At 38.1% G+C, this 101,964-nt stretch overlaps 12 protein-coding genes, 1 long non-coding RNA gene, 1 other non-coding gene and 4 pseudogenes across 24 annotated transcripts; 3 read left to right on the plus strand and 15 right to left on the minus strand.

Moving 5' to 3' along the window:
* Positions 1-4,344: 4,344 nt before the first annotated feature.
* LOC120011160 (11-beta-hydroxysteroid dehydrogenase B-like) lies at positions 4,345-6,803 on the minus strand. The gene is made up of 6 exons (XM_038862227.1): positions 6,621-6,803; positions 6,212-6,404; positions 5,463-5,548; positions 5,241-5,372; positions 4,966-5,130; positions 4,345-4,847 (listed from the first exon to the last, which is right to left on the minus strand). Exons 1-6 carry the CDS (start codon positions 6,801-6,803, stop codon positions 4,548-4,550), a joined length of 1,059 nt encoding a protein of 352 aa, XP_038718155.1. The 3' UTR covers positions 4,345-4,547.
* Positions 6,804-7,214: 411 nt separating this feature from the next.
* On the minus strand, positions 7,215-12,606 carry LOC120011179. Its single transcript, XM_038862246.1, has 6 exons — positions 12,426-12,606; positions 11,936-12,272; positions 10,504-10,558; positions 9,787-10,225; positions 8,610-8,734; positions 7,215-8,130 (listed from the first exon to the last, which is right to left on the minus strand). Exons 1-6 carry the CDS (start codon positions 12,604-12,606, stop codon positions 7,459-7,461), a joined length of 1,809 nt encoding a protein of 602 aa, XP_038718174.1. The 3' UTR covers positions 7,215-7,458.
* A 2,328-nt stretch (positions 12,607-14,934) lies between these two features.
* Positions 14,935-17,859, minus strand: LOC120011181 (early nodulin-like protein 1). The gene is made up of 4 exons (XM_038862248.1): positions 17,682-17,859; positions 17,241-17,545; positions 16,258-16,401; positions 14,935-15,111 (listed from the first exon to the last, which is right to left on the minus strand). The coding sequence occupies exons 1-4, from the start codon at positions 17,857-17,859 to the stop codon at positions 14,935-14,937; spliced, it is 804 nt and encodes a 267-aa protein (XP_038718176.1).
* Positions 17,860-20,736: 2,877 nt separating this feature from the next.
* LOC120010688 lies at positions 20,737-22,812 on the minus strand (annotated as a pseudogene).
* A 597-nt stretch (positions 22,813-23,409) lies between these two features.
* Positions 23,410-25,535, minus strand: LOC120010687 (annotated as a pseudogene).
* Positions 25,536-28,096: 2,561 nt separating this feature from the next.
* Positions 28,097-29,050, minus strand: LOC120010689 (transcription repressor OFP12-like). Its single transcript, XM_038861480.1, has one exon. The coding sequence runs from the start codon at positions 28,783-28,785 to the stop codon at positions 28,144-28,146; it is 642 nt and encodes a 213-aa protein (XP_038717408.1). The 5' UTR covers positions 28,786-29,050; the 3' UTR covers positions 28,097-28,143.
* A 3,978-nt stretch (positions 29,051-33,028) lies between these two features.
* On the minus strand, positions 33,029-39,675 carry LOC120011182 (annotated as a pseudogene).
* Positions 39,675-42,260, plus strand: LOC120011086. 2 transcript variants are annotated; one of them, XM_038862126.1, is made up of 3 exons: positions 39,675-39,852; positions 39,960-41,802; positions 41,912-42,260. In XM_038862126.1, exon 2 carries the CDS (start codon positions 40,076-40,078, stop codon positions 40,697-40,699), a length of 624 nt encoding a protein of 207 aa, XP_038718054.1. In that variant the 5' UTR covers positions 39,675-39,852; positions 39,960-40,075; the 3' UTR covers positions 40,700-41,802; positions 41,912-42,260. The 2 variants fall into 2 exon arrangements, with proteins under 2 accessions (XP_038718054.1, XP_038718056.1); XM_038862128.1 differs by having other exon boundaries at positions 39,999-41,802.
* Positions 42,052-44,195, minus strand: LOC120011087 (lissencephaly-1 homolog). The gene is made up of 3 exons (XM_038862129.1): positions 43,624-44,195; positions 43,349-43,513; positions 42,052-42,894 (listed from the first exon to the last, which is right to left on the minus strand). The coding sequence occupies exons 1-3, from the start codon at positions 43,743-43,745 to the stop codon at positions 42,729-42,731; spliced, it is 453 nt and encodes a 150-aa protein (XP_038718057.1). The 5' UTR covers positions 43,746-44,195; the 3' UTR covers positions 42,052-42,728.
* Positions 44,054-44,215, minus strand: LOC120011600. Its single transcript, XR_005471053.1, has one exon. It is a non-coding gene; the product is annotated as a U1 spliceosomal RNA (small nuclear RNA).
* Positions 44,216-45,730: 1,515 nt separating this feature from the next.
* On the minus strand, positions 45,731-48,585 carry LOC120010644 (rust resistance kinase Lr10-like). Of its 2 annotated transcripts, XM_038861436.1 has the most exons (4): positions 47,717-48,585; positions 47,300-47,326; positions 47,163-47,189; positions 45,731-47,012 (listed from the first exon to the last, which is right to left on the minus strand). In XM_038861436.1, the coding sequence occupies exons 1-4, from the start codon at positions 48,537-48,539 to the stop codon at positions 45,856-45,858; spliced, it is 2,034 nt and encodes a 677-aa protein (XP_038717364.1). In that variant the 5' UTR covers positions 48,540-48,585; the 3' UTR covers positions 45,731-45,855. The 2 variants fall into 2 exon arrangements, with proteins under 2 accessions (XP_038717364.1, XP_038717363.1); XM_038861435.1 differs by having other exon boundaries at positions 45,731-47,189.
* A 1,673-nt stretch (positions 48,586-50,258) lies between these two features.
* Positions 50,259-57,437, plus strand: LOC120010119. 6 transcript variants are annotated; one of them, XR_005470819.1, is made up of 6 exons: positions 50,259-50,787; positions 55,361-55,462; positions 55,604-55,785; positions 55,861-55,983; positions 56,092-56,185; positions 57,177-57,437. It is a non-coding gene; the product is annotated as an uncharacterized LOC120010119 (long non-coding RNA). The 6 variants fall into 6 exon arrangements; XR_005470820.1 differs by lacking the exon at positions 57,177-57,437 and adding an exon at positions 57,118-57,136; XR_005470822.1 differs by lacking the exon at positions 57,177-57,437 and adding an exon at positions 51,023-51,105 and having other exon boundaries at positions 56,092-57,069.
* Positions 57,438-58,232: 795 nt separating this feature from the next.
* LOC120010421 (protein transport protein Sec61 subunit gamma-like) lies at positions 58,233-61,044 on the minus strand. Of its 2 annotated transcripts, none has more exons than XM_038861219.1 (3): positions 60,032-61,044; positions 59,807-59,910; positions 58,233-58,903 (listed from the first exon to the last, which is right to left on the minus strand). In XM_038861219.1, exons 1-2 carry the CDS (start codon positions 60,123-60,125, stop codon positions 59,807-59,809), a joined length of 198 nt encoding a protein of 65 aa, XP_038717147.1. In that variant the 5' UTR covers positions 60,126-61,044; the 3' UTR covers positions 58,233-58,903. The 2 variants fall into 2 exon arrangements, with proteins under 2 accessions (XP_038717147.1, XP_038717146.1); XM_038861218.1 differs by having other exon boundaries at positions 58,233-58,912; positions 60,032-61,041.
* A 4,989-nt stretch (positions 61,045-66,033) lies between these two features.
* Positions 66,034-69,972, minus strand: LOC120011338 (type I inositol polyphosphate 5-phosphatase 4-like). Its single transcript, XM_038862427.1, has 13 exons — positions 69,931-69,972; positions 69,749-69,836; positions 69,300-69,365; positions 69,022-69,109; positions 68,836-68,940; positions 68,119-68,743; positions 67,812-68,005; positions 67,596-67,704; positions 67,371-67,519; positions 66,925-67,228; positions 66,763-66,821; positions 66,500-66,582; positions 66,034-66,433 (listed from the first exon to the last, which is right to left on the minus strand). The coding sequence occupies exons 1-10, from the start codon at positions 69,958-69,960 to the stop codon at positions 67,003-67,005; spliced, it is 1,680 nt and encodes a 559-aa protein (XP_038718355.1). The 5' UTR covers positions 69,961-69,972; the 3' UTR covers positions 66,034-66,433; positions 66,500-66,582; positions 66,763-66,821; positions 66,925-67,002.
* A 3,277-nt stretch (positions 69,973-73,249) lies between these two features.
* LOC120011029 (CST complex subunit STN1) lies at positions 73,250-76,057 on the minus strand. Of its 2 annotated transcripts, none has more exons than XM_038862040.1 (2): positions 75,007-76,057; positions 73,250-73,631 (listed from the first exon to the last, which is right to left on the minus strand). In XM_038862040.1, exon 1 carries the CDS (start codon positions 75,588-75,590, stop codon positions 75,084-75,086), a length of 507 nt encoding a protein of 168 aa, XP_038717968.1. In that variant the 5' UTR covers positions 75,591-76,057; the 3' UTR covers positions 73,250-73,631; positions 75,007-75,083. The 2 variants fall into 2 exon arrangements, with proteins under 2 accessions (XP_038717968.1, XP_038717967.1); XM_038862039.1 differs by having other exon boundaries at positions 73,250-73,650.
* Positions 76,058-76,236: 179 nt separating this feature from the next.
* LOC120011028 (homocysteine S-methyltransferase 2-like) lies at positions 76,237-85,654 on the minus strand. The gene is made up of 7 exons (XM_038862038.1): positions 85,409-85,654; positions 84,030-84,086; positions 83,712-83,941; positions 78,010-78,139; positions 77,287-77,490; positions 77,083-77,154; positions 76,237-76,675 (listed from the first exon to the last, which is right to left on the minus strand). The coding sequence occupies exons 1-7, from the start codon at positions 85,586-85,588 to the stop codon at positions 76,514-76,516; spliced, it is 1,035 nt and encodes a 344-aa protein (XP_038717966.1). The 5' UTR covers positions 85,589-85,654; the 3' UTR covers positions 76,237-76,513.
* Positions 85,655-88,224: 2,570 nt separating this feature from the next.
* Positions 88,225-90,649, plus strand: LOC120011190 (annotated as a pseudogene).
* LOC120010758 (methylcrotonoyl-CoA carboxylase subunit alpha, mitochondrial) lies at positions 90,506-98,438 on the minus strand. Of its 2 annotated transcripts, none has more exons than XM_038861598.1 (16): positions 98,002-98,438; positions 97,355-97,476; positions 97,010-97,157; positions 96,585-96,722; positions 96,276-96,371; positions 96,135-96,194; positions 95,348-95,440; positions 95,150-95,261; positions 94,586-94,690; positions 94,094-94,230; positions 93,482-93,716; positions 93,208-93,374; positions 92,869-92,985; positions 91,590-91,835; positions 91,409-91,504; positions 90,506-90,763 (listed from the first exon to the last, which is right to left on the minus strand). In XM_038861598.1, the coding sequence occupies exons 1-16, from the start codon at positions 98,335-98,337 to the stop codon at positions 90,752-90,754; spliced, it is 2,220 nt and encodes a 739-aa protein (XP_038717526.1). In that variant the 5' UTR covers positions 98,338-98,438; the 3' UTR covers positions 90,506-90,751. The 2 variants fall into 2 exon arrangements, with proteins under 2 accessions (XP_038717526.1, XP_038717527.1); XM_038861599.1 differs by having other exon boundaries at positions 91,590-91,832; positions 98,002-98,437.
* Positions 98,439-101,964: the final 3,526 nt, after the last annotated feature.

A 101,964-nucleotide genomic window follows, 5' to 3' on the forward strand; every position in this document is an offset into this window, starting at 1 on the left:
TACTGCAAGAAAAACCAAACTCTTTTAGAACAGTACTTAACTTGGCGTGCCAAGCACGTGGAGATTGTTTCAACCCATAGATTGATTTGTGTAGGTGACAAACCAAAGAAGAGTCCGAACTCTGTGGATGCCCTGGAGGTAGTTTCATATAGACTTCTTCTTCAAGATCCCCATGAAGGAAAGCATTTTTGACGTCCATTTGACTCATAGACCATCCACAATTTACGGCAACTGAGAGGAGAGTACGAACTGTATTCATCTTAGCAACAGGAGCAAACGTCTCTTTGTAATCCACACCAAAAGTTTGAGTAAATCCCTGGGCCACAAGGCGAGCTTTATGCCTGTCAATGGTACCATCCGAGTGAAATTTAGTTTTATATACCCAGCGGCTCCCCACTGGTTGTTTTCCAGGAGGAAGTTTAACAACACTCCAAGTCTGATTTTCAGCAAGAGCTTGAAGCTCTTCACCCATAGCTTGTCGCCATATTTCCTGAGAATTTGCTTCCTTGAAATTCTTAGGTTCATGAACAGTAGAAATAGCGGTGAGAAATGCCACATGAGCTGAGGAAAGACGATGATAAGTGACATACTTGGAGAGAGGATGACGAGCAGAAAAAGTTACGTAATCTTGAAGTTTTGTTGGAGGAACGCGGTTTCGAGTAGGATTCCGTCGAACCAATGACTGTGAAACCTCAGGATTATTAGTGGAAGCAAGCATATGCACATCTTGAAGACTCTCAGGTTGTTCAGCTGGAGGATTCTCAACCAGATTTTCAGCTAGCACATTTGGACGGATTTCAGTCTGTATATCTGGAGGATACTCGGCCTGGTGTGGAACAAGCTCAGCAATATTAGGCTTGTGAGGAACCCCTTAAGAAATATTCTCGGATATAGGCAAGGGAAACACGTCCTCTAAATCATCTTGAGAATTTGTATAATAAGGTGTTGCTTCTTCAAACACAACATCTCTGGAGACAAATAATCTTCGAGAATCAGGATGATAACATTTATACCCCTTCTGGGTCGAAGAATACCCCAAAAAAATACACTTAGCAGCTCGGACATCAAGCTTATCACGATGAGCTGCTTGTATATGCACAAAGCAAGTGCAACCAAATACTTTCAAGTGAGACACATCAATAGTTTTCTCCTGCAAAACTTCAAGGGGAGATTTAAAAGACAACACTCGGCTCGGAAGCCGATTGATGATATAAACTGCTGCTAATACTCCATAAGACCAAAAAACTTTTGGAACATGCATGTGAAGCATCAAAGCACGAGTTTTTTCCAACAAGTCTCTATTTTTACGTTCGGCTACTCCGTTTTGTTGAGGAGTACCAACACAACTAGTCTGATGCACAATGCCATGAGAATATAAATACTGTGTCATAATTTTAGACATGAATTCTGTGCCATTATCAGAACGAAGTGTTTGAATTTTAGAGGAAAATTGAGTTTGAACAAGCATATGAAAATCTTTGAAGATATTCATAACTTCACTTTTTGATCTCAACAAGTACACCCAAGTAACACGTGAGAAATCATCAATAAATGTAACAAAATATTTAAAACCATCAATTGATTCAAGAGTAGGTCCCCAAACATCAGAGTGAACAAGTTCAAACATTCTAGTAGTTCTAGAAGAAGAAGACACAAAAGGTAATCTAGTAGATTTTGACAAATGGCAAATATCACAAGAAAAATGATTGGTATCAACATTTGGCAACAATTTAGTGAGAATATTATCTGAAGGATGTGCTAAACGTTGATGCCAGAGAACATGATCTGCCGAGGAAGAAGGAAAAAATGAGACTTGAGTACTTTTGCTAGGTTGAAAATTTCCGGAGATGTAGTAGAGGCCTTTCAGAAAAAAAACCTCTACCAATGATCTTCTTGGTGACAAGGTCCTGAAAAAGTACCGAATGAGGAAGAAATATAGCACAACAATTTAAATCCAAAGTGAGTTTGCTAACCGAAAGTAACTTGACTGGAAAGGATGGAACATATAAAGCTATTGAAGTCACATCTTTAGATAACAATTTAAGTTTACCTTCACCAAGAACAGGAACACCTTTTCCATTGGCAATTGACACATGAGGTGGAGTAGAAAATTTTTTGAAGTCAGACAAATTTGTTAATTTATTTGTCATATGATGGGTGGCACCAGAATCAACAATCCAAAAATCATGCACAATATTAAATTCTATAGCAGTAGAGAGTGCACTGAAAATACCTTTAAAGTTGTCATTGAATTGATGTCCCGAGTCTGCTAAGAACCCAGCAAACTTACCAAGAAGAGCTGTGAAATTAGAGTGTTCTGTACCAGAAACTCCATGTCCTCCCTTCTCCTGAAGATAGGTTGCAAATTCATTTATAAGAGAAATTGGATTTGAGGTGTAATTTACCATATCTCCATGTAATGTTTTTGCAACATGGACTCTTGGTTTAGAAAGTCCCTTATCCTTAGCAAACTTTGGTTTCAATTTTGGATGGAGAACCCAACACCATTCAACTAGATGTCCCAGATGATGACAATGTTGGCATTTTAAATCCGGTCGCTTGCCTTTGTATGATGCATAAGCACGAGACTCGGAAAGGTTAGGCCTTGCTTCCACATTCATGACTTTCCTTCTTAATTCTTCTCTCTGAATCATGGAGATGACAGAAGCAAGCGATGGAAGTTCTGGAGACATGAGAACTCGGCTGCGGAGATCTTCATATTCAGGTCCAAGACTTGCTAACAACTGAAATATTTTGTCCTCCATTACACGATTGCGAAGAATCGTGGCATCAACTGTGTGAGGACGATACAACTCAAGTTCGTTCCACATCTTTTTAAGACAGCTAAGCAATTGAACAAAAGGTTTTCCGGCTTGTTGAAGATTCACAATATCTCGCTGAAGTTCAAAAATTCTGGCAGAATTATTTTGTTGGCCATACATATCACGAATTGCCGACCACAAGATAGAAGCAGACTCTGAGTAACTAAAGATCTCTGCAAGAGAAGAATCCATGGAATTAAGAATCCATGACCGCACCAATTGGTCTTTTGATAACCATGCTCCATAATCTGGAGATTTTTCATCAGGAGTAGGAATCTTTTCATCAATAAAATCGAGTTTAGATCTTCCACCAAGAGTCAGTGTAATAGATCTGGACCATGGAAGATAATTAAACTCATTAAGAAGCACAGAGCACAACCGTTGATTTGGATTGGACTCTAACTCAGGAGCACTTGAAGCACCTGTAGAATACGACTTTGCGCCAGAGAAGATAGAATCGTCGTTTGCCATAATTGTTGAGCAAACAAGAACTTAAACAAGACAATAAACCTGCTTCGATACCATGTAGAAAAAATAGAAGCAATTGTAGAGAATAGAGGCAATATTTGGTGTGTATGTATATTGATGAAACATTACAATTACAATCTCATATATATAGGGATCAAACATTACACCCTAAGACAAATGTTCCATAATTTGAGGAGCAATTTATGGAACAAAGGTTCCATAATTTGAGGAGCAAATTGTGGGACAAAGGTTACATAATTTGTTCCATAATTTGAGGAGCAAATTATGGAACAAAGGTTCCATAATTTGAGGATATCAATAAGGTCAATAATAACGGTCCACCCTTTTCCATTATTAACATTTTGATCGCTTTGGGTCAACCCATATTAATATGCACGACTTTGCCTTCTTAAACCCAACATCATCCCATATTAGTTTGAATACATGAAAAACTTTTGTTACTAGTTTGAAAATTTAACCTATTATATTTTATACTTCACATCTTCTCCTAAGTAATGTGAGAACAAGAGATTTAGTCTTATCACCACTCGATAACTCGTCCAGCACCATCAAACTTGATATTGCAAAGGCTTGTGAGCCAACTCACTCAAACTGGGTGCTACATCACTTGACACCTTAATTATATAGTATTTACTATATTTTAGCAAAAAAAAAAAAAAAAAAACTCGTGAACATGATAGTTTGACAATGTGGTTAATAAGGTATGGCTTAATTGAATCCAGTATTAGAAATTAGGACTAGGTCCAACGTCTAAGTAGTCTAAACGTAAAAGCAACATTTAATCCAAGATTTTCTTCGCAAGAGCAAGTGGAGTGTTGGCTCAGACCCTTTAATGAATTTGTTGACTCTATCGGATATGAAGCTATAATATATATATATCCCATCGACGAGCGATTTATACACTAATATATATACCAGATTTTGACCAAATAATAGAAAGTAGTATCGGTATTAGATACGGATAGTTTTACTAGGTATGGTGAATTTTGAAAAGACGACTGCACCTGGACTAACGCACCATAACACACGTAAATGGCTTGACCAACAGACAGGTGCTTAGATATGCTTAGTACAGCTGAGTGGTACTCGGCCATCCAAAAGAAAAATTTTCATATTGTGCACAAACAGGTTTCCACTTATTCTCAACCTCATCACAAGCCAAAAACACACCCAAAAAAAAAATCCCTCAAAGTGTAGTGCACGAATAGACAATAAACGTTAAACGGCATGGTTTCTTCATTCCATTTTCTGTTGCTGCGAGTGCTGGGGACTGTATGGGGAAGCAGGACTTACAAGGAGTTTCGTAGGAGAGGCACCCTCCAAGAGAGGCCTTCCCGTGCCGACCAAAGATGTTCTTCTTGTACCATTTTGTGCAATCAGTAACCGAAGTGTCCAGTTCAGAAGGTTCGGTGCAAAGGTCCTGTAGAGGAGGAATATATCATGCCAGCTCGAAAACCTTACATATGCCTCTCCACGGCAAGCTCCCGTGACAATCATCCTGGCATAGTCCTCCACTGGTCCACCGCTCACATGTACCTACGTTATCCCAACCGAGCTTGTATTACTAGAGGACCGAGCAATATCACATGAGATTGAGATACATATGCATATAATTCCTGTACAAATATAAACAATTCAGTGTACGGAATCTTACTTCCCTTTCTTCTTTCCATTGCATCTCTGCCCCCTCCTCAAGCATGAGCCTGCCTCTAGTCATTTCCATTCCAACCCAACCGTGCGTTGCAATTGTTATTCCCACCTCATCACTCAGCTCAAATCTCAGTGACTCGAAAAAATTTATTAGAGCCGCTTTTGCAGACTATGCAATAAATTTGTTCGATAAACAGATCACTCATTACCATGAATAATTCTTCTTAACTTACAAGAGAAATAAAAGAGAAAAAAGAAGTAAGTCAAATATATACTCACAGCATATAAGCTCATCCTCGGCAGAGGTAACCAGTTCTCGACTGAGGCATTAACAATGATTCGACCGTTGCTCTGATGCAAATATGGAAGAGCGGCCAGCGTTGGATAGACATTTCCCCAAAAATTTATATCCTGGATATCAAAAACAAATCAGTGTCGCATGAAATGTCCTGAATATCGTCTGTCGCAGCAGCAGGTATTCACAAAAAGCAATAGACCTACCAAAATATGAGGAAACACAGAGGTGTCCGTCACTTCTTCGAAGTAGAACGTGTGCCCCAAACTTGTCGTCAGCACGAGATGATCCACTACAGAAACGGAGGCAAAAAAAAAAAGTGACTTTTATGTTGATCCAAAAAGTTAGCTTAGTTCAATCATATTTCATGACATCTGGGCATCTTACTGAAGAATGAAAAACCATAAACCCTGTTATATACGTTTGCTCACGAGGAAGCAGAGATTGGTATGATACTACGTTGCAGCACTTGAAGTTTTGGATATCGTCATTGGTGATTAAGTTTTTGTATGCATTCATTCATCATCAGCATCATCAAATCTTAATCCCAAAAGATTTTTCGTATGCATTGATCAATAAAATTGATAGTGTTGATCAACAAAGTCAATAAGCAGTATAGAATCATAACATCAAATACGTAATCACCACTAGACCAAAATCAAGTCTAAATCTTTTAATCTTGCAATTGATATCACTATCCAATATCCATGAATTACGAGAAAGATGTGGTTTTCAATGAAACAGATCAACCTTATCAGTGCACCATGTCAAGACGGAAAACATACTTAAAATAACAAATAACAAATATCCATGAATTATGAGAAAGATGTGAACCAGTAAACTCAAAACGGAAAACATACTTAAAATAACAAACAGACTGAGATTTCTGATACAGCATGTCTTAAAATTAATAAAGAACCAATAAAAATGTACTTAATAATTGAGTCAGACATACCAGAACCATAGTAGTTTATGGTTTCGGTAACAAATCTCCGGCAATCATCTTCCTTGACCACATCTGCGGCCACTATCATGACATGATTTGCACCCATAAGTCTCGCATTCTCGCTGATCACTCGAAGTCTCTGATCTCTCCTTGCAACCAATACAAGTTTTGCTTTCCTCTTTGCATATTCGTATGCAATTTGCTACACTCACAGACAACAGAAACTCTATATCAATCTCTTTTTTTTCTCAACTTTGACATTTCTCCTCCACATTCTTGTAATTTGACAACTAAATTACCCAATGCTTGGACTGAATTAATATTTAAAGGGTATGATTGATTCACAAATATTTGATAAAATAACACAAAAAAAGAAACAATTAACGGGAAATTACGTGTTTTTTTTTTTTAAAATTACCTCTCCTATGCCAGAGGAAGCACCGGTGATGATCACAACCTTATCTTCCATATTCTCAGTGTTGAAGTAACCGTAGATCCACTCACAAGTCCTGATAAAAGTCAAGCCAGGCCAGGCACAGGCCATCATCACCATGCTTGCCGGAGGCACCACCAAGTTCAACAAGGAGTTCATCAAATCCATCTTTTTCCTGTGTGTGTTTGAAACGGAGTGAAACAGAGGAGAGAAGAAAAGGAGGAGGAGATAAGAAGAGAGAGTGTGTGGGTTTTGACGTATAGTGCTGGATAATCAACAGCATGATTGCATGCAATCAAAGCTATGAAAACGCGTGGATGGTGCAGAGGTGGTGTAGTGACGAATGGAGGGCGGATTTGGGTTTGTCTCTTTTGGGTTTTTTTTCCTGTGGTTTTGTAATTAACGCATTTTCTTTTTGGTCAGGTGCTTGTGGACAGGGAGTTATGTATATGCACACAAACAGTGTGCTTTCTACATAATTCACTGTAACTAAAAAGCTTTAAATACAGATATTTCCGCTGTCATATTGTGTACTTTAGCCATAATACTTCAGAACTTCCAGTGAAAGAAAAATTTAAGTGGAGAGTAAAAGGATTTAAAGTGAGGATAACATTCTTCAGTCAGATACAAGGAGTATTATTAACAAGATACGTGACTCTGAGAGGACAAAAAAAGAAAAAGAAAAAAGGAAGACTGGGAGATCTACTGACTACATTTGTCAGTACTTTTATGTACATTTATCTTTCATAAACATCCTGGTTACATGACTTGCTTCAATTTCAAAGACTTTATAATTCATACAAACCCCTTGGGTTGATAATACCTACATTTCTTGCTTAGGCTTCCTGCTCAACTCTGAATAATGCCCGCCCATTAGCTGCAAAATTTCTTTCCACAGATTCTCAGATGAGTCGGAAGAATCCCCACAAATTAAATTTGAGCTACATGCAGCCACATGCCAAAAATCAGATTCAATCTCCTCTCTCAACTGATCTAGCTGCCATCCAGCATAACCGTAAAAAAATCTGAAATCCTGAGGCTTTAGCAACCCCTTCTGCACCAATCTTGCAGCTTCATCCAAACTGTTTCGAGCACCAAAACAAAGGCCAGGTATCACATCTTCAATGCCAGGAAGCTTACACTTTTCCCGTGCTCGTAACAAGAACATACTTGAATTAAGAGGTCCACCAAAATGCACAGAACAATCAGCAAAAGTGGTTGCCAATTCGTTATTAGTGGGGCTCATGTGTTTAATCTTCTTGTGAAGTGGTTTGTTGATGATAACTCCAAATGGCCCCTCTTGTGGATGTATAGTCCCGGACCTGAGGAGGAGAACAACAGTCCTTTCAAATGTGTCAATTAAATCAAGCTTTTCTGTGGCAACAAGTACACAACCAGTCTCAGGTACTGGAATAGGGTGGGCCCATTTCAGGCCGATAGGTTTAGACTCTGGTATGCCACCTTTGTCATAAGCATTAGGCTCCACCTTTTCAGCCTGTCAAAATTGTTCAAGTAAATTTAGAAGAGTGTTTCCGAAGAGGTTTCAAATTCTCACTAAGCTAATAGTCAAATTTGTTCCATAAGAATGTGGCGAGCCTTTTCATCGTACCACCCAGTGGCCAGTACATAATGCTGTCATAAGGAAAACAATTTCAATAAAAGTAACCTTAATTTGATTACTGAATCAATATTCCTACATTCCACCTAGACTATTGGAGTTGTGACCAACAAAATCTAGGGCAGGACTAAAGCTAATGAAAACAAATCCATTAGGTATCGGATATGCTACAAAGGTCACAGAATACGAAAAGGAAACTGCATAGAAAATTTAAAATTATAGATGATAACGATTAGAGAAGGGAAAGCCCTACTGCAAAGTTAATTAAGAATCAATCATCCTGACAGTAATATGTTTAATGACAAAAAAAGGGGGGGGGGAGAGCAAGTCAACCATTCAAGAGAGAAACATATCACCTTCTCCTGAGCAAATAAATTTGCTCTGAATTCTCTCCAGTCCAGACTTATATGATGGGACTTGGGGGACGCAGGGTCATTAGATTTATTGCCCTCAGAAGAATTCCTTCCACTATCACTATTTCCTGCAGTTACAATATTATCGAGTTAACTCAAAGTTTGAGAAAAAAATGACAGCTTAAACAGCTAATAAATAGATGACAGTACAGAACATGACATCATATGCTTTGTTGTTTGCAACTTTTATCTTCAACAATGTACTCTATTGTATCTTCAACAGAGAATATATTGCAACTTTTTCTACCGAAAACATGGATCATCTCAAATATTTCGAAGGATAAGTGTGAATATCTTCATCGGTCATATTTAAGAAATTTTCAAGCTCTCTCAACTCATTATACCAACACAAACCATAAGGGGTAATAAATAAGACGATCTGTTGGATATTGTCTCTTTAAATTGCATCATTTCAAGTCAATTTGCAGCTAAGTGCTCAGGATTATGCTATAAAGGAATTGACTAGCTCCTGGCCAAATGGTAGGCATGTAAAACAAAATGAACCAAGAAGCACCCAGGTGGCAACCATGCATCAGTTTAGATACTTGAGTACCCTCACTCCATTCATCAAGAAGCCTAAGTTATATCAGATCTCAAATTGAAAACCCAAACTAAAGCCGAACAATGGGTGTAGGTGATATAATGTGTGTTCAAGGACTTTACTGCTATCATAAGGAGCATATTGATTCAATTAATCAGTTTTTCTCTTGAGGATCTCCTCAATCACATTATAAGCTACTTAATCACTTTCCTGATCAATTAATCAGTTTATCAGATGCATTTGGAAGAAGACCTAATTCAAAATTTTAAGATTGCCATGACAAGAATCGCACAACATTCTCAAGGAAAAAGGTCAAAAGTGACATAAAAAAATATTAAAGAGCGTGACACTAAGAAATCACGGGGGGGGGGGGGGGGGGACTGAGCTTTCCCTTTCCTTTTTTCCCCTCGCTTTCTCAGTAAAAAAGAGCGCAGAATAGTCAAAATCAACTCACCAAATAAAATTGAACAATCAAAGCTATAAATTTGCAAACACTGAGCTGAAAATTCAACAAAATTCGAAATTTCCCACCAATTGCATCACAAAATAGAAAATCAAAGTTATCACCTAAGAACTAACCAGGGGAAGAAGAGGAGGAAGAATTCCCATTATTCTTCTTGGCCATAGCTTTGACGACCAAAGAATGACTCCCAGAAGAGTAAAGCCAGCTGCGCCTCGACACCCCGATCTCAAACACGCCAAGTCTTCCCAAACTCCCCGACCCCGAAACTGTTTTTGCGCAAATCGAATTTCTCAGCCAGAAGGAGCTTGGAGTTTTCGTTGTTGCGCTCTTGACATGCATGGTCCACGGATCCATCATCTCTCCAGCCCCCTCTTCCAGTACCTGATTGTTTCCCGGGAAAAGTTCTTTTGGCACTCGATAAAGTACGTTAAAAACGATGATAAAACCTGAACGAGGGGAGAGAGAGTGACTGGAGATCGTAACGGATGTCAAACAAATAGGAGATGGAAATGAAAAGGGCTCTTTTAATGGCAAAAGCCCATGGGTCCAAATATGCTAGAAAGAAAGAACAAGCCCATGGGGATATGCCGAAGCCGAAAGAGAAAAGCACAAACCCATGGATCCAAGATACCAGCATGTCATGCGGTCATGCCTAAGAGCACATGCAATGGGCATGTTTTATTGGCCCATAGATCCTAGAGATTAACAATTTGTTGGGCCATGGACTCAATTTACACTACAATAATAGATTTTTCTTGGTTCAAATTTGATGGGCCAAGCATGGGAGAATAGTGTTTGGATTGCCCCCATGCTGGTTTGCTTTTAGAGCAAACCTGGCCCACATGCGTTGAATGCATCAAGAAATGGGCACAAGTGAAGCTATTAGACCTAAAACCATTGTAGATAAAACATTTGCATTCTTTGCCACATCATATATGCACATGTCCCAAGATGTTTTGTTGTCCCAAACAATGCTAAACCATTGCATGTGCTCTTACCGGTTTGATGCCAGCGAGATAGCCACGTCACACTCTCATCAAACTATCCATCGATCAAATCTCTATCGACCGTCCGTTACAAAACACCCTCCAAAATCCAGATCCTTCAATAGATCCCAAGTTCTGGCGTGTCCAAGTCTAACAGTGGTAGTTCCGTAATTTTGTGCTTTTTAACTGCAAGTGCAAAGCATCTCCTCTCCGATTTGCACACTTCTCTAACCCCCCTTCTCTCCGATTTGCACACTTCTCTAACCTCCCTTCTTCGTTTCTCTAAGCTAGATCACTTGGATCTCTGGGGCTAGCGAGTTGGGATCTTGATTGTACTTGTTCGTAATTCGAGAAAGATTAGCATTATATGCACTCCATTTTTTTTTTTATCTGACAATAGAAAAACACACACATGTATCCCTCAAATTCACACACACATGCAACTCACACACATAAATGCATATACAAATGCTACCCACAAGGTTCGAACCGTTGATCACTAGATAGAAATACACAAATGGGAACCAGCTAGGTTGGCACCTGACATATATGTATATGCACTCCATTTTTAATCAAGTATATCACACTCTAGTTTATTTTTAAATGATTAATGAGATGCACTTAGTTAAAAACATAGTGTTCATCCTTCTTGAAATGGTGAGTCCGTGATATACCGTTACCGTTCTTATTGGTTTGAAGTTGGGAGAATGCTTTTTTGTTGACATATACATTATGATGGGGGTTCGAATTTGGTCTAGATCTTCTTCTTTTTTATTTGCTTTATGCAAATACCTGCCAACAGGTTGGTTTTTATTTTTTATTTTTTATGTTGGGTTTGGTATGACGGTATGAGTGTAAAGGAGATGAATTGTTCTCCCTTTATGTGTGTGCTTCTTTTGACAAGGACCCTTCATATAAGTTTTTGACACACTGAAAAATCGAGGGGAATCAAAATATTTTGTAAGTTGAGATTTAACATCTCTTAATTGTAGGTCTTGAGGTCTAAAGCAGATAATACATTTACAAGTTGTTTTGAGGTCCAAAGTAGACAATACATTTACAAATTGTTTTGAGTTTGATTGAAACTTGAAATTAAAGCGCACACTAACCAAATCAATAAAGTACAAATTACATAGATTAGCAGCCCATAACTCATTTATTATCAACTCTCTCCCAACACATTCAAATTCCATACCCTCCTCCCTAGTCGCTACACGAAAACAGCTAAAGAAAATTTCTCTGGTAACCAAAGATAGAAACCCAAAGCCCAAGAACAAACAAGGCCCACGGCCCGAACGACGAAGCATAAACAGTAGACGAAGCAGCACACTTATTCGGAGGGCCTGATGATGGTGGTGGCTGTAATCCAGAAAGAGGTGGGCTAGGAGTAATTGGGCTTTGGCCTCCAACTTGTGGAAGGACCCTAAAATCAACCTTTTGGCCCACTTGGCAATGGCCAGGAAACCCACAGGTGTAGAAGTAGTGACCTGGCATTTTTAGTGTTATGGAGTCATTGCCGCTGGAGTAAGTCACCACCGGAGATGCTATGTTGCAGGTCCGGAAATCATGGTGCCTCACTTCCAACACATTATGATACTCCTTTTCGTATTCGAAAACTGCATAAAAAAAAAAAAAAAGAAACTCCGAAAACACATTTGGTTGTACATTTAGAAAAGACGCTAAGAAAAGAAGATCAAAACAGAAAAAAGGATGATTTTTTTTTTTTTGTTTTCTAAAAATGAAAAACAGAAAACGGATCTTGTACTTACCGATAACGTCACCGACGTGGAAGCTCTTGGTGGAGGCCCACTGCTTGTAATCAACGCTGGGGGTGTAACTCCAGCCCTCAGAGTCACCAACTTTGTACACAACACCATAAGAGAGGCCACAAATAGTACTCATGAGAGAAACCATGAACACCAGAACTACTCCATTAATGTTGAAAGCCATTAACAATGCTTACAGAAAAAACCCAAAGAGAAAGGGAAGAAGTATTATAATTAACTAGTATTAGGGGTGAATGATAGATGGTCTGATATAGTCATGTTGTAATTGGTTTTTGTCTTGTGGAAAATGTGACTTTTTTTCTTTAAGCTAGCTAGGAGTTCATTGTTCCGGTTTATCTTTACAAAATATTGGAATTAATCAGGAGAAAAACAGGGCAGGGGGGGAGGATGTAGGCTGATTATAAAAGTGAAGGTTTCCACAATGTGTGTGTACTGTGTTGTTTGCCGCCCTATGTTGATAGCTGTAATTTCTCAATAACATCACTAATTTTGTTGCTTTTCTATCTCTTGTAGCATTATGGAAATAAGTTTTATTTCCAATTTCTTTTTTCTTTTCTTACGGTGAGAATCCGCATTAATTATTCTTAATCCATATAACTTTCATACTAACTCGCAAATCACACTTCATCAATTGACCTCCCCCAATGAGCTCAAATTATGGATCCGTCACTAAATTTGTCTCGAGAGAAAATTGAACCATGATTTGTATAAATAAAATATCGGACTTAATTTAAACAATTATATTTATCCATTCGCAACTCTGATATATAAACATTGATTCATAAGGAGCAGGAGTAAGTTTTCGTACTCAATAATCCACAATTTATTTTATAAAAATAAAAAAAAATCAAATTTTCTTATTGTAGGTTATGTTTTCATTAATAATCACAAAAATAAAATGCTTGTGGTAAGTAGTAACCCTAAGCATAACCAAAATGACGAGAATAATTAGCAAAGGGAGGAAGGAGCAGTCTTTTGAGCCAGGCTTGGTGCTATATCCACACTTCCACAGGAGCTGCAGTATTATGACCACTTGGACTTGTTCTTATGCTTATGCTTTTATTCGGCGGAGAGAAGCCAATTGGAATGTTCTATTTGGGCTGAGAGGTTTCGTTAATTAAGGTGATGCATACTATTAGAAATCTAACACAAACACATCAATAAATATTGTCCTCTCTAATATACAGGCCAACATTGATTTATTTTCATGGGTTGTCTTTGCAATACTTAGGTTCATAAAACGTGTTTATTCTATGATAGATATTTAGACTTTGCTTATATGTCACTCCATTGCGTTATGTAAATTGGATAAACTTGGACTATACAATTCTTTAAAGAAATCTTATATTGATTGAGCCAAAACTCAACGCGTGATCACAAGAATATTGCTTCCAATGGAAATCGAAATTCAGGACTTTCTGAACTCATACGTTTCGATAGAGAAACTTACCCCTAGACTATCACCCAAGTGATTAATTCAAACATCACCAAACAGATACTTTCGTTAAATACTTGCTAGTCAAACTACAGGTGAATTACAGGATTTGATTGTTTAATTTAAGTTCAATCATCAAAATTCAAAAATGATACAAAAGAAAATTGAACAAGTGCGTAGTATTTCAAGCCCTTACCCACCATACTAATTAATAAAGCTCTCCCAAACATATTTGTACTCGCTTATATGAATAACAAAACAGATTTGTTCCTAATAATCAAAATATGCAACCCAAAATCCCAGAACAAACAAGCTCAATGATCCCAGTGCGGTGGAGAGAGTGGAGAAAGCAGCACTCTTATGCAGTAGGCTTGAACTGCTTGAAGGTGGCCGTGGTGGTGATGTTGATGGTGGCGGCGGTGGGGGTGATGCTGAGGGTGGTGGCAGTGGCGGTGGCTGTGTTGGTGGTGGTGGCGATGCTGATGGTGGTGGCGGTGGCGGCGGCGGTGGTAGTGTTGCTGGTGGCGGCGGTGATGATGGTGGTGGTGGTGGACTGGGAGCACTTGGATTGGGTGGGCTTTCACCCGAGCTTTGAGAAGTTGGAAGGACCCTAAAATCTGCCTTTAGGCCCGCTTTGCAGTGGCCCACAAAACCACAAGCGAAGTAGTAGTGGCCGGGAAATTTGATGGTGATGGAGTCGTTGCCGCTGGAGTAAATGGCCACCGGAGATGTCGTGTTGCAGAAGTGGTATTCTTTATGCCTCAACTCGATCACATTGTGTTTTTCTTTGTCGTATTCAAAAACTGCTCAGAGTCCCGTATATCACAATATATATACATATATTTATAATTTGTATTAATTTATAAATCGAAAATGCTAATGATTTGAGTCTCTTTTTTTTTTTTTTGTCCCAGTTACCTCAAATGCTAAAATTGATCCATGTAAATTCATGGGTTGCACATGATCCATATGGAATCGTGTACGTCCTTCTCAACATTTGAGATAATTGACACAAAAAAATACTGATATATTTATAAATCAATAGTGTAAAAAAAATCATGTACCAATAGTGTCCCCGACGTGGAAGGTCTTAGTAGAGGACCAGGTCTTGTAATCAAAAAAGCCAGCGCTAGACCACCCAGCGGATTCCCCGACCTTGTAAACAATACCACCATAACAGGAACCACAAAGGGCCATAAGAGAAACCATGAGAGACAGAAGAACAGCTCCTCTCTTCAAAGCCATACGTGAGAGATTTTAAACACAAGAGAAACGAAAAGAAAATGACCTAGATAACTTTTGTGTGTGTACATATATAGGTTTTACTAAAAACAAATTACAATGGCTGAGATTCATATGATGATAGGTATAATGAAACATGTGATCTTAATTTTTGGGCTCTTATACCCATAACAATAAATTATTTGTTCTGGGTATTCTTAGACTAAGGCATTAATCATGTGTGACAATAAGGGCAGAAAATAAGAAAGAATTGATAATTAATCATCAAGCATAGCTATTTCCACCATAAAATTTGTAGTTTCTTGTGTGTCCTGATCATTTATATTTATACTGTGTTATTATATGGAACCAGTTGTGTTCCACTCCAACTCTGTAATCAATATGCAAGAAATTGACTCTATTCCCGTCGACCACCAATCTAAAACTATTCCTAACACAAACTCTCATTTTTGATGTTGAAAGGATAAATTTTTATGATGTCGTTTTCGGTTAAAAAAAAAAAAAAACAAGTATGAATGTATGATCAAAGAAAACTAACTAGGAATCAATGAGAAGATACAATTGTATATTTTCATGATGCTTAATTTGTTAATCTATACTTAGTAATCTAAATGGTGTGCTCAATGATTAATTTGACTTGAATTTCTACTTGTCATAAGAGTTTGATTATAAAGATTTGGCTTCTGATTATGATCGGTGTCTTCATAGTTTGCCAGCTTTGTCTCAAGAAATTAATTGCTTTGTGAGAAATTATAATTGGGTTGTAAACTCCACAATATTTGTGCGATATTTTTTATATTAAAAATACCTGTATATATTAGGAAAAATAAAGAGAAATTTGAGCAATTACATAAAAAAAAATGGTGAAAATCCAGATATACATGCCCATTAATATTCGTGAATATTTACAATTTATTCACATAACTACTACTATTATTATTATTCTTCGTAACAATGACTAGAAAATTGATCTGGTAATTAAATATAGCAACCCAAAGCCCAACAGCAAAGAAGGCCCAATAATCCGCTCTTAAAACGGGCTAGAAGCACTACTTAGGCCTGAACTTGGTCCTGGGCTTAGAGGTGGAGTTGGACTTCCAATTGGGCCCATTGAAGGTTCGGGGTGGCCCAGCAAACCACAGATGAAGTAGAAGTCGCCGGCCTGTTGAGAGTGATGGAGTGACTGCCGCCGGAGTAAATGACCACAGGAGAATATGTGTTGCAGAAGGGGAAATCATAGAAGTTGATCATTTGATTTCCATCACATTGTGTTACTGTTGGCTGTATTCAAAAACTTTAGATGCACAATCAATTGAATCAAAAGAGACCATATATATACGATTACTATGTGTATCTATATACGATAGTGCTTAGGTGCGGACGTCCGTAATAAGTTACAAGATTGTTATCTTTTGAACAAGTGAAGCCCAAATCAATGAGACTTGCTTGTTGTTTCACTTTTCAAGACTCTCAAAACATGACTAATGAGTTGTGTGAATTAGCGAACTTGAGAAAATAATTTATAATGTTATCGTCACCTTATACTTGTTTACACATACATATGTTTGAGTGTAACCACTTGATTGATAGTTTAGTGATATATCTCTATGGGTCAATACGAATGGACTTTGAATCAATTTATTATGTCGTTAGGTGGAAAAACCCTAGTTTAACATTGTATGGTGTCGTTTTAGGTTTTAAAGTTTTTTTTTTTTGTTGTTGTTTTATTGATATCTCTGTTGTCTGGTTCCAATCAATGGCTACACAGCTCAATTTGTTCTAAATATTGACTTACATATGCTGAATATTATTTAATTAGTCTCTAAGTTGTAACTCAATTTCATTTTATTGAATGTTCACATGATTTACAATAAACAAACTGGGCAATTTAAAGTTTTATTTCAATGAATCATTACAATTCATTCATAGCTCACTTTTTATTCAAAGCCCTTATTTATAGCAATCACACCATATAGTAACCGTATCCGTAAGAAAAAGCTTAAGAAGAGCGTTTAGGTAAAACCGAAAATAGAAAGCACAAACTCTAATTAATAGAGAATTAACGAAGATGCATGATCACCCACTTGGGCTGAGTTTCCAGGAGCTCAATCCTCAATTACATCTGGGCCTGGAGCTGGACTTCCAACCATAGGAATCCAACTCCAATCCAGAAATGGATTTGGGCTTGGAGCTGGACTAACAACTGGGCTCGTGGAAGGCACTGGGTGGACCAATAAATAAAGCCTTTCGCCTTTTTTGCAGTGGCCTGGGAAACCAGAAGCGAAGTTAAAGAAGCCTGGCTTGTACAAGGTGACGTAGTCTTTGCCGGTGGAGTAAGTCGCCATGGGATGCGAAACGAAGCAGAACAAGGAAGATAGCGGCGATAATAGAACCACATTGTCCCGCCCTTTGTCGTATTCAAACACTGCACCATCAAACATATAATATGTGTTATGTATATATACATAGCATTAATCATTAATTAAGCTGGTGGATTCATAGTGATCGGTCAAACCCAAATAGTAGAATATTATTGGTTTGTTTGGGCTGAGAGATATTACCAATTATGTCCCCGACATAGAAGGTCTTGGAGGAAGCCCATGACTTGTAATCGACACCGCCTTGATTAGTCCATCCAGCAGAGTCACCGACCCTGTAAACGGCACCATAACAGGCTCCACAAAGAACCATCAAAGAAATCATGAAAACAAGACCTAATGCTTCTCTCTTCAAAGCCATTAGTGCTGATTAATTGAACTAATTAGTATGTGAAAAAAGGGGGAGAGATTGAAGATCCAGACTTGTTTAAGAACGCCCAGAATTTGAATGTATAAATAGGGAAGAATGTGTAGTGAAAGAAGCTCAAAGAATGTTGATGGGCTGAGATTCATATGGTTATAACTGGTTTTAGCTACCTAGCTAGGTCTCTTATGAAACACGTGAGGCTTAATTTCTTCTTGTTTGGCTATTAAACCTAGTAGCTAGGAGTTCATTGTTCTAGGGATTATAACGACTTATTTGCATTAAACATGTGAAATTTTACATTTAGAGGGGGGAAAGAATAGTCATATTAGTCATCAAATATAGCTATTATCACCAGCATCCAATTTCGCAATTTGTAGTTTCCTTTTGTTCAATTACAGCTAACATTAGATGGATAAAGCCCATTACTAATTATAATAACTATGACCAACTATAAGCCCAAGATATGAAGCTCAGCTAATCGGCCCAATAAGGTTAAATGAAGCCCAAATAAGGATCTCCCAACTAGCCCTGACTATTGGACCTCTATGGCAAAGACCCAGAATTGAGAGAGAATGCCCGGCCAGAATTTGCTTGTACATATATATATATATATACAGGTAAGAATAAATAATAAGTTGAATGTTTTTAAACTAACAATGATAGCAAAAAACAAATTACATGGTCAGAGATTCATATGGTCATTGGTTTTAGCTAGGTCTTTAAATTGAAAATTTAGTTGGTTTCCTCTGTTTGCTTTTTTGGATCATTTGAGAAATTAATTAAGGGGTGGAAGAAATTAAGAACTTGCAGTTGTCAAACATAGCTATTATCACCATTTAAATTGTACTTTCCTTATCTCTTAATTTGAAAAACAACCGATCCACATCTTCATGCGTTAGACTTTGACCAAACTTATCATGTCGTCAGGTTGAAAATTTATATTCGCACGTATTTGACGGCTCGAGTTGGCGAGTTTAGGCATATGGTGTCGTTTTCAGCTAGCAGCACTAGCTTTGTTAGTTGCGTCTTTGTTTTCATGTACTTGTTATAGTTTTGTTAGTTGCTTCTCTATGTGGTTAGTTTTGATAGTTACTTATTGTTTACATATACTTGTGAGTTTGCTAGCCGCTCCTCTATGTGATTGGATATTTAGTTGCTTCTTTATTTTCTTGTACTTAATAAGTTTCTCTTTGTAAGCCATCATCTAAGATGCCCTATTGCAAGTCTTGATATCTTTTTTGAATACATTGTGCTGCTTATGAAAAAAAAAACAGCATGTTGTATAATGCTCTACAAATAAAAAGAGCTAGATGGATAGGAGCCTAAGATAGGAAGCTCAAGTGGTCGGTCTAATAAAGGAGGATCAAGCCCAAATAAGTTAATGACAACTATCCCAGTCCAAATATAAGGAGTTAGACAATAGAGCCCAAGGTTTAAATTGAGTCAAAGTCCAACTCACTAAACTCAGGAAAAGATATTGTGGAAATTTTATCTACACACCACAAAAACACTATCTTTACATCACTTTTTGATTTTTTTTAGTTTACATAAATATCTTTATATACAATGACATATTAACCCTTAAATTAAAAATTTTAAATAAGTAATTTTTACATATTTAATTAAAGATTATTAAAGTTACATAAAATAAAAAAATAATAATTAAACAAAATCTGAAAAGGAGAACCATCTTCTCCGACGACTGTATTGAATCCGACATGCTATTGCATTTGAGAAAATGCTCTTTCCCAATTTATCTTCTTCCATCTGTCTGATTGGTGAAGGAGATACATATGTAGATTGGTTCAATCGGGGGTATCACCATATTCAAGATGGTACAAACGGACAAATCAAGTCAAGGAATCCAAATTCTCTTATGTTAAAGCTAGGCCTAGGATTTTCGAAATCAGCATCAAATCTGATTGTCCAGAGATCGTCGATGACGATGAGGGCATGTGCAAGCAATTCTTTGTTTTCCATCACATGCTTCAGCTACTAAACCCTAATTCTTTCTCCCAATCAATTCTTTGTTTTCCTTGGAATTTGAATCAATATAGGGGATATTCACTTATTGCAAGTTCAAGGCTCATAAATACAAGGTTGGTTCATTTTTTGTTTGTATAAATGGGGGAGGAGGAGAAGCCAAAACCAGTATATCAAACTCATGTTCAACCTCATATCTAGTTCATCTCCTTTATCATTTTACAAGAACATCTCAAAATCTAACCCAATTCCTCACATTCTTCCTCTTCCTCTTCCTCCTCCTGGCTCCTGCTCCACGTGACCGGTGCCGCCAACATCGTTCTTCATCATCTCCTCGACTCCTCTACTCCTCTTGATTTAGGGTTTTAAATTAAAATAAGTTTTTAATTTTTAGAGGGTTTGTTTGATTTTTGATTGGGAATATGACACATTTTACACATTATTTTTACTTTTTCCCAAATAAAATCCATGTCATATATTATTAAAAATATAATTTCTAATATTTTACACATCAAGGGTAAATTGATCTTTTCACTACAATTTTGTGTATAGACTCATAATTTTTTTGTTGTAAACTTAACATATTCAAAAATTGGTGTAAAAATAGTATTTTGTGGTGTGTAGATAAAATTTCTCAAGATATTATTGTTTAGTAGGGGGTGGACTCGGTTTTAGAAATCACATGGTTGGGTCTTACCGAACCAATGTGGAATTCCTAACAAAGTGTTTGACAAAATATCACAAAGCCCTGCATCGTAAAAGTCGGTTTCATTGTTTATTGAAAATTACATTTCATTAAAGTCGTACTACATACACAATATTAGCAATGGTCTAGAATTCATGGGTTTTTTGTAAGAAGCCCACAAAATCTTAAAAAGTCTCTCACAGTCATAGTTCATCTCCATCCCAGTTCTTTTTCACTTTGGGACCAGTAGGCCCTTCTTCCCCCAACACTTCATTTGGTAATACAATCACTAATTTTCTTAAGGCAGTTTTCAGTATCCCAAAAAACAACAATTTCTCCACCATCTTAATCTCATATGCAATAGCATAATCAATCTTGGGACCCCATTTCCTTTTGTAGTTCAACCATGGTGGCTCAACAATAGCTGCTGATGAGGAACCCTGCAGAGACTCAGCAGCAACCAATAAGTACCTTGTCCCAGTATCAAGGACCATCTTACTCTTTGTTGTAGTATTACTGATCTCTATTCCACTTCCAACATGTCCTTGCAAAACCAAGCCTGGCTTTGCATACATGGCATGTCCATTCAAGGATGCATAGGTCACAGCTTTGTTGCTACCTGTTGATATAAATAAGCTTGTATTAGCAGCAAATAATAATATAATAACCCTTTGATAATGCAGTAAATGGAATGATGGGCCAATGTCTATTTGAAGCGATCACCATTAACCAACCTATATAAATTCTAAACCACTCATCATATTCTATTTAGTGTTTCGCTTTGGTTGTGGTCTAAATCGTTGATTGCAATTGTGCAATAGGATTACCAGTTTGAAACTCAAGCTGAGGAGCAGTCACCCATGTTCCTCCACTGTGTTGAGAGAAGAAGATACTCTCAAGCTCTCCATTGAAATTGCTTAACCTCAATGTCAAATGCTCCCAATCCCCTACATGCTGGCCTATTTTTCCTAGTGAAACAATGAACCATGTAAGTTTAGCTCTTGCAGGTCCATTAAAGGGTAGAAGACCCATATAGCTATATCTGTGAAGGTTGCCCCCTGCATTGGTTTTACATGTAGATAAATCTGGGTGCTCTCCAAATCTCCTTTCTTGACAGTTTCTTCGGCTTCTTCATCAATGGGAAGGTCCAGCCAATAAGTGTCGTCTTTTAAACAACCTTGAGGAAGGTTTGAGCCTGTGGGTTCAATTTTCACAGGGCTCGACTCCTCTCCTTTATGGTATAGTAGTGCTCCATTGGTAAAGAACCATTTTACTGACGAAGGAAGGTATACTTCATCAGGATGCATGTATATCAATGGGGAGTAGGCCTGGATTAACGCCTGAATTTGTGATTGATTGGGCATGGAAGAGAGATTGGACTTGACATTCTTCAAACAAGCCAGAGACGATAAATTCTGGCAAGAAAATGTACCCACATTTACACCCATGGCTTGTGTTCCTCTATTGCTAGGCCTTAGACTGTAAATTTTTTGAAAATTTGAATGCTTTGATGACTCCCAAATCAAAGCGTCAGTCTGGCATTTATCGGTGAGATCTGATCGAACACATCGTACTCTGTCAAGTCCAGGCTTCTCTGGCGAGTTTGTAATGATGAGCCCAGCTGCTCTGTACCCATCTGGAGGCACCGGTAACCAGAAATAGCCATTGCCATCTTTTTTGATTTTAAAGGACTCACTGCTCCAAACAAGATTATAATCAATAGGGTTCTTTAAGGCTCCATTAGAAGCATCTTCTTCATAGTCCTTCCCTGCAAGAACCCACCCGAAAAGTTTTTTATTGTTTGATTGGCTGTAACAGCCTAGGATATAAAAGCCTTCTGGGATTGGCGAGGGTTCATAGAATGAAGCACCCTTGTTATCCAGTCCTCCTTCATGGATGCTCCAGATTTTGTGGAAAGTTGAAATTTGACATACTTCTAATCCACCACCCAAATCAATCACACCATTGGCAAACCCTTCACCTAATAAAAACAACAATCCCTTGTTCAAAGAAAGCTTTGAGGAAAATCCATTTGGAGGAGAAAACACGGATGTGTATACCTGGTACGTGGCCAAGTTGGTAAAGGAAAGGGAAGCCTGAAGGAGGTTTCATTAATTTCTGTCGACATCTCGCGTTTACTTCCCTGCATTTGTATTTAAGAGAACATTATTCTTAACCTTTCAATGGAAGAGCGAGGAGGTATACGTCCAGAGATCTAAACAAAAACTACGAGGATCATATGTATTCTGATAGTTTTTGTTTTTCTTACAGGAACTGTGGAAGGCAATGCTGAGAAGAATTTGTGGTGCAAGCAAGAAACCTTCTTGCTTCTCTTATACACGAAGCTGTGTTTGCCGAAGGTGCATAGATTTATTATATATTGGTAGATATTTACATGATATACCTTTCTTCTTGGTAGAGTTTTTCTTGGATATATATGTTAGTGGATATTAAGTTGCAAAGGAAAAAAGGTACTTGCGTACATTTTATCTAACCTTGATCCCGCTCACTATGGAGCCTTGTGCGCACAAAAATTGTTTACCTTTATATAGGTTAGTGGAACCCCTCAAATTCTCTCTCCTCTATCAGATGAATAGTGTTAAGACTTGAGAGATGAGATCACGAGAATGCCGTATCGTAGCATGCATCTTGTGCAATTGGGAGAGAATGGGCCAGCTCCCCTTCTTGGGCCCCAAAAATTGAAAATAGTTGGCCGACTCCTTTCTTAAGCCTTCTAAAATATTAATCCAAATGGGATCGGGTGGGCAAGGCCCCTTACTAGGCCTAAAAGATTATCAATCAAATTGGAGGGGAGTGGGCCGTTATCATGCAAGGGTGAAAATAGAAAAACTACTTGAAACTTGAAAGTAATGGTGAAATTGAGAGTTTTCTCAAAGTTCGTCTCCATCCCAATTGTTCTTCACTTTGGGACCGGTAGGCCCTTCTTCACCCAACACTTGATTGGGCAATCTATTTATTAACTTCTTGAATGCAGTTTTCAGTATCCAAGGCAACACTTTCTCTATCTTCTCAATCTCCTCTGCAATATCATAATCAAGCTTTGGACCCCATTCTCTTAAGTAATTCAGCCATGGCGGCTCAACAATTGCAGAAGAACCCAGATAATCTGCTGCCACCAATGAGTAGTTTGATCCAGTATCAATGACCATATCACTTTTGTCTGCGTCATTTCTGATTCCAATTCCATCACTGCCTTCCAAGACCAAGCCAGGCTTTGCATACATGGCGTGTCCATGTAAGGATGCATATGTCACAGGCTTGTTGCTACCACTTTGAAACTCAAGCTGCGAAGTATCCACCCATGTACCTCCACTGTGTTCAGCGAGGAAGATACTCTTTAGTTCCCCATTGAAATTGCTGACCCTTAATGTCACATGCTCCCAGTCCCCAACGTGTTCGCCAATTTTCCCCAATGCAATGTTAATGAACTTTATTTTAGCCTTTGCGGGTCCATTGAATGGGTAGAAGACCCAGATAGCTATGTCTGTGAAGGTCGCTCCTAACATTGGTTTTACATGTAAGTAAACTTGGGAGCTCTGCAAATTTCCTGTCTTGACAAATTCTTTGGCTGTTTCATCAACAGGAAGGTCCAGCCAGTATGTGCCATCATTTGAACCACCTTGAGGAAGGTTTGTGCCTGTGGGTTCAATTTTGACAGGGTTTGACTCCTCTCCTTGGTGGTATAGTAATGCTCCATTGGTGAAGTACCATGTCACTGAAGAAGGGAGGTATTCTTCATCAGGATGCAAGTAGATCAATGGTGAGTAAGCCTGGATTAGTGCCTGAATTTGGGATTGATTAGGCATGGGAGAAAGATTGGACTTGACATTCTTCAAACAAGTAAGAGAGGATGAGTTTTGTGAAGAAAATGTGCCCACATTGACACCCATAGCTTGTGTTCCTCTATTGCTAGGCCTAAGACTGGAAAAACTTGTTCCGGTTGCATCACTTGATGGTCCCCAAATCAAAGCATCAGTCTGGCATTGGTCGGTGAGATCGGATCGAACACATTGCACTTTGTCCAACGGAGGCTTCTCAGGGGAGTTTGTGACAATTAGCCCAACTGCGCCGTACCCATCAGGAGGCACAGGTAACCAGAAGTAGCCATTGCCATCTTTTTCGATATTTTCAGACTCACTCTTCCAAACAAGAGTGTAATCAATTGGGTTCTTCAAAGCCGCATTTGAAGCATCATTTGTATAATCCTTCCCTGCAAGAACCCATCCGAAAAGTTTTTGGTTGTTGGGTTGGCCATAACTGCCTAGCATAAAAAACCCTTGTGGGATTTGAGAGGGTTCAAAGAATGAAGCACCCAAATCATCATCTCCTCCTTCATAGGAAACCCAGATTTTGTTGAAAGTTGAAACTTGACATACTTGCAACCCACCACCCAAATCAATCACTCCAATAGCAAATCCTTCACCTTTCATAACCACAAACCATAATTAATCAATGGAATACCAAAGCAGATTTGAAGGTCAAACAAAAGGAGAAGATGAGTACCTGTTGGCCAGGTTGGTAATGGAGATGGAAGCTTGAATGACGTCTCAATAGGTAAAGCCTCCATGATTTCCTTATCTGCATCATCTGTTGATTGCTTCCTTGCACATGAAGTGAGGGCAGAAACAGTATTCCCCATTGTCACTTTGCTACTTTCAGAGTAATTCAAAGGAGGAGTGACCGGATATGTGCATTGGCAGCTACAAGGGTAATATATAAAGATACCAAAGATGATAACAAACCATGAAGCAAGATGCATATCCTCGTCTTTTTGGCTGAAATCGTGCAAGGCAATTGCAACTAAGAAGGCGCCTGCCTCAGTATGTGTCGTGCAAGAAAGAAAAGTGAGTATCTTTATGCTTCGAAATCACCTTCAACATCTCTTTCACCCCAAACTGCTTTTGACACACACACACACAATATATAAAGACATAAATGTATCAACTATCAAGCTACTCTGTTCCATGCTCTGCAAACAATATCATTCCATGTTAGTCAAAAAGCTGAATATTGCTTCCTTCTTTATTTGATTGATTATTTTTAGGTGGTTGATATTGTATATGGGGAATGCTCTGGTTAGGTTGCCTGATTAAGATTTTGAGGATCGTCATTAATTTAAAATTACTATTGTTATTGTGTTCCTAGCCCATCTAGCTCATAAGATTGTGGCAGGAAATAGTGAAACGTAGTCATTTATTTGTTTCCTGTTCACTTTTTATCTTTTTTTTTTAAGTTATATATGGATATAAAGGATATACAAATATAAATTTGATGCAATGCAACTCTTGGATAAATATGTATTTATTGGGGTTTACATAAATACATTTACTTTTAAGACGTATTTATGATCTAGAATTTAGATTTTAGCATTTGAGATTTAAGGTTTTAAAATTTAAGAGTTTAGGTTTTAGGGTTGTTTAATCAACTTTAATATTAAATATTTTAAAGTTTAGGGGATATTAGATCGTATATTCAAATTATTACAACCTCAACATTCTTCGTTAATAGGAATATAAAACACGGTTCCAAAACCTTATAAGGCTCACACTCTCGTTGTGTTTTGTGCATTATTCCATGAAGACAAAAGTAAAAGGATGGGACATTGGGATTGCTAATCAACAGAGACGTACAATAATCCAGAATTGGTATTTTATGTGAGAGGAACAGACTACAGAGTGTTTTGTGTGTGTGCATATACTTGTAAAGTTTTTATTATTCTTCTTTTATCAGAAGCAGAATAATGGAAATTTTATATAATTTAGACTATTGTGCATAATGTATGGATAAGCTCACACTAATCCATCAATTTGCGATCCAATTCAGGATTTACTTTGGGAGGTATCAGGAAGGAATCGAAATGTCTTAATATTGACTCATACAAATATGGAAGAAAAATGTTCTCCATTGATTCAAACGTTGTATCTATGGGAAAGTGATAAAGAAAGAGGAAAAGCTTAAAGATTTCATAATTTGAAATACTAATTTTGGTCCAAGTTAAATGAGAAAATTGTCAGATTCTAAGCATCAAGACTATGGGACTTCAGGAATGATAAAAGAGAATAAAAACGAGTAAAAAAAAAGAGAGAGGTGTTTTCCTTTATATGATTGTAATATGTTCAGTTAGATGTAAAATGGGCCGTTCCCTCTTATTAGGCCTAAAATATTATCAATACTAATATTTGAGATTAAGCAGGCCGGCGACCTCCTTCTTCAGCCCACCAAAATATAAATCCAAATGGGAGACAAGTAGGGCTAATCCACCTTCTCGGGCCCACAAAACTATCATTCAAATCTTTTTTTTCCCCTCATCTCGTCTCTTGAGGGGGGAGGAAATCTTGTGACCCAAAACCACAAAAGGCAATTTTGGTTAAGCTGAAGCCTTATGTGGCAAGTTTTAACAGTTCCTCAAGGCTCAAACTATTATTGCACTATGCAATCCCGAGTCATTGTGCGGTTCAAGCTCTGCTTCTAGTGCGTATATGCGGTGCATCTCTGGTGGAGGTAAGTAACTCATGTGGTGTGTAATTCTTCCAAACCATGTTAGATAAATTGGAGATCCATTATTTCTGCAACAAATTGAAATAGAAAAAAAAAAAATCGTCTTAGCAAACGCAAGTCATACTCAGTCTATCTAAAATACTGAATAAACAAGACAAAATCAAAGATTCCTTTACTATTCCTGTCTCTGTTGTTAACTAGCCAGTACTTTTGTCTTGATTGAATTTGGCCACTAGTTAATCACCCGGTCTTCGTATGGGTTCAGAGATTCTTCCCAATCAAAATTCAGATGAAAATATGAAATACTATTCTCTAGTCTGTACTTGTATTATATATGGTCACAATTTTGGCTTCAACTTGATCGTCGTGAGAAAGACAAAAGTGATTGCGGTGGCTAATCGTTATCTACTATGGCACAACAATACCATTTAAATCGCCGGGATGATAGTGGATGGTGAATCTCTCTGAGATCAAATTAAAAAATATGGATCATAAAGATTCTGAGTTCCATTTCCACTGAGAACATAAATCATTGTAAAACTATAAGTACCATAGAAGGAACCAAGTATCCCACATGCCCTTAGAAATTGATCATTGACACAAAACCGAGGATCACTTTGTAGCTATTAAACTTTTTTTTTCCATCTCTTTAATTCTCTTCAAATGTTGAGACGGACGCACATGATTTATGTGAAATCGTGAGATTCACATGCCCTACATGATCCATATAAAATCATGTACGTCCATTTTTATTTTTATTTTTATATAGAGTTTGGGATAACTGGAAAAAAGAATACTGAAATCTGGGAGACGGTTGATGTTAAAATCACTCTGTAACAGACAAACGTACGGGTTTGCCAATCGGCTTTCATATTCGGTTGTTTTTAGGCTTTGGTTAAGTCATGCAAGCTCACAGTTGTGTGGCCCAGACAAGAAAGATAAGTAGATAACTACAACCTTGGTTCTAAGAAAATTTGTCCACCATAAATAATTTTAAAAAGAAAAAGAAAAAGGCCGAAAGCTAACTCAACATGAGAACAAAAGTACATCTACAGCTACGTACACTGCATATATTATTAATAATCCATAAATCATGATTGATCGATCATTTCCGACAAACCCACATTATCACAAACTACATGAACCACCGGTGATGAATCTTCCCGGCGGTCACTTTTATTAGCCGGCAATGACATGAGAGTAACAAGAAGATCCGCAAATGCACCAACAATGAACTTGTGCGTACTCTTGGGATTCAGGGCAAGATAGCAGAGCAGGAGCTCGTGTAAATACTCCCAATTAGCCTTCACATCGACCAATCCACGGGCCTCCACCATCTCCTGCATCGATCTCCGGAAATCCAAATACGGGTCGGGCGAGTCCGTCGATACCGCCACGCTATCTTTCACAGCTATCGTCGGATGGTCTTTGCGAGCGGCTGTGGTGGTGGGGGAGGAGTCAGTGATGGAGTTGGAGCGGCCGGGGGAGGAGAAGAAGAAGCGTTGGGAGGCGAAAACGGCTGCGAAGTCGGGTTCGAGGGCCGGGTCGGAATCGGAGTCGGAAGGGAATGAAGTGGATGCGGAAGAGGAGGTTGAAGGGTCGAGGGCAGTGTAGGAATAAAGGGAGTTGAAGTCGTTGATGTAAAATCGACGACTGTCATCGCAGTCACCAGGGGACGGAGATGGAGATTTCGTGAAGCAGAGATTGAGGTTTTTTCCGAGTGTGCTTCGCATTTCATTTTGTTTGCTTAAAGATCGAACGAGCGACAGAGATAGAGCGAGGAGGAACAACTATGGAAGGTGATGGAGTATTTATGCAGTGACTGCGAGAGGGAGACCGAGTGGATGGAGGTTAAGTAATGGTAGTTGTGGCTTGTGGTTCAATGGCGAAATGACTGCTGTAAAAGACTCTCTGGAAGTGGACTGTTTCTTTTATTTTTAATTAAGGCTTCAATTTTGTGTAAAAGTATAAATAAACCGATAATGCACTTTGTCCTTGGACATATGATATGGGGATACTGGCCTAAACACGGGTCACTACGCCCGCGTATGGAAAAGTTTCATACCTAATGATATAATAAATTAGACAAAAATCTAACGCATGACCATAATGATATTACTCCTAGTGAATTGAACTGGGACCTTCCGAGTCCTTATAAGTTGACCTTATAGAAATCCACCACTAAACCAACACCCATATAGCTTGAACTTTGAATTATACCAGACCGTTATCATGTGTTTCGTATAGTTATTGATTTACATAAAAAAGAATGAATTGGGTATGTATTTAATTAGCTTGGTAATGCTCTTGCTATAATTATAGGTGTGGCTTCTAAACCAGAGAGAGTTAAAAGCTTTGAGTGGTATTTACGCAAAAATTTAAAGGGCGGGCAGTCGTGAGTTAAGCAACAAAGATGGTCCAACCAACCTTGGAACCACCACACAAAGGCACATGGTGGGGGTGCAATTTATGGTCACTCACCTCCAACTAACATTTTGTTTGTGTTATTAATTAATCACATGCAATGCAAATATTAGACCCAATTTTCCATTTTTAAGAATTAAGAGCCATAATTTCGTTAATTAGGTATTGTAAATCATGCATCAAATGGGTGATGAAGAAGCTATACACGTACGTTTTGGGGTTGGTAATGTTGATCATTAAATAGAAGTTGTTATTTATACACATTAAATACACTTACAATGACAAGCTTTTAATACAATTATATTTTGCTTCTGCTTAAATGTGACGGATAAGGATGGTGTGGTGGTTAGTGTCTTTCTTAACTCAAATCTTCAATAAGGTTTTAAGTCATTACATGCGTATTTAAAGCATTTAATTTACTTATATAAAATTAAATATGTGTTTAGAGAGATCGAACTATATATAGTGCTTATCCAGTAAGAACCTTTTCATTTTAACAATCAATGTTTTTAAGTCATTGGATTTAATCAAATGACTGAGATTAGAACTTATTTAGGGTATACTAAACTCTAAAACCCTAAACCCTAAATCTTTTTTTGGTAGGTAAACGGGAGTGGAGGTTTGAACTTGGGTATACCTAGGGCTGTTATTGGTATGGTAAATTATCCATTGGTATACCATTACCGATCAATTGGTTACCGAAAATAACAGAAGATTGGTATACCGTTACCAATTGTTCGGTACGGTAAATTTACCGATGATTTCGGTAACGGTAACGGTAAGCAAAGTTCAAAACCGGTAAATTTCCCGATTACCGACATATATATTAAATATATATTAATATTATTTTTATTTTTAGTTTTATTTAATTATGACCATTAGATTGATCTAATTTAATCTAGACCATTTATTATTTTTAGGGTTATCATTTATATATCACTCGTAGCAATTTCATTAACTTTAAAGCAGCGTTTGCTACATAACAAAATGCTTTGTTGGTATTGATTACATGCTTTTCTTCTCCATTTCCATTATGGTCTTTTATCTTTATTTATCTTGTTTCTTCTAGCTTTCATGCTATGGAGTTTAAAACACTTCGGATACTAAAAATATTAGAAATTAATGAAATGAAAGATTTTCCGTTATAGATTGTTGGAATAATGTTATGTGAATTCTCCTTTCTTTTTTTCTCCGATTGATAGGTATTTTCTCTTATTCACATGTAGCACAATGATCCTTCTCATTAATCTATTACTTTTATTATTGGTATTGTAGGCAAGATGAAAGTGTTGTACTTTCATACAATGACTATTAAACACAATACTACTTGATGTATTTTTTTTTCTTTCTCTTTTTTAAATAAGTTTAAGAATTGGTAAATTTACCAATTACCGACTTACCATTACCGATCGATCGGTATACCGACCATCGGTATACCGACTCTTCCGGTAACGGTAACGGTAACATTTTTTGAGTTACCGAAAGAATTGGTATGGTAACGGTATTCTGTGTTTGGTAACGGTAACCGTACCAATAACAGCCCTACGTATACCTAATTCGAGTATATGTTTTAACCAACTTGGTTGAGGGGTTGTTGACCCCTAAATCCTAATCCATAAACTATTAACCTTTTTGGCAACATGGTAGTCACTCAACTGACTCGTAAACTTCGATCCACGTGAAAGACCCCGCAATTTTCATGAACCAGTTGAGACCTAGGATGAGACACAGTGTGGGAAAATAACGTATGGGTGACATTTGCACACTCTAGGTTGAGCAATGATCAATCTCGCACATTGCAATAGTGAAAACACTCACGAGACTTGAATTCACGATCTTCTGTTTCTACTAAGAGTTATTGCGGTCAAATTTATCATCTCAATCAACAATCCCTTATTCATTAACTATGAAACTCTAACCCTTAAACCCCAAACTATAAATCAGCTTTGCTGGAGAGTTTCTTGTGTGTATATATTGTAGTAATCTCTTTAATGTATTTGATGCATATATAGTGTACGTCTATGCAAAGCTATACATGCACATGTATATGAACACCGAGAAAGAAATTTATCATAGAGTAGTACCCAAATAAAACAAATTTATACTTGTTGTCACATCTCAGTCACATGCACATCAGGATATTTAAGATATGTTTATTCACACAAAAGATTCATATTCCATATATTTGGCCTGTACTTTAGGGCAGTATGTATATATATACAGCAACAGCACATATATATAAAATCAGCTTTTTTAATTCCTTGCCTTTTTGTTATTGTTTTTCTTAGGGCACAGTGAATAAAGCCATTGTTACTTTTTTTTTTAATCTCGGGAGTATCCCATGGCACTCTGCACACGGTGGAGAAAATAACTTGCTCATGAAAACTCAACGTCAAACTGACCTGATGAGAATATTATACGATGCAGCTTTATATGCCACTCTTTCATGCTTTTCCTTTTGCAGGGGTCCTCCATTTCATATTCCTTCCTACGTACATAACCCAAGCCCACATAACTGATTGCACTACACAGATTCTGTAAAAGATTTTTTAACTATGCCCACATCATGTTGGCACACTGGTAATCCATGCAATTTAACATTTTCAATTTATGTCCCACATTGAATGAGTGGGTTTGCGATTATGATTTACATATATAAATGGATCATCATGAATTTGTAGGCTTCTTATTTCTCCTGGCTAAAATTATCATCGAATGATAAACAAAATTCCAATCTTGAGATCCAATGTCCATTGTCGTGAATTTACAAATAAACAAAAAAATAAAAAAAGGTCAAGAAGGCTAAGTTTGAGTACTATAAATGTTGAAAAAATCCATGTAAAGCTTATATGCTTTGCAGCGAGTATCTAACATTTGGGTAATGCCTGTTGGATGGAATTTCAGATTCTAAATTTTATGTGGAATTTGAGAGCCTCTGGATCCGATCATTGTCAAGACTTGTTAAAAATTGTCACACATTGCTTGTCAAACAATGTGGTTTATAAACAAAGTCTCGTCTCCCTCCATTCACAAGGTCTTTTCTTGAACTAAAGTAGCATTAAGTGAGAACGCTCAAAAAAAAAAAACTGTGAAGGTTTGATATATCTATGGAAATTAGATAATTCAAATTGAACAATATTGTTGGTGTGAGTGGCAGTCAAATTTTCAACCATCATTGATATGCTTTAATTGAGCTAGACAATTATGTGATGGGGATCTAATAATAGATTTCCCTTGAAACTTAATCTAGAAGACAAAAGGCTAACATGATTCTATATGTATGCACATGTAAAGTCGATTTAGTCTTCTATTTCTGCTTAGTCATGCATGTGCAGGTAACGCCACTATTAATGTTGATGATGTGAAATCACAAAGATGAGGAGGGAGGTGTGCTTCTTCTTTGCACAGAACACTACAGAACAACAAGCAAGAGGTACAAAAAGGAATTTATCCATCTAATGGAAACCTGACGTGACCCTTACTGTTAATCACATCACCCAAAAATTGGAGCTACATATTAATACTGTTCCCTGCAGGACCATAGAACAGTGATTAGGTAGGAGGCTGGCAGGCAGCAGCAACTACTATGTACCTACAATTGACAGAGGAAGATGTGGGCACAAGAAGTCAGTTTGACAATTTATCGAACAGTTGATGTGCATTGTTGTTTTTTGTGGTGACAAGAGGGTGTAAATGATATAATGATTTCTGGGTCAATAAGTTGGCTGTATCACTAAATGGGTATTGATAAAATTGGCCATGCAAGGAATAAGTTTTATCACAGTCGTTCTTGTCCATTACTCTACCTCTCCAGCAAACAGGGGATGTAAGAACACACGTGCTCCCCTGCCCAACCACCGCTGAAGGTCAGCAATTAAACATTAAACATTATCAATTCGGGTCAATAAAATATAAATTATTAAGATGACATTCAACACTTGATTTCTGCAATTTCGTGACTGCCGATTCAGAGCATCGTCAGCAAGAAAAGAGAGACCTTAGTGATGAGCTGTAGTAATTGTCCTTTGGTGAAGACACCCTTACAAGACTAGATTGTGAGTGAAACTTCCTACACAGTTCTGATATGATATGGTAACAGGCTGTGCATAATTATTGTAACACCCGCACATCGTAATCAACACATATTCGCTATTTTACAGGCCCTGTTTACTCTTACTCGTTTAGATCTTTGTACCAACAAAATTTAGTCAATAATTGATTACTTTACAACATGTTTTGGTCCTATTCAACGCAACTACCAATAATTTTCTACGTATTTTCGGAAGTGCAAGGGATTTTAAGAGTCGGGTGTTGTCTTTAAACACTAGCACCTCAATTACTGAGGCCCAGGCCCGATAGGCCCAGCTCATAGCCGAGCTTACCTTGGGCCCGACCCGAGGCCACCTTTGATACATATTCCTGGGCAGACTCCACCACTCAGGCCCAATTCAATTTAAACAAAGATCCAATACGGTAGACATGCAACATTGGGCTTTATCGCTTGTGCACTTGGACTATATTTCAATTAGTGCTTTTTGTCCCCACAATAATCAGTACTCCTTTATCGCTCGTGCACTTGGACTATATTTCAATTAGTGCTTTTTGTCCCCACAATAATCAGTACTCCAATAAAAAGTAAAAACAAACCCCAAAAAACACCGTTTATTTGCGTCTTTTTGCGTCATGCCTCCACTGGGTCTACAAGTTGGAACATTTTCAATCTAGTTGAATTATTTGTTTTGGTTAATTCTAACAGCAGCAGCCACCTCACCCGGCGTGGTGCTCATGTTAGGATTGTTTCTCAGCTCCGCCGCCACCACCCTCTCCGCATCTTCTTGCGTCGCCTGCTTGTCGTCCGGAAGCTTCACAGTTGTAGGGGTAAATTGCTATAATTGTTGAAAGGTCAACTTTTATCTCTGTGGGGTCCGTCTGTAACTTTGAATCCTGCAAACGTCACAACAAGAGCAACCATAAAAGCTCCTTAACCGGTTTGAGTGGTGCAGGTCGTGGAGGCTCTGACGATCAAGTTAGTGTTTATCAGAGATGGAAGACCAGCTATGATTCTAGTGTTTTGTTTGAGTGTATTTTGTGAAGGGTTGGTAAACACTGTTTTTTGTATTTTCTAGGTTGAAAATTACTCGATCCCCCACATATGGATGGAGGGGGGTATTTATAGAAAAATGAAGATCAGCCTCGGGAATTGTGTGTGCATTCCACTTGTCTTATTGAACCAACTTGTCTAAAAGAGATGTATGAAAATTCTATTATCTCGGCTGTGTCAGGGTTGATAGATAGATAAAATGATAAAGTAACAATATGAAATGAACAAGACAAGTGTCGATGAGGGTATGGGTTGAATTGTAGGCGGTAATTAATGAATAGATACATATATGAAAGAAAGTCATACCTAGGGATATGAGCTTGTCACGTCCATAAATGTCAGCCATAAACTGGATTGCTAGAAACTGCTTTACAGGAAGAGTAGTCCATGAAATGGCGCTCGTACGTGCAGGCACCATTACTATATTGGCGCCTCTACATGGCCGCCAATACAGTAAAGATGTCTTGAAACATAGTTCCTGTTTGTTAGGGAAAGGTTACTATGAATATAGTAAAGTAAATAGACTATAAGATACCAGCAGCAAGTGTCAGATATGGTGTCAGATAATTATTACATTACTTAGCAGTGATGTAAAGGTTATATATGAGCCTCAAGATGGGCTTTAGGTCGGGTCTAATTGTAGTGCTTAGGTTTGTGGACCCAGATAGTCCAACTAGATTTGTCGTTACATGATCATGTGGGGTCATACCATTTTTGACACCTACAACAGTCGCATTCTGCTAATAGGTTCCATTCACATAAGTTAAAATGTTAAATACAAGTTGGAAAAAATAATTTAAAATAAAAATGCTCGTTAGTAATATAACCTGAAGCACATAGAGAGCTTGGTCATGCAGTCTTCATAGCACATGGACCTCGTGTTCCTTGTAGCCGCAACTTGAGCCGTGTGGGCTACAACACCAAGCTTCACTTCACCACTCCTAGTGGCTCTCATCTCCGCCTCTTGAATGGCCTCCTCGTCACTCTGATCAACTGGCTTATCTCCAGCCGAAAGCGCCGAAGCCTCTAGAGCCTCCCCAATCGTTATAGCGTCATGATCAAGTGCGGAAGCCGGTGAAGTCATAGGCAAAGCTTCGACCACAAAGCGTTCACCACCAACGAGTGTTTTAGACTTTTAGTTATGGTTACGCCGCCCTCTTCTTTAGCTACGTTGGTGACCTCGTCAAGTCGAACGACACCGGATCGTTCTTTGAACGTATAGCGGCCGATTGCATGACCGAGGAGGGTCCACTTTGAACGTTGCCGTTGGTTTTCCGCGGCTTGCATGGTCGCTCCGTCTCGTGGAGGGACTGGTTTCGATGCTAACTCGCCTTGGACGTCAAATACGTCGCCGTATTTGATCACCTCTTCGCGAGCTTGAGGTCTTCGTGGTTGTTCTCAAGCGTTTTCTTCTCTGTTTCTTTCGTTCTATCTGGGTGACTAGATGAAGTTGCGCACTTTGAACACGCATGACTTCGTACATGTAGTCAAATGAGGTTTTATAGTGACGTGGTGTTCTGTTGGGTGACACGTGGAAGGAGAAGCGGTGCCGCCTGTGATACGAATGCTCTAGGGCTTTCGGCTCATCATGTTAAGATTTGTATTCCTCGCTGCTTATGTAGGACACCTATATAATTTGTCCCTCTCAATTAGGAGGACTCTTTTTTTGATAAAATCATGTGGACTTTAGGTTCTGACTATTCTTCGAATTATTTGGTTAGATTTATATATGATATAAATGCTCGATTTTAAAATACTTCTATCCGTATTTATTTATTGGGTCTCCTACAACCGAATTTTTAAACGTAAGCTATTGATATAATTTATAAATAGAGATTCGATCATTCTCATTTAAAAGAGTATTTTTTAAAAGATAAAATCATGTGGGCCTATTTGGGTAGATCATTGAGACTTCGAATTCTTTGGAAATAATAATTCTTGTGATATTGAATCATTGATTTGATACTTAAAATGTCAGAAAGTAATTGCTAATGAAATAATAAAACAATCTTTGGCTTAGTTTGGTAAGACATTTTGAAAATAACAGATATACTAGTGGAAATGGTGGTAGCAGAAATGTTGGAGAATTTTAGTAGCAGAAATGCTGCTCGAATGTTGTGTGATGTTTGGTTGAACTTTTGCTGGTAACATTTTTGCTGAGTAGCATATATTAAATGATAAATATTTTATAATATCAATAAATTTATTTACTTTTTAATTAATTTATAATAACACATGAAGTGAGGGTATAAATGGAATAAAAAAATTAATGGGGATAATATTGACTTTTGACGGTGAAATGCTACTAAAATGCTTCATACAAGTAGCATGTCAAAAGTAGCATAAAATGCTGAGTAAAAATGTCTCGTATTACGTGTCAAAAAAACTCGTTTGGTAAGGCAGTAGCATTTATACTAGCAAGTAGTATAAATGCTACAAAAAATGCTCATCCAAACGGGGCCTTTATATGATAAGTAGTCCAAATAAAAAAACGAAATGCGTGCCATCTAGGACAAGCACTAATGATATATATCTTCCTCTTGCATGTCCTACCATGAAATATTGTTCCTCATCTAATCAAGCGTGTTTCTTTGCTGGCTGCAACAAATTCCATAAGATATACTCCATTAACGAGACCACCATCTTTGACAAAAGTAACTTAAGAAATTGTAACAAATAGAAGCCTAACATAAGAACGTAAGTTTTTGTTCACTAAGTCGACATAACAAAAACCATTTTGAATCACATCAAACCACTTGATATTGTGTTTCATTTTCGTTAATGATAATTTATTAAACATAAATCACTTGAGAGATAATTTAATGATGAATATTTTTTGGGCCAAATCATATGGATTTAAAAAGTTTTGAGTTTGATTTTCGTTAAAAACAATATGTTTTTGATCACGCACTAAGTTTTAATCCAATTTATCCATCGATATGACTATTCAAGTCTAGAACTATATTCAATGTTCAAAAAGACAACTTATATGATAAGGTTCCTTATAAAAAAAAAGTTTTCTTAAACATAAATTTTTCTAAAATAGCAAACTCGTTATTGGTTCTTGTACATGTGCATAGGGCTGTTATTGGTACGGTTACCGTTACCAAACACGGAATACCGTTACCATACCAATTCTTTCGGTAACTCAAAAAATGTTACCGTTACCGTTACCGGAAGAGTCGGTATACCGATGGTCGGTATACCGATCGATCGGTAATGGTAAGTCGGTAATTGGTAAATTTACCAATTCTTAAACTTATTTAAAAAAGAGAAAGAAAAAAAATACATCAAGTAGCATTGTGCTTAATAGTTATTGTATGAAACTACAACACTTTCATCTTGCCTACAATACCAATAATAAAAATGATAGATTAATGAGAATGATCATTATGCTACATGTGAATAAGAGAAAATACCTATCAATCGGAGAAAAAAAGAAAGGAGAATTCACATAACATTATTCCAACAATCTATAACGGAAAATCTTTCATTTCATTAATTTCTAATATTTTTAGTATCCGAAGTGTTTTAAACTCCATAGCATGAAAGATAGAAGAAACAAGATAAATAAAGATAAAAGACCATAATGGAAATGGAGAAGAAAAACATGTAATCAATACCAACAAAGCATTTTGTTATGTAGCAAATGCTGCTTTAAAGTTAATGAAATTGCTACGAGTGATATATAAATGATAACCCTAAAAATAATCAATGGTCTAGATTAAATTAGATCAATCTAATGGTCATAATTAAATAAAACTAAAACTAAAAATAATATTAATATATATTTAATATATATGTCGGTAATCGGGAAATTTACCGGTTTTGAACTTTGTTTACCGTTACCGTTACCGAAATCATCGGTAAATTTACCGTACCGAACAATTGGTAACGGTATACCAATCTTCTGCTATTTTCGGTAACCAATTGATCGGTAATGGTATACCAATGAATAATTTACCATACCAGTAACAGCCCTACATGATGATGTGCAAGTGTTTGTTAGGGCTTTCGGCGTGCATGAAAAGTGAGGAATTTTATTTTTCTAGCCAAACGCACCCCACCCACCCAACAAAGAAACGAATCCACTTGATATTTTGTTTTGTTTTTTTTTTAAAAAAAAACAAAAGATTAAAAAGGAAGCCTATCTTTACCTTTCTTTCGATTCAACCAGTCAACGGGTAAGAATTTGACCAGATCCAGAGTCTATTGCGCCCTGAGAACCGACACCTGTAAGTACATGACTGGTTATCAGCGCTCATACCAACTACTGTCCACGAATCCCATTGCATGAATCCTTTGGGGGGCCATTTATTTGTGGAGTTTACGAAATTGCCCAAGAGAAGACTAGTGAAAATGAGTAGACATATCAAGGGCAAAAGGAAAGCATATAGTGGGGGTATGCGTGGTGGTTTCGGTCGTTTTTCTTTTTATGTATATTTAACCGGTAAAGTGATCAATTTTTTTTTTGGTTTGATTGGTTGTTAATGGAGAAAAGTGTAATTCTGTTTTAAAACCAGCCAATCGATTTGGTTATGGACAGTTTAGATTTTAACGATTTTTTTGGACAAACTTAACATATATATATATATATATATTTCATCTGTCATAAAATAAATTTGGTCAAAACTCAATGCGTACTCTTACAGAGAGAGAATAGAACTTAATACATCCTGAGTCCATATAATTTAACCCCACAAAAATTTATTAATTAAGTTATCACTCAAGTGCTTAACAAATGTTTCTTATCTTGTAACTTAATTCAAACTTGAACAAATGGAAAAACCGAACTAAGTCAATTGTCAATTGATATCGAAAGGTATTTGATAATGTTACTTTTGCCTTTCAAATGTAGAAACAATCACCCAACAATGTATTGTATAGTGTTTTTATTTCATTGCAACCTCAGAATGTTATTGTTTTCTAACGAAGGCTAGATATTCACAAAATGTGAATCCAAAACAATTTTAAAAATGTCATTTATCGTAAATACAGTCGATACGGAGGGCCTTTACGTACTTCCCGCACCGGCAAGGAGTAAAGACTGTAAAGTAATGGAACCAGCGCGATATTTAAATACGACTGTAGAAGTCATTTCAGATCCGTGGATAAATGCCTCTAACCCTCAATTGAGGTCTGCTTTCCTCTTCAATGGCGATCTGATAGCAACCAACTGTTCTTTGAAGAAGCAAAAAAAAATCATCCGAGAATTTCAAATCTCCGAATTATTCACTTTTAAGAGATCTATTAGCTACTTCACTCTACTATTCCGGTAAATTCTTCTTCTCACTTTAGGGAAAATGAGGATCGAAGTTCTTCTTTTGTTCATTTTATGTATTTTGTTAATGATTCATTCGTTTTATGTGTGTGAAATTACAGTCGGATAACCGTTCTGTGATCTGTGCTTGTTTCTTGAAGATCTGGTAATCTGAATATAGTTCTGGTGTTCCGGTGATTTACGGTGGATCGAAACTGGTTTTTGTGAGATCATTAAGATGGAGACGCTTGTTGCTGTGCCGCAGTATCGGAATCAGTATCATAGTGGAGTCAAGTCTCACGGGCATGCTGATCGGGTTGGGTCATCGCCATATAGAGAATTCAGGGAGATCAGTTGCCGGACTTTTGATTCCGGGGAAGGTATTCTTCCAACCCCGTATAGGTTTTACTCTACTCCCGTAGCCAAACGTGCTCCTCCTCTCTCACCTAAGACAGCATCACCCACTGATTTTTCACTCTCCTTTGAAACACCACTGTCCAAAACCACCAGTTTCAAAAGCACTCCAATTTCTATCAAAACTAAGAATGCAAAGTTTTGTAATGATAAGATGTACAAGGAGAACTTGTCATTCTCTGAGCGTTGGGCTGGGCCTGCATATTCGAACTCTCCACCTCCGAGTTGTCTGCCTATACCCAAATTCTCGGTTAAGGCAAAGCGGACAGTGTCTCTGGAGTTGCCTGGAAATAGTGATGCCGTTATAGACTTTCACCCCACTGCCAAGTCTGCTCCTGCTTCCCCTACCAGAGCACATAAACCATCTCCTAACGAACTCTTCAACGGTGTTGATTCTGCGACAAAGACTCTGCGTCGCATCCTCAATCTTGATGCTACCGACGAGTAACTATTAGAGACTTCGTGTCCTGTAAATAATGTGAAAAGTGGGTTAGTGGTAGATTGTATATAGAGTGAATAAGTTGGTTGCTAGCGTCAATCAGTATGTGTTTGTTTAGCTTTCAGTTGCGGTGGTATGAATGTGGATCTTCAAGAGGTGGTGGCAGCCGCAAGCGTCACTCATGGCTTTGGTGGGTCAAAAAATCTCCAGATTTTGCATTGAGGCATTGTACTTTTTTGTGGAATTGGGTTTCTAACGATTCCCGCTTGGGATTGTGATGGAATGGTGCACATTATATTTTCTTGAAGCAGAGGGGAGCAGCTTATTGTGGAATTGGGTTTCAGAAAGCTGAAGGGAAGCAGCAGATGGTGATTCGTATCATCATCCTGAACAACTGATTACTGTTTAATCTATTGCAGTGGAAGGAAAGCCTACACCTTTGTTTACTTCTGAAACTTTATGTTTTCCTGTCACTGGCATAGTCGTAGATCAGCCGATTCTCACAAAATTTCTAAACTTAGGCTTCTAATACCGGTTACCATGTAATTTCTCTAGATCTCACTTCAGCATTCACACAAATCCATAGGTTTCATCCTTTTGTCATTATCATTTTTATTTCTTTGGTCTTAACTTTAGTGTCCTTTCATTCTGTGTAGTTTAACCGGGGATAACCTCACTGTTTCTTAGTTTAATGTTCCTTACGTGGCTGCCTATGTCGTCACCTAAATGCTGTACCTCTTACTCCTTTGCTCTTTGCCTGGATTGGGTACTCAATTTCTGGCTTTCTCTCCCTTTATACTAAGGTAACCTTTTTCTTCGTTTCTCTTTCTATTAGGACTTGGGATCTGACTCCTTTGCCTACACCCTGCATAGGCGGTCTTCCCCCTTCACCATCTTTTCTGTTTTTTAAGTTGAAAAGTGGGAAAGAGGGGTAATGAAAGTAGTTGTTCTTCTCTTCTGCTATATGAGTTCATAAGGTTTAAATTTGTTGCCTATCCTGTTGTATCCCTATTAGTTCTCGTTCTTTTGAGTGGGTGGTACTGCTTGCTTAATGGCATTCTTATGCTTCATCTTCCGGTGAAGATGTTTGACCTCACCAAGCTAATCACAAGGTAATAAATCTATACTGCTTCTGCAAAGATGTTCTAATTATTTGTCAGTATTTGCACATAAAATTGTCAGTTGATCAGTAATGATATTTGCTTGTAATGTGTGTTCCAGTGAGCTTGGAGAAGAATCTGGAAGCCTATTCGGCACGTAGTCTTCTTGATGGAACTAGTCTCAAGTGTAAGATGTATTAGATTTAGAAAATAGAAACAAGATTATGTTGTTGTTGTTGTTGTTGTTGTTTTTTTTTTTTTCCCTCACTTTTGTATGTGGTAAAATACTACATGTGAGTGAGGCTGTCAGATCTTGTGCACCACACTCTTTAAAGAGTAGTGGAGTGAATATGTGCTGTTGAAACTAAAGCAGTTGTGTTTTTCTGCTGTCCTCCTGTGTCTAAACTGCAAATGCAATGGTAGTTCTTTTGTTTTTACATTACAATAAAATTTGTTGAGGCATTTATGTATTCTGGTAGCCTAATTTACCTCATTGATTTTGTTGTTATGATAACATTGATGTTGGTACCTGTAAATCTCTAATGGTGTTCTGTGCTTCCTTTTGAATGAGAAATGTTCCAATGTTCAAATTTTACCGCACTGAAGGAAGAATAAAAAATCAACGGACTGCCACCTTCTTAGCTCGACCTCCCCTTCATTATGGTGTCAAACCTGAATGATTGTAGAATAGTGTTTATATGCCGCTCTATAAACTTAAATGCTTTTATGTATGGTTGGTTGGGAATGTTTGTGGGATATGCTTTACGCTTACAGTTTAAAACAATGTAAAGGTGTGGAAATTGAAATAGGACCGAACACTAGTTGTTTTGGCCCTTTTGGGTTCTCAACTCTCTTGTAGTTTCTTAACTGCAGTAGCTTTCCCCTCTATTTGCTTCTCCCCTAGTTTTCTGGTTTGTTATATGTTTTTCTCTGTTGCCTTATTCCGGGTGCGCAAGCATTGCTACTGGCTTCATATTGACTAAAGCTTGTTTGTCATTAAGACCATGCAGATCCACACCCGAAACCACTCCAAATTTGTCAGCAAAACAAACATATAGATCATCATTGCTTATTGCGACTGCAGTTACTCTCTTCTCAGAGTTCCTAGAAACATTCAGAAAAATAGGGAAATTAAACTCAAAGCTAAAGGGAAAACAGTGTTTTCTCACAGCTAAATTTTTTTTGAGTCTGCCGATGAAAGTAGAAAGCTAGTAATTGACTGTTTAAAGCACACAATAAATAAGATTAGGATGTACATACAGTTCTAAGTTTACATCTGATTAGGTAGCAGGCCAATAAGAAGGGAAATATTGCACTAAGCTAAGACATGACCAACCGGAATAAATACTAAAACACACTTATTCTGGTAAGAACTGATTATACCAGCAAATTACTTTACTTCACATTCATCTCTATAGAGTAATGATCCCAAACTCAACAGAATTTAATCTTTTTGAATGCATTCTACAGAATTAAACTTCTTGAATGCTAGCTTCGTAATGGTTCCAAAGAGAATTTACAAATTTGACTAAATCTCTAATGAACTCCAAAATCTTACACTGTACAAATGCAGTGCCAGGACTCAGCAGACCAAATCTTGACAAGTTTGTCATCACCGGCCGATACAAAAAGCTTCCCACTGGCACCATAACGAATAGCTCTTATAGAATCATTATGCAAAGGCCCATCAGAATCATCCATCAAATTTACCGGGCAATCTCCACTGCGAATAAGCCATAACAAAATAAAATAGATCATAGAACACACTTCTTAAGCTTCGAAAAGCAACATTGAAAACTGAAAACGAAGCAGGAGAAACAGGGAAACACACACGCCGGAGATCGAAGACGCGAAGGTCTGAACCAACAGCAATGGAAACTGAATTCTGGGTCGGGTGAACGGCAATACGTGCCGGAGCCACTTCGATGCCCCTTTTCGGCTTCTCCCTCTTTCATACGTGTCTTCCGTGTTAAAGCTCGGACCACGATTACGAAGAGAATAAGAATGTCAGTTCTCAACTGAAGGGGTTTTTGTTTCCTAATTTACAACATCCACTCTAGTCTCCAGGGCTTTGAACGAATTGGCTGTGGCTTTTTTCGATGGAGAAGAAGCCCAGCCTTCTCTGTTAATCGCTGGGACGAATTTCAAATTTTCGGTAAAGGTCTTCGATTATAGACTTCGGCCAATATGGTCGACAATTTTCAAGCCCAATAATAGGAACATATGAGCCCATTATGTAGAAAATAACTTTACACTAGATTTGATAGGGGCCGCGCGAACGCAGGCCCCCTCTTCCACAAATTATGACGTAGGCTCTCCCTCATTGGGGAGACCTTAGGGCAGCACCCTTCCAGAGTGCAATGGAAGTCACTGACCTAGGCCATGGGCCTTCAGGATCACCCATTGACCCCGTCCAGGTAAGTATGTTATCCAAGAGTCTAAAGGCCCAATTTGTAATCCTTCTCTCCTTTTGGCATAAATGTTTAGCCGATGTGGGATTTCAATAGGCCGGCACCTTCAGTCTCGAATGGCAACTTCGTAGAAATTCCGAGGCAGAGACCACTACATTACTCACTTCCTTTTCCTGCTTGAATATAAGACCGTGGCTCATGGCATAGAGAGCACCCTGAACAACTGCCTTTGGACCCTGGAGCCAACCATAATCCTTAACAGTCCAGTCCACCGAGGTCCCAGACTTACCCTTGTGCAAGACATGAACCTTTCCTCCGAGTACTTGACTGCGATGGAGATCAAGCGATGGGATCCAAACATCCTTCTCTGGATCATAGATTTCCGATTGAATATTGATTTCCTACTGCTGGTGAAATCACCGGCAACAATGATCTCTCCATTCAAAACGCAGCATGCAAACATAGCACGGGGGACAAGCGTGGGTGGCGGAACTCTCGTGCTTGGTCACCTGTTTTCTGCAGTTTGTTTTGTTTGAAATTCCCTTGGGTGAGAGCCAATAAATGTCAATATGTTAGAGCCATTGAAAAGACACAAAAGTAGGATAATAAATTAATGAATGTCAATTTGAAAGAGAACCCAATAATGGTTCATTGGCATATTACTAATGTTTTGGTATATTAATCTATTTGATATTCAATTTAAATATATAGATATATAGAGAAAGGAAATAAAAAGATAAATTTTGACAATTTCTCCTTTGATTTTAGAGAAGGAATTTGACTAAGCTCCTCCATTCAGAAACTCACATCCACAAAAATTAACCATTCTTTTAGGAGGCAAGAAATAAGGGTCCAAGAATGAACTTTCTGTGTCCTTATATATAAATCCCTCCAACATATTTCACAATGTGAGAGAGAGAGGTGGATGAGAGGAACATTGAAACAGAACAAATAACCAAAGACCCAAAAGAGGAATCAAAAGCTAGAAGAGGACAGAAATGGCAGGCAATAAGCTTTTTGTAGTGTTTTTGATGTGCATTGTTGTGGTGGCAGCAATGCAGCTGTGCCAGGTTGAGGCTACGGAGGGCGATTCAAAGTTCAAGGACTGCTTCAATAGCTGCGAGAAAGAATGCATTGACGATGGCCGTGGCAACACCTTCTGTGAGATGAAGTGTGATGCCGATTGTGGTGCTAAGGAGATTGCTGGTATGAACAAACTCATATGACATTACATTCACTATTTCGTGCATAATGTTCTGTCTAACTCATGTATTTGTTTTCTGTGCAGACAAACTAAATATTAATTTGAATTGATTCGATAGATCGAGAATAAGCAAGGGCATATGGATTTACTTGAGAGAGAGAGAGAGAGCTTAAATTGGGAGTCGAATAATACACCAGAACATTTGCGCAAGAGTTTCTTATGAGTACTGCTGCTTGTTTCTAATGTATTAATTTTAAAAAATGTAATAAAAAGCTGGACTTTTAGTCAGTCTGATACTATTTCTAATGTTGCCATTTTACTCTGGTGGTTAAAGTAGCAATTTTATAACCACAAACGATCATCCTTTCATACAATTACCAGGCAAAATGAAAAACAGTAAAAAGAGAGATACAGCTCAAAGAAACCAAACTACTTCAAAAGATATATTACTCAATTTGTATTAGGAACTAATCTGACAGATTCTGAAATTCCAATTGATGTAAACGACGATGACGACGCTTGGTTTGTAGCTTCTTCGTTGTCTGCTGCTACTTCTTCTTCAATATTGAAAGTGGGTTTAGGAGGCAGTTCCAGATTTTTTGTTTCTGCTTCAAGCATTTCAATCACTTTTCTCATCGAGGGACGGTTGGCAGGCCTCATTTGTATGCACCATAATCCAACTATTATCATCTTCTTAGCAATATTTCCCTCCTCCTCCATTTCTGAGACATTCTCCTCAACGATTTCACGATAAACCCACAAAGGAAAGTACAGGTTGCTTGAGTTATCATCTGTTGTTGCATTCAGTTTCTTCCTTTTTCCTGTCATTTCCAATAATAACATCCCAAAACTATACACGTCAGCTTTGTATGAAACACTTCCAATCCTTTTGTAGATAAGTTCTGGGGCTATGTATCCTAGTGTTCCTCGTGCAGCAGTGATGGACACAATGCTATGGCCTGCTGGGTATAATTTAGCTAGTCCGAAATCAGATATCTTTGGAACAAATTTGTCATCAAGAAGGATATTGTGAGGCTTAATATCAAAGTGTAGGATTTGCATACTACAACCCCGATGAAGATATTCGATCCCTCTTGCCACCCCAAGAGAAATCTCATACATTTTGTTCCAACTTAAGGGGGTACATCCTTCTCGAGCGAAAATGTATTTGTCAAGAGAGCCTTTGGGCATGAAGTCGTACACAAGAGCACGCTTTGGTCCCTCTGCACAGAAACCAACAAGTCGCACCACATTGAAATGGTGAATCCTCCCAATTGTTGCCACTTCATTGATAAAGTCTTGTCCATTAGCATTTGATTTTCCAAGCATTTTGATTGCTACGAGCTGGCCGCTTCTAAGTTTTCCTTTATGCACAGAACCATAACCACCTTCTCCCAACTTTTCATGGAAACCTCTGCTCATCTTCTTAATGTCCGAGTAAGAGTACCTTATTGGCATTAGATTATTTTGAGCTTGTAGAAACTTTTCAAGAGAATCATCCATTGATAAATGCCTCTTGCGCCATTTACAAAACACAATTGTGAAGAGACAGATAAATCCAAATAATAGCCTTGCCACAAGAAAAGCTGATATACCAATTAATGGTACTGCAATACAAAACCAGGAAGAGTAATTAAATTGGTTGAATGAGAAAATCCATTCCTTAGATACCAAGTTCTTGTAGGTTTGCAACCTAATCTCCAAGGTAAAACTACATTCTAAGAGTAAATTCTGAACATAATTTAATGAAAACTCACCACGCATTGTGGTCACAAACCAATAAGCTGACAAAAAGAAGAAGAAGAAGAAAAGATAGTCAGAATGGCATGATCCATCAAAACAGTTAATACCAAAGTAAAATGTGATCTACAGATACAATGTCAAAGATTCTCACCTCGTCTGAGAACCCAAAAGAGCACGCCTGTGCAGTCCATGTAATCAAGAAAAGTCAGTCATGTTAACATTGATTATTCTGAAACAGATATCCAACGCAAGAAAACATTAAATTGGATCATGCGTAAATTAAACCTTTTTTCACTGTTCACTCTTGCTTTTTGTGGCATCTACATTTCATCGGATCATTTGTACATAAACTATTTTGATTTCCATTTTTGCATGTAATCATCACCAATTTAATTAGCATATATAGAAATGATGGCAGAAAAGTAGGTGAAAATGAATTAATCAGTAAGAACTAAGAAGCTTATAGGTACTCACAAAGGAAGTTACATGGGGAGTTGATAATCTTGCCATAGCAGTAAAGCACAAGGGTTATGGAATCACAATCATGGGAAGCATAAAATTTACTCACAATGGAAGCCGCAATGAAATGATGGGTTGGTGCAGTATTTGTTGCCGTTGCAGCTATGGATAACGGTATCGTTCTCGAAACAACAAAAACCTTCTCCTCTGCAAACTGAACACCCAGTTTCAATCCACGGAAGTTCGATACCGTAAACAAGCTTCTCATGGATGTCCATGTAGGAAAAGTTCCTCTTGCGATCAAATGATGTGACGGTAATGAAATCAATTGTACATGAGTCATTCAACTCTGCATAAGAAACATCACCAACCAGAACATAATGGTATCTTCTGTTGTTGGTGGATTTGGTTTCGACGATACAGGGAGAAAGGTCCACATAATTTCGAGATTTCATTGGAGTTTCACAGCTTACATAAACCAAACCGTACACTATGGGGAACTGATACAGCGGATAGCTGCAATCAACTCCTCCCCCACAAGCATTTTTGTAGAAGTCTGAGAAGGAATTGATCGGTCTGGAGGAGCAAATCCCATCATGGACTCCAAAATCGGCAATCCGGATTGTGTAGCTGTTGTAGTTGATAGCCTTTACCACGTATTGTTCAGAATTGGAGCTGAGTATAGTTTGATTGTTTTCGCAAGAGAGTTCGTAGTTTGGGTCACCGCAGTTTGGTGGGTCTCCCTTCAATCGAAAAGGGTATTTGATGTTGCTGATATTGCCACAAGAAGAATGGTGAGTACAATTGTAAGGTATGGTTTCAACATCCATGTTGTCAGGTAAATTATGGACTTTCAAGCTGCAACTTGAATGGAACAGGGTTGCAAGAAAAACAGCGAACCCTGCTGCAAGGAGAAGGGTGTTCTGAAACATTGGGAGGTTATAGAACAGAAATGATGCAATTCTCCTCCTTTATGTAACCCGGCCACATATAATAATTGATCTGAGGATTCAGACTCACCATGCTTATCTTTCTGTGGGGTTTTGTCGACTTGGAATCCAAGAGAAGTCAGTTTCTATACGTTGACCGACTTTAGTCTCTTCTCAGAGTCTTCACAAAAGAACAAGAACTGTAAATGCATATCATATTAGTTATTAAATATGGTGTCGTGCCTTTATTCGTTGATGAGCACCTTTTTGTTGACTATATAGTGTCATAGTATTTATGGGTTTCACAATGGGAATCTAACTCATTCTTGGACAATGCTAGAGACTCTCAAAATTTGATCCTCAAAAGTTCCCTAAATTTATGTGGCATTAAAATAATTAATGATTAAAAACACACATGTATGACCCACTTCACATCCAATACTCCACAATCTTTTAAAGGTCACTTTTTAAGGGTTTCAAGCATTACTCCTCATTCTTATACATTTTTTTTTTGTCCGGCCCTCATTCTTTTACTTGATTACTGATATTATTTGGATTCACCTTGCAGCTGCTCTTTGTGACACTCCAATGGATCTTGTGTTGGAGAGGACATATGATGCTAAAAGTGGTAAAGGCATGCCCAACCTTTGAGGTGGCTCGTTCTGGCTCTTTAGTCCTCAAGTTATATTATCTATGCATGAGTTATATATTGTCAGTATGTTTCTTAAACCCTAAACCCTAATATATATGTATGTATGTATATATATTCTTTATGTGGTTACCAGTTACCACATACGTTAGTCAATCATAGTTATGTAGTTAGAAACTTCCATATATGGGCGTTAATTCCTCAATTATTTTGTGGCGAATTGCTTTGTATATCACGGCTGATGGAATATTGTTCCAGGGAGTTTGGTGAATTTTGTAGCCTGGAGTGCCAGGAGGAACAGAAGATCCTGGAGCTGGCGGAGAGGATTCAAGAGTTGTCGCAGACAACATTAGTCAGAGGGAGCGGAGCAGGACTCTATATTTGAGCGATTACTCATCTGAATTAGGTGTCTGTCTGATCAGAATTCGTCATCATCATGTCCTGTGAAAATTATATACAACTGTCACCTGTGTCTTAGGAATTAATCAAAAGGAACTTCTTTCACATGATATTACAGTGAACCTTGATGAAAATTCAATAAAATTGTGTTCATTTTATTTTTAATTACTTGGATGCATTCTCTCTCCTGTACAATTGCTTTACAACTAGAATTTCTCACAATCGTTGACGACGACAACAAAGCCGTCCCGAGCCCAAGTAGAACAATGAGGGACAAGAAGGCCTCTAATAATGGGCTTTGGGAAAGCCCATACGAGGATTGGTATTACTTTAATGGGCCAATATGAAGAGGAACAAGCTAGACCCAATTAAGAGGAAATCCCTCAAGGCCAGAGCTCCAACTCAATTAAAAGCAAATCCATTAAGGCTGAAGTCCACGGTTCGAGCTCAGGTGTAATGTTTCACCCATAGGTAGGTAAAGGTTAATTGGCACGAGGAGGTCGCTCTTTATCAGCGAGAAGAGGAGCCTATGCTTGTTGGGCCACCAAAAACCTGGCTTCCGTCGGCCTATGGGAAAGGCCCAAGCTCCAACCCAATTACGGGATCAAATCCATTGTTTCAGCCAGAATGACAATCAACATTTACATAACCCAACTACCCAACAAGCTGCGAGACTTGACATTGGAAAACCACGGCTCTACCGAAAGGTTAAATTAAAAGTACCAGAGTCCGTAAATGGGTCTATCCCAAGAAATCACATAGTGTGAGAGAAACGAAGAAGAGACGCTCTCGCGGATCGGCGTTGCGATGGCGTCGAGTTCTCCGAAGGATTCATTGACATCGGTCGTACTTGACAAAAATCCACTATGTTTGCAAACGAAAATAGCTGCAACGAGAAACGCACATGCGATCCTTCCACGAGATCGACGTCTCGCAAAACCCTAATCTCTGTCGCGCGACGATCTGAGGAGAAATCTCATCGATCAGATCGACGTCTCGCAAAACCCTAACATTGTCCGTTTATTTATATCTTCTACAGGAAGAAAACGCAAAAAGTGAGAAACGAAGAAGAGACGCTGTCGCTGTCGTCGTCCTCTACTCCTCCGAAGGCGTGGTCTGAGGATGAAATCTCATCGATCAGTCACACGTTGAGGTCCTCAAGGACGAGGCCTCCCTCCCTCTCTCATGTTCAAACGTTTGAAGGTACTTTTCTCTCTATAATTACATATCAACCAGTTGCAATGTTGAGTATATTCTACTGAGAACTTGTGTGACTTTGCGTGTTGTTTTTTATGACTCTCTGTTTGGTTGCTATTTCAAGAGAGGAAAGGACTGAGAAAATTAAAGTTTGCCGGCATCCTAACATGAATGAGAAGTAGTTGAATTCCAAACATTTTTGAGTCTGCGCTATATGCCTTGTTACTTTTCTTTGGGACAGGGTTTCCTGCCAGCCAAACAGACGATTCTAGCCCTTGAAGATTACGTGTTACTCGAATCTTTGTCAACCGTATGCTATTTCATGTAAACGTATTTACCTTATCAATCGCTAGATATACTTGCTATTTCTATAATTTCTTTTCCTAATGATAATTGTGACAGATTTGTACTTTACATTCGGGATTTGCCTTCTCTAGGGTGCTTAACTTCTTGAACATAGTCTTGATGTGTATTTTGCGCTCCGGAGTGATGTAGTTTTTGAAACTACCGATGTAGAATTTGTATAGAATTGAGCAACCAAAACCCTAACCCCCAAATTAAGCCCAAAAATTAAGAACCCGATGACAGAAATTCACAATTTCCAGGTCTGAAACTAGAACAAAATTCTTGAATTTTTGAATCAAACAAAAAAGGACCCTGAATCTCTCAGGTAGGGTTGGATAAACTCACATTCCTCTCTCAGTCTCAGCCTCTCACCGAGCGTGTCTAAGGAATCTCTCCTATAACAAATTCGTATAAAAAACTCTCATTATCATTTATTCTTGACTTGCATCTATATATATAGACTGCTAGTAATCCTAATTACGTAAGAAACTTCCTTCAAATAAAACTTGGATTCCTAAAAGTAAACTAATATGACTCCAATTATAACTATGACTTGACTTAGGAACATAATCTAATAAAAGACTCATAAAACAAATAACTATTACTAAATTCGAAATTCCAACATATCTAGAAATTCCGACAATACCCTTACTATGAAAACTAAAAGAAACTTAGTTAAAATAAACCCAATAATAGACCAACTTATAAAAACATAAAATTAATGGGCTTCCTGCATCATTTCCTCTCTCCCTCAAGAACTCGACTCCGGCGAGTAAATGGAGAAATAAATGATGTGGTGCTAGCTCGTTCCATTAATCCATCTTCACAAATCCAGCCATAGGAATGAACTCGACCTCGAATTCTGAAGTATCGAAGTAACAAGAGTAATGTCTTCTGAAATAACATAATTGCCAACATGCATTGATTCCACTTGGAACCCTTGATTGGAGTAAGGAACGAGAAAAATAAAACTCTTGCACTGGCCATGTCATTGAACTTTTCTGGAAGAACAAATTCAATGATTTGAACTTGTGTAGGAAAGACAATCTTAGGTTGATCTGCATCAGAAAAGATTGGACTGGAATTCTCTGTTTCTTTTATGTTTGCAGCCTCAAGTTCACATCTTTCACCTTCAACTTGTTCAAAATTAGAGTGTGCTACCTCGGTCACCTCTTGCATACAAATATCTTCTGGTGGCTCATTGAGAATGATATTCGATTCTTGTTGAAGTACATTAGAGATAGCATGAAGCTTATCAGAAGTGTCTTTTTCCAAAAATTCTGTTGTAACAAAATCTGGATCTTCTGCCACCTTGTTGTCTTGATAAAATTCATTTGTAGCATATAAATTTTGAGCTTCTTCGACACCCATAGCATGCCGACCTGCTACTTCTTCACTTTTAGCTTCCACAATCTCACATCCTTCTACCTTAACTTCCTGAAATTTAACTTCAGCTGCAACAAAATTCACATTTACCACATTCTGTCTTTGTCCAGTCCCAATTCGAGGCTTCTGATACCCCACTTGCTGTTGGAAAGTACTTTTGTGTACTACTACTTGTTCAATCTTTTGTTTGGAAAAAATAGCTGATTGTACAGTGTTGGCATCACTTTTATTTACTCTAAGCTGTCTGAACTCAGTTTCTGTCACAGCTGCAAAATTTTCCTCTGTAGCTTGTCCTTGAGATCTCAAATTGTAGAATTGTTGTGTATACTCAGCTACATAAATAGGTTCGTGCTTCAAGGCTGCATATTTTCTATAAACTTTTCTGTGAAAGTTTGGTGGTGAATACTTTTCCTGTAATAGTTTCTTCATCAACTCCCATCTTGTGATGTTAAACCCTTTCTCACGCCTATAGTCTGATTCCACTCTCTGCCACCATGCACTAGCTTCACCCTTAAGTTTCAGAATGACAAATAACACCATCTAATCCTCTGGAAATTTTGTAAATTTGAAGAAATCTTCCAGTGATTTTAGCCATTCTGTGAAGGCATATGGATCAATAGTACCATAGAAATCAGGTATCTCTAACTTCACATATTTGCTGGCTACATCATAAAAATTTCCTCTACGTTCATTATAGGCCTCAAAGTTAAGCCTCCTTGATGATTCTTGCAATCTGTTATGACTGTCTTTGTCCTGAAATTCCAGATGATGAATTCCTTCAGCAATCTTTTTGCTACTGCCTGGTCCCTCTTTCTCAAAGCTAGCTTATTTGTTTGGTTCACTAACAGATTTGCTCCACAAGTGGTCTACACGCTCTGAAGTGCTATTCAGTTTCTTTACCAGGTAATTAATAGATGTTGCGAGGGACTCCAGTGTTATTTCGGAGGATTGGTTCTCCCCCTCAGAGGTAGATTTCGTCATCTCCTCGATTTGAAGACTGTAGTTTATATCACTCCTTGTTGGCATAAACGATTAGAGAGATGGTAGGTTGCTCGGAACCTGACTCCGATACCAACTGATGTAGTTTTTGAAACTACCGATGTAGAATTTGTATAGAATTGAGCAACCAAAACCCTAACCCCCAAATTAAGCCCAAAAATTAAGAACCCGATGACAGAAATTCACAATTTCCAGGTCTGAAACTAGAACAAAATTCTTGAATTTTTGAATCAAACAAAAAAGGACCCTGAATCTCTCAGGTAGGGTTGGATAAACTCACCTTCCCCTCTCAGTCTCTCACCGAGCGTGTCTAAGGAATCTCTCCTATAACAAATTCGTATAAAAAACTCTCATTATCATTTATTCTTGACTTGCATCTATAGATATAGACTGCTAGTAATCCTAATTACATAAGAAACTTCCTTCAAATAAAACTTGGATTCCTAAAAGTAAACTAATATGACTCCAATTATAACTATGACTTGACTTAGGAACATAACCTAATAAAAGACTCATAAAACAAATAACTATTACTAAATTCGAAATTCCAACATATCTGAAAATTCCGACAATACCCTTATTATGAAAACTAAAAGAAACTTAGTTAAAATAAACCCAATAATAGACTAACTTATAAAAACATAAAATTAATGGGCTTCCTACATCACGGAGTCTTGAAAACTACTGAGCATGATCACCAGAGGTTTAACTTTAAAATTTGATCAAAAGAATGTATCTCAAACAGAAGAAGCAAAGTTTTATTTGGTAGTCCTTGTTTGGCTCTTTGCCACCATAACAAAAAGTACTTTGATCCTTGTCATTTTAATATGCTTCTTTTAGATTCCTCCTGATGCTTAGTTTCACTAGCACAAGATTTTTGATGTCTTTAAAAAAAACACTAATAGTGGTGACTGTCGATCGAAGATGCTGGCATGCTTGAACTTGATACTCTGTTGAAGTGTTGGAAAGATAAGTGAACTCTTTTAAACCCGCTCAAGCTCAACTCTTGAAGTCCCTAGACTTCCACATTTTTCACTCAGTTTATTACTCCTTCGATTCATGAATTTTTTTTACATTTTGGTATGTTGAGTTCTACATCCAGTTGATAAACTCTCTCTTAGCTATCACTAAGATAGCTGGAACTTTATTTGGGCTATATGTAACATCAAAACTTTCTTAGCACATCCCCTGCCTCCTTTGGGTAGCATGGTCCCATTTGGGACCGTTTCCAAAATTCCACTCTGTACAGTATATGTAAAGAACTAAAGATCTAGTAGAATGATGTTTTTACTAGTGCTTATGAATTATGCATCATGCAAGATGGGAATTTTTATTGGGTTTCGGTTCATGAATGTGCATGATGCATCCCATGATTCCAAGCTTGTGTACGTGTTGGGTTGAGCATATGGTGAAAGCAACTTTGGAGAATGCATGTGTTTCATCTTCATATTAATTTCTTATTTGGGTAGTTGCAATAGAGACATAGAGTTAAGATTATACCTTGGCGATATTTACTTTTGCAAGCAAAAGCTCAAGCTGGGAGTTAAATGCTGTTTTGAACATAAAACCAATAATGATAAAGTGGTTCCTTTGTTTTCAGTTTTCACCCGCTTTCCTATGCATCTATGTGATGTTGTTTTCTTTTTCACATGGGGATTGGGCAGCACCACCTTGATGCCTTTGACCTTTTCTAAAAAATAAGCTAAATGGTAAATAATGTTTGGACGATAGCTAATTAATCAATTTATTGCAGAGCAGAAAAGTTTTACTTTGTTACTTAATATTAATAAATGTGATGGCTCACTTCACCTGTTCCTAAACTAATGGGCTCATTCTTTGTCAAATATAGATACGGATAAAAGCATTCTAGGCCTGACCAGTGGTGGATGAAACAGAGAGAATATAAGAAGATATATGAGCAGTCATGGGTGAAACTCAGGAAGCAATGAAGGTATAACCAGCACCTTACATATACAATATCTATCCAGATGTTTCTGATATCTTTTTTGTTTTTTGTTCCACTTTTCATATGCAGAGTTCGTGTCAGTCGTATCTTGTAGTGCATTTGTATTAATTCTCTTTCTTTTTCCAGATCTTTGATATTATAATCTCTCAAACATTTTTAATATTCCTCCACTTTAAAATGTGGCTGCTTTGATGAGATAAACTATGTTCAGCATATTTTTCAGTCCGTTGACTCCTTTCGTTGAATTCGACCACACGATGACCCATGCCAAAAGTTGGCTTAACCTGACGACTCAGGAAGCGATGAAGGTATCTCAGCACCATACAGATGCACTACCTATCTAGATGCTTCTTCTGATATCTCCTGTGTTCTCTTTGTTCCAGGTTTCATATGCAGAGTTGTCAGAAGCACAGACCACCACATCTCATTTTAAAGATTAATTATGGTTTTAAAGATTCAGACTGTGCATTTTCAACCCTTAATTTTGACCTGTTCCTGCTTGACTAGTTAAGTATATATAAGCTTCAATCCTTTTGTTTGTGATATTATTTATTGTTTGTTCTTCATTCAATTTTTTCCAGTGTGTAAATATCCATTAATGGCTGCTTTTGAAGGCACTTTTGAGAAGGAAATTGATGGTCACAGGAAGCAAAACTTCATCGACTTAGGGTCATCTTGAGCTAGCTATTCTAACAGAGAAATTTCTTAGTAAGTGCCTTCTCTGCTTGATATTCTGTTCCGAAACTCTCAAATTACAATGAGTATATGATATCAGTCAATTTATTTTACTAACAGTCTTGACACACACAAGTTCTTCAGGACTCTTCTAGCCTGAAACTATGTAGATGTATCTAGCTCTAGCTCAGAAAAACTAACAAACACTATTTACGACAAATAGCATTATATAGCTAGCAATGCATTCTTGTTGAGAAAGTGGAGAGAAATTGCTAGCTTATACTGAGCCGAGAAGTAAGCTTTAGTGCTAGGGCAGACTATTACACTGCTAATCTCACTCCCCCTGGCCCAACCCATTTTCCAGAAACCTACCCACTGCTGTGTTAAGTTTTTCATGCCTGTGTTGGATCAATGATGCACATGACATATGCATAAGTTTACTTATGTACCAGTGACGTAACATATGTACCCTTGTGTCTTCTGAAGCTGGTTTTCAGCATATGGCTGTTTGCATCCTTAAATGCTGTATATGCATTCTCTTCTTTCTGTTTTTTATTTTTATTTTCATGCGTGGACAATTTGATATGACATTCAACTTCAGGGATTTGGGGTTTTATAGAAAATTTCATTTGCTTTTAGAAAGACAATAAAAAGAAATTGCTAGGGCATCATCAATACATAAGGAAATATGATACGGAGAGAGAATTTTAGGAGAAGACAATTGCATTCAGTAATTAGAACATGGAAGTTATATTAGCTTGTCGTCACTAATTGAACCTTTGTTTAATTTCTAAATGCCTTTTCCATCATGACTTAAGGTTGGTAGGTTGTAGCGACATTTCGCAAAGGCCAGCTTGCATCATTAATTTTACTAAGAGTTTGCATTTTTTATATCATTGTTTACTGGTTTAAATTTCCATTGGGCTCGTGTTTATTTAAGACGTTTCATTTTGTTTCTTCTTTAGTGTGATTCTCAGGATATTATAAGATTACACAAAAAGCTACTCGTTTGCCTTGACTGCAGGTACTACAGCAGGCCAGTTTATTATGGTACACGTTTTTTATCAAAATAATCTCTGCAAAATCAAGAACCAAATATAACAAATATATATAAATGCAGAACGGGTACGTACTTAACTTTGACGGATTTCACATTAATGGAATTGAATGGACGGATCATAAAATAAGTACAAAAAATCCAATATTCATCAGAACGGTCCAACGCTGCTCTTTAGGACTCATTTTTTTATTGGTTGTAGAACAAGCTGAAGGCCCCATTGCCTCTCATTTCGGCGCATCTTGGTGATGGTAGTACCCAATTTGGTACGCGAAACAATAAATGGAATGGGCTTTTCAAGTTTCAACCAATACCATTGATTTTAATCATATGGCATTGCCCAAAAGGCCTAATATGGATGGGTCGATAGCTAGTTCTATGTGCATATGATGCAATCGCGGGCCTGGGCAAGTTTTTTGTGCCTTTTGCCAAAATTGGAGGAAATGGTTGAGTCAATTTGGGCTGAAAAGTTTTGGGCCCACAGCCTTATATTAAATTGGTCCAATATGTACCCACTCAGTAAAAATGGGCCAACGTGTTTTGGGCCCACGGGAGTTAATCAAAGTGGGCCAATGTGAATTGGGCCTCAAATTAATTTGGGCCTTTCTTTTGGGCCTCAAGTCAAGTTGGGCCAATGTGTTTTGGGCCCAAAGGCCCTAAATCTAATTGGACCTTATCCTTGTTTTGGGCCCAAAGACAAATTGGACCAATGGGCTTTAAGTAAAGTAGGGCCTGTCTTGTAGGCCCATGGGCTTTCAGTGAAATTGGGTCAATTCTTGGGCCCATCGGCCTATTTTGGACCTTAAGTTAAATGGGCCCAATGTTTCTGGGCCCACTGGCCTTAAGTCAAATTGGGCCAATGATTCTGGACCATGGGCCTGTTCTGGGCCTTAAGTTACCCAATGATATTTGGGTCCATGGGCCTTAAGTCAAATTGTGCCTTAGCCCTGTTTTTGGGCTTTAAGTTCTATTGGGCCTTCGTTGCTTAAGTCAAATTAGGCCGATGTATTTTGCGCCACGACCTCAGCGTAAACGGCCAAAATATGGATGGCCGAGATCCAATTATAATGATACAATATAGCCGGCTTCCTAAAGTTAAGTCAAATGGACCAATGTATTTTTGGCCCACGGGCTCAGCATAATAAGCCACAAAAGCCTATAATCAATGGGCCCGTTACATAGCCGGCCGTGTCAGTTTTTTAGGCCTCAAGTCCACTTGGGCCAATGTGTTTCGTTCCCAACCGGCTCAATATATCCGCCCCAGAGGCCAAGCTTTTTTGGCCATGGTTGAAGCGTTGAACAATGAACTCGTTTACGATGTGGCGCAACTCTTAACTACGCCATGGGCCCAAGAAGGTTTAGCCCAGGCCAAGGGCCGTAAACTACCATCAGCCGCCGGCTTGGTTTTAGTTTCTTTACTGTCATGTGTAGTCTTTAAATCTCCACCTTTTTTCAATGAATGCTCCCCCATTCGCATGGTAAAGAATCTGATAGTGATAAAACCTTCCAGCAATTCCATTCGGCATAGTCCAAGGCCATTCTTCCAGCTACAGCACCCACAACATGACCGGACGACGAGATCTGGTCCAAAAATCAAAGAGCTTTTCCATGTAAGCTCCTTCTATTACACTCACAATTACACCATCTTTTCTTGCTGTGGGCATCAAACCTGAACTTCATCGTTAGATGAGTACCTGCATCCACTAAACCATGAACAAAGATTATCGTTTAATGTAAATGACAATTAGAGAATCCAATTCAATAACATTAACTCATTTAAATGGGATTCCCCTCTGGAAACGTACTCAGTTGTCTAATGCATAAAGAAAAGATTTCATAAAACAAAAGGGCTCCCAGAGTGAAAGACCTGCTCCAAACCTGAGCTGAGTTGACCCTAAGGACAACATCTGATAAGAAATTCTGAACAACGACAACATTTCCATAATTGACAGTTACCAAATGGCTAACTATGATTGATCTCGAAAGCAACAAAAGATCTTGAATATGCTAAACAACAAATTCTTTTTAGCAGCATACAAACTTTAGCTAAATGTGAATTATCTTTTTACAAACTCAAGTCTGGAAACAAAAGCTTTGTAGTACTACCCATTGGTTAAGAAATATGTTATGACATTGAATCAAACCGTTAATGCTATCATTTTGCAAAGAAAGATTATCATTTAAGAGAGATAGTTTACAGATATAAATATTAAGTAACTAAAGACATTAACTACTCTAAAATAAAATTGTTGGCGATAAATTGAAAGAAAATTGATGTTATCGTGACCAGTTGGAATATTTGGCAATTGGCACATACATAATATGCAACATGAAATGCGAGAGAATGACGCTTTGACATCCGACATCTCAACGTGACCAGTAGATGAGGTTGCGACAAAAAAGATGTTGAGCTCCGAAGAGCAAATCGGAATATAGTATTATCACGATCATATTTATATACGTGTGAATTCTCTGAATTTCGGATTCCAATGATTGGTAAAACGCAATTTCAGTGACCGAATGAAAAGCAACAATCTAAAAGAAAAGCACAACAGATCATTCAAGCAATTAAATAGTTCAAGAAGATTAAGGCCTACCTAGCGAGATCCAACAATGATGTCGTTGATCGGGATGAAGATCAGCTTCACGAAGAACCCGCCGAATCCCATACCACGAACACGAGACGCCAGCTTCATGATTTCTACACCATCGGAACACAAAAACGCACCTTGAGGCTCAAAATCCACACCAGATCAGCACACTAGAAGCAACCACTAACCGTTCAATCGGAAGAAATAAAAATCGAAAAGTTACTCTTATGCCTTCGAAATTGGGCTCGTGGCACCTCTTCGCAAGGCGAACGCTGTCTTTGGCGAACTCTTTGAGCGGATTGATCACTGAATCTATGGCGTCCATGCTCTCACTTCTCTTTCTTTTCTGATCTTGAACCTATTTGGAATTTGTCAGTCTATTGATGCTTTGAAATGATAAAAGACGCCTCAAGTAAACGAATGGGAAGCACAAAACGTAGATCTGAAAAATTTTGACATGGTAATTCTCATGAACCAGATGTTAGGGTTTCAGAGGAAGTGAGGGAAAGGTTGGGAAAGTACTAACAAAAATGATACCTAAACTAAATAAATCAAATATTGAGAGAGAAAATCTGCCTTCACACTTATTAGTATTACACATTAGACAGTGACACTACTACATATTGTTAGCACTTGCACGATCTCGCATGATGAGCGCACTTGGCTAGTCACTCAATTCACAGATAAGCTATACATACACTTCTATGTCGGTGGCCAAAACAAATCCCGCCACAAGTTTTTCAAGTTAGCATTCGATGCAAATCGTTCACAATAACAATACTAAAAAAAATTTAGTGCAAATTAGACAAGTCGGTTTGCAAAGAAAGGATCCAGAGAGAGACTGAGAGAGAGAGGAGAAGCATTGGAATAACATGCCTCAACGATTCTTTTGAAAAAAAAATAGAAGACCCCAAATCCCAATCAATTTCACACACTCGTACCATAATAAATGTTCAAATTTGTGTGCGCCTGAATCATCAATCACCCATTCCCAACATTTTAAATTATTGGAAATATTCGTGATCACGATTCTGAGTTTATTCTTCTGCTTCATCACCATTATGCAAATAGGGGAAGCATTTAAACAAACACTTGGCGTGCGTTTCACTTTGACAGGTAACTTAGACAAGACAATAGGTGTTTCAGGCCATAAGAGCAAATCAGAATCTCATAACAAACTCAATATTCCAATACGAAACAATAAATCATGGCTTACAAGCTGAAAGCAAAATACACACTACATCACATCATAGTAGAGAATAAGGAGACCTGGTTCATACCGAGGAGGAAACAAACAACAGGAAAGAACCCTCTCACGACATTTGAACAAAGTATGATTGCGTTCCAACCCAGGTGTGATGACCATGGGGTGCCAATCAAGGCCATAGGTAGGTTAATTGGCATGAGGAGATCGGCAGATCGATGTTACCATGTTGGGGCTCTTTATCAGCGAAGAAAAGGTGTCTATGCTTATTGGCCACCGAAAACCTTCGATCCAATTACGGGATCAAATCGATTGAGGCCCAATGACGCAGCCAGAATGAGTCGAATGACAATCAACATGTACCTAACACTAACAGGCTAACATATCCCAAGTAGAACAATGGGCCAGTAGAAACAAGAACTGCGGAAGTCTCAGGCCCCAACCCAATTAAGAGTTAAAATTCATGGAGGCCCGATGGATCAGCCTGCACTATGACACGCAGCTGTTGATATTGAGTGGTGTCTATTGGGCCTACATACAAAGCCCATAGGCCTCTGTGGAAGAACCTAAGCTAGATAGGCCTATGCGGAAGGCCCAAGCTCCAACCCAAATATAATGGGATCGAATCTCAATGAAGCCCAATTACTCAGCAAGAATGACAATTGTCACATAAGCCATGTCATCAGCTACTTGATGTTATGAGACGACTGATGATGTAAAACTCGACTGAACAGCTGCAAAATGATGAGGCAATCGATAGCCAAAAAGTAAATAAAAAAATTAAAAAGAAAAACAAATTTGGGAGATTAACGATGATTTTTAAGAAGTGACATCTTTCCAATCCAATAAGATACCTTTCTTCTTTCCTTAATTAAAAAAATCTGTTTTTCTTGAAACCTCAAAAAAAGAACAACCTGGGTAAGCTGAAGTGGTTGACTAAGATTGTCTTGAAAACATTTTAGACAAACGAGGGTTTGGACTCTTGAATGACCAATTGATCATAAGAAGCAACAAGAGAATTCCATTAATGCACGTGGAGTGTATCTCTCCATGAGTACATGTCATGAGATCATCTTACGTGTGCGTCTCTTCCATCTCTCTCCGTTTTAACTCAGACCTATATCATCACTGACACCTTGCTTTACAAGGCAACCAAACCAATACATCATCACCACTGCACGCACATACACAGTATATGAAGTGCCAATCAGAAGAAGCATATATCAGCTGCTGTTCCTGAAAGATCTTTGCCTTTCTCATGCAACTTCTTACTTTGTGCATGGCATTGATGATGATAATGATGACGAGGTAGGTATATATAAACAGGTAATGGAAAGAAAATTTACTGTGAAAGTTAAATTTTGTTATTAGTTAGCTCTGTCTTTTCATTACCCAAAGAGGTAAATGGTTAATAGTAATATCTCCTATTTCCAATATGCATTGGGCAGAGAAAACCGACTTGAGAAATCCTAGCTTATCGGTAAATCTCACTTCCTGAATTTGACCAGCTTCTTGTCAATTACACATATTTTGATCTAATTCAATTCAAAAGAAACGGTGCTTTAATCCCAGATTAGACAGTAGCCAATTAAAATACACGCTGAGGAACAGTAAAAACAAAAGAGTCCAGATAATTAACTAACTTGGGACTCGAACCAAAAAATGACCAAAAACAAAGACTGTACGAGACAACACCCAAGCAATAGCATGCTTCATCACGTCAAGACAATCGCATTCATGGGGTTGATGATACGGTGACGTCACCTGCAAGTATAATACCCCTGCCACGTCAGAAACCGCCAGTTCAATTGACGTAAGCTACGGACCCTCCCAGGTGTGCTCGACTCCCTCCTAGGGCAGTTTAGTGATCAAACGATTCAAACCACTAATTTTTTTGACACGTGTACGGTTGAGAGGTCGTCAGCCCCATCTACCAATGCCTTTGGATGAATGATTTGGTAGTGATTGCGTGTCTTCAATGGGGTCTGAGAGGCAGAGTAGATCTTGGTGTGTAAAGGTGAAGCGCACCCACGCTAGTTTAATTTTGCATTTGAGATTATATTTACGACAGCTCGAACATATATTTGATCATACTATTGCATCCTAAGTTTACTATGTGGGTTGATATTCGGAGTGGGCTGACGCTTGGTAGGTTATCTCAAAAAAAAAAGAAAAAAACAGAGAAGTGTTGGATCATGTTATTGCAATCAAACCCGATTGCTTTATATAAGATTGTTCGATAGTTTTCAATGATGATTTGGTGTTAACGCATGACTAGCTATTTCTGTATTTACTGAAAGAACTGATGAATGTTGGTCTCCCAACTCCTGAGTAGCTAGCTAGGAGACAGCTTGTATATCACAATCCATGTGAGTCCCATGAGAAAAAGATAAAAAGAGTTGTTGAATCTGTTCGACATTGTTGTCTCATATTAATTTTGAATTGAGAATGTGATTGGGCCAAACTTGGAATGGGAATGTAACTCCGATGGGCCAAATGGTCCAATGATGTCCAACCCATGTGAGGGGAGAGAGGGGAGGGCTCTCATGCATATTATTCTGTGTCCAACCTCCATCCATCATTGTCAGTTGAAAATCATGAAATGGACAAAAACAAAAGTAACAAATTTATAGCATATCAGTTCATGATGAGTACATAAATTTATACATACATATATATATAGACTGTAGAGTGTAGACCATAGTCCATAGTTATTCTATGACTTAGGATTTGATGTTATGAATGTTAGAAAATTTTTAAAAAAATGTATGGTTCAAGGCTAAATCTTTTCTTTCAAACGCCATATATGGGTTTCTCACAAGAAAAAAAAAAAGAAAAAAGAAAAAGGGGTGGCAACTGGCAAGCCCTCGTTTCATAGCCTTTTATATATAGCCTATGTTTTAATTTCTTCATAGAAATCAAGTCAATATTGAAAAGACGCTTCTTTTGATGAGGGGGTTATATATAGAGAGAGAGTAATTATTATGTAAGCAACAAAAAAATATATATATGTTCAATTTACTACTAAATTCAATAAGAGATCGAGACATGTATCTCAAAGCATTGTCACATGTCAAATCTGATCGGTGTCATTGATGAGTACCCCAAAGAGCATGCTTCAAGAGGATTTGTTTTATAATGTCAAAATATTAAAAATCAAAGAAATAATGTGGAAAATGAAGAACAAGATTAACTAATAATATTCACAATAATATATATAATATAGTGACAGGTAAAGGTATAAAAGAAAGGTTGAAAAGCATGGGGAATTCCCGGGTTCCCATGCAAAAAAGACGAAAAAGAAAAAGGATGGCAAATGTCACGTCTGTCTTGATACAGGCTTTATGGGATTCTCTCCTGCAAAAACATCCAAACATGTCGTTTTAAATATGGGCCGTCCGATTCCTGATAAAAAAGCGACAGAAGTTGGTCTCCTCAACATTTGTGCAAACCAACTTAGTCAATTGTAGAGTACATAAGAAAATGAAAATAATACTCCATATTAGACCACTAGGATTCAAATTATTGATCCAACATTATTATTTTTTTCTCATCCTCATAAGTCATAACATATGTAGAAGCTGTGGACAAGACAAGCCTAGCTTTTCAATGATTTGTTTTGTTTTGAAGCCCAAGCTAAATAGACCCCCCCCCCGTTTCTCCTTTCTGTCCAAATAATAGTGTAGGGATCCGCTGCTTCTTCTTGTTGACTAAAGTCCCACGTGGTTAAAATAAGATATAATGGATATGTTATAAAATCATGAGTTCTATTAACTTAATAAGATATATTTTAAATCATTGAATTCTATAAGTCTTGTGATTACAAATGAGCTAGAACAATTAAGTTGACGCTGGTCACACCATGGTCATATATATAAATAATTAATGATGTTATTCAAAGTAACCTTAAATGTTATTTTGTTAAATAATTATCGCTCAACTTTATACCGCGATTTAATTATATACACATTGTTACTTCAAAAAGAAAAAACTCAAGTTAAGTAGACGACCCTGGGTGTTCGCCTTTTTGTACAAATAATGTAGGGGCCCACTGGTGCTTTTTTGACTAAAGACACTGTTTATCCATTAATTTGCATCTTCTTTAGTTTGCAGGACAACTTGAATATCCACTAGTTCTAACACAGATGTTTCACTAGAATTTTCAATTGGGTTTTCCGTTAGCTTGCCTGCCATTTCTTGTACTATAACTCCATCTTTAATATTCATTTACTTCAAATTACGTACATATGAACTATTATGAATATGAAGTTGATATTATTGCGACAGCTTAGGACAACAAATGACTTATCACTTATGTTTTTCTTCTACACTCGAACCAGAACACAATAACAATAATAATAATAATAATAATAATAATAATAATAATAAATATGAATTATAAAAATGTGACAGCGTAGTGGCAGGAAGGACTTTTCAAACTAGCAGAGACAACAGATGCCGGGGCTAAAGTCCTTTTCAGAGTCCTCACTCTCTACTGCCCTCTTGAGGTTGCCACGTGTCCTTTTACTTCAATAAACAAATACCCATACAATGAGAAATACGATATGGATCACAAAAACTGATGTTCTAATTATCCTAAATGTTAAGTTGTAAGTATAAATTTTATGTGCATAATATGAGATGTTTTTCAGATAATTGGGATATGAAAGTGTTGCTATCCGTATCATTTTCAAAAAGTAAAACCCACCCATGTACAAATAATATAGGTCGTGCAGAAGACGATAACGATGTTGTTGCAGTTGTGTTTCACGCGAGACTGGCCAAGACGACTTGAGTGAAGTGGGGCACAGAATAAAGAGATGGTGAGCGACAAGTGGTACGGTTTCTTAAAGTTTGCGAACTCTACTTCATCCAATCCAATACAAATAGATGATATGACTTGTTACAACCCACCTGACAGGCCAGGCCTCCCTACGCCCTTCCTTCTGTTGCTTTCTTTCTTTATCTTTTTGCAGTAAAATGAATAGCAAGTATCATAACAACAGCCGGAACTACTTTTTTACTTCTCTTTTGATAAAATGTCATATATGAGTGAGTATATCCAAAACTCTTTCAAGACTGGAGCTATACAAATTACATAAAGCAAACGTTCAAATAAAAATCACTCTGTTGTACATTCTCTCTTTTACAAGTCTGGAAAACAAATTGTTAGATAATGAACAGGTTCCAGAGTTGGTCAACATATCCTGCAAAGTCACTAATAACTAGTTAAGCATATGCTTCCAAGTTCTAGTCAATTTACGAACTATAGATATACAATCCTTGAATTATAACAACTGCATCATCCGGTCCGATATATCTCGATCTTTTTACCTCAGTAACAAGATGCATGTACATGGAGTTAATGGTTGGCCAACGAATGATGCAACTTTTGGAACCAGCCAATCGCAGATGAGCTTCCGCATAATCTGTTATGTGAAAAGGTGAGAAAAATGATTATGGGTTGAGAAAATGAAAGATGAAGATGTAGCAACCTTGATTTGGGTTGTGGGTAATCGAATGTCTCTATCAGAATATCACAATCCAAACCAACCAAAGTTTTTGCAGCAGTATCCATCTGCAAAACAGAACAGATAAGAGCAAGAACAAATATCATATCTTCTTACTGTTAAACAGACTTTTAGGCCTGTAAACCTACACCTGGTAGACTGCAAATTATCCACCAGAAAATACTGATTTTCATGAATTTGCACAAACTAAGATGAACTGCAAGAAAGCACGTATGGCGGGCAATTACCTTGTTAAGTTGGGGACTGCCTATGTATTCCGTTAACAGGATCTAACCTTAAGTGAATCCTGTCAATGGACATAACAACTAGTGTAAACTTATTTTTGTGGAATCAAAAGGATACGCTTGGCAACGTCGAGCAACTTGTTGATCCTCGTTACAGTAAATTACCTTGATAGGAGCACAATGGCTCCTGCTTTCAATTCTTGGGTTGAGCATACCAAAACGCAGAGAATTAAGATACTGTCCTTAGTAGAAATTCATTTCAGTATATCCATGTGCATATGGAAGCAGCTCTTCAACCTCAATCCTTGAACTGGAACAACTCATGCTCTTCTTGATCCGGCTTCGGTTTATAGATTCCACCTCAGCTAAGAATATGCTATAAACTGGTCTATGATCTGAGAACCTTGACTCCCCCCGAACATAAGATAGCTGGTTCAGGCCTCTTCCATACCATAATATACGATCGCACCTTCACATTCATACAGCTACATTAGTTTGTCTTCAATAAACATATATTCAATCTGCATAGTTTCATACATATGGCACGTCCAATTGTTTGCTATAAAACTTTGTGGTTTAATTTGTACTTGAAAAAGAAAAAGAAAGGTTACCATGCAGGAGTTCTTCTTTTCTCCTTTGGGTGCCTATCATCTCCGGCATATCTGTCTGAATTATCCGAGTACTTGTAAGTTGGAGGGAAATATATCTTCCCTTCACGCCATCCCTCGAAGACGTGCCCCATTCTCTGCTCTATGCGAAGCTGCAATTAGGAAGCATCAAGTTAACACTGCACGAAACAAACTTGTGAAAGGTCTTGCTTTTTAATGGAAGCATGCCTGGTCATTCTCCAACAATGCCTTCCAGTTACGCATCTCCACAAGAGCCTTTACAGTACGATAAGAAAGGGCAATACGATAATTCAAATCCCCTAGCCAAATGATTCGGCTGTTTCAACACAAAAGACAACGTCTCAAATAGTCAAATATCAACAACATGAGCTAATAGCAAGTGAAGACTCATACATCGAAATGGTTCAGTCCTTCAGGTCTTACTCATGCTCTAGGATTGTTTGTGGAGAAGTTTCATCTCCCATCCGATGAACCCTAGGGAATCTTGTTTTCCTGAGGATCTCCATGACATCGGAATTTCTTCGTAGCTCATCTCCCTCTTTCTGCCCAGAGGTCAAATGGCTACAGACGAAGCAAAAGCTTGTTTGGTGCAAAGACATACTGATCGAAATTGAACCCTGGAAAATTAGGAAAAAAAAATAAAATAAAGGTGAGATTCTGCCATCTCTTCTCAGTTCACAATTTTCAACCTCAAATCTAAGCAGATATAGATGAGCCAGAATGAATTTACCTTGTTTCCAAGATAACCCATCAATCCTCTGCCTACACAAGACACTTTCATGTTCCGAACAGAGTCTCGAAGATCACTTTTTACCCACACTGTTAGAAATATCCCTACCATCTGCTTACTGGCAACCAAACAGTACCTTGAGTGTCCTTGCCTATCTCCGTCTTCCATTGAAAACGATCCACTGTAGGCAATTGGTGAATAGTTTGCAGTACCAGGTGAATCTCCAGGCCCATTTTCATCATCAGAGGAACCCCACCTGAAGTTGGGATCATAATCACTAGGCCTATTCCCAAACATAGCCCGATCACAAACACTGAAACGTCGATCAAGTTGGGCTTGGGGAACCGACATTTCATTATCCATTCTCATGCTACGGCTTAAGGACTGGAAGGATCGACGGTTGAAGAAAGATGAGGTCTTCTGCCTTGTTGAACCCTCAAAGTCTGCATCTGATTCCACAATTGGATCAGGAATCGGTGAAGGTGTATGGCAGCAATCTCCACTGGTTCCACTTCCAGGAAGACTATTCAGAGTCTTCCTAATAAGAGCAAGCCATTTTCTAGCTGGGCCATTGTCTTCAGTGCCCAAAACATTCCCAGCATTTAAAGGAACGATCTCTTGAAACCTGAAATCCAAAAACCAGAATAAAAGCATATTCTTCAATTATTATCACTAACAAATGAGACAAAATACATAATTTTGTTTACTGGGACATACCCAAGGATATAAATATCAGCTGGAGGAGAGGTGTGAAGCCAATCTTGAAGACTCAAATAACTTGGTGGGGATTTTCCAGCCACATTCCAGGTAGCAGCAAAAATCCTATGACCATTTAGAATATGAAGGGTAAATTTTCTTACTAAAAATAACCAAAATACACCAAAGGGTGAGAACCGAACATACCTATAGTTATTCACATCTGTAACTTGTGAGGTATCGAGGTCAATCTTGCCTCGTCGAACCCTATCCGAATATCTCTTGCTCACCCTCTCTGAGCATACCCAAATGGAGATTTAGGGATTAGGATGATTTTGAAAATCAATCAAGGGTTTTCAAGATAATTGAGAACTAAGAAACAAAGAGCATCTTGCACGCTTATTTAATATGAATTTTTGCGTAATTTAAAGTGTGTGTGTGTGGTCCATAGCAATAGTGAGGTGTGTGATAGACTGATACTGAACCTGTTTTGCTTTTCTTGATTGTGCATGCTTCCCTCTCTGATAAATTACTCCAATCTTCATCACCACCTGAAAAAGAAAAACCAATAAAGTTGATAAAGCTGTGCTCTTTCCACTGCTAATGTGTCAATCCCACATTTCAAACACCACAGAGAAACAAATTTGGCTTCCGGAGGATTAAAAAAAAAAAAAAGAATTGAGAGCGGAAAATAACAGAAGAGCAGGTCTTTGGCTGCAAGTGGAAATATCAGATCTTCCCAGAAAACGAAAAAACATTATTGTACAAGACAAACGGTGATGAAATAAGTTGAATAATGCTAATGCGTTTCAGGGACGAGAGAATCCAAGAATAAATCAGTGAACAAAGCTGCACAGAAACCCCAATTTAGTTCTTGATGTTGAAATCGAAGATTCGAAATTTTCAAAACCAAAAATCACAATTGAATAATTACCTCCATAAAAGACTTCATCTGCTTGGAAGTCCTGGGATTTGCTCTTGATATTGAACCACTTCTTGACAAGTGACTTGGGCCATGAAAGCTTCACCATTTTCACACACAAAACAGTCAGCATTGATTTGCAGAACTGAGAAGCATTCAAACTGCGAACAATTTATTTTGGGTATTTCTCAAACCTTGCTTTTCTTGGAGTTCTCATCTCTCATTGTTCCACAGATTCATATAGCTTAATCCAAATTAATAGTAGAAGTGGGTAATCTCAGCTCTCCTCTTGCTTCCTCAATCTCACTATTTTTCAAACTAGGATTAACGGAGAGGGTATACCGTATACATATGAAGCCAAAAACCACGAATCTCAAGAATCGAATTGATACCCACCTCTGATTTTAACCTCAAAACAATGAAAAAAAAGGCTGTCTGGTTGGGAGAAGAGAAAAATAAAGAAATGGGTATTCCTCTATTTCCTTCAGACAATTAAGTGAAAACAAGTAAGAGAGTAGACAAAGTCATGATCTCTCTCCATTTTAAATATATGTGACTGAAGGTGAAATCCAGAAAGGGAAAAAGACCCAGTTGCCTAGTTAAGCTGTTTTCACTTTCACTGGTACTTCCTCTCAATCCCAGAGGAGACACAACAGAGTAAAAATAACAGAGACAAACAAAATGAGAAACAAACACAGAAAGAAAGAGAGAGGTAGAGATAAATAGAAAGGACAACAGGATGCGTGGAAGTAAGATGATGAGATCCTTCAAAAGAGTATTAGAACAAGACAGTGTACTGTGTAGAATACACCGGTAAAGAGAGAGTGAGGAGAGGGAAAAACAGTTTCTCTCTGTGAAAAGGAAAGGTGAAGAAAGGAAACCTCGTTCTGGGTTTGCAGAGCAAGTATGGAATTTGAAGAGAGAATAAATGCAGCCTCTCTCTCGAGGTCCCTGTTTTTAGCCCAAAATCCGAACCCAATTTCAACTTCTTATTCATTATTGCGGGTCATGGGTAAATGGGTACCACCCGTCTTGGTGCCCGGATATTTGTCTCTCTTGAATTCCATTGTAGTTGTCCAGTTGTTCTTGGCAAATTTTGCATAGGGAAATAGACCTAGATTACTTCAAAGAAATTACCCTCTCCTCTGTTTTTTTTTTTCTTCATATTTATATGATTATGTATTTCTCATTTTATGTTAAAATTGAGAGGATCATTCGTGATGATTGGGAATCCCTCACGAATCACCCGTGAATTTTCCTCCCAAACTTAACCTTAGATAAATTTTAGATTACCTATATTGTTTGTGTACTGGATAAATTCATTGAGTCCACATAATAGTCCATAAAATTGCAATAAGCACATATTATTTTTATGTGAAATACTAAGATTCTTTTAAGAGCTAAGGGTATGTTTGCACTCTTACCCTTTTGGAGTTTAGTGGGAATTTTTGTACACCCAAAATGTTCCTTCAAGGTTGGGAGATTTGAGGCTTGAGAGACCTACTTATATATGTAATATATATCGATACCTTTATAGGGTCTTGATGCAATTAATTTTTGTGAAGAAGGGCCGTTTTTCCCCTTCTCTCCCAATGCATGTACCAATGTCAAGGTTTTGGAAGATTTTGGTTTAGTTTTTTTAAGTTCTAATGAACTTTTAGAAGCCAAATGCATCTTTTTGGTAGTTCCATGTAATGTTGGCCGGCTATTATATACAAATTTTGAGGCTACTTTCTTGACCAGATCTAGACTTTTGTCTAGGAGACACAAAGCCAACTTGTACTCTTACTTGAACTTGGAAGTAGTATATCCATGTATAAAATAATATATTCATGTGTGCATGCATTGATTAATGTGGAAACTGCTTGTTTAAACGTAAATGTAGGATCTTGTTAGGGCATTTAGGGTTCCTAAAGCATAGCGCAACCCATGCTCTTTACATAGGGTGTTGTGTGATTGTGAAATTAATTAAAGAGTAATTCTTGGATTAAGCTTAATTTACTAATATCAATTACACCATGCTAGGTGTGGGAGATTGTGCCTGGTCCCCTAAATTTTTGTCTCAATAAATCATATTTTAAGGTTATCAAACAATCAAGAGATGAAGATTTAGTGGATTTCTATTTAAAAAAGAAAATAAAATTAATGAAGTTGACGGCAAAAGAGTCCAAAGGAACCCTTTGGTTTGTCTTCCATCTCCAAAAGATGAGAATCCACACAAATGTCCTACAAGCCACAAACACTACAGCCCTATTGAAACTTCCATTTTTTGTGCATCAAATAAATTTTAGCAAAATATTTTTAAGAACAAATAAAAAGTATTATAGTAAGCAAAAGTTTTTTTTGTTGGTAATTGACAACATCATCACACAAGTTTGCCCTTTAGACAATTCTAAACTCGACTCGTTAGGCCCATGCGCACAGAAAATTTTCACCTAATGACAGGATAAATTGGGTCAAAACTCAATTCCTTGTCACAAGCCTAGTGTGAATTAAACTCGAAACCTTCAAAATTCATACGATCTGGGTCAATAGAGATTAATCAACTAAACTATCATCAAGATGATTGTAAGCCAAGATTACAAGAAAGAAAAACAAACAAATTAATCCAAAGACTTTTTTTTTTCCTATTACTAACTTGCATATACTCCATTTGGTAATGTGTCATTATGAGTTGGAAGTATTTTTCCCTGAGAATGAAAACAAAAAACGTATGAAAAACAAAGCATACTTAACATACCATTAGGGTGATACTTAATTTGTTTAGGGCCTAGGGTGTTTCTGCAAATGTGACCTGCAAGACAATGAATTTGACAGGTACTGAAAATATTTCCTCACAAAAATTAGCACAGTTAGGTGCATTAAAATTGAAGATCAGCCTCTCAGGTTTAAATGCTTATATTAAAAAATGCAAGAGGGGTAACTTCCCGTCATACAACAAATTTGAAAAACTTATATCCTAATTAATTAGCTCTTCAAAATGATGTAGGACTGGAGGCTAGAAGCTGATAATATATATGGTGTATGTATTCCAAATTGAACATGGTTTCATGGCATTGATGGATTAACGAGGCAGTCAAAGTGGGATGATGTATTGATATGTGCTTTAGGCAAAGTATCTACCTCTCTTGGAAAGAAATTGATTTTCTTTCTTTTGCTTTTTCAGCTTTAAATAACCCAACACTTGTCTTTTGCTATTGCACAGATTTCATAACCCTAATGTCTATTTCCTTGGCATGGGCTTTCTTATTGTGTCATTTTCTTCTCTTTATTGCCCTGGCTGGAGCTCTCAGTATTTCCAAAGCACCTTCTATTGTAATTGTGCTCTTCATGATGCGGATTCTGATGTAAGACGCACGGAAATGCCTGTAATTGTCTCTAATAAGTGTAATAATGTCAGATTTACTTTGGAATTAATGTGTATAGGAGGTAATGTAAATCTCACTCCCGGATCGAGTATAAGATTGGTGGGTTTTCTAAAGGACACGCCCGCTTAGGTGTTTTCCGTTATCAAAACAAAAAAGAGTAACGTAAATCAGGAATCAACCATAATACAATCGGTAAGTAGACAAAATATGACTCTTTTACCCCAACATCCATAGTTGAAAAGTGAAAGCAATCGACGTGTTTGTATTGATGTGAAAGGTATTCACTTGGGCAAGAACAATGGTTTTTTTTTTTCACCGCCAACACTTTCTGGCTTCATTTTCGCTTTCATTTCATTGACCTGGAGGAAGATCATGTCACTGTCCTTCTTGCCTCTTATGTTGTCATAGCTTTGATCACCCTTCATTTTGGCCATCAAATCATCAAGCCTTTGTTAGTATCTCATCATCTCTATCTAACCTTCCACTTTCCAGCCATAACGACAGCTAGCTTGCTTCATCTGGATTAACTGGTTTGCCTCAAAATATCTGCATCACAATCATAAGCCAGAGAAAAATATTACTATTAATCATGGAAGGAAAATGGCTTATATAACTTGTTGAGAAAAAAGGTCTTATTTGGAACAAGTCATGCTCTTGTTGAACTAGATGCACCAACAAAAATCATGATTTCTATTAAAGACCTGTCATAACTCATAACCATATGCTGGGAAAATTCAATACTAACACCATAGCGGGTTGAGGCTTTGTAAAAAACGGGTGGAAACATTTGGATCCATTTCTTGCACTAGTTACCTTTCATAGATAGAAGCAGTTTAGGTAGTTAAATTTATATTCATAAACAACAATTGACATTGGATACCAAATCGCGATTGTGGAGCAAGAAGCAATACAGAAAGGTGAGTCATGATCTATGGACCAAGGCTAGTGAAGATATATACATAGGAATATACAGGGAACTGTTGGAGACCAACACAAGTCCGACATTGAAAAAAACATGTGTGTGAGTGGCTTTATATGCATGTGGATGGACCCAAACTCTAGAGCTAAAGCTTTTGAGTTAAGATGGGTCACCATCCACTTGCGCCCAAAAGCCCGTTTTAGGCCCACGTAACGTGGGCTCACCCTAAGTCCAAATTCCCTAACGTGGTATCGGAGCTTGGTTGCGGGAGTGTGTGTTTAAGGCCCAACAAATAGGTCTGTTAGGTTGCGGGAGTGTTTGTGAGTTGTGACAAGTGGATAGTAAAAATCCCAGGCTTTCAAGGGGAAAAAGTGCAAGAAATACCCCATTATTGCAGTCCAAGTTAATGACAGTCATAAACTTATTGTCTAAATCAGAGCATTGATTGCAGCCTAACAAAAGCAAACAAGGTTGATATAGCATTACCCTGCGTTATGATCTCATGTAGCATAGCAAAAAGTGAAAATAGTAGATGCCAAATGATCAATGAACAGTGGAAGTCAATAGGAAAGTAAAAAAGATCCATGTAACCATGGAATAGATTAGTGAACGAGGAAAAAGCATATACATGGATGGGCTTCAAGAGTTGTATAAATCTCACTCAAATAACTTACTGACAGCTAAAACACGGTACTCAAATTGGTAATCATGTACGCGAGGAAAGGTCCTGGCTCTGCTTATAATTGGGTTAAAGGGTACGTCCCCCTCATCTCTATCCACCATGAGAATAACTTACCAAAGGGAACATCTTTTTTCAAAGTCACCAATAAGCATTCATTACTAAATCCCAATAAGGTCACAACATTCACCATGAAATTCATTCAGATTCATCAAACTTAAACAGTTGCTACAACAAAAACTTCCCAATTCAAGTACTTTGATGCTAATCTATACTCTTTAAATGAATAAGAAATAAAATTTACCTGTTTGAACTTTGATGCCGATTGTGGCACAATAATGACCATGGTCGTTGTGGCCATTGGATGGTTAAAGGATATCTTTAAAATGGCTTCCTGCATTGGGGAGCCACATCATAGCACTTTCGGGCAAGCCTAACACAGTCCAACCAGTGCAAGATCTCCATATTGGGATCCCTCTCCACCACCACATCCGACGCAGTTATCTGTACCGACCCTCTATAGCTCGTGATCCTGCCGCGCACTCTGGCCACAACCCCAATTTTGATCAACGAAGCAAAGTGTTTCGCGGCTGCGGCAATTAATCGAACACCTGCTGGGTCTCGGCGCGAGAAGTAAGTGGAGTGAAGCTGGTTCAGCCAGAGGATGCAAGGGACACAGCCGGTGCCATCGTCGATAGTGAACTTGAGAAACCTGTCAGGCTTATGCTCCAGGGAAGTCACGACGCCAAGGACCTCAGCGCGTGAGAGTGCGACGCCTCGGCGAGAGAAGGAGATTGGGTCCGACGAGGAAAAAGAAGGGGTTTGCGTGAGAGAGAGTAGGTCGAAAGCAAGAAGCTTTACGTGGGTGTTGCAGAGAGATGTATCCATCAGAGAATGGTATCTCTATCTCTACCACCGTCTGATCTTTCTTCGCGGTTTTGATTTCAGCTCCGGAGAGGGAATTTTGGCGGGAAGGAATCAAGGAATGAGTCACAATTCACGACACTGAACTGGTCTCAGGCTTTCTACATAACCATAAACCATTGACCAATGACTTTTATCGAAGCATACTTTCTTCTCTTTAATTTTATAACATAGTTTCTTCAGATTTTATCCCTCCGATTATGTTAATCCAATCGAGTAATGACATATAAGTGAATTTCCAGCCCTACTCACACAACTAACACGGTTTCTTAACCTAAAAACCAATGACGATGGTTCAAGAAGAATAAAACCGTCAATTTTCTAATAAGGTATCGGAACAAAATATAGGCAGACATAACATATACTACAATATGAAGATAAGTACAATATGTAGTTGATCGGTTCAGCATCTCTTCCTCTAACTCTAATGTGGAACGGTTCTCATATGGATTCATATAGGACTAGATGATCGATGATCCAACTTAGAAGATTACAACAGCTTTCAGTGTAAGGCTGTTGTAGCTGCCTTGAGCCTGCCGGTGTGGCACACAGATGATTCAGAAAACAATGGCTGCCATATTATCATAGAAACAGAAACAGATACTTCAAATAACAACACAGAACAACAGATTTTATTGAACAGGATAACACTTTCATATTGTTCTTGTGGCAGCACTGTTTTAATGGCAAAAAAAGATTATAATGTTTCATTTCCCATATCTTGTTCGCCACATTAGAGAGTTTAGCCACAGCTCTTGCAACAGTTTGCATGGGACTTCTCTTCCTTCTACAGAGGAGGTATAGAAGAACGAACCCTACAAGCTCTCTGGCAACTTTGCTGTATCTATAACTTTAGTGCTCTATCCACAGCAGAACAAGGACGATGATCACGAGGGCAGAACAGATCTGCATCTGCTAGAAAGAGTTCTGTAAATAGCTCTTATAGTATCCGGAGTTGTTCTGCAACAACCTCCGACTAGAGACGCCCCAACGTCACACCATACATCTACATATGACACAAAATCTTTATCTGTAACTCCAGTATTTTGCTGCAACAGACACAAGTATGCAAAACAAGTTAGCACGAATCCTACCAATGCAATACCAGAAATCCAGAATTAAACTATTAAAGGTTCTGTCCATGCTTCTGTAGAGCATTCACGTTACTATTGCAGATAATCCCACCAATTAAATTCTGATAGGAAACAAGTAGGTTGATAGTTCCAATCTATAGTCTCATTTCTAGCAATGAACTGAATGGCACACATAATTTGAGAGAGACGCTCAAAAAGATAGATATATATATGGAGAGAGTGAGAGAGAGAAAGGAGAGAGATGATAAAATGGATGCATTTATGCCTTCAAGATTATTTAAAAGGAAATGATAAAGAAGGAAAAATGAAGCAAATTCATATGCTATCCAAAATTCCAAATAGCTAAAACAAAGTGAACTTACCACCCACTTCTTTTGATCAGGATCATAGCTCTCCCCACTGTTTGGATATATAAGTATTGGTTTGGTAGTCACCTGAAGGTATCATTTGCTAAATAAGTCTTTACTTCTCAATGCAGATACCAGAGTCTCTTAGAAGAACAGTTTGATGATCAACCGACAAACATAAATTGAAGATGGAATATGAAAATGTAAGATAAGTCATACCTTCTTCAGAGCTAAAAGTAGACCATGAATAAATCTAGGTGGAGTGCAATTGATTCCAACGGCAACTACTTTATTGCATGATTCAGCTATCGAGGCACACTTGGTCAAAGAGTCGCCACTAACCACATTTACACCATCCTTCGAATTAAAGGAAAACCAAGCAGGAATCTTTATGTCTTCCTCTTCTAAGAGCTCTGCATAAGCCTGCATGAACACAAAGTGCGGGACCAGCCAGAAAGTTATTACCATAGTTGAAAATGTAGGACAACTGTAAACCCCAAAAGATCATATGCATCAGTAAAACCCCTCTTGACCATTGGATTCAGTTTGTAGCAGACCAAACTTTGATAAGAAATTACATGGGGTCAAATACCAATGGATGGGCATATTACTAAACAATACCAAGAATGGCCTGCAAATGAAAATTCATTTGACAAAAATAGTGAAAGTTACCAACTATATTGGTATTTTGGTAGTCTGGTGTCTCATAAGGTACACGTCCATGCTCGGTGAAGGAGAAAACTAGTATGCATCAATGATTAAAATTTTCAGCAAAACTATAATTTTCAAAGAAAAAAGGGCATCAACAGAAAAAGAAAAAAAAAGAAAAAAGCAAAGAAAAAGATGATGAAAACTATTCAGTATCCTTTACATTCCGCGCTCAAAACTTTTTACATGAGGAAAATAAAAGCTACTCAATGCCAACAAGTTTCAGATAAATACCTGAGCTTCGAGCTTGTTCGGAATTGTCTCAAATGCAATTAAATCAGCACCTGATTCAGCCAGGATCTGAACTCTTCTCCGATGGAAATCTTTCAAAGTTTCAAGTGTGATGGTTTTACCATAGATCCCACTGCATAAAAAAAAGGAAAACAAAAATGTTACGAGAGTAAAGAATGGGAGAATACTTGCTACCGTTTATTCGTTCAACATCACAATATATATATACAACCCTATAGACCTAATACATATGTATAATGTCTAAACTACCCTCATATATTCTAACACTCCCCCTCAAGTTGGAGCATAGATGTCAATCATGCCCAACTTGTTACAAATATCAGTTATCCGACTCCCTGGTAGAGCTTTAGTAAATACATCGGCTATTTGATCTCCAGTCCTGACATGTTTAAGACGAATCAATCCTTGTTGTAGTTTCTCTCGAATGAAGTGACAATCAACCTCGATATGTTTGGTACGCTCATGAAACACTGAATTAGAAGCAATATGAATGGCTGCTTGATTATCACACCATAATTGCATAGGAGCTGAGTCCTTCATACCAATTTCCTCAAGTAAGTGACGAACCCACATAAGTTCACAAATGGACTGAGCCATAGCTCTATATTCAGACTCTGCACTTGATTTTGCAACCACACTTTGCTTCTTACTTTTCCACGATATCAAATTTCCGCCAACAAAGACACAATAACCTGTAGTAGACCGTCTGTCTATATGACATCCTGCCCAATCAGCATCAGAAAATCCTTCCACTCTAATATCATTGTGATCTTTATAAACAACACCACGACCCGTTCCTTCCACTCTAATATGGCCATGATCCTTATAAACAATACCACGGCCTGGAGCACCTTTAAGGTACTTCAAGATGTGAATAACTGCATCCCAGTGAGATGTCCGAGGAGACGACATAAACTGACTGACCACACTTACTGGGAATGCAATGTCTGGACGTGTCACTGTAAGGTAATTAAGTTTCCCAACTAATCGCCTATACCGTTCTGGATCAGCAAGTAGAACACCATCTTCAGCAACCAGTTTCACATTAGGCACCATAGGTGCCTCACATGGTTTAACATCAGTCAAACCTGTCTCATTGAGTATATCAAGTACATATTTCCTTTGAGATAGAAAGACACCTTTCTTACTACGTGACACCTCTATGCCCAGGAAATATCTGAGAGGTCCAAGATCCTTTGTCTGAAATTTGACGTGAAGAAAGGATTTGAGAGCAGTAATACCCATACTATCACTCCCAGTAATCACGATATCATCAACATAGACCACCAGAAGTATACACCCCAACTCAGAGTGTTTGTAGAAGACAGAATGGTCAAGAGCACTCCGGCACAACCCAAACTCAATAACCACTTCACTAAACCTGCCAAACCAGGCACGAGGAGACTGTTTCAACCCATATAATGATTTCCGAAGAAAGCATACCTGCCCAGACTCCCCCTGAGCAACAAACCCAGGTGGTTGCTCCATATAGACCTCTTCGACCAAATCACCATGCAAGAAAGCATTCTTAACATCCAACTGATGTAGAGACCAGTGATAGGTAGCAGCAAGAGAAACAAATAGGCGAATAGAAGCAATCTTGGCAACAGGAGAAAATGTCTCTAAATAATCAACACCATATGTCTGAGCATAGCCCTTTGCAAACAACCGAGCCTTCAAACGGGCCACAGAACCATCGGGGTTCACCTTAATAGTGAAGACCCACTTACAACCAATAGCATGTTTTCCTTCTGGGAGGCATACAAGATTCCAAGTACCATTCTCCTTAAGTGCAAACATCTCATCCTCCATGGCCTGTCGCCAACCAGAATGAGAAAGAGCCTCTGAAACAGACTTAGGAACAGTAACAGACTCGAGAGAAGAAATAGTAGACTGGGAGACAAGAGATAGATTTTTATAACAAACAAATGAAGAGATAGGATAGGTACAAGAACGTTTACCTTTACGTAGAGCAATAGGGAGGTCTAGGCGGGACTCGGTAGAAGAGGGACTTGGATCTGGAGACGAAGAAGTCGGTGGAGGTAGAGTATCCTGGTCTGTAGCCGATGCCACAGGAGGAGCTACTGACGGTGCCGCAGGATGATGCCATGTATGACGAGAGTATACCTGTGTGATAGGAGGGTGAGAGGACACGGATGAATTATCAAACATGGCCACATGATACACAAGAAACTCATCCTCAGGAGCAAAGGAAGGGACAGAAGAATCACCAGAGAAAGAAGTGGACTCAAAAAACGTAACATCAGCAGAAACGAGATACCGACCAAGTTCTGGAGAAAAACAACGATAACCTTTTTGATGACGAGAATACCCAAGGAAAATACATTTCAGAGAACGTGGATCAAGTTTAGTAATATGGGGTCTGACATCCTGCACAAAACACACACAACCAAAGATACGAGGAGGAAGCAAGAATAGTGGTTGAGAAGGGAATAAAATAGAATAAGGAATACCACCATCAAGAATAGAAGAAGGCATGCGATTGATTAAATGACAAGCTGTGTTAACAGCATCAGCCCAAAAAACCTTAGAAACCTTCATATGAAACAACAAAGCTCGGGCAACCTCCATCAAGTGACGATTCTTTCTTTCAGCCACCCCATTTTGTTGGGGGGTGACAACACACGAGAATTGGTGAACAATACCATGTTGAACAAGATAAGATGATAGAGAGTGTGAAAAATATTCTTTAGCATTGTCACTCCTCAGAATACGAATTGAAGCATTATGTTGAGTTTTGATTTCAGCACAGAATGCACAAAATATAGAATATAACTCAGCTCGACTTTTCATTAAATATAACCAAGTCACTCGTGAAAAGTCATCAACAAAGGTAACAAAATATCGAAACCCAGACTTAGACATGATAGGACAAGGACCCCAAATATCAGAATGTATTAACTCAAAGGGGAACGCAGCCCGTTTATTGACTCTAGGAAGGTAAGACATACGATGGTGTTTGGCAAACTGACATGCCTCACACTCTAACTTAGACACTGAACAAAAACTAGGACAAAGACTCTTTAACACTTTTAAAGAAGGATGACCGAACCGACAATGCATCTGATATGTAGAGACTGTACTAGTAGAAGCGACTGGTCTGGGCACCAATGGAGCATTTGCAGCAAGGACATACAGACCATTGGATTCACGACCACTACCAAGGATCTTCTTCGTCACAAGATCCTGAAATAAACAGTGATCAGGAAAGAAGTGAACAGAACAATTCAAAGCACGAGTAATTTTACTAACTGACAATAAATTGAAAGGAAAAGAAGGCAAGCACAAAACAGAGGAAAGAGATAAGGAAGGATTGAGAGAAGCCGTGCCACTCCCAAGTACAGGAACGTCGGAACCGTCAGCTAGAATGACATTAGGTAACATGGAAGATGACTGGAATGAGGAAAGAATACCTGTGTTGCTAGTCATGTGATCAGTGGCTCCTGAGTCAATGACCCAATTAAGGGAGGATGAAGAGAGACATGCAGTTGGGTTACCTGACTGAACTAGTGTGGCAGTAGCACAAGACGGATTCTGAGTGGCTTGAAATTGAGCAAAACGAGCATATTCATCAGCAGAAATCAGAACTTGACCAACAGAACTAGATGCCTTAGGAGAAGGGATAGTGTCAGTAGGAGTAGGTAACAGACCTTCTTGGTTGACAACATTAGCAAACCGAGAAGGCTGAGATGGTTTGCCATTCAATTTCCAGCAATTCTTGCGCAGGTGACCCTGCTCCCCACAATAAAAGCACACTCTATTACCCCCACGTCCTCCAATATCACGACCACCACCACGGCCACCTCGGCTACTTCCACTCCGCCCTCCTCTACTACCACCTATTGGTGGTGTCCATCCCACTAAAGCAGAAGACTCACCAGTGACTAACCCACTAGAGGAATCCTTACTAGAATCCTTACACACCTTGCGCAGACGAGAAAAGACCTCAGCTAATGAAGGAAGAGATGATCCGGTAAGAATTTGAGACCGGGCCACCTCATAATTAGCTTCTAATCCTGCAAGAAAACATTGAACAATGACCTCCTCTTGTTGTTCCTGCATCTTCTTCACATCAGCTGTTATTGGATATAAGGTTTTCATCTCCTCAAACATCTTCTTAAAATCAGTATAGTATTCCACCAAGGTACGCCCCTTTTGATCAGCACGATACAATCCAGATAACAAATCATGAACATGAGATAAATTTTGCCTACTGGAATACAAGGATTCCAGATATTCCCACATCTCTTTGACAGAATCACAATGACCTATCACATCACCAATAGAATGATCCATGGTGTTCTCAATCAAATTAAACAATTTATCATCTTCCTTCTGCCATTGAGCTCTCGCCGTTGCCTCAACTGGGAAATCAGATGTCAAGTGGTTCTCCATATCAATGCTAGAAAGATACCGGCGAATAACCCGCTTCCACTGGCCATAATTGGCACCAATTAATTTTCTATCAGTAATCCGAGTGGACATAGGTACAATTTCAGTGACCACAGACTTGTTGTCATTGGATTCTGCCATAATAAAATCAGATGAGGGTAGATATTATCCAATAAAATCAGATGAGGGTAGATATTATCCAAAACCAGAAAACAGGGGACAAAATCAGCCCAGAAATTGCAGAGAACAGGGGACAAAAACAGCCCAGAAATTGTAGAGAACAGGGGACACAGCCAGCCCAGAAATTGCAGAGAACAGGGGACACAGCCAGCCCAGAAATTCAGCAAAAAAAAAATTACCAAAGAAAGTACCAAAACAGATTGTGGGTTCAGAAATCGCAGCTGCAGAAGACGAACAGAGAACCAGAGACACGCAAGAACAACTGCGCACCAGAAGCACCAGAAACTCGAGACAAAAACTGAGTCTCGATCGTACACCGCTAACAAGGCACGAACCCTTACGGCTCCGATACCATGTTAACATATTGGGATGTTAACATATTGGGTCCCTTGTCCAACCCCTTAAAAGGCCTATTAGGAGGTAGGAGGAAACCCTCATTTAAACCACACACCAGCCCTCTTTCCAACCGATGTGGGATACTCAACATCCCCCCTCACGTGTGGGTTGGTCCAACTCCGAGAAGCCCACCACGTGAAAGCCCATCGCGTTGGACTGGCTCCGATACCATGTTACGAGAGTAAAGAATGGGAGAATACTTGCTACCGTTTATTCGTTCAACATCACAATATATATATACAACCCTATAGACCTAATACATATGTATAATGTCTAAACTACCCTCATATATTCTAACAAAAAATAAATTATAGTCAGTATAATAACTCTTAGTTCAAGTCAAGGACAGAGAGTCAGAGACATGGAAAAGGCTGTCAAACTTTCCGCAAGAAATGGCTGCACAATACGCACATAGTTAGAATAATGGGGTAGAAATGTAGAATCCCAGCTGCATAACAGTTATATTAATAGAGGGATCCTGATCCATCATAATAAAAAGTCTAATAATTTCTTTAATTTAAATATCTCTATACTTCAAAGAAGGATGGATCCTAAATCATATATTTTTACAAAAACCTATAATCAATCTTACAATAAATAGCTAACACGATAAACAAGTATAAGTGGTCTAAGTTAAGTTAAAAAACAAAAGAAGCACAACCAACACAACAAAGACCAAAAACAACTTGAGTCACCTATATTCAGATCCATCAGCCAAATAAGCCCCGTAGCTGCCGACAGAAGCTGCAACTAAAATGGGGCGGTGTTTGAGAACCTTTTCACCCCCAGAGCATGTACCAGAAGCTTCAATACATCTCTCATAATATATAGCCCGTGCCTCAGAGGCAATTTCCACACTTCTTTTTAGTAAAGCTTCACCTGCTTCCCTAGAGTAGCCTCTTGCTTCAAACCCCTGAATGGTGGCCTGTTCATATTCAGGTATGAATGAGGTCGCAGAAAAACAGAGGTGGGAAGAGAAAGAGCGAAGAGAGGACAGAGATCATTCTTGATACCTGATAAGATGCTGAAATTATAATATCTGCACCTGCTTCAAGGTAGTCAAGATGTACCTGCTCAAAATGACAAGAATAAATATTCATTTCCCACAACATCTACAATTTCCAAGTCCCTTTTGTCCACATTTTGAAGAATTTTTGTGGAAACTTCCAGCTTAATTATGTTTTTTTTTTAAAAAAATCATATTTGTACACACAAGCTCCCATACAGTGGCTATGGTGCAAAAATCAAACTTCAGTCACTAGAATTCTTAGAAGAAGGTCCACAACATGGCATACCCCGTCAACAGCACGTTACTTGAAATGAACTTTATGGTCATTACTTATTCCCATACCACAAATAAAAGGAAGGAAATAGTGAACATGTAAGAGTATGCTGCTCCGGCTAATAAAATTTTGGACAAGAAGACATCCATATGGTGGTCCATATTCAAACACTTACCATTTGGTTCCATACACACACGTGAAAGGAAAGTCCTGAATATAACAAAATTACAAAGCAGCTCCCAAACAACTCATCTATGCGTCAGAGACTCTGCTTATAAGGTGGTCAGAGGTCAAACTCAAAAAAATATCTTACCCTACAACTGCTGGGATTCTAATAAGTAAGCTAAAAGGTGTGAGGAAAAAAAAGAACAAAAAACAAAAAAGAGTCTAAGACCACAAGCACCAAGAGATCCAAAGAGCTGATAATTAATTTTATGCTTGTTATGCTCATCAGGGATAAATTCAGTTCCGTGCCAGCTCAAACACAAGCGTGAACATCAACTCTTTTTAAGGGAAAATATTTTATTAAAGCACCAAGGGGATGCATCAACATACAAAATCCCTGAGGCAGAAGCATCAACATACAAAATCCAATTCTCCAATGAAAATCAATTCCAACAAAATTCCCCAAAATCAAGTGGGTCCAAATACAAAATTTTTGTCCGGTTTAAAAACCGGGTCCAAGTCCAAAAACAAAAATCAATATACTTGTGCGGACCCTAACCAGACTAAGTTATTATCCGATTTTCTTGTCCATATTAAACCAATATGGGTTTGATCAGTTAAGTACATCTAAAATCTAATCCGGATTAGTGTGTCAACATATAAATATTCCATAAACATGTGTTGTTGTCCGATTCGGAACCCTTTTTTTTCCACCCCTAGACAAAGTCATGCCTTTTAGGCTCCAAGCTCAGAAACGCTCAGAAAATGGAATCCTGCACTTTCTCAGAAACCAAAAAAAAAAAAAAAACTTCTTCTGTAATCTTTTTCCTTTTAATCAACCAACAAACAAACTAACCAAAGACTGGATCGACTCACAACACATACCCGCAGACATATGCATTCGTTCACTATAGATATAAGAATATGCAAGTGTGTCAATGTACCGTGCGGATGAGGTGAGCGGAAGTTAGGAGACACTTAGCGCTCCATAAAGGATCGTTCAGGTCAGCACCATGTCGTTCAAGCTCGGTAGCAAGGCCCCCATCGATTACGGCGGCGCCGCCTGCTTGACGGAGGAGATCCTTGATAAGCATTGAAGATGTCTCTTCTCCGGTGTCGCACATATTCACAGCTGGGTTTGTTCGGGCAAGAGCTATTTCTCAAGAGTGATTGGACACGAAGCACACAGTTGCCAGCTCCGCAGGTTCTATATTTATAGGGAGTTCAAAGAAACAAGAGTATCGCATTTTAGCCCCTAAATGTTTAAATTATTACCGAAGTCCCCACTTGATTTTGGGTAATTGACATTTGACAGATTAAAATGAAATAAAATCAAAACAATAAATAATTTTCTTTGATTTGCTCTTTAATTAAAAGCATTTATACACATGAAAATATGGAATAACGTATTTTAGGGAACACTTTTTTTTGGATATTAATTATTATTAATTGCTACATAAATTACGAATTAAATAAGAAAACCGACTGATCTAAAAATTACGGTTTAATCCAAACAACTCGAAAATGTATTGTTTGCTCTTAACCTAAGACCCGTAAGGTTTTGTCCTTAAAATGATACTCTTGAGTCTTGATTGAGAGAGATTGAATATGTACTTACTTATAAACCATATCAATGTCTTAATCCTATATGAAGTGGGATAAAAGTCTTTAACAAATCTTATTACCCAATCAGTATTTTAACTTCCAAAGCACTCAATTTGAAATGCACTTAACTTCAAAATTTGAAATACATTTGGCTATTTACACATATATTTTGGATAAGTATGATTCATTGTATCTGGACACGTTAGAGTTTGGTAGGAACCTATCCTCTTTACTTTCACTATGGAGGCATCCCATCCAAATCCACAAATGACAAAGTTTGTGCCAATATGATATGATTTCCTCCCATTAAATTAACAACAGAGATTATCACTCTCTTCTTTCTTTCCTTTTAACTTTAGTCTCAATCAACCTATTATCTATAACTTATTTTATTAGTTCTCTTGTTCCACTTGGAAATCCTTTTAAAATGTAGATCACACTAGCGGTCTTCTCTGAAGCAAGTCTTTATCAAAGTCCTATATGCTCAATCGGTAACGTTACGTGTGGTGCCCTATTATGGTCACTCTTTTCAGCTTTACACTCTTTCTTCCTTGGTCAGAACTCTAGAGGAAAAAAGAATCCCAAAACCAATACGGAATTTGTAGTGGAATTTCCCTGTTTGTTTTCACTAGTATGTTTGGGCTTTATATGTAACAGTCTCCCCTCCTCATTAGTAATATTTTATCTGCTTTAGATCAACTCATACTAACACGACGACTTTATCTTCCTAGACCCATTATCAATTCATCTAAGTTTTAGAGACTTAGCCCCATCGTCACTTAACATTTCTCCTACCACTACAAAAACTTGACACTGTAGAGATTTATGGCCCCATCCATTCAAGTTCACTGCTTCTTTGTAGCTTTTTTTATGCCAAAATTTGCAACCCTGAAGAATGAAAGAATCAAAAAGGAGAAGAAAGCATCAAGAATAACACATGGCATGTGGTGTAATGGATCAATACTTGGATCTCCACTGCAGTAGTGGGTGAGTGGTTGGTCTGTCAAAGACTAATAAGCAGAGAACCATCAGAAACTTTTTTTTTTTTCAAAGATAGTGGAGTTATGCAGGACATGAAACCAATCTGCTGGGTAGTTATTGTAGACATAACTCTCGGAAGATAAGGTGACAAGGCAAATGGAGTTTGTGGTGGAAGTATATGGACTTGCACTTCAGAGTCCTGAAAATGAGTCCATTTAGATTTCTTCAAAAATCAGGGTAGAGAACCTGCAATGAGAGCTCTATAGACCCAACCAATCAATTTTGTCTGCTCTGCTGGCTGTTCTTCCTATTCACTGAGTCATTCGCGTTGTCCCCTTCATCTTCCTCGCTATTTTTTTTTTTCTAACTTCAGCTGAATAACCACACTTGAAGAGAAGAACAAAGCCAACCCAGAATCCAATGAAACCAAAAGAATGGAAATTTGATGCAGGGTTTTGTTTAAGGAAATCAATCTTGAGATAATAGTGAAGGATTGTCGAGTGAATAGCAATAGCTGCTCAACTCCTTCAAATCGAAGAAAAAAAAATACTCTGCCTTGTGGTATTCAACTTCTATTCATAATTACTAACGGTTCTGAACATTATTTACATTTCATTTTTTATTACGTACATCTTATTTTAATGTATTTTTAAAAGATTAATAGAATATACATAATAAAAAATGTAATACAAATAATGTTCATAATTTCCGTCTCCTACAATGATTTTACCTTGGAAAGTCTCCGGACGAAAATACCCTCATCGAATTCCGTATATGGAAAGTACCTTAGTGAGAGGCGTAGCGGAACGAAACACCTATACATATTCTTGATCGTATTCCTACCTTAGGGTTTCATTCAAATTACTTCTAATTAGGCAAATCGGATAGAGAAGTTTACGCTGCCAAATTTGATCAGAATAGACCGTTGACGAAGATAATTCACAAAGACAGAGCTTTGATCTTGTCATTCGGATTCCGTCGGATAGAGAAGTTTACGCTGCCAAATTTGATCAGAATAGACGGTTGACGAAGATAATTCACAAAGACAGAGCTTTGATCTTGTCATTCGGATTCCGTCGGATAGGGAAGTTTACGCTGCCAAATTTGATCAGAATGGACGGTTGACGAAGATAATTCACAAAGACAAAGCTTTGATTTTGTCATTCAGATTCCGATGGCCAATTTTACGGAGATGGAGAGCGTCAGCGTGTTCAATTCCGACTCCGACGATCGCGGTACTTACCAATCGCAGAAGCGCCTCAAGGTCCGGGATTCCGGCAGCCGCTTGACTAAGCCTGCGAAGTTCGTCGATACAGGTACTACCGTAGCCCCTGATATTTATAATGTAGTGTTTGATAATTCTAATGTAGGGCCTGATAATGATGATGGCAGGGCAAGAGGGAAGGGTTGGGTTGGGGATTTTGAGAGGCACACGGAGGGAATTGGGATGAAGTTGCTGCGAAAAATGGGATATAAGGGAGGTGAACTTGGGAAGAATGAGCAAGGTACTGTTGATCCAATCGAGACCATAATGAGACCAAAAAATATGGACGTGGGGTTTACTGATTTCAAGAAAGCAATGCCTACAAAGTTGCAGGGTTTACGACCAGCAAAAGAAGATGAGAGTGGAGAGCAAGGGGCAGGGGTGAGGATGAAGGAGAGTGGGTTGAAGCATGCCAAGTCCAAGAAGAAGAAGAAAAAGGTGTTTATAAAGGCAGAGGAGAAGTTGTTGGCTAAGGAGGAGCGGGATAGTTTTCAGGTTGTGCAGGAGGTGGTTGATATGCGAGGGCCACATGTTAGGGTCCTGACTAATTTAGAGAATTTGAGTTTAGAAGAGGATGTGAATGCTCCAGTGATTGAGGTGCAGCAAAATGTAAGGTCGAGTATGAAATGGGCGGAGCTTGAAATACAGAAGAATGATAGGGATATGAGAAATGGGGAGAAAACATCAATGAGCTTGCAAAAGAAGGAGAGGTTTGAAATGCAGGCTGCAAGACAGAATGAGGGGTTGAACAACATGAAGCTAATGACCATACTTGGCCGAATCGAGGAAGAGAATGCAATAGGAACTTTAACTTTAGAATCACTTGCAGAGTCATTTAGTGACCTACAGAGGAGATTTCCTGGTCATTACGAGCATCGCAACTTATCCCGCATTGCTTTGTCATATTGCTGGCCTTTGTTTATTCAAGTATTTCAGGGTTGGGATCCTCTTCAAAATCCGTTTCATGGATTGGAGTTGGTGACAGTGTGGGAGAACTTGTTGCGAGGGGATAGTGACGATGATATATTTGGTGTTGGCACATGTTATACTAAGTTGATCATGAAGGTTGTTCTACCTGCAGTGAGAAGAACCTGCATCAATACTCGGGAGGCAAAGGACACTGAACCAATGCTTAGACTTTTGAAGGGCTGGAAAAAGTTGCTACCTCCTTCAATCTTCCTTGATATATTGGATCAAATAGTTATGCCCAAAGTGTCAAGTGCTGTGAACTCTTGGGATCCAAGAAGGGAAACTTTTCTGATCAACTTCGCGGTACTTCCATGGGTGCCATTGTTGGGACTTGGGACATAAGCTAGAGGATGTGTACCGGACAATACGGATGAAGTTGATTAATTTTCTTCATGCTTGGCACCCTAGGGATGTCTCTGCCAAAACCCTTTTGTCACCCTGGAAATCTGTGTTTGATTCTGTGAGTTGGGAACAACTTATGCATCGGTCTATAGTTCCAAAATTGCAGGTTGCACTACAAGAGTTACAGATAAACCAAGAAAACGTGAATCTTGATCAGTTCTATTGGGTCATGTCTTGGTCGTTCGCCATTACTGATCATCTTATGGTCGATTTGATGGTCAAGTTTTTCTATGACAAGTGGCTGCAGTTTTCGTATCATTGGCTGTGTTCAAAGCCGAATTTCTCCGAGATTCGAAAATGGTATGAACATTGGAAGGAACTTCTTCCACCAGAGCTCTTGGCTAGTGAAAGTATACAGTTTCAACTTATTATTGCCCTCAACATGATAGATAAGGCTGTTGATGGTGTCACTGTAGACCAACCCAAGGAGTGGAAGTTTAAGGCTCGGCAGAGAAATGTATTAGAAAATCAGCATCGAGCGGCAGCTGTCTTGAATAGTATGACCCGGATGCATGATTTGGGTGGTGGACTGGAAATGAGTTTGAAAGAAGTTATTGAGGCTCATGCACAGCGGCATGGGTTGGAATTTAAGCCTAAACCGGGCAGAATGCATAATGGACAACAAATATATGGATATGGGAGTATAAGAATAATCGCAGATTCGCTAAAGAAGAAGATATATGCCCCTAAAGAGGATTGCTGGGTCCTGACAACCCTCGAGAAGTTGCTGGAGATGCACAAAGATTGGCTTGCAGGAAGAAACAGCCGATGAAGAAGGTAAAAACAGCATCTATAGTCTAGGATTGAAGATTCATGAGAGTAATGACAAAGGAGCATATTATTTCCAAATGGGAGGTGGGTTCTTTTATTCCTGTACATCGATAAGAAGTTTGTTTACAAGAGTTCTCGATATTACAGTTGAATTTTGAGGATGATTATAATAAGTCATAAAGACATTTATTCAGGATGGATTCTCTCACCACAGTAGTTAAAGCCGAGGGATGTAGTTGTAGCGGAGTTGACATCCTTGAGCTGTTTAAGCCCATAAGTTGTGCGTCAAATTTTGTCACATTGAATCCTGGGCAAGTAAATGATCAGGTTCAACAGATGTTTAATTGCAATATTCTAAATATAACAGTTTTACCTACATACTTGAGAATCATTAACAAATAGACAAACAAAACCTACTACTATAATGAACCAACTCCCTACACATTTGATGATGCTAGAATGGTAAGTAGTTAATAGACAAAAATAATTCTCAGATAATGTGAGAGCCTGAAGAAAATCCTGTTAGCATTAGTTTGCCAACAATGGCAGAACAATCTACATTTCAAAATCAAATTCAACAGTAGAGAAAATCCTAATGAACATTATAATGCTAGATGGGGGGTGACAAAAGTTATAGGAAGCAACATGTTCGAAGTAGGTGCAAGTCCCTCCTTGTCAATGTTAGAGCTGCTGCTAACTGGAAAACTATATAACAAGTCCATTCCTGGTTATCATGGGGCAATGAGGTCCTTCATGTGCAAACCACCTCTCTTATCTAATGAACTACTTGTTCAGTGAATAAAAAGAGCCCGATTAAATGTCTACATAACATGATGTCCTCTTCATATTGCACAATAAAATCAGTTAACATTACTATGTTGTTAACATTTATGCGCATAGAATCAAGGCCGAGACAACCCACGTCAACTGTATCAAACCGAAAATGACTAACCTTCATACTGAAGAGAACACTGCCATCTGAAACCTGTTGGCCAACTGTGACTTGAAGCCCTTGGACAGAGCCAGCAGAAGGAGCCTTTACTACATGCTGTTAAATAGAGAGAATATATTACCAAAATTGGTAAACAACGAAGGCAAAATAATAAAGAATCAAAATGACTAATGGTACAAACCTCCATCTTCATGGCTTCTAAAATTAATATAGGCTGCCCTTCCTCAACCTTCGCTCCATCCTTCACCAGAACTTTAACAATCAAACCAGCCATTGGAGCCACCACAGTCCCTGGAGGGTGGCTTGAGATCTCGAAACTAGTCTTATGCTGGGTTTCATCATCATCCGACACATCAAGCCCTAATTTTTGTTTGAAATGATGATGATGAGAACCATGCCATGTGTGGATGTGCGTAATCTGATCCTGCTATCATTTTAGATTTCTGACATCAGTATCAGAACTTGTTACTTGGCAAGTTAACAAGTCAACGTGGGTGCTATAGACAAGGGCTTAAATTGCCCCCCTCAGGTGGTTCCACACTCTATGCCGACCATAATATAAATGTTAATCAGACATGATTTTGATAAATTGTTTCCATCCAATGTCCTTATGACACCAACTATGATGTTTTTAAAATGCACCGGCAATGTTTTCATCCTTAATTATGTCAGCTTCATGTTACGAAAAAAATGGTCAAACAGTTTTTCCTTTTGCTTTTGCTAAATGGGCCTCTCAGCCTGAAGCAAGGATGAAAGTATACTAGAATGCCACAGATGAGTATATTCAGCAGCAAGTGCAAAGTGGACCATGACATGCAGTAGTTAGTAAATGGTGTGATTTGAGAAATGAAGGACATATCTATATACATATGTATGTACAATTTTACACCTGGTTCCAATGAGAGAAACAGAGAAGATAAAAAAAAATGATCCAGGTCGAATTAGGTGAAAAATAATTCATGTAGGCAAGGGACACCAATTACGATGATTTTCAAATGCACTGGGAAATGGGAATGGTTTTTGCCTTTATGTCAGCTTCATACAGATGAGTCTATTCAGCAGCAGATATAAAGTGGACCATTGCATGCGGTAGTTGGAAATTGTGATTTGAAAAATGGACATATCTATGATGTTTGTAGATCTGGTCCAATGAGAGAAAAATAGATTAAAAAAAATAAATTATCTGGGCTGAATTAGGAAAAAATAATTCATGTAGGCAAGGCCTAATAGTCAGGGATCAATACCTAAATGGGATGAGTTAACAAGGGTAATGAAATAGTACAGTCCAAGAAGCTAAAGCACAAGCTCACTTGAAATTGTTCAAGCACTTAAAAACAAAAAAGATGCAAGGAATTGAATGCTTTCAAATTCTAAACCAGCAGCAATTAAGAACGGAACTATTCCAGACTGCATATTGGTTTTCTATCAGACGTTTGAGATGTTAAAAGAGAGGCAATTACCTTGGAATAAACCGCTAAACTAACATTGGTACTCACACCATCAACTTCAACTCTAAAATCTTGATTGCCTAATTGTGTTACTTTGATTTCCAAACCAAGGGAAGCATTGTCTGCCATCTGTATCCACATATATACAAAATGTTGAAGTACATTAATATGCAACTAAAAAAACAGGATAGACCATAGCAACCAACAAAATGAAAGGATGGTTTTCTTGGGGTTGGGGGGCAGGCGAGGGACAGAAGGAGACGGAAAAAAAAAACAACTGTACAAATAAACGTGACAATTCATTTTAGAAGAAATAACCATTCCATTGTATGCAATAAAGTACGTAATTACCTTAACCAGATAACTCCCATCTGGCTGATATGTGATGGAAAATGGCAAAAGTTTTGAGCCAGCACTATCAAACTCATTGTCCCACTCAAGTTCTATTGTACGCATAGCATGATGATGGACTCTGAAAGGCGAATGAGAGTACCATATGGAGTGAAATCCCCTGCCAACTGAACAAATAGTGAGCAAAATACAAGGATAACGTTCAACTAACATACAGAATTTCAACAAACAATTTAAGGATATCCAAAGAGGAGAAATGAGGCCTTCAACATACCATGACAACTTTCCTTCAAAGCATAATGTTCTATCTCACAAAGACATGCCGCGACAAATGATGCACTAAGTGTAGCAGTGTTATATGCTTCCTGGACTACAACTGAATTTTTTAAATCAACAAAGAGGTCATCTCGATGACGGTCAATAAAATGAGTTTCCACATCGCCATCTTCAAATGCCTGATGATTAGCAAGTTTCTGTAGAAAAGTTATATTTGTTGGCACACCAGCAACCTATGAAAGAATAATTGTGTTAAGATCATACCAGATACCAGCATAACAAAAACAAGCAATAGATTATAATTAAGCAGATTTATATTAAGTTTCAGAGTTAAGCCCCTTATCTTTTCCAACTTCGAAACCAAAGATACTAGTCAAATACATTTTGACAGTATCCTTTGCAAGCAATATACATCAAAGAACTTCGTCTTGAATACTGCTAATGAGCCTGTTTATTTCCAAGTTAAAGCACATCCATGACAATGTCTTGCAAGAGATCCACATGTGCAGAGCAATTTATCTCAAGTGAAAGGCATGTGCTTGAATGATCAAAGATCTCAAAATACCTCTTGAATTATTTGTATAACATGATGCTCTAGCAAAGGATATACCTGAAAATTTGACAAACAATCTTTCAACTTGACTAATGCAGAAGCACGGTTTTCTCCCCAAACTACGAGCTTTGCAATCATAGGATCGTAATGCATACTAACGGTGTCACCTTGTTCAACTCCAGTCTCAACACGAACTTTTATATCAGCGATACAACATAGGACAGAAACACGCCAGCATAACAACAATAGAACAACAATTAATAACAATCAAATCAGCCAGTCCACTCAATTAATGGCAAAAGGGTGTTGAGCAATATTAATCATCTCAGCTAACACCTCACATTGCAGAAGCAGAAAGGTCTGGAATATTAGAGGAAAGATAGATATAATATAATTGCGAATTGTCAGGGACACTTTGCAAAGCACAATTACAGAAAAAGGAGAATCAGTTTTTAGCAGCATGGCTGAAGCCATCCAGGTGCAGTGGTGCACTCATGCATTCATGTAAATACGTGATTTGGTAATCATGTTGCAACTATACCAGTATACCTGTTGAAGAAACTGGAACTGGACAATAATGATGAAGAATCCCAGAAGCAGGGAGAAATCCTTTTGGAACATTCTCAGCATATATTCGGGCTTCAAAAGCATGACCTGTCAAAAGACCACGTAATTAAAACCCCATCAATTAAATGATTATCGTATGTTCAGATACTCTATTGAAGAGATTATCACGCTAAGTTTGCTTAAAAACTCAACTATGATTGAAAAGCGATATATCAAGCACAAAAATTATTTTTCCCTCTAAAAAGAATGGTGCAGTCAGATGATTTGAATACTTGACACGGTTCATAATAATTTAAAAGAAAATGACAATTGTCTAACATAAAGTCTCCCGACTATACCACTATGACTCTTAAACTTTGAACAGAAACCACTCTCTTCCTTTTCCCCCAAGAAGTTAGAAGCCTGCTACTAATCACTGTGCACAAGATGAAACTCTCTTTAGCAAACAACCACCACCAAAGCAGGACCCTCGATCATAGTGGGAGAGTTTACCTGTCCATACTTTACGCAGAGGAAAAGGAAGAGCAACTTTCTATGTCAGCTTACCATGAAAAGGAACCTGTGACTGATTAATGGGAAGCGGTTCCCCATTTGCAACCCGGATTTGCCATTCCACGAGATCTTGACTGACAATCATCTCTGTAACAGGATGTTCAACCTTCAAAAGAACAGTTCCTAAGTTCCCATTAGATTCCATTAAGCTAACATATTCAAACAAGAAGATATAGAAGAGTATGTAAGCACCTGAAGTCGGGTGTTCATCTCCATAAAATAAAATTGGCCTGAGACCGTGTCAACTATAAACTCCACAGTGCCAGCATTGTAATAACCAACTGCCTTTTAATATAAAAGAAGAAATAGAAAAAAGTACATATTAATATAAGGAGTTCATAAAGAGATATAATTTTGAAGTATGAACAGCTAAAAAACAGAACAGATGAATAAAAAGACCAAAAAGAAATGCACAAATGAAATATAGATTTACTAATCTTCTCCTCTCTTCATAACAAGATGATGACAAATAAAGGGTGCCTCATTACAACCACATAAAGAACCATCCTTTCAAGAGAGATGAAAGATTACACCCAACAAAATAATACCATTCAGAACATAGTATCAGAATAATAGCACAAAGAGGATGCCAGGGTTGCCACATTTTTCAAAGTTAGAGAAATCCCTCCTCCTAAACTCACTATTAGAAGTTATTAAGAGAAACACTCCATTTCAAAAGAAGAGGAGGAGAAGGGGGTGGGGGAGATCATTCTAAGGATCTAGGTAACAATGGAAGCAGGAAGTTACATGAAAGGAGTTGTGGAACAACGTGACATATTGGTCCACCAAAATCAACCAATAATTTGCACAAGCTCAGCACTTTGGGCAAAAATATTTTATAAGGTGTTTAAGAACGTAGTATGTAAAATGTTTGCATCAATAGCAATTTTCAGAAGTTAATTAGGGTAATGACTAATGACATACATAAAATGAAAACAGATAAAAAATTGCTAAATGGATTGAAAGGGGAAGACATTACCTTGGCTGCAGAAACAGCAGCCTGCCCCAAGTGTGAGCGAAAATCATCTTTGACATTTGGCTGCATCAATAACCTTAAGTTACAACTTTGGCAGATTTACCACAATAAACCTGAACTAACACTATATAGAGAAGTCATTACAGCTGGAGCCTCCTCGATTATCTTCTGGTGTCTTCTCTGCACACTGCAATCTCTTTCGTACAAATGTAGAATGTTCCCATTCTTGTCCCCAAATATCTACATTATAAAGCAGAAAACCCAATGAGCGATTACAGAAATACAATAAACTAATCACATTTATTGGAAGTACTTCCTTTGGTGACACTTGCACATCTTCCAAAGTATTTCTAGAAATAAATAAGAGGATAAATTTGCAAATAGCACCACCTATATATACATTTAACTTATTTAAAAACCAATCGCAGATAGGTAGGAACAGAAATTGAGCACCTGGACTTCTATGTGTCGTGGCTGTGTAATGTATTTTTCCAGCAAAATTGTATTGATGCCAAATGAAGCAGCTGCCTCACGTTGGGCTCCCAAAAAAGAGTCAACAAATTCATCGTGGCTTTGCACTGTCCTCATACCCTAAAAATCTGCACATAGTGAGAAACTCATCCAAAAGAAAATGTACAAGTAAGATTAATGCACTTCTTGCTCTGTCCTACGATCCAACTTTTGGGGTCAATGACAAATGCATGTGGTAAACACTGTGATATGTTCTAGCTGAAAACCGTGTCAGACTTGTAATACATATTTCCATGCCTTTGGACTATGAAATTGGCAGCATAAAAATCTTTCACAATTACATTGTTCCTAGTTACAATGTTGAATCAGAAGAACTATGGCTAAACAATTTGCACAAAATGAAATACCTTTCCTCCACCTCCATGGGTCGGCTTTATTAAAATAGGGTATCCAATCTTATCTGCTTCTAACTTCATCAGATCAACATCCTGTTCACTGCCATGATATCCAGGCACAAGCGGCACCCCAGCAGCACCCATAATTCTCTTTGATGCACTGGCAGAATTAAAACCAATCAACAGAGGTATTTTTTAAATCAATCCAACTATCAAGAGTCGAATCCACTGACAAAACAATATTTAAAAAAAAAAAAAACTAAAATTCACACATCTCAATAGACAAGTAAAAGTGCAATAAGTATATAGTCACTTAAAAGACTGTATTGATATATGAATTACACAAACAGATTATACCTTTTGTCACCCATGTCCCTGATGGCAGAAGCTGGAGGGCCAATAAAGTTGAGGCCCTTGTCATTGCAAAGTTGTGCAAAATTGGCACTTTCTGATAGGAAACCATAACCTGGGTGGATAGCCTATTATTCAAACAAACATATCACTCTGAAAATGTATTTCTTGGCTTTTGGTAATAAATCAAGCAAGGTGAGCCATCAATCAGCACAAAATAGCTCAACACAAACCAAGCAGCAACAAGCCACCGAAACCAACATGCTATTTTCTTGTCTTACGGCCAATCGTCTAAGCTAATATGCTACGCAATACATGATCCAGCATGACTATTAGACTGAGTCCAACAAAAAAGACCTAAAAATATAATTCAAAGTTCAAATCAATGAGATATTGAGAATCAAAAGCAATTTGAAGATAACATGTAATAAAGCACTATCGCAGTTCCCACTGCTTTAGTTCCAGATACTTGATGAATCCTCAAACTTTATCAGTGTCAACTATCAAGCACATACCAAGGAGAGTTGGTTTGATTGGCAATCGATTGGGTTAGGCATATGGCAATGTTACATTCCAACCAAACGTAATTCTCTGAGGTATTTTAAAAAAAAAAAAAAAAAACACTATCAAGCACATAATGTTCCAATACTCGCCTGCGCGCCAGTGCGAATAGCAGCTTCCACGATGGCCGAACCGTTCAGGTAACTCAACCGAGCCAGGGGCGGACCAATATGGACTGCCTCATCAGCTGATTTCACGTGCAGTGAGTCCCTATCCGCGTCGCTATAGACGGCTACGGTTCGAATTCCCAAGCGTCTCGCCGTCCTCATGATTCTGCAAGCTATCTCGCCTCTGTTCGCAACTAGAATCTTCTCTATGCGCTGCGTCGTCGTTTTCTCAATTGCAGGCGAGTCTGAAAGTAACCGTTTCTGAATCACTAACGATCTGTGACGGAGCCTTCGTCCAAGGAAGGAGACCATCGGTGACATTGTTCAAAGCTCAGCTACTGAAATTCGATGCTGAAGAAGGATTTAAGAAGGATTGTGATTTGGAGTTTTTAGTCATTTAATAAATTGGATTTGTTAGAAGTAGAAGGCTAAAGACATCAATAAATATTATCCTTCTGCATCATGGGTGATGGTCTAGGTCTGAAAAATACGTGTAATATCTTTTTCGCACTCGTAAACTCAATTATCTGAGATATTGGTCAGGTGGTCAGGACACGAATTTGTCCTCTAAACTATCTTAATAATACTTAATCTTAAAAAAATATGTTTAATGTATCAGAAGTGTTTGATATTTACTTATACATTGTTCAGTTGAGTTATTTATTTAGCATTTGCTTATATATATATTTAGTTGGGTTAATGCCGATTCTGGATAAAATTACTTACAAGTGTTGACATGATAAGGGTTAGATTTGTCATTACAAGGTAACTTTATCGACTATTGCTGCGTTGGATTTGGATAGGACTATGAAGTGTGATGTGGTGCTTGCGTGGGAGATTGTAATTTGTAATAGTTTATTAGTTTTGTTTTTTAAAAAATATTCTCAGTATTTAATGAAATCCGGATTGGGCCCTTTTCCATATTAAAAAGAAATGTAAAGAAAGGTGTGATCCTTATAAGCAAGCCCATTTCACACCATTCCTTTCGGTCACATGAGCCCATTTTAGCTCAATTTATTTTATTATGACATTCTGGTTCTGGCCCAAGAAGGAATTAGAGTGGACCAGGATCCAAAAAAGGTCGTAGTGCTAAATTCAGCCCATGTACATGTTTCTCTTGGTTTCTCATTCATTACAAATAGAGGATGCGATATCCTACGAGTTGGTTGTTGTGGTTCCATGAAATTCATGGGTCCTAGACTCCAAACTTTTTACCAATACTTTGGGACCACACTCCCTGCTAAAATGCCAACGAGATATTATAATCCCTTGTAGAGAAACTTTCGAGGGTTCAAAGGTTTACTCTATCAATGCAATATCCAAAAGGCTTTGTTTTGAAGAGATTTCACGATATATTTTTTTTTTAAAAAAAAGATGATATACAAATATAAAATTATGAAAACCTCACTAAAATATACTTGCAACATCTGCAAACTGCAAAAGTAATAATGATTTGGTGTGATTTTTGCACATGGCATTGGGACCTCTTAATGTTGAAGATAGTTGGAAGTGGGGCAATTTTGTTTTCACACTTTTACAAAACAACATCATAAGCAATCATATGTAATATGTGCACCTATGTAATGTTACCTCTTGTCACATACATGTGAGGTTTTGGAAGAGATCTCAAAAACAATCAACTTACATTGTTTTTGGTGGTTTGAGTATCTTAAAACAACAAAATTGCAATTGTGCCTGGCAGCTTTTTGTCCTTTTCAGTCCCTACCGGCTACATTACATGATATGAATTTCTTCTTTTGCAGGACAGTGTGGCTGTTCATGTGGACAGAGATGGCAACTTTCTGTCTTTCTCTGTTTCTTGTTTTACATAAATCATGCAATTGAAGCCAAGCCAAGCCAACACAACACAACAAAGTTGAGTTGAGTTGGCATTGTGTGGTATAAACACTTTTAATGCAATTATTCATTGTCCCCCGTATATAGTTAATAATCTTAATTTCACCCCACTCCACCAACAGGGAAGGCAATTGATGCTCCCCAACCCCACCACCAAGATATGTTTTTTTTTTTTTAAATCTTGTTATATGGATTATGTGTGTTAATTAAGCTCAATTATATTAATTTTTAGTCTAATTAATTAAGGCCACTAGGAACTCATCGATCGGAAAATGATTTCCTTATTTAGCTTGCAAGCAAGACAATAACCATATGAAACCTTGGAAGTCACCTTTTTCTATACATGTCTTTTTCCATCTCTACTTATATCTAATTTTCTAGACAGCCAACACAGAAAAAATGCTGCATATGCTAACTACCGAGAATCCGATTGTGATATATATTCTTTCTTATCTTATATGATGATGCTTTAATAATTCAGCATGTCTCTTTCAGCAGTAGAGTCCAAGGATACACCCTCATACACATCTCCCCCGCCCCCTTTTATTTCTGTCCTTTGTCTCTTCTTCAATGGCCACCAACCTTTCATATTTCATGATCGCCGTCTTGAAACTTAAGAAGGATATGATATTAGGTAAGCCAAATAATTTAATTAAGAAAATAAGGGTATGTTACTGTTTGATATGTCTATTTTTCATGCAAACAAGTCCGAAAATGGTAACAATAACATTGCAACTATATAATTACTTTCGATAATATAATTGAAGTGTTTTTTTTTTTCTGACAATTGATTGTTCATTGTATAAGTGTGAGTGAACGCATTGTGGAACCAGGTGGCACAATTGAAGCCATTAATTTAGAGGTAAAACCTTTTCAACATCCTTAATGTCTTGTTTTGTTTGGCAGCTGAGTCCAGAAGGGTCGGGTTCGGAAAGATTCTCCTCCAACTCCCTTTTGACAATAACAGGTGTTTGGTAGGGTTCATGAATCCCACCGAACCCCTTGCAATACCTCTTTTCGGAAGGCCTCAAAACAATTCATTCATAGGTGCTCATTCACTAAGTACTTTTACAAAATTACCATATTGATTTTAACAATGATTTTAAATTTTAAACAACTTCCAATCCACTACTCTCAACCAAGGGCTCGTACTCATAAACTCAACTTCTCCGAACACATTCCAACCCCCTCTAAACCTAACACAGTCAAACAGGGTCTTGATTAGTCAGAATGCTATTTTTCTACATCCTTTGGATGGACTCCACATATTTCTGGACCTCGTTGAGTGGCGCTGGCATCCATTGCAGTCTCTATGCACCAACTTTTTCCCACAAATAATTCACTACTTCGAAATTTGCAAGGAAAACAATCATGATTTACACGTGGACCTGACTGTGTAGAGGAATTTCTTAGTTCCAGCCGTCCAGATCCAGGTAACGAATGAGGACCCTCCTCCGCCGCCGCCCAACGACGCCTGCTCGGTTCCCTTTATGCAAATGTGACACCGTGTCATGTCGGCACAAGTTATCGAAGATTCTCAATTTGTCGTAATTACACAATCACCCTTCCATTTTTATTTTATTTAATTAGCCGCTAATTTAAATTTACTTTAGTAAAATAACAAGATTTTAATGAAACCCGCGAGCTAACGGCTACTCGCGCGATTTACTCGTGAAAAATCCCTCTTTTTTTTTTTTTGGATTTATTTGGGCGTTAAATTAGGGGAATTCTTGATTTTATTTCCTTTTCAACGAGAATTCATTGAGTGATTGATATTTCCCTTGAATAATGTAAAGATGGATATTTCAATCTAACCATGTAAAGAAAATATACATGATTTGTTGGGTTTGGGTTTCCTTTTGTTTTCCCCACTATATTTCAAAGTTTAAACAAATTGAAGTCTGAAAAATATAAATCACCAAAAATGAAGGTGGCATTCCCGAAAGTTTTTATATTCTTGTAGTTATGTGTTGGATTTTGTTCTAACTAATATGTTGTCATGTGAGAAATTTTTAGTGTGCGCGAGCATAACGACTCAAGTTTAAGTTTATATCGAATGTTTAAAGGATAAACACGTATGGTATCATTATT

This window comes from Tripterygium wilfordii, chromosome 12, assembly GCF_013401445.1.
Source record: "Tripterygium wilfordii isolate XIE 37 chromosome 12, ASM1340144v1, whole genome shotgun sequence".
Taxonomy (NCBI): Eukaryota; Viridiplantae; Streptophyta; class Magnoliopsida; order Celastrales; family Celastraceae; genus Tripterygium; species Tripterygium wilfordii.

What these genes read in the sequence shown, in the direction of transcription:
- LOC120011179 (XM_038862246.1), bottom strand. Translation starts at nt 12,606, where the DNA reads ATGGCTTTCAACATTAATGGAGTAGTTCTGGTGTTCATGGTTTCTCTC. An exon ending in ATTCAACGCATGTGGGCCAG is followed by an intron (nt 10,226 to 10,503) that starts GTTTGCTCTAAA and finishes CTTTCTTTCTAG; the next exon opens with CATATTTGGACCCATGGGCT. An exon ending in ATTTATTTGCTCAGGAGAAG is followed by an intron (nt 8,131 to 8,609) that starts GTGATATGTTTC and finishes CAATTTTGACAG; the next exon opens with GCTGAAAAGGTGGAGCCTAA.
- LOC120010758 (XM_038861598.1), bottom strand. Translation starts at nt 98,337, where the DNA reads ATGTCACCGATGGTCTCCTTCCTTGGACGAAGGCTCCGTCACAGATCG. An exon ending in TAATCGAGGAGGCTCCAGCT is followed by an intron (nt 96,195 to 96,275) that starts GTAATGACTTCT and finishes TTATTGATGCAG; the next exon opens with CCAAATGTCAAAGATGATTT. An exon ending in AGATGAACACCCGACTTCAG is followed by an intron (nt 95,262 to 95,347) that starts GTGCTTACATAC and finishes GTTCTTTTGAAG; the next exon opens with GTTGAACATCCTGTTACAGA.
- LOC120011160 (XM_038862227.1), bottom strand. Translation starts at nt 6,803, where the DNA reads ATGGATTTGATGAACTCCTTGTTGAACTTGGTGGTGCCTCCGGCAAGC. An exon ending in CTGTGTTTCCTCATATTTTG is followed by an intron (nt 5,373 to 5,462) that starts GTAGGTCTATTG and finishes TTTGATATCCAG; the next exon opens with GATATAAATTTTTGGGGAAA. An exon ending in CGAGGATGAGCTTATATGCT is followed by an intron (nt 5,131 to 5,240) that starts GTGAGTATATAT and finishes TTTATTGCATAG; the next exon opens with TCTGCAAAAGCGGCTCTAAT.
- LOC120011338 (XM_038862427.1), bottom strand. Translation starts at nt 69,960, where the DNA reads ATGAGAGATGAGAACTCCAAGAAAAGCAAG. An exon ending in AGATGAAGTCTTTTATGGAG is followed by an intron (nt 69,366 to 69,748) that starts GTAATTATTCAA and finishes TTTCTTTTTCAG; the next exon opens with GTGGTGATGAAGATTGGAGT. An exon ending in TGGGTTATCTTGGAAACAAG is followed by an intron (nt 68,006 to 68,118) that starts GTAAATTCATTC and finishes CTAATTTTCCAG; the next exon opens with GGTTCAATTTCGATCAGTAT.
- LOC120011181 (XM_038862248.1), bottom strand. Translation starts at nt 17,859, where the DNA reads ATGGCTTTGAAGAGAGAAGCATTAGGTCTTGTTTTCATGATTTCTTTG. An exon ending in CTATGTCGGGGACATAATTG is followed by an intron (nt 17,546 to 17,681) that starts GTAATATCTCTC and finishes TTGATGGTGCAG; the next exon opens with TGTTTGAATACGACAAAGGG. An exon ending in GTCCAGCTCCAGGCCCAGAT is followed by an intron (nt 16,402 to 17,240) that starts GTAATTGAGGAT and finishes TTTTGAATACAG; the next exon opens with CCAACAGTAACACAATGTGA.
- LOC120010689 (XM_038861480.1), bottom strand. Translation starts at nt 28,785, where the DNA reads ATGCGAAGCACACTCGGAAAAAACCTCAATCTCTGCTTCACGAAATCT.
- LOC120011028 (XM_038862038.1), bottom strand. Translation starts at nt 85,588, where the DNA reads ATGTGCGACACCGGAGAAGAGACATCTTCAATGCTTATCAAGGATCTC. An exon ending in CCGCTCACCTCATCCGCACG is followed by an intron (nt 84,087 to 85,408) that starts GTACATTGACAC and finishes CATTTTGAGCAG; the next exon opens with GTACATCTTGACTACCTTGA. An exon ending in CGAACAAGCTCGAAGCTCAG is followed by an intron (nt 77,491 to 78,009) that starts GTATTTATCTGA and finishes GTGTTCATGCAG; the next exon opens with GCTTATGCAGAGCTCTTAGA.
- LOC120011029 (XM_038862040.1), bottom strand. Translation starts at nt 75,590, where the DNA reads ATGGATACATCTCTCTGCAACACCCACGTAAAGCTTCTTGCTTTCGAC.
- LOC120011087 (XM_038862129.1), bottom strand. Translation starts at nt 43,745, where the DNA reads ATGAAAGAGGGAGAAGCCGAAAAGGGGCATCGAAGTGGCTCCGGCACG. An exon ending in TCGCGTCTTCGATCTCCGGC is followed by an intron (nt 43,514 to 43,623) that starts GTGTGTGTTTCC and finishes GCTTATTCGCAG; the next exon opens with TGGAGATTGCCCGGTAAATT. An exon ending in TGGCACTGCATTTGTACAGT is followed by an intron (nt 42,895 to 43,348) that starts GTAAGATTTTGG and finishes GAATGTTTCTAG; the next exon opens with GAACTCTGAGAAGAGAGTAA.
- LOC120011086 (XM_038862126.1), top strand. Translation starts at nt 40,076, where the DNA reads ATGGAGACGCTTGTTGCTGTGCCGCAGTATCGGAATCAGTATCATAGT.
- LOC120010421 (XM_038861219.1), bottom strand. Translation starts at nt 60,125, where the DNA reads ATGGACGCCATAGATTCAGTGATCAATCCGCTCAAAGAGTTCGCCAAA. An exon ending in CCACGAGCCCAATTTCGAAG is followed by an intron (nt 59,911 to 60,031) that starts GCATAAGAGTAA and finishes CCGATGGTGTAG; the next exon opens with AAATCATGAAGCTGGCGTCT.
- LOC120010644 (XM_038861435.1), bottom strand. Translation starts at nt 48,539, where the DNA reads ATGTTTCAGAACACCCTTCTCCTTGCAGCAGGGTTCGCTGTTTTTCTT. An exon ending in ATTTCATTGCGGCTTCCATT is followed by an intron (nt 47,327 to 47,716) that starts GTGAGTAAATTT and finishes TGGACTGCACAG; the next exon opens with GCGTGCTCTTTTGGGTTCTC. An exon ending in CTTTTGGGTTCTCAGACGAG is followed by an intron (nt 47,190 to 47,299) that starts GTGAGAATCTTT and finishes TCTTTTTGTCAG; the next exon opens with CTTATTGGTTTGTGACCACA.